The sequence below is a fragment of the Psittacula echo genome (assembly GCF_963264785.1).
Source record: "Psittacula echo genome assembly, chromosome: 7".
Lineage (NCBI taxonomy): Eukaryota > Metazoa > Chordata > Aves > Psittaciformes > Psittacidae > Psittacula > Psittacula echo.
Genome location: NC_137740.1, coordinates 56,635,990 through 56,763,722, shown reverse-complemented (window position 1 = coordinate 56,763,722; position 127,733 = coordinate 56,635,990). Strand labels below are relative to the sequence as shown.

At 38.8% G+C, this 127,733-nt stretch overlaps 3 protein-coding genes across 14 annotated transcripts; 2 read left to right on the top strand and 1 right to left on the bottom strand.

The window, feature by feature from the left end:
* Positions 1 to 16,106: 16,106 nt before the first annotated feature.
* On the top strand, positions 16,107 to 29,712 carry DIPK1A (divergent protein kinase domain 1A; the record flags this gene model as incomplete). Of its 3 annotated transcripts, XM_080624322.1 has the most annotated exons (5): positions 16,107 to 16,160; positions 26,237 to 26,371; positions 26,659 to 26,766; positions 27,457 to 27,633; positions 28,900 to 29,712. In XM_080624322.1, 5 exons carry the CDS (start codon positions 16,107 to 16,109, stop codon positions 29,710 to 29,712), a joined length of 1,287 nt encoding a protein of 428 aa, XP_080480448.1. The 3 variants fall into 3 exon arrangements, with proteins under 3 accessions (XP_080480448.1, XP_080480449.1, XP_080480450.1); XM_080624323.1 differs by lacking the exon at positions 26,237 to 26,371; XM_080624324.1 differs by lacking the exon at positions 27,457 to 27,633.
* Positions 29,713 to 32,461: 2,749 nt separating this feature from the next.
* Positions 32,462 to 39,746, bottom strand: RPL5 (ribosomal protein L5). The gene is made up of 8 exons (XM_080623707.1): positions 39,667 to 39,746; positions 38,836 to 38,905; positions 38,624 to 38,739; positions 36,962 to 37,096; positions 36,190 to 36,392; positions 35,071 to 35,248; positions 33,264 to 33,352; positions 32,462 to 32,624 (listed from the first exon to the last, which is right to left on the bottom strand). Exons 1-8 carry the CDS (start codon positions 39,667 to 39,669, stop codon positions 32,525 to 32,527), a joined length of 894 nt encoding a protein of 297 aa, XP_080479833.1. The 5' UTR covers positions 39,670 to 39,746; the 3' UTR covers positions 32,462 to 32,524.
* A 1,625-nt stretch (positions 39,747 to 41,371) lies between these two features.
* EVI5 (ecotropic viral integration site 5) lies at positions 41,372 to 123,486 on the top strand. 10 transcript variants are annotated; one of them, XM_080622403.1, is made up of 20 exons: positions 41,372 to 41,580; positions 53,309 to 53,538; positions 57,676 to 57,865; positions 60,922 to 61,146; positions 62,185 to 62,259; positions 63,022 to 63,147; positions 63,904 to 64,047; positions 64,851 to 64,940; positions 65,054 to 65,151; positions 66,620 to 66,680; positions 68,566 to 68,619; positions 70,977 to 71,009; positions 71,567 to 71,713; positions 78,817 to 78,951; positions 81,081 to 81,221; positions 81,742 to 81,900; positions 83,584 to 83,730; positions 89,225 to 89,320; positions 99,047 to 99,142; positions 120,251 to 123,486. In XM_080622403.1, exons 2-20 carry the CDS (start codon positions 53,390 to 53,392, stop codon positions 120,554 to 120,556), a joined length of 2,472 nt encoding a protein of 823 aa, XP_080478529.1. In that variant the 5' UTR covers positions 41,372 to 41,580; positions 53,309 to 53,389; the 3' UTR covers positions 120,557 to 123,486. The 10 variants fall into 10 exon arrangements, 9 of the variants coding, with proteins under 9 accessions (XP_080478529.1, XP_080478522.1, XP_080478524.1 ...); XM_080622396.1 differs by having other exon boundaries at positions 41,475 to 42,105; XR_013957307.1 differs by lacking the exons at positions 99,047 to 99,142; positions 120,251 to 123,486 and adding an exon at positions 88,197 to 88,264 and having other exon boundaries at positions 41,475 to 42,105; positions 89,225 to 89,260.
* Positions 123,487 to 127,733: the final 4,247 nt, after the last annotated feature.

Genomic DNA, 127,733 nt, shown 5'->3' with positions numbered 1-127,733 from the left:
CTGGCCAATTCCTAGTTACATCAGAATAAAGCAGATTTATGATGGAAATTTCCAGAGGTTTTAGGGGATACAGTTTTCCTCTGGATGCAGTAACTAGGCACTCGTCAGTAATCATCTTGGTGTACTGCTCAAACCACACTTGCACAACACAAAGGCCCCTGGCTACTTTCTTTGGATTTTCACATGCTGGCAACAGCAGTCAGGTACTTCTGTTAGTGCTAAAGGCAGAGGGTCTCCAGCAGAAGAATTGCACTCAATCAATTTTTTAGTGACAAACAATGGTGTGAGAACCGGTGTTTGGCTAAGTTAAAAAACAAACTTTGTAGCCAGCAAGAGAATAAACACATTTAAACATCAATAATTGGCTCCTTCACAATCTTTTTAGTGTTATACTTGCAGGGTCTCACCAGTCTTGTCCTGCTGCATCTTTGAAGCAACTTAAATCAAAACTTGTCAAAGTAGAATCACTCCCCTATACGGCAAGTTGTTTCACCACCAGCACCAACAAAACACAACACAAAATCTCCTGACCAGCAAGACACATGCTATTTCTACCCTCCTTGTCCCTAGGATACTGTTCCCAAAAGCAGTTTGCATCACCCCACTGCAGAATTGTAGAGCTGCATAGCCCCATTCTATCCATAAAGCATCACTTGTCACAAAGCCAGGAGCTGCTGCTGGAATAGCATTATTTGAAGGCAGTATGAAAAGAAACTAGGAATCCCTACATAATACAAGAATAATTAGGGTTTGACAAACTGATTAGTTTGCTATTAGAGGCATTGTGATAGTTCACCCAGAATGTAGCTCTCGAAGCTTGTCACCATTAGCTTTATTACTACCATCAGCAGACTATCAGTATTTTCCCACAACCGCAATTCCATGTAGCATCTTCCTCCCATAATATCCAAGAAGTACAATATGAGCTCAGAGCCAAACACCAAATAAAACCATTTTAAATTCTGTCTCCTTTAAGGCCAGCTATTACCAATAGCTAGAAAAGCTCAAAACCATACACCTCCCACATACACACCTCACCTTCCACTACCTTAATTTAGTAACTCAGGCTACAGCATCCTTCTTTTAATCAGTTTAGATGTCACTGAATCTCCATCTGACAGGAAACCCCCTTCTGGAGCAGTGACTGTGTTAACTCCTACCCACCTGACCCATCTGCCATACCAAGTAAATCAAATAGCTGAGGTATATGTAGACACCGGTGAAGACATAGGTCTTCAAGTTCAACAGGTTGCACTCTGGGAGGAATGGGTACTGGAAGAGGCTCTTTCATTGTTCCTTTGCCCAACCTGACCAGGTTATTACAGGGTTGGGGGTCTTACTGGAAATGTGCAAATGATCCTTTACAAATGGTTTGCAAGTTAAAGTACTCAAATCAGCAAACCTGTAGTTAGTGCAGAAGGAGGATCCTTGTTAATCACCAGCAAAGTGAGGCAAAGAAATCAACAGCAATAGGATACAATTTAAACACTCTTTCCACAGTTCCCATTAATATACTATGAAACGTCTATGATTAATCTGTTTTGGAGCGAGCTAGAATCTCTCTCTGCTTTCTATTCAGTGCTAATAGTAAAACAGCCAGTTATTTCTGCTGTTAACATATGGCAAGACTGGACGTCATGACTTCAGCATGAACTTTCTTACTTTCTTTTCTGTTTTCCACTAATACCTCAAAAGTATTTGAACATACAGTTGTGTCTCCTGTTGCATTTTCAATTGTAGCCATTTTATGTACGTACTTTGAGACACAGAGTGACCAAAGCCAAATTAAATTACCTTTCTTCCAATGTCAGCGAGGGGTTTCCCATGTCAATAACACATATGTTTAGCTTTATTCCATGTTATCTCATAAATAGCTGTATTTCAGAGAGGAGATAATGAATAACAACCTGGCATTGTCTTTACCTCTGTCTGTATTTGTCCACATACTGGTAAGCAAGCTGTTGCCATAAAGACATGCAAAAGCGAAGTCTTGGCTATTTAAAATTGCATCTTGCCTTGCTGGCACAGCAGTGAAAACTAACATTTAATATTCAAAATGTAAATTCCCCATACCCAGCAAAGATGGATAAATTTGAGGAGTCAGAAGCAGCAGCATTTCTCTTAGCCAGGGCCCCTTCTTGCAAATGTTAACCTACATTTTAAAGGCTGGTATTATATTTATATACTTCCCTTTCCACAATGGCCACATAAATATTAAACAAGCAACCCAAACCACAACTAAAATTCAGCAGTGCATGTAGATGAGAGCACCAACTGCTGCACAGTATTATTTTCCATCAGCTTATTGTATCACACAATATCACATAATGTCAAAATGATACCCCTGAACAAGACAATACTGTAAAGCTTATCTTTGACAAGATGGTTGTCATGACCACAATTCGGGAAGGAGGGAAAATTAGATCCCAGGCCATTTTCTGTGCATTGTTTAAGCATGGGAACAGCAAGAAAGGTCACCTGGGATCTTTCTATCTTAAATCAAGATAAATATGGTACATCTAGCTTTATGTAAACATGGTAATTAGTGATACAATGCACATATGCTTTATTTATTATGGCTCAACTCAGGAAAGAATCTTCAATTTCAGTATCTAAAAAATAGGCAAGTGATGTTCTAACACGCAATGAATTTTCTGTCGTATTACAACTAGCTAATAATTGTCATAAAATCACAGCAATTACTCTATATACTAAAGATATAAAACCAGCACTGAAAACATCTAAAAACAGGCATCTTTAAATATTTTTCTAGATAGACAAGAATATGAATAATTTTCCATCCTCATATCAACAGTACAGAGGAAAATAATATTACTGGCTGTAAGGTACCCTGATATGGGTCTTCACACAGAAACACTTTTTTCCTAGTACAAGCACTTTGTCATTCCAAACTTTTTTATCTTCTCAGAGATAAAAATAAGGAAATCCTGGGAAAAAAAGGTCCCGAATTCCATCATTTTCTTGTGAATGTCAAGATCTTGCTTGATAAATCTTAAACTAAAAATATCCTTTTAAATGTGTTCACTGTTGTGGTCATTGTTGATCCAATTTAGCCAGTCAAATACTATTTTTTTCTGTTAAAGTCAATGTATAAAAACCAACCTATTTGCCCCCTAACCCTAACCAATTATTTCTTCATTTTTATCTCCTTAATATTTAACAATCTACTGCTTGTAACTTTTAAAGATAGGATATTATGAGAGTATTGCAGTCCTATTTTTGATTAAGTCTCTAAAGCACTTCTGCAACACATGCATTAAACAGCAATTACTCTGTGTGTTAGGATTTGATCTGTTTGTGTCACACTCTTTACTAGCCTTCGAACTAAGCTACATTTAAACTTGAAATACATCAGAAGGTTGTTTACCTTCTAAAAAGTAACATTTGGTAATCTAACTTTAAATCCTTCCCTGGCACTATTACTGGAAGACTCTTAAAAAGGAAAAAAAACCCAAACAACTATGGGTGTTAGCTCTGCATCTAATAAAAGACACTTCAGATGCTTGAAAAAATGTCAAGAAGCTGCAGCTTAGAAAGTCCTTAATACTAGATTCACTTCTTTATTTCAGATGTGTAACCTTTCTGAAATTACTTGTAAAACATGTCAGGATTGTGTATGACTGAGTGGACTTTGGTAGGTGGATAGGTGGTTCTTCAGGTGTTCTATAGTTCCCAATTCAAAGCACTCACAAACTATTAAGTGTTCACATAAGCCTAACACAAGACCTTTGTTATTGCTGATTTGCAGTTCATACCCTGCCATGGGTGAGAGCTGTTTCCTGGCAGTGCAAGAAGCAATCCCCCAGATCACCTGTGTGTAAGAGTGGAGAAAAATTAAACTCATAATAGACTGAGATATTCCAGGACTGAAATAGTCAGAGCTTGAGACACAGTGTTTCTACATTCTTGACTACATCTTTGAGTAAGCTACCTGAAGAGTGGGAAAGGCTTTCCTTGTGAGAGAGTATGTCTCGCATCTGTCTCAGCGACACTAATGCTTTTTTTGTACCTGAAGACAGTCAGTGAGGTCCAAAGGAGAAAAAAATAAGTGCTCGACTAGTTTTGTCCTTGCTGAGGGTGCTTATGTATGAGTTATTGTATTATTACTGGCAATACTGTCTTTGCTGTATTGAAGACTTAAGAGCATTTATTTTAATTCTGGAAAATAGGTATGTGAGAACTGCAGCTTATTACTATTCTAGCTAGTGGGAATTTTGTGAAGGTATGCAAGCCTAGTCCTGAGTAATCTTTCTTCCTGTCTTTTTCTTGTGAGACCAGTGCATAAAAATATGAGCTCATTACTCAGAGATGGAATTTAAGAGAGGTTTACTACACTCTCAGCACTGTCAATTCTGCTGCCACAGTCATATAACCACCTTCTTTCAGAAAACAAACAGCTGCCAAGACTTACATTTTGGTTAAATGCCTGGATCAGACAGAGATCCCAGTTCCTAGACTCCCTGAGAATTCAGTCGTGCACTGGTGCGATGCATTCCTTCTCCTGCTCTCTAAGCACAAATCCGAAAGGAGTTACTGAAGCCCTAGTGACGGAAATAAAAATGCATAGTCAGCATTTCAGAATTAAAGCCTAAGCGTTTTATTCATTTGCTTTTAGCTCTGTTCTGTGCATTAGCAAAACTAATTGCAGTCTGAACTATTTTACAGCGTGATGGGTTGTATCATATCTTCTTGAAGACTGTGGCATCATACAGTTTTATGGCAAGGTTTTGTCCATCAGCATTTATGCTCCTTTGTGGACTCTGAAAACGTCTGCTAGAACAGAGTTTCCAGCCCTTGTGTGGTTAAATTTTGTAGCAGTACAGACAAGATTTAACTCTAAACTGAGGCGAAAAAATATTTAACAGCCCCTCAGGACACAGTTACATGGCAGAACATTGCTGTTTCAACTGCGGTGAAAAATCTGTTCTGGACATCAGTCCGGCTGGAGGGAGAATTAGTACAACATTCCTTCTGTTCTCCCACCACCTGAAATGCAGTATGGGCCTTCTCACGTGCCTTCAGCTGACCTGCCAAGACCCACTCAGATGGAAAGTCCCTTGCTTCTCTTATTTTTTTTCACTTGTTTCTTCCTAATAGCATCTCTGATGGAGACAAAATACATCTGAACAGTGCAGCATGACAGGATCCTGCTAGCACTTACAGCTGTTTGCATTCTGGGGAATTCAGCTACAGGGTTGAAGATATAGCAGTAGCTCCTTCTGTAGGGGGCTAGTAGTAGTAGCTAGTCCAAGAAGGCTGCACAGAAAGAACCGTAAGTGGTTCCAGGCTGATGCTCAGCCAAGTCATCAATTCCATACTCCATTTTCCCACTTATTAAATAGTAATACTGTTAACATTTGTTAACTTTGATATGCCTAAGTAAAAGGTGCAGTCTGAACGTCATACATTTGTTAACTTTGATATGCCTAAGTAAAAGGTGCAGTCTGATTGTCATTGTTGTGGCTAATCCAAATGTAGTAGCTATTGTCTGACATATATTTTGATCCTTCCACTTTGAAGCCATGTTACCTCAGCCTGAAAGCCCAGATTCTGTTCTAACAGTGTTGCTTATCTGCATTCAGCTAAGAAGATACAGAAACAGGATACAAATCAATGCTTATTCCATCAGTCATTCATGTTCTGTTTTGACATCCTCCACACTGAGCACTGGCATCTTCATCTATACAGTCCTGACCCTGTCCCTAAAATCTGGGGCTTCCATGACAGACAGTGTTCTTTTCCATGCTATGTGTTTTTGTGATCATTTAAAAACTTTACTTAAATATCAGTGTAAAACCAAAGCGACGCTCTGTTCACTTGCAATGGCAGCAAAAGCATACTGTAAGCCAGACTGTGCCTCAGTAAACTAGTGAAATTCTTAGAATGTATCAATAAAATAGTAGGAAAAAATGGTGTTATCAACACAGAAGAGCTGTATTTCCGCTAGGTTAATGTAGTGAACATAGTACAATCTGAAGTTGTCACAGCATGCATGTAGTTACCAGACAGCTAAACTTAAAGATGGATTTGGGAGAAGTGGGGAAACGTGGCACATGCACACAGCCAGCAGCACATCCTCCTGCCCTGGTGTTGCAGCCAGTTCAAGTGTGCATTCTGCAAAGCAGCTAATGTGAGCTATGGGCTGGCAGTCCCGCTGCTTCCCTCCCAGCGTGCTGCCAGGGCTCCCCTTGAGCCCACTTGGGTGCTCCTCTCATGTTATAGTGACCTGCTTGATAGCTCTAAGTAGTATAAACTCACCCCACAGCACTGGTACGGAAGCCTGGGCCACAGGAGAGGCTGGTGAGGCAAGTTCCAGTGCAGGGCTTTTCTCTGCAGTTGTAGCTGAGGGTACAGATTCCTGACCCAGCCAAACTTGTCCAGCAGCTGCTATCATCTGATGTTGCACTCACTGCAGCTCGGGGGGCTGCTGAGGTCCTGTTGGTGACTGTCCCTTATGTCAGGAGCCATGCAGATGTGGCTGGTCAGTGAACTGCTCCAACTGAAAAACATTGATGCATATACGTATAAATAATACATATATTTACGTATATAAATGGGTTTGTTTTCATCCAAATCAGCCTTGCAGTAACTTTGAGTCTACAAGCTGACCATACATATGCATTGAGGAGGTAGCACAGAACCAAGGTAGCAGAAGAGGCAATAAAAGTACTAATTTAGAAAATAGCTATTTCTTCCTCTGTTCCAGTTGCAGAATGAAACATCTACAACAAGCCAACAGGGAAACACAAACTGACCTTTGGTTCGACCTCATGGACTGCCATCTCTCTTTCAGATGGCCAAATGCATGTTCCATGGTCGCAGACAGCTCATGAAGTGACAACTGACGTATTTCTGATGATGGGACAAAACTGAAGGGGGCCTACAAGGATGGAGAGGGACTCTTCACTAGGGACTGTAGTGATAGGACAAGGGTAATGGGTTAAAACTTAAACAGGGGAAGTTTAGATTGGATATAAGGAAGAAATTCTTTACTGTAAGGGTGGTGAGGCACTGGAATGGGTTGCCCAGGGGATTTGTGAATGCTCCATCCCTGGCAGTGTTCAAGGCCAGGTTGGACAGAGCCTTGGGTGGCATGGTTTAATATGAGGTGTCCCTGCCCATGGCAGGGGGTTGGAACTAGATGATCTTAAGGTCCTTTCCAACCCTAACTATTCTATGATTCTATGAAATTAGCTGCTTCTTGACCAGGCATGACTGCCAAGAAGTCCTCTGAATTCACTGATACTGAGAAGTGTCATGTGATGGCCTCAGCCTGACTGGAATTGAGGATCACATGCTTTCCTAACCTGGGCAACACTGATGGCCATACAGAGGTCCCCATGGCTCTGCTGTTCTCCATTACCGAAAAATCAAGTCCATCCTCCTGCCCATGAGGAATGCAAAGGGAAATACCCTGACCTTCCATAAGTGGATAGGAAGACAAGTTCAGGACAAGAAAGATCACATTCAAAGGGTGTGCCTATATGAAAACACCCTGAAAAGCTGAGACAAGATAAATTTAGGAGGACAATGCACAAAGGGAAAGTGTACTAAGTATGTGTGAGAATTACTTAATTCAGAAGCCAGTTTGCTGTATCCTAATTCTCCTTCAAATTACAACAGCCTGTTGTTAGTTTACTTCTCCCAGGACCTTTACCAACTGCCTCAGATTTATCAGGTAGGAATGATTCTAGAACTGTCATGGAGAGGGGGAAATGCAGGCAAGCATTAACAAGGCACTGCTCTAGCATGCAGGTGATTGCTAAAAGCAGAACTGGTTTTCTTTTGACCTGCCTGGAATTCAGCAGACCAAGAGGTCAAGCAGCGATGGCCTCCAAGGACTTCTTAATTTACTGCAGGTTGTAAAACATCTGTGACAGTGCTATCATACTAGTAAAGACGTAATGATGTATCAGATTACCAGTGTGATTTCAGTGTGATACAGGCTATCAGTGGATAGCCTGTGGTGAAAAAAACATTCTTTCTTGTTATTTAAAAATATTTTAAATCCAAACTGGCAAATTTAATGTGAATTAATCACTGTCTGAATATATGCTTTTCTTCTGTTTAGAATGAAGTTTGAATCATACATGATGGCTGGAAAGAGAGATGAAAAAAAGGCAATAGAAAAGTTGTGTGGTTTCCACTTTGTTCTGATTTTAAATTGCAATAAATTGTAACCATCAGTTTCTGATGGGGAACAATAGTTGTGGTAGGAATTTGGACTGAAGTAAAAATGGGCATAAACCTATATCCTCAGTTGTGTAAATGAGTCCATGTTCAAACAATACTGTACAGAAGGGGTTTTGTGCGGACAGTTGCAGGATGTGAACAAGAAGCTGGGATAAAACAGGAAAAAGGAGCTCAGATTGGATGTCAGCACAAAGTAAGTTTGTTTATAAAGAGGCAATCACAAAATAAGTCGATTGAAATCTCTGCAAATCTCACATCAAAGTTGACTTAAAACTATAACAAGGTATTTAGTATTTATCTGGACAAAATAGAAAATAAATGTCTATAGTCATCTGAAATATTTTCAAATCACACTACCTGTGTCAAATACAATGACTGCATTGACCAGCTACCAGTTAACCCTTGTTAGAGGTGTAAAACTCTAACAAAGACTCTTTGTCTTCAGAGAACTGCTCAGTTTACCTCACTCACTACTAACTTCTTTTGCAGGTATACTCCCAAATTCCAAAGCCAAAGTGGTTTTGTGGGTTGGAAATGCAGGTTTGTGGATTAAATCTCCTTTTGTGCAGCTACTTAGTAATATAAAAGATCTACAAAGGGTTTTATTCCCTGCTCAGTCAACAGAAAATGCTGTATCTGCTACAGCTTCTGTCTTGGTGTGATGGTGGCATCATCTGACTGCTCTGTTTGGAAAGAGCTGTGAGCCTACGTACAATGAGAACGGAGGGCATGCACAACAGTTGCACTGTTCACCATAATAGCACAACAGTTGCACTGTTCACCGTAACAGCACTGAATATATTTAGTTTGTCACAAGAGCTATCTTTTCAATGTGTTTCCTCTGAGCTAATAAGTGCTTTTATTAACTGCAACAGTTTATTCTTTATACACTTAAACGAGTTACAGCTATTTTTAATAACTTAATAGTACATGAAATACAGACTAAGTTTCTTTTAAAGGAAAGACAAGGAATCAAATAGCATGACTTCTGATGTAGATTCATACAGACCAATCTTCAAATACATCTTTGAGGCCTGTGTTCTTACAGATACTTTATCACCAAATAACAAAAGAACTTCAGTTGCAGTTCTGTGATTAACAGTTGGACTTGACCTTAAAGGTCTTTTCCAACCTAAACAATTCTGTGATTCTGTGATGCATTTTCTTTATCAGTTGGGCTGGTTGAAAGAGTTCCTACTACAACCTCTTTCTCCAGTGCTTTCAACACAGCATTAGTGCAGGCAAAAGCTTTGTCCAGCTGTGCTGTAAACTTCATCACAGTCTGGATTAAAAAGAAACTCCAATTTTATCATTGATTATTTTATAATAATAATAATAACAAATACTTTGCTTAAAACAGCATTTTTGCTTCTAAGAACAATCATGCTAAGTATAAAAGAATTTTACTTTATTCTAGTAATTCTGTTAACAGTGCAGATTGCTGCAGAAATTTAGATGTTGACAAATCTAAAATAATTTAATTAATACCTTATGCCTATTGGGTATTTTCTATCAACAATCCCACAGTACTTTCTATAAAGTAGGCTACAGGAATTAATTAATATACAATCAATACACTGCCTACTCTAGAGATCGAAAAAGACATCTGCCTTGTGCCAGGAATATATTTGACTGGCTGACTGTTTGTTTTGTTGTTTATAGAAAGGGAAGTGAAAACTGGTTTATCCAGAAAAAAACATGGTGAATACTTAAGTACATCAACTGTACATATAGTTATTTAACAGCTTGGAATTTAAGCAAGACATTGCTGCTTCCTTCGTAAGGGGTGATAAGTTTTTATAAAAGTTAATGTACTACAAGTTATCTCAGAATTACCAACTTTACTAAGATAATAGCAAAGAGAAAAAAGGATGTAGACTAACAAATTTAGAATCCTTACAATTGGAGATTTCCTAAAGAGTTCTGCACATTGTTACTGCTTTCCCAGGGTGCTGTCAGAATCCTCTAACAATTCAGTACAAAACTGTTGCATTTCATGTATAGAGGTTTTGAATGTAGCAGAACAAGCCAAAGAGTTATGATTTGAGAAATTTTTGCCAATATCATCATAAAGACTGTTTGATAAGTACCATTTGATTAGTACCAGTACATGGTACTAATTCTTGCGTACAGGGCCAGATTCTCAGCTTCATCAAAGCCTGCAAACTGAAACAGATTTGCTTATGTATGATTTAAGGCCTAAAGGAATGATTAGTTCAGTTCAAATTCCTCCATAACACCATGATTCATTTACTCTGCCCAACAAATCACTGGGCTGGAGTATATATTTGAAGGAGCCATTAGTTTTAGGGCAGATTTGAAGAGCTTTTCTTCTTATCCCATTTTAAGCAGTTCCTGTTTCTGATGCTTCTTCCAAATGCCAATCCATTCCTGCATTTCTGAGTATGACAGTCCACAGTGGCATACAGAATCAAACCAGAGAACCAACATGGCTTTTTGCTTTTTCTGGGCTATTTTTAATTTGGGTTCAGCAAACGATTCACCATTCAGCTACACGAACAGTTGCATGGCAGAAAAGAAAGAACAGCATGGGAGTAGGTGTATGTAGTGGAGGCCAAGAGAAGAAAGGGTTTCACATAGCAGCTCTGAGATCTGTAGTTGCTCTTCTGCCCATTTTTCTCCTCCATACCATCACTGGCAGAAGGCAGGGTGCATCCGTACCTCACTAGCTGAGGTTCATAGTCTAGCATTTTAGTATGAACTGATGTCCACAGGCAATTAAAGCAGATAGGCTTGACTGTGAACTGTAACAGTTCTGATGTGGAATGTCCTCCGGCAGAGTGGATGGCAGGACAGCTGGGAGTAGCAATGCATTAAACCATTGCAGCTGCTTTGCTTACTGTGCTTAAGTCAGAACTCTTCATTAAGTACACCATGTGTTGAAAAAGGCACTACCCTGCTAGGTGAATTGTTCCAATACTAACCTTCCTTAGGATTTAAAAATTAACATCTTCCTTCTAAACTGATTTCTGCTGACATCTCCTTCTCATCATTGACCTTCTTATGTCAGCATCTACTAGCTTCACTACTGGAATCCAGTACTTAGAACCTAAGTAGGATTTTTGAAAGAGTGTGGGCTAGAACTTGGATGTTTCCTGGCTCTCTGGGCTACCTTCTAAAGTACGGAGGAATATGGAAGTGCTAATTCAGGGTAAAAAGTTTTGGAAAATGGCAGGAGGGCATTAAGAAAATGCCAGCTAGACTATTTATCTTTGTGGGAAAGTCCATAAATAGGAATTAAGACTCTAATTATAGACCTTTTTTTAACAGATGACTACCATGAGTGTAAGATAAATAGAACAAACAAGTATTTTACTTCAAGTAGTGTGAACAGAAGTTAACAGTAGATCTTAACTTTATTTTTCCACTATTCAAAGAAGGAAACAGCGTGGATAATTAAGCAAAATAACCATGTTGAAAGCTGGGTACATTTTAAGTATCATTAGGCAACAATAAGTTGTCTGAAAATGATAAAATTATTTTCAAACGAGAAATAGATTAATGCTAGCAATGGTAGTGCAACCATACACTTTAACATATAACCTCAATTAATCCTTGGGTAACACTCTTGAACCTCCCATCTCCAGCAATTAATAGAAGAATTAGACTTGAAAGGATAAATACATACAAAGGAAACATAATTTTATCGGTGGATTGAATCTGAACTGTGTTGTCTTTGCAGACTTTGAAACAATGAGAATACAAATGGAAACTGTTGTTCAGCATCTCCTTACAACTGATCATTAATGAAGTAATGACCTTCAAAGCTTTTCTTCTGAGAAGAGTATTTCTGGAGTTTCCCCAGTCCTCTAACATAAAAAGGACTTTTTTATATATATAAAGCTTTCTATCATGAATTTATGAAAACCTATTTACTAAGAGCTGTTAACTGTAATGTTTTCTGGTGCATTTTGAATTTTAAACAATATACCAGAAAACACAGTAGACATTGTCTACTTTGAGAGACACAATGTCTCACAAATCAAAGACTTGTATCCCCAACTATTATTAAACATTGAGAGATGCTGATTAATTTGGATCTAATCTCAGTGAAGAGCTATAAATGAGTCACATACATTTGTGTCATTCATCTGACTGTATTAAAACAAGATTTTTGATACAGATATGTTTAAATAAGATAAAAGTTTAAGTGGTTACAGACAGACACTTTATTCTGGCATAAATCCAAGCCACTGATGAAGGGAATTGGATTGCCTGTAACCTAACTCAGAGTAAAATAAATAAAGATTATTTTTTAGTTCAGAACATTGATCTAGCTCTTTATACAACAACAGAAACAGTTGTGCCAACCCAAAAGAGAAGGTAGGCACCAATAGCAAGAAAAGGTGACACCATCTGCTTCTGCAGCAGGGTGGATTCAAGTGAGATTGAAGTGACCATGTAAACACAGCCTTAAAAATGAAACCTTGCTGGCTGGTAGAGTCTGTTTCCTCAAATAGATTAATGATTTGTTTACAAGTTAAGCCACAAGGGAGTCCTTAACAGGCTTTGTCTGCTTTCTGGGTAAGAGATGGTTCCATCCATCCATGCGCTAGAAGCATTAGCATTTGTAAGAATTTTAATGCGATAGGAAATAATCGATCAGGATAAAATTGAAGTTAAAACACTGATTAAATCACAGTTCACAGAAATTAGCAGGAGAGGAAGGCAATGGAATCTTACTCTGAAGGCAACATGAGGGAAAGTTTAGGTCTATAAAGGCTGGATGTGTCCCCAAATCTTCATTCTCTTCCACAAAGACAGGCTTAGGCCTGTAGAAAGGACTTGGGAAGTAGGGTCTGTATAAAAACAGACTCCCAGACAGATCTCTGAGCAAGCACCTCGATAGCTGAGTAATATGAACCTTTAAATTTTTGTAGACTTTATTTTAGGAAATGCAGGTGGTTTCATTGTAAATCATTTTCATGTTGTATATTGTGTAAATACATGTATTAAAAGTAAATAAAACCCCAGGCAACTGGCAAATACTAAGGCATTCCATTCCTACTGGTACTGCCCATGATCAGAGACTATTTCTTAGGCATATTCATAGTGTAAGAGCACTAATCCAAGAAGCCATGCTAGGCAGACTAGAAGTTGGTAAAGCTGTTGTGAGAAAAAGAAGATTTGTGATTGTGAACATCAGAAGTTCTGTGATTCTTAACATTAGTCAGATGATCCTTGGATAGAATACAATGGTGGGGAGAGTGTGTGAACACTGAGGATTTCCCATGGAGTCTTTTATGATTGTATTTGAGTTAAATCAGTATATGGGTGCAGCTGCTTCAAATAACTGTGTCAGAAGCAAGTCTAGCACCACTGCAGTAAGTTAATGTTTAGCTCTTGTTTAATGTTAAAACCTGTATTACTTGCTCAAGTAACACAGACTTTGCTTCAAAACAAATCGCATAAAATTATTTCTTTTCAAGGTGCACATTATATTGAGTATCTTGAAGAATTCAGATTATGCTGTGTAGTTTTCCATTCTCCTCATTAGTCTCATATTTTCATTCACTGTATGTCTAGTATTTCTGGATGCTTTAACACATGTAACCACTCTTCCAAGTTGCCATAAAACTGAAAGGGAAGGTAAGAAGGTATTATAAAACCACATTAATCTTCTGACACTTTGAGTGACAAACACTACACTAGTATGATCAGGAGCTGATTTCTATCTTCCACACAAACCCTGTATCACTAGAACAACAACACTCAATGTTGATATAGCTGGGTAGGAAACCTGCATATTAACATGTAGCAATAAATCAGCTTAACTTTTACTGCTTGGGCATTAAGAGATACCAAAGTTTTGACACTGGCACACAAAAATGGATAATGTGTGAACTGCAGAATGGAAAAGCTATACAGTAAGTAACAGATCAATATGATTTATGTTCTATCTCTGCTGCTTTTATGCATCTTCCCCCTGGTCTTTAGGATATTACTTTGGTTTTGCACACCCACTGAATGCCAAGTCAGTGCATGTTACACCTTTTCTGTTTCTGTTCTGGCTTACGTGGCCTAGCTTTTCCTGGGAGCTACCTTTACTGAGGCTTAACTGGGAATTCTGTCTTTAACAGGTAGCTGAAAGCAGCTGAAATGCCTTACTTTTTAGCATTTAGTAAAGCCTGGGCACAAGGAGTACTTGAAGAAGAACACTTCAGAGCTGGAATAATGCACCTGCTCTTGCATATGATGAAGATCTCACATACTAACTGAAAAATATATCCCCTAATGAACATATGCCAAGAACTGTTCAGATCCAGACATAACAGGAATTAAACATTTAGATCCTTGCCAGCCATATGGGAGACCTGCATTTCACGCTTACTGCCAGCTTGTCATTCAAAGGGTTGGCAGAGAGCACTGGATGAAGTAATGGCTTGAGATTATTCAGCAAAAGGTTTTAATGTTTGCTTTATGGTGTCCTCTGTGTTGCCTTTCTGTTGCAAGCCTGTAATCTACCTGAACTTGTACAAACCACTCAGCTGTAGAGGGAGGTGATGCATGGTCATCTGGGCCTGCCTGAATAGGAAAAGAACACCCTTACTGCGGGAGTTGCTGGCTGTTATTAAAACCAGCATTGCTTTTACAGGAGTGCCAAATCTTACTAATTAATTTTCAGATTTATGCTTCAGAGTGACTCTGGCAGCGATTATGTTATTCAAAAAGCAGTCGCAGACTGTTCTTGAATCTTAAAGCACAAGTCTCTTCGCATTCGGCAGAGCCAGAACTGTAGTACTTTGTGAACTCCTCACATTTGGTTTCCAGATACACATCTTTCCTTTAGAGTAAGCCCTGCCAAAACCAAGTAACTTATCCTTACAGTAATATTTTTGTGACCTGTCTTTTCATCAAAGCAGCCTTCTTTGGTGAGCATACTGAACACAAAAGCCATAACATGCTACATTAATCTCCTCATTACTTTTAACCCTACACTGTGGCATAATCTTTTGGCCCAAAGCCTTGCAGCTGAAAAACATCTGAACAACAGACTCCCAGCTCTGACTTTGACGCTGCTAACACTGCATTAAAAGAAGTCACCATCAAGTTGTAATCACGAGAAAGCAGAACAAAAACCAAACTTACATTAGCAGCGTTCCCACTGACTTCAGTTGGTCTGGGACTTCTCACACTGTGTGAAGTGTTGAGGTATCCACTGCTGAAGGAGCAATTGGTATTTTTTTCACTACTTTATGAGCCTTACATCCCTCATCTCTGTTAACGTGGCCACAAACAAACTCCCTCCTTATTTTGGAGGAAATCAGGGGGCTTTAGACTGTACAGGCCCGCAGCTGGTTTTAATACCCTGTCCAGTAAATGACAGGCGCCTGCTCCCAATCAATGAGACACGTTACTTATTAACTGACTTCTTCATAATTGTCCCCAGACCGGCGCCGACCACTTTCGGGCAGACCGGAGAGCCCAGGGCACCTCGAGGGTGGCTCTCAGCTCGACAACGCCCACTCCAGCCCCTCATGGCCCGGGAGCGGGAAAGGAGACGGGAACAACCCCCTGCCTCGACGCGACTGAGGGGAGAAGGCGGAGTCTCCCCTCATCCCGCCTCAGTCCCTCACGGCTGCGGCCCTTCCCTTGAGCCGCGGCTGGGAGCGCGGGCGGGCTTTTCCCCGGCTGGGGCGGCCACTGCCCGCCCTTTTTGCCCGCTGACAGCTGTTGTCGCTCGGCGCCCGCCGGTGCCGGAGACAACGTGGCCGCCCGTGCCCGAGGGCCGCCGCACTGGCCCCTTCTTCCCTCGCCGCTGCCGCGCGTGTGCCGTGCCGAGCCGAGCCGGCGGCTGCGGCGGCAGGCGGGGAAGCGCTCCTCACCGCTCCGCCTCCGATCGCCGCCCGCTGCGGGGATGTGTGATTGCCATGGCGAGGCGGCTCTTCCCGGGGGCCTGGCTCAGGAAACCCCACTACGCGCAGGTAGGCCGGCGGCGGGCCGTGGCAGCACCCTTCCCTCCCCGCTCGTACCCCCCTGCGAAGTTACCTCAGGAGCGGGCGCCCCCCGCAGGGCTCGCCGCTTTCCCCGGCCCGCCGCGGGTGCGGCCGGCGTTCGCTCGGCTGCGCAGCGCGGCAGCGGGGCTGAGACGCAAGCCGCGTCTGGCGGGCCCCTTGGCGGCGGGTCCCGGGGCACGGGAGCAGGTGGCGGGCGGCCTCGGCGCCTGTTGCCGCTGACCTGATCGGGCCTCGCTTGCCGCCTCCGGCCCGCGCTGCTGGACCTGTTACACGGCCGCCGGCTCCTCGGCCCCCTCGGGGTTTCCAGTTGAGCAGCTACACGTTGCCAGGGCCCGAAGGAACTCCGGTGCTTCTTTCCACGTGTTCCTCCTTTACACCTGCGGCCGGTGCTGCGGACATTCATCCCATCCAGGGATGGACTAGAGTTTGCATGAACAGGCTCATTTGTTTCACGTGTCCTGAAAGAATCGGTGTCTGGCACTTTCCCTTTGCTCCATGCATTTGTGCATGCGTTCATAGACACTTTCGTGTTTACATACACCGGTACATGTTTGTATTACTTAAGCTGCCTTGATAAGGATGCTTCGGTTGAAAGCACTGTGGCTGCTATATAGCAGGAAGCTCTACGGTGAAATGTGAGTTGCAACGTTGTGGTACGGTAGAGGGTTATTCTTTGGGATTCCTTTTCATCTGTTGCATTATATTAACTAAAACGAGCATTTATTGAGTTGGAGAGGATAAATAAAATGCTTACTTATACATGCCGCTTATGTGTTTGTCATCTGTTGATATCTTATGGACTGCTTTCTGATCATTGGATTAAAAGATGTGAACTTTATCCTGATGCATTTTAGAGTCTTGAATGTTTTAATTCCTCCTCATTGGGAGCTTTTACGATCCTGTTCTCTGTTTGGAAGTTCCTGAAATAGGATATAACATTTAAGAAGTGTACAGATATGGGTATAATCTTACTCTCTTTAGTATTAGTTTCATAATATGTACCTGGGTCAGTACCACTTTAATTGATAGACCAGAAAATATTCCTCTCCATCTCTTACCAAGCCAGACACTTGTACAGCAATTGGATTGCCATAGGAGAAAGCCTCAGACACAAATGAAGATAATTGATAATCTACATGCCACCTTTCAAATCAGGGGTTCTCCAGACTGTTTTTGCCTTGCTGAGTCACTGATCATTATATGGTGATATCTGATAACATTCTTCTCCGTTCTTCTTGTCTACATTTATTTTAAGGCCTTTCACACAAAACATCATTTCAAAATCTGCTGAGAAACAGGAAAATATCAAAATCATTTATTACAAAAGCCAAAGTGGTAAGATATTTGCTTCTATTGCAGAGTGAAAAAATATTTCTGATTGTGCTTTTCTATACTTTTCTCATAGCTCCATGTAAATATTATACAGATTTGGTTTAGGAAATCTAATAGTGGCTTTGTCAGCATCAACACATTTGTCTGTGTTAGACAGTGAATGTATGTTGATATTTGATACATCCATAGAATGGCAGCAAGCTATCAATATATTGGCTTTTCCTGTAACTGCATGTTACTGGTACATGACAAATGTAGCCATGGTTTAGCTATACTAATTGTTGAGGGCTTTATTGAGATTTGTCTTCAAAGAAGCCAGTGTTCTCTAAGTAAATGCTAGATGTTAACTCACTTAGATGTAGCTACAAGCAAGATAAAGATACATGTACTATTTCAAGTAGCACACTAGGGAAGATGGTTGTACAACGGAAGGTATTGCTGAGTGACTTCCAGATGTTGTGGGCTGGTGTTCCAGACTGTTTGAAAACGGTGTTGTGAAGTGAGCTGATAGAACATCAGATTCTGCAAGACAGAGCTTAATACCTGCCCTAGCTTCCTTGTTGTAAAAGGAACAGGATGCTATGAGGTGGTTTGCAAATGATACTCTGTGGCAAATATATTTTATTTTTATTATTATTGATTTTAATTTATATGTTCATAGCCAGAAGGATGTGCTGCCAAGTGTCAGCTCATGTAAAAGGAGCAGAGCGAACTCTTGGATATATCTCTTAAACCCCAAACGTAGTGGTTAGGGACCCGCACAGACTATGTTTCACCACAAAACAGTAATTCTGAGATGCAAAGTTTTCCCGTTGCTTAGGCTGCAGATCTGTAATAATAGAAAACAAAACAAAGAAGTCAAGCCTGACAAACTTAAATGCTACTAAATACCACCAAAGTATAATTAGATTTTTGTTTTTATTAGGATCTTACAGTTGGGTGGTTAACACTGTTCACATTTTACGTTTTACGAGAAGAGTTTAGTGTCCCAGATATGGAGACATTGTCCTGAAGTTCCTTCTGATTAGTTAGCAATTGCATCACAAGGCTGAGGGTAAGCCAGCGGGATTGTGCATTACAATAACTGTAAAGAACATTCATGTGCCTGAAAGGTTTCTGGCCTTGAGAGATTCTGGACCAAGTTTACAGACTCTTTAGACATGTCCCATGGACTTCAGTATTGAACAAGAGACTATCTTTGGTGATCTAAAGAATAAATAAGTTTTAAAGCCCTATAGAACAGAATTTTCTATATAATCTCTTTCCTGTAAGATTCTGATGTTTGGTGGTGGTGGTGTTTAACTTTTTAAGGAGAAATGTTCTGTTTTCCATCTTGGCCATTATTTTATTTCAAGAGATTTCCAACTCTGTTTACTGTGTTTAGTTACTCAGGATACAAATAAAGTGCATACATGATCTAAGCATGCACTGTCTGCTCTTAAAGGTATGAATGTATCCAGTACATGGCATCCATGGCAGCATGGGCTAATGATCTCAGACATCATGTCAGCCTACCTGAAATGCATCTTACGATCCATGAACCAACCTGAATAGAGAACAAAGCAGGATTCCCTACATGATCAACCTACAATTTTTGTTTGCTTTCCCTTTCCCATTGCTCATATGTAAAACATGGAGTGAGCAACTTTCATTTGGAGAGGATTAGTGCAGTATGGTTATGTGGAATACTTTGCAGGATTAAGCTCTCTGTGCTATTCAACAAAGAAACACTTTCATACTCTTTAACCATAAAACCATTTTGAATAAAAAAAGTACACTTACCAAAACCTGGCAAGTTATGTTGCATTTTGATCTGCTTCTCTCCGTATGCTTTGGAGTGCATCCAGGCTTGAGTTTTGCCAGAAGTGGTTTTCCAGTTCTGTTTCAGGGGATAAATGCCTACTTATTATTCAATGCACGTGACTTAGTAGAATATCCAACTGATGGAAGAAGTTGACTCTGTAGTATCCTTTCAAGCATTACAAGTGCTTTCCCTCTTCCCTGTGTTTTCTGGTTCATATTTGAAAGTCTTGGTGGAAGAGCGGAGCAGAAAAGAGTAATCCTGTTTCCTGGTTTTGAACACTTTCTTCCTTTTTAAATTAGTTCGGAACTCTCAGTTCTTCTGTTGCCCTGAATATGCTGTTATTATAAATTTCCTAGTAGTTTGTCACAATTCCAAATCAAGTCTGTCTACACATATTGCTTCCTAATCTCTGTTTGGGACTTTTTGCTCAGACAAGTGTTCAAATGATCTGCAGAGCATATGTGCAGTAGATCTGCTGTATTCAGGGTGCATTATGGCATGTGTGACCTAACCAGGCTCAGTAAACCTGTGCCCCTGCTGCATTAGTACAGCATGTGCACATCAGTTGTGACACTTCCTAGATGAAGTGGAAGAAGTGTGTCTACACTCAGAGACCAGTTCTGGGAATGGAAGCTTGATAGAGAGAATGTATGGGAAGAAATCAAATAATGAGCGGGCTTTTTGTGGCATGTAATAAGGAAGACCTTATTAGAAAAGTAATTACCTTTGAGTCAAAGAGAGTGGAACCTGTGGTCTTCTGTAAGCAGATGTGTGCTCTTGTCCATGCTCTGAACTGGCAGGTTGTCAGTGTTGTGCAAATCAAAAGCTATGTGACTGCATTGGCATCGTGCAGAGCCCAAAATAAATCTAACTTCTCTGGAACTTCCTGCCAAGTATATGATGTAGTCACATGGCATTTGGGGAGGATTTTCTGTCCCAAACACATTCTCTTTTTGCCTGAGGAGAAGAACAAATTTGGATAAACTCGTGTATTCAGTATTCTCTCTTGTACTTTGAGTATGGTCAATACTCTGCAGTGGTCTTGAGGCCTGCAGACCTCTGGTGGTCTCCGAGATCATATTAAATGGTATGTATTTAATAAAAAATAGCATTAAATAGCACTTTGGTTATAAATTTAGTATTGTAATTATTCTATGATTACAAAAGTTCATGGAAGGAGTCAGCAAGAAACTTTGAGGAATGAAGAGGGTTTGTTGTCCCAGAAGCTTTGGTTCCCAAGCAGTTTTTATGGATGAAACAGCTTTGCCTTAAACTGTCACGTTTATTTCTATTCTCGTTCTCAGATTTTACCAGGAATTGCGTGCGCTATATTATTTGTATTCTACAATATTAGGGTTATTAAAAATAGTTTAAAAAACCCAAACAACATAAACCTGTCCCTAAAGGAAATCACTGTATCTTACTTTTCAAATAGATGAAAGATAATCATTAGCACTTACTTGCTATAATTTCTGATTCATAGGAGCTTCCTCTTATGTATATGTGGGGAAATACCAAAGAAAGTTGATTTATTAGAGGTTTCAGTGATCCTATTTTAAGAGCAGACATTTTGTAGAGAAGCATCTTGTGACAGGCTTTAGGAAGACCATTGTTAGAATTGTCTGTAGACATGAGGATGTGATAACATCATTTTTAGTTCTCCCCGTAGGTGTTCTGGGGTATTTTGTGAAGCCCTGGGTAATTAAATAGTTATGAAAGGTTCACTTCTAAAAACAAAAGTAAAATTGAAAGAAAGCAACTGCTTCATTTGGTCTTTGCTATTCAAACTGCCCCAAGCATCCTGTTCTCCCCTGACTTACTTTCCAGACTCACTGCAGCTGTGGAACAATAATCATTAATATATTTGCATTTAGTATCTGTAAGTGACGTGTTCTTCTTGTGGTTGCTTGTTTATAATAATCTGCAACCCATGGGGTTTTTTTCTGAAGTTTTATGACTTGTCTCACACAGATGTTGCTCAAATCACTGAGAACTGCCTGCCGTTACATTTGGTATCCTTTGCTATTCTTGGGTAGAATTTCACATGATAAAAGAAGCTCTCATGTTACTTTGAATTTCTGAAAATGTGTGTGATGGAGTATAGAGATCCAGATTTGGCTTCTGTAAGCTAGAAAGCCCTGGACAGCATGCTGGTATGTTGAAGTAAACATAACTAGGAACTCTGTACTGATGCAGTTTTTGTTGTGGATATTTTTTATGTGTGGTGTTGGGTATCCAGATGTGGAATGTATTTCAAATTTGTGATAGTTTCTGGCAAATCATGCTTCTCTTTGGAGAAATAAAACTATAAACTGCATCTAAGACAAAGCACTTAAAGTTGCCAGAAGGCTTGGTGCTTATCAGAAGAAAGGAGGTGTCTTGCTGTAGCTTCAGCCTTGATTTGATTACTTTGGTTTGAGGCAGTACCCATTTTATAATAACAACAGCAAAATTTCCCCTTATGTTCCTTGCTTCCTAACTTGGATAACAGAACTTGAAGGAAATATTTGGAATGTAATGTAGAATGCAACTTGGGGTGAACTGGGACTTGGACCATATGAATAGGTCCCCTACAGCCAGCCCCATGATTTTAAATATTGATGTTCATGCATGTGTTTCTTTGGCACAGGATCTTAGCATTGTTGAGATGCAAGTGAAGTTCTTTTATACTCTAAGAATAAATGCTCTGGATGTGGTTTGTTTATAGATAGAAGTCTTGACAAGGAAAAAAGTAGGAAATGAATTGAATACACTTTGAGTTAACTTGATCCCCACCCCAAGATTTGCATAGTCAATCCTGCCTTTGTGTTGCAGCCTGCCCTTTTGTGGCTAAAAGGAGAAACTTAAATGTTTTAAAAGAATTAAATTATGCTGCTTACGTTGGAAACTTTTTTAAGCTTATTTTTAACTTTCTGAAAGAAATAGCTCCTAGACTTATGTGAAGAATGGGGCCCATAGAGAAAGTGTTTCCTTCAAGAATGTGCAGGGGTATGTCAAGATACAAGGTAACTTCTGGTAGATTTCAGTAAAAGTTACGTTGAGGAAATGCAATTAAACTTCATAAATGAAAGACACTTGAAGATTGAAGTACATGAGATGACAGAAAGCACCCAGCTTTGCTACTGAATTCTTAAATACATTTGCTGGGATAGTCCAGGATGCTCCTCTGACCCCATATTCCATTATTTTACTATACATACATTCAACTTAAAGAGTGAGCATGCCCCCATACCTTAGCTGTTCCAGCTCACTATTTGTTTGACTACAGGGAACTTCCAGTGAAAATCTTGTTTCATGAAGATGATCCTGAGAGTATGAGACCTGTCTGCATTTGCTTCTACAGACTTCTGCTATGTGGTGATAACCTTCAGTAGATGATTGGGGCAAGTGTGTGGAAGTGGGAATAACGGGCAGCAGTTTGCTCAGTTGACCAGAAATCAATCCTGACAAAAAGATGAGTAAAAACCCCTAATGAACATGCCTTTGTTGCATAGTTATCAGTAATTGAGTCTGATCTGATTATATCAAAATACGATGCTTTAATTACAAACAGCTTTTGCACATTCAGCTGCTGCTGTATCTTGTTGTGCTTGCAGAGGAAAAGAAGGTCATTCTTTCAGTTTGATGCTGTATCTAGTTGCAGAAACATTAGGCCCAAGTTAAAATAGATGATTGACTCAAGTGGTTAGATAATTCCAGTAACTACTACAGAGCACACACTGGTGGTATTACTATGTTGAAACCAGCAAAAAAATACAGACTACATTATGAAACCATGAGGTTTTAGGTGGTATAAGAACAAATAAAAAGAAGTTATTACAGAAGACATTGAACCTGCATGACTATAATATAGTCGTTATTTTTAAGTACTAAAACTATTATATATGCTCTGTCCTTCAACCAGCAGAGAGTATGACGGAAGGAAGGAAAAAACATGCTGTATTCTCTAGATGAGGAAAAAAAAGTCTGTGTGCTCACAACTGATCCAGATCAGTCAATCTCTTAATCCTGTACTTTAAATGTTTTTGATCTACTGGTTTGGTTCACATTCCAGTTCAAAACTGTGTTTCAAGAGACCTCTGCTGGAGGACTGCCTCAGGGCTGGTAACCTGGTCTTGCTGGGGTGGATCTGCTGAGGAAGAATAGATGTCTCTCGGTTTGGTTTGTGTAGTGTGGGTGTAAGAACTAACCTATGCAAAGAATCCATCTGTCCTGTTTACAGCTTTCCTTTGGTTCTGGAAGTGAGAATAGGGAGAGAGACGCTCTCTCCCTAGTGCTTTGCCATGCTGCCTATGCTGGCTTCCCAGAGCTATGAAAAAAGGATGCCCGTGGATGATAAGTGCATTTTGTACACGAGCAGTAGTTCAGGACAAGGATTCTGAAGTAGGAGAGTTGTGCTGGAGAATTGAAGTGGATGAGGCACTGAGTAGTGCTGGAAACTTACTTGAGAATGGAAGACAGGCAGTGGAGGAAAATGGTAAGCGTTGCAGAATCAGGTGGGAATAGACTGGAAATAACTGGAATAAAAAGAATAGCAGAGTATGTGTATTTCAAGAGGGGAATGCTCAGACCAGCTGAGGGAACAGTTTGTGATGGGTACTGGGAAGAAAAAACTAGTGAGGATTGTAATTACTAAATACAGAAAATGATCTGGAAGAAAGAATAGATGAGGGGGAATCCACCTGAGCTTGAACTAAGATTTCAGTTCTCTTGTACAGGGGATGGTGTGGGTTGTGTGACTGGGGAGTGTTTGTGAACTCATTGGTAAAGTACTGGTTCTCACTTACTGCTAGGTCACATGTAGGATGACTTACTGCTTTCATCAGTTCAAGTAGTGAGGTTTGCAGGAAAGTTCGTGATTCCATATGCTGTAAGCACGTAGGTATGGTGGTTCTTCTTTTTTTAAGCTAGGAAATCGCACTAAGTCCTGCAAGTCTGTCATTCCAGTAGTGTTCTTTTAATGAGAAAGGCATTTGTCTTTCATGGGATTTCTCTTTTTTTTTTTGATGCTACACAGCCCCTTGCTATCAGTTTTGTTTCTTGGCTGTTCCGTCCTCCCTACCCCCAGCTTCTTTACACATTTTCTAAGCTGTTTCTAGATGTGCTGTAAACCACACAGCATTACTGTTGATCTCCTTTTTGTACTCCATCCAGTTTATATCCATATAGTGAATACTGAGCTTTAGAGGAAATTACATGTTACTCCAACTAAGGTCTTTGTGGCTCTGACGAAAATAGCAGAAATTACTCCTGCCTTACAACATTCTCAACGTAATACCATCAAAGTAGAAATGATTGAAGAAACTGTCTCGTTCAAGATCTTATCATCAGAATACCAGCAGTTAGTTGTATCTATCTCTTTGTTTGACTATGTAGTTTTAAGATAAGTCAAGTGAGTGTGCATGAAGGAGGGAAGGAATAGGGATGCACAGCTGAGGCACACAGCAGGACCACAGCTGCATGGATTCGAATCACCTTTGGGTGTTTTGGAACTGACCTTTCTTGGATTATTTCTTCCAAGAGAAAAGGGTGTAATGTGTGCTGGTTGTCTGTCATGTTTTTATAAGTATTCATAAATTACTGTGGTCTCTCTAGTTAAAAACCCCTGACTTATTTACATCTACTCAGTTCTGTGTTTTCCCTTCATTTTAAAGCTGGTTAATATTGTTCATTCTGTTGCTATCTTATGGAACCCACTTCTTCTCTGCCAGGTCTCCCTCCATAAACTTTCCAAGCTTTCAGCTCATGGCTGAGAGTTTGCACTGAAGTGGCTTCATGTTTTCCATTTTATTTTTCTCACCTTATCTCTTGACTGTTCACAATCAAACATTTCCTCAGTTTCATAAAAGTTGTCCTGGAAACAGAAATTGTCAGACATAGATCAGATGCAAATGGCTCTACTTGTCTGTTTAACACTGTCCCATTCCTAACCTCAGCCCTGATTTGGAGGCACCAAGGGAATGAGGCATTTCAAGCTCCTGCTTACAAAAGGTTCACTTCTCCGTCGTGTATCTGTCAGAGACTTCTAGCAGTAACATCGTGATGCCTATGATGAGCTTTCAGTTACCAGTGGCTAAGAAAGCTTTTTATTGTGAAGAAAATGTGATCTGAATCAACAGCTTGAGCTGCAGTATTTATTTGGCACTGATAATTCCTTGATGGGATTTTTTTTTTTTTTTAATCAGAGCAAGTTGTTCTGGAGGAAGAAGGGAGCACATTTGGGATATATATTGTATGTTCTCACTCTTTGATGGCATCTATTTGTAGCTATTGCTGAAGATTACAATACTAACAGAAATTGATCTCATACTGACCTATGCACTTGTATCCTGTTGCTAAAGCTAATCATTAATTTCTAATTCTTTTCTAATCCTGATGTATGAAAACCAAATTATTAGCACACCAGACCAGGAGGGAAAAACCATATCAAAAATGTGCCTCCTCCCTTACAAGGCACTTAGCTGTCTCTGAATTCTTCATTTATAAATACTTTTTTTCCTCTGTCCCTAGTGAAGAAAGTAAACGTGAGGCCACAGAAGCAGCAGGAAAGTCTTGCGTACAGTTATGGGAAAGACCACTGAAGGCAAGGCTAGTCTAGAGGAATTTTTCTTGCATAATTAAATGGTATCCTTTCAAGGAAGGTTGATTTTGGTCAAAATGAGGATCTATCACCTTTTCTTCTATTTATTTATATCTTGATTTTTATTCTACCTACATAAGTCAAGCTGACCTCCCCTGCCAGTCCTGCTCAGTGAAGGAAGCAAATGTTCCATGTAATGCAGCCTGCTCATTTTATCACTGTGGAAGTCAGATTCTTAAAGGTGAAATAGTAAATCATGTTTGCTCCTATCATTCTGACCGCTGCTGAATGAATTACAGAGAATATTTTCTCTTTTGTACCCTCTAGGTACGTTTCTCATATATGCGGATGAAGTATCTCTTCATTTCTTGGTTAGTAGTATTTGTTGGCAGCTGGGTTACATATGTTCAGTACTCCACCTACACAGAACTATGCAGAGGACATGACTGCAGGAAAATAATAGTAAGTATATTTAGCATAGCTTTCTTAAGTGTTTGTCCTGAGTAATTCCACAGTCAATTCAGTCAGTGCAATGTGTAAATTAACCAAAATTTGATATTCCAGCATGTTGAAGATTATATCTTCAGTGACAGATAAAACCAGTTATGTTTCTTAACCTTGTTTTGGTGTGGGGTTAGTAAAGTTGTTTTCTGAGGTTTTTCTTTCAAGAGTTGGGTGTTGAGAGAGATGCAGTTGTTGCCTGCTTTCCTGGGCAATTGGTTAAATACTTTTCTCCCTGTTTGTTTCAGTGTGATAAATACAAGACTGGAGTTATTGATGGGTCAGCATGTAGCAGTCTTTGTGCTAAAGAAACACTGTATTTTGGAAAATGTTTGTCAACAAAGCCCAATAACCAGGTAAGGCTTTACTCTTCCAATGTGGTTTTATCATTTCCCACTGAAATATCATGGTCTGGAACATCAAGTAGACCTTTGTGTCAGCAAGCTGTATCTGTTTAATACAGATTATTTCAAACTGTATTTGCTGTGACGTGAAAGCATGTTTTTTTAATATATATATGTGTGTATGTGTATATACCTATATATAGAATATATAGGTATAATGTTCTTAATAACAGTATATATAATATGCACATATATATAATATACTTGTATATAATATATTGTTCCGATAAGTAGATGGGTATAATTTTATAATACACATACATATATTTTAGAGACACATATATAAAAAATACACTTTCTTACAGAATAACTGTACTTTTGTACAGCATACTACTACTCTGCTGTCCTGCTTCCCAAATAGAAGAAGCAGCCTCTTAACAACCTTTGCATATTACTACTATGGTAGTAATGCCAAGAAACTGTTTATCAAGCTGTCTTTGTATTTATCAGTGTAGTGTCTCTTACATACCTTCAGTAGTGTACTGAAATTGCCATTTGAATGTGTTCTGGGCATTGTCTGTAGACAGGCCTTAGTTTTCTGTGTTGCTACTTGACTCCTGAAGCAGTGGTTGGAGTACGGGTGGCCTTTAGATGATGGACTTCTACAGAGTTTTTTACCTTTTTCCCTCTTTTCCTGCATAGATGTATTTAGGAATCTGGGGAAATCTGCAAGGTGTTATAAAATGCCAGATGGAAGAAGCTGCTCAGCTTGATCTTGGTACTGACCCAGAACCAAGGAAGGAAATAGTCCTATTTGATAAACCAACGAGAGGAACCACTGTTGAGAAATTCAAAGAAATGGTATATAGTCTTTTTAAGGTAAGTACGTGTTTGTTTATGCTGTTTTGACAGAAAGGCTCATTTTCCTGCAGCTGGAGAGAATACCCAATAATATGAGCCTTGTTCAAGTACATATTGGAAAGATAATCAGCACAAAAATAGTTCTTTCCCAGTGGTGTTTATCTTCAAGTTTGAAGTTAAGTAATTATCAGGTTTTTTCCTTACTTTTTAACAGATGGAACCTGGGATACATTTTCATGCCTACAGATTTCACTTGTATAGAAATACAAGTGTGGTAAAAATACGGTTTTGTTTGGGGTTTTTTTGCTGCTTTTGGGGTTATTGTAACCAAGTACAAAGACTGAAGCACAATTTGAAAACTTTGTGCTTGGGAAGAGTGAGTATGTTAACAGAGCAGCAGGAATCTCTCTAACCAGAATGACCAGCCATACTTCTCCCAGTTCTTTCTGTGTTATATTAATGTGAAACATGTTTCCAGTGCCTTAGTGCAACCCCAGGATTTTTGTAACTCAGCACTTTCAATGCTTTGATATCTCTGGTGATGGAAATAATGCTGTTCTAGCTGAAATACACAGTTATCATGTGTACACATGCACACGCGTGTAACACTCTGTAAAGCTGATGACAGTAGTCATGCATTACAGTAGCTTTGACTCTCAAGGATGGGTGAACAGCAGGTGTTTTAGAGTAGTATTTTAGGATAATTTGGGAAATGTTTATCTTGCCTTTCTGTGTGCGTTGGTGGTAGTTGAAAATGCAACAGTTTTGATACCAGCAATGGCTTCTTTCTCTGTACTGATACAATGGAGGTGGTTATATCAAATAATGAAATTAAAGATTTGAGTACACTTACCCTATGGTATTTGTACCCAGTGTGTCCTGGTATTTTATAGTTGGCCATTATCAGCTGACAACTAAACGTGATCTAAAGATTGGAATTCTACATACTTTTTCTAAGAGAATATTTAACAAGCTACTTGATATGGTTTTTCTAAAGACTGCCATGACCAAGAACAGTGTTTGGATTCTAATGTTTGCATTTTGGAATGCACAGAACACTAGCAGTTTAAGAAGATCGTATACTTGATGCATTTGAAAACAGAACGAAAAGGATGCTCTTCAGGGATGTCATAGCAAGTCCTGTAACATTTATAACCAGTGGAAACTAGAACATAATGTACCCTTACCATACTAACCATAGGAGTAGAAAGACAGGAAGTAAAATGACAAGTGGATTTGTGATGGTTAATGAAATATTTAATCTTTTTCATTTGTTGCTTTCAGGCCAAATTGGGTGAACAAGGAAATCTTTCAGAACTGGTTAATCTCATCCTCTCTTTAGCTGATGGAAACAAGGATGGTAGAGTTTCTTTGCCGGAGGCGAAATCTGCTTGGGCACTGCTGCAGCTAGATGAGTTTCTGTTAATGGTGATCTTGCAGGATAAAGAACATACTCCCAAGTTGATGGGGTTTTGTGGGAATCTCTATGTGACCGAAAGAGTTGAATATACCTCTCTGTATGGAATCAGCCTTCCCTGGATTATAGAACTTTTCATTCCCTCTGGCTTCAGAAGAAGCATGGACCAGTGGTTTACTCCATCATGGCCAAGAAAAGCAAAAATAGCCATAGGGCTTTTAGAATTTGTGGAAGATATTTTTCATGGACCTTATGGAAACTTTCTTATGTGCGATACAAGTGCCAAAAACTTGGGATATAATGATAAATATGATTTGAAAATGATAGACATGAGAAAAATTGTGCCAGAAATGAACCTGAAGGAAAAAATTAAAGATCGCCAGTGTGAATCAGATTTGGACTGTATTTATGGTACAGACTGTAGAACTCTATGCGACCAAAGCAAAATGAGATGTACCACAGAAGTTATTCAGCCAAACTTGGCAAAAGCCTGTCAGCTACTTAAAGACTATCTGCTTCGTGGTGCTCCTTCTGATATCCATGAAGAACTAGAAAAACAACTGTACTTGTGTATTGCCCTGAAAGTCACAGCAAATCAGATGGAGATGGAGCATTCCTTAATACTCAATAACTTGAAAACTTTACTGTGGAAGAAAATTTCCCATACAAATGATTCTTAGCTTCTCCACCAGCAGAAGAGAATTGATGCCTGCCACTAGAGTGGCCCACCCTGTCTGGCAAAAACTAACTCAGCATTTTTTAAAGATGGTTCTTTACTCAGATTTAATTAAAGACTCTAACTCTTGCCCTTCAGTCAGTACCTTGTGACCGGGCTTCTCAAAGAAGGAACATGCCACTGAATGATCGGGTGTTCTAGTGCTGTGTTACAGAAACAAAACCCCTGCATGCTTGACTGTTCTGTGCACTTTGTCAGATCTTGAACAGGCTGAAAGTATTCTCTGTGCCACCACATCAACTAATGGAACATCTTAGGATCCTGTGAAAACCATTGCGTGCTTGTGAAATACCTGCGAAAGAAAGGTCATTATCCCAAGTAGTTTGATGAAGAACCACCACTACTGCAAATAATGTGTCTTGAGTCCAAACTGCTGTTGTGGGTAAACTGAACTGTTGAGATTGAAGTTTACTAATACCTTGGCATGGCAGAATTTGCACATTAATAATTTTTAAACTGTGGAAAATTAGTTTTCTTCTAAGGCTGACAGGTTATGAGAGTTAAATCATATTCTGTTTACACCTTGTTACCTCATGCTTGAATCTTGAATGTTTAAGTAGTTAACACTTCTTAAGCCCTTACACAGTGAACCATGTTGGGAGCCAAGAATTTTAGAGTATGTTATTTCTTAAATTCATGTATGTAGGCTAACAGCAATATCAGCATCTGTTTCAAAAAAAACCCCATGTTGTACCTCAGTTGAAACCTTTGACCTAAATTAAGCTGTAGCAAATACTGAAGAGTAAGGAGTTTGTGGAATAAGCTATCATATGAGGACTGAAGTTAATTAATTTTTTATAATACTGACAGCAGAAATGTCCAAGCAGTGAAAATAGGAAGGTTGCATAATGTAGGAGTCTGCTGTATGACACGTGAAACAAATAATAGCTGTGGATAGTCTTGACTCTTCGCTGTCCCTCCAAATTTAGCTACAGGCTTGTACTTAGATCCTCTTGAACTATTGCAGGAAGTATGTAAGCCAGAGCTAGAGCTAACCTGTAGGACAGAAGCTGGATTATTCGGGATCACGGAATATTGCTCAAATCTTCCACCTCTACCAAGCTCTAGTATATTACTGTTCTCTTTTTTTCTAGTAGCATCTATGAGTCACTGTTAGGTCTCAAGTCATGAGTAAATAACCACCACCTGATCCTGGCACTCCACATGGCATGACCACTGTACCACCTTTAATCTGCATCTATTGTTTCTCAGATCCACATCTATGGTCACAATTTTGCAGAAATTAATACTGTCCTCAAAAATACCTGTTAATGTTTAATTTATAAGTGCTTTAGGTATGAAGTAGTTCAATCCTTAATGATTTTAATGGCAGTCATCCACATCCTTCCAACTGCTGGCCCCTTCATTCATTTTCAGAGGTAAGCAGGACAAGCTTTATTTAAGTATTTGAAAGGTTGCTGATTGCTTTTAGGTATCCTTTATTAATGCATTCCTTGAATGGTTAAACTGAAATACAGGACCAAGAAACTAATTTCTCCATTCCATATGTAACAGTATGCAGCTTGGGTTAAGAGTGTACTGGTCTGTAAACATCAGCTTTTTAGTTTAAGAATTACTCTGCTAATTATTTTCTTTAACTTGATGTCCTCCAACCACAAGCTAGAAACCATTTGTAGCCAGCAATGCACTCAAGTGTAAAGTGGCCATGTTCTTGGTGGAAAAATGTAATTGCTACTAGGTTTGGGGCAGAGATGACTGAATCCGAACTGCTGGGTATTTTAAACAACTGGAAAACATGTTTTAATAGCGGTTTCTTGTACAGAACCTTCGTTTTAATTGCTGTTGCATCGAGTTGGAGCTTTCATTGGAAAAAAAAAATACATTGTTTACAATATATTACAGGCCTCCTTTTCTCTTTTAATAGCAGTACTTACCATCTATCAGCATCTTAAAGCTAAACATTCCTCCGTGTAGCCTACTTATCTCATGTTTTAACTGTACAAACAACTTCAGTAAGTTTAAGGGGAAACAAATAAGTGTGTGCCTATGAAATTAAGATATAGAAGAAAATAAGGATTAGGGGCAAGTCAGCCTCTGTAACTAAGCATGTATATGCAACTTGAAAGTGAATTCTCTTGTCTAAACACTAAATCATGGTAAGTATTCAGCTTAGGACAGTATGTGTTTCAGTAGCAATCAGAGCTTACAGCTGAGTGCATCAAAGTACTTACTTCAGTTACTTGAGGAAGTTTAAATACTTCAATTAGACATCTATTCCTCTATCAGCTAGTTCAGTCACAGTAGGCAAAGTGTTGCTGTTTGTGTTCCTGAAGGCCTACGGCTGCCTTTGGGCAGAGGCTTTAGCACTTGCTGTGAGTACTCCTGCTTTTTTCCTAAGCTCCATACAGATTCCTCCATAACATCAAGTATGCTGAAAGAAAAATGGTGAAGGACATGAAAAACTCTTAAAAATTTATGGTATTTTTTTAGTTAGAAACAGCTGTTTCTTTTTCTCAGTCTCTGGTACTAGTCACACTAGAAATTAATCACATTGATTTTCCCTTCATGGGAATGATTCTAATGCAGCAGCCTTGGTGTTACAAGTCTGTCACCTCTCCTCTGTGAAGTTCAATTCATAAGGGGCGGGACAGAAACCTAATTAAAGCTACAGCATATCTGGATCACTATTCTGCATATTTCTAAGATACATAAATAAACCAGTCTTGCACAGCTGCTTTCTCAATAAATTTATTGCCACTTTTTCCAAAGCTTCATAGCAAACTGTGGAAGTTGTCTTAACTATCGGCTGCGCGCTCCTGAGCCCTGAGGAAGCTGGCCTTCTTCTGAGCAACACGGTCCTTCTTCTGGGCAAGGGACATCTTGGGACAGTTCCATCTGCAATGCAAGCGCAATGTATGATATAGCCAAGGCAGAAATCAGCAAAAAGGCAGTCAAGCAAGCTTCAGTGCACCAGAACTGTGATCAAGTATGCTGTGCTAGAACATATTGTCACTTCTGTAACACACAATTTCCTTATATAATGATTTAAAGCTGTAGTTTGGGTAAACAAGACAACATGGTTGGACATGGTTGCAGCAGTTTAACTCCTCGCAAGGTAAGCTCAGTCATTACTCTTGCAACTAGAATATAGACACTGTCAAGCCCAATGCAACAGCTGGGCCTTGATTTCTTCTCTTCCAGAACCCTGAAAAATCCAAATAGTTCAGTGCTGATAAATCCGTCAGAGAAGCAGCTTTCCCACTGAAAAGATTTAACAGCTGAAGATAAACACTTAAGAGTTCCAGCTATTCAGACCAAAAGCATGCTCCACTTGAGAAATACTTTTATATAATTGAGAGCTCTTAAAGTCTAAAGTTAACTCAAGATAAAGTGACACAGAACTGCCTGTATCTTAATCTCAACTAAAACATGCAAGTTTTGACATAACTGCAATGAGAATTTATTACTTGTTTTAACATAACCAAAACCATCTCTTAACAGTCACATTCATGTTAAAGAGAATAAGAGTTTTACCTCTTTGTCTTGACTTCTCTCTTGGGTTTCTTGTCATGGACTGGATTATCCCGTATAGCAGCATGGGCTTTTTTATACATTTCTTCCATCTTAAAAAAATATATTTAAAAAAATTGTTCAGTTCTCCATAGTGGTCCAGTTGTACCATCATATAAAAAATCCAAGACACCCTGACCAGAGCATGCACTAGAAAGGGGTTCCATAATAATACATAACAATACAGCTTGTAATTTTGCATGGTTGCCTTTAAAATACTTTTCACACACTGCCGCAGCATACTGAAATCCCTGCTATCACTAGGATACAATTTCAGTAGTCAAACTCACAACCTGGACACAAACAAGAGAAAGTAATTTTCTCCTGCCATAAAGTAACTACAGACAACTCACAAGTCTCTCAAATACAGGCTATTATCTTGCAGTTGAAATACTATTTCCTCCAAAGCCTGCTTTCAGTGCCATAGCTTCCCCACACTGAAATTAAAAGACAATCTAGAAAGTTATTCTGCCTAGAATAAAATACTTCATGTTTACTTACTACGCCAAAATTATTCCACACAAGCTGTCTGTCATCAGACATGTCATCTTACCACCCTTTCAAACCCTACAGCAGCACATGTTACAAAGCTGCTTAGTAAGAGGAAAGAAGCAGAAGCAGTGAAAGCAGCTCCAGAATAGCAAGTCTTGCAAGAACTATGACAGTCCCTGCATTGTCCCCAAAGGTGCAATAAAGCTGCTGTGTCCCAAAATTAACTATGGCTCCATAACATCACCAATTCTAAGAATACCTTTGCTGGTGGTTAATTAAGATCACTAGATCCCAGCTGTGAGAAGTCTTCAAGATGCACAAAGAGTAAGTGTCTAGCTACTGCCAAAAGTCCTAAACTCATTTAATTGCAATACAAGCTATAAATATTGTTTGATTAGTAAACTAGATGAAGCTGGCATTCACAATATAACCTTACTTACTTTTTAGCAAATACTAAGTTACAAAAAGCAGCAATTAAGTTAAAAACAAAACAAAACAAAAAAAAAATACCCCAACAAACCATCCCAAGCCACATAGCAATAAAGGGACAAAGAATAAAGTTAAGTTTTCCACAGCCTGAAAAATGACATGAGAATGTTTGGAGCTTCAGGACCAGTAACTGGGGAAACCAGGCAAGAATATTACAGGCAGCAAGACATGCTATCTGAAAGGAGTTGCACACTTGAAAGAAGTGAAAATACCTTGGTAATCTTGCACATTTTCTAGCATTTTGTGCAAAATATTCTGAAATAAGATGTGTTACAGTCTCTCTAATTTCACAAGATTCCAGCTTCTATAACAAAAGTAGCTTGGGCTAGCCTATATTCACCTGGGACACAGCATTACCTATAGGGTCACAAAAAATTCTAGAACAGACTGGACACAACACATCCCCACAGCTGCAGAAATGACAGGCTGTGGTGTGGAATTAGGAATGGGTGGGCAGCATGTATAGAAACTTCAAGTTAACTTCTATATCAAACAAAATCCCCCCCCAAAAGGTTGCAAAGACTGCCTAGCTTCGAATGCAGTCCTGCCTGTAAGCTTAGATTTATAGGCAGATTGTAAGCTTCATGGCAGGAAAAAAGATCTTGCTTCCAAAAGGTCTACAATATACTGCAGAGCTCTTAAAGAAGGAAAAAATACTTCCTTTGCATGGATAACATGTAATGTAAGTCACATTTTTCATATATTAATCTTATCTGCATTACTAGAGAAGTCTCTATGCAAGACCTAATAACACCTCTATTAATGCACACGAGCCAGAGAGAAATCTCACCCCATCAGGTGTTAGGTTGTTCTTTATATACTGGGAGAACTGTTTCTTGTAAGCATCTTCATCCTCTTCCATCAGGTAGCGCATGTAATCTGCAACGTTTTGGCCCATGATATGCTTGCGATGAACCTCTGCATTGAATTCTTTGCTTTCCGAGTCATACCCAGGGAAACGTTTGGTACTGTGAAACAGCATTACAAAGACACATTGACAAATGCTCCAATTCAGAGGCTAGGTTCCACACAGAAATGACCAATACAGATAACTGAGGAATAGGACCCTCTAATTATAAAATACAAGATAAAGAAGATCAAGACATGGAAGTTTTAAGTTCATCTTGGCTGCCATCAGTCCCGTCTTGAAACAGTGCTGTACATCACATACACACCATGGACCAACTACAGAGTGTTCAGTCATTGGGAGTATCATCATGTAGCAGCCAAGTCAGAAAAACTGCTATATCAGTCAAGAATGAATAGAAGATCATGGGAAAAGGGAAGAAAATACACAACAGAGCTCAGATTTCTCCCTCCCCATTCACTGCTGCTAGCGGAAAGCAGCAGTCAACAGTAGTATGAGTGTTGGTAAAACTGCCAAAAACCTTGGCTCAGTCATTCACAGCCTATGACAGGAGCTGTCAAAACTTCTGTATAAAAATTTTAAGAGCAGGTGGACTGCTCAGACCTACTACTGTCCTGACATCTGTAGCAAGCATCAGAGGTATTGTACCTGGTATGTACAGTTGTTTGCACTGAAATCAGTAAGCACACACAATTTGCTGAAGACTTAAACCAACAGAATACTAAAGCAGATTTACTTAACTGCAGGCAATCACTTCATGATCTTAAGTCAAAGCAACAAGATGGCTTTTTAGTCCCTGGAAGTTTAGTAACATCTCTTGGTAGCTGCAAAATTCCCAGCAGCATTCTCAGAATTGAACTTTTGGGATTAAGAAACAACCAATGAACCAACCACAAAAACCCAAACCCACCCCAGAACCAAGGCTACATCATCATTCTCAGGTCACTGGGACATTAAGTGACAGACAGTGTATGTACACTGTTACCTACAGAAGAATTTTAGGTTAGTTCTAAAGGAATCCTTCCCAACAGACTAGATTACCTATGGGGGATGGACAGACCACCATCCACTGCACCCTTCAGAGCACCAAAGACTTTGTTTCCAGTGGTAGTTCTGGCAAGACCTGCATCCAGGTAGCAAGTGAAAGCACCAGGCTTTCCATCTACACTCTCCACATTGTATTCATCACCAGTCACTTCAACTTGGCCTTCGTAGATCTTATCAAGGCCAAATTTATTCAGAAGCTGCGGGAAAGGAAAACAAACAAAGGCACTTCTGAAATTCTTTCCATTAATGAACAAAATGAAGAACCACCACCCCCATAAAGCCCAAATCTGCAGTAAAATTTGCATGTCTTAAGTAATTTCTTCACAAAAATTAGCACCCCATACTAATAACAAAGCTTTTAACAACCACCACTGGAAGCACATCTGTTAAGTTTCAACCTTTTGTTCCAACAGGTACACCAGTGAGCTCAAAGACGTGTTCCTAAGCTCATATGGAAAATGGATGGATGCTGTTAATACGTTTTCAGCTTTTAGAGGTACATTTCTTACATTTTTATTCTGACTCCCTCCCTCCACCAAATTTAAGTGCTGAGACTTAAAAGTGGGCTGCTGGAGTTGAACCTGCATGGTTATACTTCTTCCTGTGACTTCACATCACAGGAGGCCACCAAATCTATGCGGTAAAGAGCAAAAGTTACTAGTTAGAGAAGCCGACAGAGTCCTTTATCAATACCAGCACACCACTGGAGAGAGTGAGCTTTCCCTTTGGTAAGAAAAACAGAGCAGTAGCCTGGACAGATACCTACCCTGCGTGCCATCAGCAGGCCTGTGCAGTATGCTGCTGCGTAATTGGTCAGGCCAACCTTCACACCGTATTTTGGCAGCTCATGGGCATAAGCAGCACAGACAATCATGTCACCTTCGATTCTAGCATAGGCAATCTGACAAGGAAACAAGAGTTAGTGTTCTCACAAGAATTCTGGGCTCGGTTTATAGTTTCTTCAACATCTACTTGAGCTGACAGGAATACTATAGAGGAATGTCTATACTATAAAGCACACTGCCCTGCATGCAAGGGCTTGTCATTTCCTTTTCATTCTTTCTTTTTTAAAGGCATAATTAAGCCCTAAAATACAGGTACGAAGAAGCCAGATCTGTATTAGGCCAGAGAAAGTCCATGTCAGCAACAACTTTCATTTACCTCTCCACACACATCAAGAGGCCAGGAAACTGCCTACAAAAGCAGCCTTTCTAAGACTCATTATGGATCCCAAACCACTTTCTGCATAACACAGTATATAACACACCTAGGAAGATGCAAACAGCATCTGATACAGAGTTTGTGATAACACTGTTATGAACCCCCCATGGCAGGGGGTTGGAACTAGATGATCTTTCCAATCCAAACCATTCTAAGATGAGAACCTTATGGAATTATTTTGTTAATGGGTCTGAGATTTTCACCATCTCTGAGGTTTCCTGTGGGACAGCAATACTATCAGATATGTTTCTCCTGTTCCTTTCACCTACAGAACCTTCTCCTTTTGACTCCCACAGCTCCTTCCTACATCAAAAAGTTCCATCCCTTTTGCAGGATGCCTACACACTGGATAGGTACCACCTATCAAATATCAGCACCTGCCACCACCCACTTTTGAGTTTCAAAAGATAAAACAGGTCTAAACTGACTGTATAAAAAGCACTCACCACTGTTCATGACATATCATTATCCCATGGAAAAAGCAGAACAGCTAACTTTAATAACTGCCCCTTTTTTGAGGTTAACAACACATTTATAATACAGTAAACATTAAGTTTCTAACTTCAAAATTCATCAAAACATTCTAAAAATGAAACAGGAAAGGGAAGCACAGTGAGCAACACCATATGATGCAACACACAACTTCGTGCTCAGGGAAGACAACCTAATGCGTACTGTTCCTATCTACCAATCCCCTTTAGTCTCACAGGAAGGGCATCATATAGCCTCACCGCTTCACATAATACACATGCCATCACAGGAAAAAAACCTCTCAGAAAAAAAGGCACCTTTAGATACAGTGCAACTGTCAATGCAGGTTGACAGGTCAGAGTCAACCCTGTTGCCTTCAGTCAAACACAATGACTCCCTTTTTCAAGCACTTTAAATAAAGCAGACACAGAATAGAGAGAAATCCTCCCCCTCCCCAAGGTCTTTACTTACCTCAGCATCATCAAACCAGCAGAGTTTTGTATTACAAGTAACCTGGCTGAAGGATGCTGACACTATCATTTGTTTTGCATCACGAATACGCTTTATTACTGAAGTTGTGGCAACATTAAAGATTGCTCTCCTTTAAGAAACTATTTACATTACAAAAGCGTCTCAGATCAAGCTTAAAAACCTCACCTGCCTCAGCCACACCACCCTTGCTGTTTGCTTCACACTGGGAAGACTGGTAAGGAAGCAACAGCACCACAGACCTTACCTGGCAAATGATGTCTCTGTTGGTGACACGCACAATCATCCTATATTTAGGGGTGTTGTACTTGTTTTTATCTTGAATTACCAAACGCTTACGGGCATAGTAATCAGTTTTTCCCTCTGAAATACAACAGTTACAGTGTGAAAAATGTGTGAATGAAATAGGAATATTCATCAATGATATTTAACTATACATCACAGGGAATTTAAACATACCTCTCCTTCTCCTGAATTTTACTTGGTATCTCTTGAAGTATGCCTTATTCTTGACAACTTTCACAAACCCCTTGAATAAGAAACACGACTGGATGTTATTAACATAGAATCACGTGAGCCAAGGCCATTCTAACTGTATGTCCCATGAGTAAAACCGGGGTGAAATGAGAAATAAACCGGATTTACTTATGCCTTTAAATGAAAACCATGACAAATATAAAAGGGGGGGGGGCCGGAGGGAAGCCCCGGAAACTTTAGCCTTCCCACAGGAACTAACGCACATTTCTCCTGTGAAATTCATGGTTTCAGGAGAAATACCAGAAAATAAACTTGTTAGCAGAGCATCTGCCTGCAAGGAAGGCCTGAAACAGTAACCGTGTCGTTCCCAGCCACTCCCCCAGGCCCTCGGAGCCCGCTCCTCCGGCGGCCCTGCGAAAGCGCGCTCTGCCGGCACCGCGACGGGACCCGCGCTCCCGCACACTTCAGCCCCTCTGCCCCGCGGGAAGACAGCGTCCTCAGGCCCCAAAGCTCCAGCCGGCTGCCACGGGGCTCCGTCAAACCGGGCCGCGCCGCCACGCACCCGCGGGCCGGGCCTGACCCGGTCTGTCGCCGCCTCAGCGCAGCAGCGCGGACGGTTACGGGGCTGCGCGGAAACCGTGCTGAGCCGCAACCCCAGCGCTAATGGCAGCCATTGCCATGCTGGAACAGTCGCAGCCGGCGTCGGGCCTGAGCCAATCCGACTCCATCCGCGCGGGCAGAGGAGCACAGCGGCCGCGTCACGGCGGGTAGAACATCCTCAAGGCGCGGACGTCCCGCGGAGCCGGTACTGACCATCGTGCCAGGTACTGTCCGGTCTAGGCCTAGGCCGGGGCCCGCTCCGCACAACGACTGCGCTCCGCAGCAGGGGGGAAAAGGCCTCTCCTTCTGCGCAGCCGCAACTTCTCGCCAGCCCGGCGACGCGCAGCCACGCCTCCAGAGCCGGTCCTGCCTTGCTGACCCCTGCCGGCCTGGAGGAGCGCCTGTATGGTGGGACGGCGTCGACCCTGTCCTTGCTTCTGCCTGCAGACAGCTTCCCTGAGCAGGCAGAGGAGTATTTCCAGGGAAAAATAACACTGCTGTCACCTGTCATCTCTCCTAAGTGCTCTTTCGTTACTTGCAGAAGCAGGAGGTAGAAAGACAAATTCCTTTGCTGTTATCACAGCAGAAGGATTCTTACAACAAAAACATTGATAGGTGTGATCTTAAAACAGCCAATCATGGAAATGTAGAGGTTTAATTCCTTTTGTTTTCTAGGGAAAATCTTCACGGTTGATTGAACAGTAAATACTTCAAACATTAAATCAACCAAAACCCAATCAAACACTGTTCCTAAAATAAATTATAGCTACTTGGCATAATTGATGTTTGATGAATTAAAGCAAAGATATAAGCATCCATATACTGAGACAAGTCAAATAGCACCAAATTTCTTGACATTGCCAGAGAAATGCATAAAGCAGCACCTTTGCTCCTGATGCATTTGGTTATCTGCATTCGCTCCACAAAAAAAAAACTCAAACCAAACCTACACCCATTGTTATACATAGATGAATATTTTAAATGTTATTATTTTGGTAAAAATAACCACATGAGGATGAAAGAAATAATAAATGTTTCCTACCTCAGGCAAATACCAGCATGACTCCTACCTACTAGCTCCAGATATGAAGTACTTAAGAGGTAGCATGAGGGTCAGTGGTGTCATAAGCAAAACTCCATTAGTCTTGGTGCTGAACTAGAAAAAATACAGTCAGTTCCTCATCTTTTTCTCTGTAAGGAGACTTTTTGCTCCTGCAATAACCCTCATCACAAGGCTGGGGCTGCTACCCACCTGTCACACCTTCCTGTGTGATGGGGGCTCCAGCTGGGCTGGTCAGCCCCACCCCTGAGCTTACAAATTCGGGGCGGATCCCACCTTCTGTAACTCCATTTGTTAGAAGGGTGTCTGCTGTGTGTAGAGGCTCTGAGCTTGTGAAGGTAGCTTGGTTGTGGAGTTGGTGTTTTCAGTGCATTAATGAAGTGTTTATTATTAGTGACATCAATAGGAAGAAGAGTGTATTTACATCTTTTTCTGCTATTTCTTAATTTCTGTCGTATTGCATGTGGTGTTTTTACTCAGGTATGATGTGGAGAGCAAAGTATCACACAGGTCTTCTAGAGCAGTGTCTTGCATATGGAAGAAGTCACTTGGATGGATGAAACTGGCACTTCAGCAGTATCTCCCGCGAGAAGGGTGTCTCCTTGTGTCTGTACAGGGCTGTTGTCTCGCAGCAATTGCACTTCTTTTGCTGTTATCTGCAACACCAATTGCCTTATTGAGGCAAAGATAATTATGCTGGAGGCCTGCCTATAACCTATTCCTGTTGTTGCTTCTTACTTGCTTTTAGTAGTGTATTCTTTGCGTCCTCGGCTGTGAAGCAGCACGTGTATGCTCAGGTAGCGTTGTAATTAACAATTCTAATTAAACTTTCGTTAGATGAAGCCCCCTCTACGTTTTGCCCTCCGCTGCAGCCGAACCATGGCGGCGGGGGCGCGGGCCTGCCCCTCGCGGCGGCAGCGACGGCTGCGCGAGGAGTGCGCCTGCGCGGGTGCAGGACGTGTCCCGGCTGCCGGGGCCGAGCGGCCGGGGGCAGGGCGCAGCTCCGCGGGGCCGGCGGCGGGACACGCCGATGCTCGCACCGAGCCGCCGCGGGCAACGCTTCCAAGGTGAGGCGCGGCTGGGCCCTCGCTCCCCGCCGCTGTGAGGGGCCGCGGGCGGTGCAGCGGCCGGGCCTAGGCGGGGCGCGGCGACCCTGGCCCCAGCGTTCCCTCCCGTTGGGCTGGGCAGCGGCGGGGCGTCGCCTCCCCGCGGGCACCGGCGGCCGCTGAGGGGCTGGCGCCCTGCCGCCGCGGTGGAGAGGCGGGCGGGGGAACACCCTCGGACCCGAAGAGTGGCGGTGACGGGAGGCCGCGGTGTGCGGCGCCGGCCTGCCCCTGTTCCTCCGCGCTCTTCTGCTTCTCCGCGGCACGGGCGCGACTCAGCCGCCACGGGGACGAGAACGAGTCTTTGGCAGCTCCGCTGTGTGGAGCAGGGCGGCGAGGGGGGGCTCTGCCTCGATGATGTGGAAGTAACGTTAAAGCTGGGACCGGCAGGTCTTCGGTTCCGAATAGCGACAGTTTACCAGCGCTGCTTCGAGGTCTCATTCCTAGCACCTCCTGCTGCAGCTGCGTGAGCGAGATTATATAATGAGGGTAAAAAGTCGATACTGATGTTGTGGCTACTTGTTATGTTTTCCAGATCGAACTCTTCGTGTCGTTTTTCTGTAGTTCCATCTAATTCCTTCTCATTTCCAGCACTGCGAGGCAGAGCATTTATATAGCAAACACGAAGTTGGCATATACCATTATTAATTTCCAGCATGAGCTTGCATTAACACTGGCTGTATCAAAACAAACTGTTTCATATCAGCCTGTGATGAGTTCTTTTTGGTTTCAAAGATCATGTACAAAAGATATAGAAAGGAGGCAGGTTCGTACAGAGAAGTGACAGTATTCAGTATATTTTACTTATCTCCAAAAGTATTTATCTGAAACCTTTTTTCTATTATTTTAAATATTCACATTATTTCATGTTTCTAAAGGAAAAAATTACTGGATCTTGGGTTTTTTTCTGGTAGGTAGTAATGAAAAGCATTTTGCATAAATTGTGCCTGTTTGTTTCTCTTCCCTTCTCTCAGTGTGTAGTTTCTGCTTTGATAATGATTGCACATCTGCCTATTTACACCTATAAGAATTTAAGGCTTATTTTGAAATACATAAATCTAAATTCTTTTCCAGGTAAGGATTTGGAGAAGAAATAGAGATGGGCAGTGAAAAAGAGGGACATGATGAGGAGGAAAGCAGTTGGTGTTATGAATCAGCATTGCCTGACTTCAATGAACTGGGCTCAGAGCAGCTGTAGGGATTGTCACTGAGAGGAGCAGATGTTGGGAGAAGAAAGCTTCACCAGAACAACCCGACTTCTCCCTGTATCTCCTGACCTCCCATGGGCTGAGGCTTAGGCTCTTCCTGAGCTACAGCTGGGTGTCTTGAATTGATTTTACTTTTTCCTTGCTGTTCTCCATATACTTGTTTGCCATGGGCTTATTTGATTGCTTTTGAACAAATAAGCAGGAGATGGCTGGAGATGAGAATGGTTGAAAATGGTGTTTATGGAAAGGAAGAGATAAGAAAAAAGCTTTTTCAAATTCACAAGAAGGGGTGGATGAAAGGAAATGCCTGAACTGTGTTATTGTCAGGTTGTTCTTTGGGTAGCATTGATATAAATGGAGAAGTAATAAAAGTTGGAAGACAAGTCCTTTTGTCAGTCAAGCATTCGGAAAACAAAGTTGTTTACTTTGCTAAATCAGGGTTCTGATATCACAATTCAGAAGGGGGAACCAGCCAAGTTGGGCGTATGCATATTATGTTGACGTTCTCTTACTCTTCCTGCTTAGTTTTCTTCAGTTGTTGAAAAAAAAAAAATAGTTTGTAATGCTTAAGGAATGGACATACTAAAATTTCATAGTTGGGTGCCATTTTATGTCAAGTACATCCTTTAAAAGAAAAACCGTTTCTGGTAGTTAGAAGAAGAATAATAAAGAAAATAAGTCTTGACTGTGGATGTTTTTTTTCCCCTCAAAGAACCTATACCTGCTTTGATTATATACTCTGAATTCACTGTGTTCCCAGACCTTATTAAAATAGTTATAATTTTAAAAAAAGACAAATATTACCTGTTGTAAGAGTACCTAATTAGGAGTTGTTAGGTATATTCTCTGAAGCTCTTGAATATATCACTTAAGCTTGTAGCTAGTGTGCCTTGTGTCTTTCATGTTCATAACAACATCACCTCTTGGTAAGTTTTTTTATTCCTGTAAATAGGGAATATTGTGCTTTCATTGTAGCCTTGTCTGCTTAGATGTTTGTAGTTGCAGTGCCTCCTTTCCTTCCCCAGCAAGGGTGACTGGAATAAATGGGTGGTGGTTAGTAACAGTGCAGAGGCTCTTGCCTTGCTGTGTTCATCTTAACACGCAGTCGGGATGTGTTTGTGTTGTATGCATGTATGCAGAAACTGTATTCTCAAAAGGTACCAGCAGAAGTGATTTAGTGAATCATAGCTTTTTCTTACTTGCTTTAACGTTGCTTGGCTTCCTGTGAACTCTGGAGCAAGGTGGTGTTTTGAAAAAGCCTGGGGAGGGTGGAGCCAGCTATAGGATTCAGGCAACAAAGGATGGGATCTCCTTTTGGTCCTGCTGTCAGGGGTCATGCTTCAGTCTTTGTGTTATTTCAGGCTGCATCATCTTGTCTGATCTATGTTGGTTTTACTTCCAGTCTAATCCTTTAACAAAGAAATGAACCATTAATGTTTTGGTAATAGGTTGTTATAATGCATTCTGCTATGTGGCAAGCTATCGAACTTCTCAAGCTTCTGAGTTTTTCTAAACCATGTTGTCATGACTAAGCCTTAGTGATTCTTAGCATAGCATTAAATACCTGTATAATGACACCATAGCATGTTTTTGATCCTTTTTTAAATTAAAAAAGTATAATTACATTATGATGATACAGAATTCTGACTCATCCTCATCTTAGGCTCTATTAACTATGCATTTTTTTCTTTGATTTCATCAGCCTGGCAGATGGGGCCAGTTGTTTAATAGAGGATTGTTGTTGCCACCAGTTGACTGTGTACTGCAAACTAACAGGATGTTAGAAGAGTTTACTGAAGGGTAAAGCTGTTGAGTGTCGCTTAAAATGAGTGTTAAAAACCAATAGTTAGCCAAACCCTAAGCTTCTGGACATGAACCATCCCCATTGGTCTCTAGGGTGACATTGTACAGAGGAAGTTAGTTTTAAAGCTCTCATTTTTCAAGTATTCTTCTTGATTATGTATATTAACGGTGAATTACTTTCAGGCATAGTAAAAAGGCATTTCAGCTTACACGCTGTCTGCAATAGCATGGATAAACCCCAATATTCATTAAGCAAAATAATTTTTTTCCCTCTCTTTGAATGCATTAGTGGTGGAACTTCGTGGGTTTGGCTGAAGTTTTAGTAGGTATTTCTCATCCTTTTGGAAAAAGAATTTGATCAGACGTTCTAAAGACAGAATGGCAAAGGTAAGTTAAAATTCCATAATAAGACAGACCATGATAGAACAGGTTTGGGATTTTTACGTGGTCTTCTTAGTGTGAGACTGGCACTAAAAATAATAGAATCATAGAATCATAGAATAGTTAGGGTTGGAAAGGACCTTAAGATCATCTAGTTCAAACCCCCCTGCCATGGGCACCCCACACTAAACCATGCCACCCAAGGCTTCCTCCAACCTGGCCTTGAACACCGTGCCAAGGTGTAGCATTCACAACCTCCCTGGGCAACCCATTCCAGTACCTCACCACCCTCTCAGTAAAGAATTTCTTCCTTATATCCAATCTAAACTTCCCCTGTTTAAGTTTGAACCCATTACCCCTTGTCCTGTCACTACAGTCCCTGATGAACAGTCCCTCCCCAGCATCCTTGTAGGCCCCCTTCAGATACTGGAAGGCTGCTATGAGGTCTCCACGCAGCCTTCTCTTCTCCAGGCTGAACAGCCCCAACTTTCTCAGCCTGTCTTCATAGGGGAGGTGCTCCAGTCCCCTGATCATCCTCATGGCCCTCCTCTGGACTTGTTCCAACAGTTCCATGTCCTTTTTATGTTGAGGACACCAGAACTGCACACAATACTCCAAGTGAGGTCTCACGAGAGCAGAGTTAGAGGGGCAGGATCACCTCCTTCGACCTGCTGGTCACGCTCCTCTTGATGCAGCCCAGGATACGGTTGGCTTTCTGGGCTGCGAGCACACACTGAAGCCGGCTCATGTTCATTTTTTCATTGACCAACACCCCCAAGTCTGTCTGTGCAGGGCTGCTCTGAATCTCTTCTCTGCCCAACCTTCCTTGCATTTCCCACTAGTAAGCCTTTTTGAAAGAAGTAAATATTCTTATTTCCAAATGAAAATGTAAAAGTCAGTGGTCAACTAATCGGAAAATAACTGATTTCATTTGATGATGAGTAGGTATGTCATCTCTCTGAAGACCCATCTCCCTTTTGTTTATGCAATAACTGAGGAAAATTAGTTTCCTCTAAGTGCTGTGCTCAGAAAAGGCTGTGGGAGCACTCTTACAACCTCCAGTAGCATAGAGGAAGACCATTTTAGCCACAAAAATAGCTTGCCTCAAGTAAGTGCTTGTGGAGACAAGTCATGGATATACCAAGGAAATTGGTGGACTAAATTATTACTGCAACACCACAGATGTTGGCATGGATTGTGTCAACAGAATTGACTGTTGATGTCTGCACTTGGGTTTAAATCCGCTATATTTAATAGCTCAGACAACTTTTGTATGTGGAAATTACTAAATTGGTTGCACTTCTCACTTCTGAAACTTGGACCTTTTATTTCTTGCTCTCTCTCAGTGGCTGCAGGTTGCAATGAGTTTATAGCCTGCAAGTAAAGCTGGTTATCAGCCAGTCATTTAGAAACTAGTTTACTCTTTTGAATTTGAGTGTAACCAATAGAAAGTTGACCCTTTAGCTGATCATTTAAAGGAGAGTAAGATACTGAAGGTGGGGTCTCACCAATCGCTGTTGCCTGATTTGTTTAAAATTCCACTAAGTAATAAATCAGGTGTCACCATATTCCATAAGACCGTGTTTGTGTTATTTGGCATCTTCATCAAGTCTCGTTTAATACATCCCTTTGGAAGGCGACATATGCACACCTTGGTAAATGGGAGGTGAGCATTTTGGCTCTAGCCTGTAGATTGTGGCTTAAATTTCTCTAATCCCTATAAACAAGGAGAATGACACCTGGAAAATACTTGGGCTGCTGGTACATAAAACCATGCATGAGATGGTATTTTCATGTTATTTGGTATTGGATCCTTTTCAACTTACTGATTTAACTCCTTGCAAATGTTGTATACTTTTTTTAATGAAGAGTTGTGTTAAAGGCGTTGATTTTAATTAGGGCTTAGTGAGTATTTAAAAATGACTTAGCTGTTTCTCACTTCCAAAATATGGACTTTAGGCTTTCTGTAAATTTAACTGCATTTGTATACTTTTGTTTGCTTTTGCTCTAATGTAGTTTAGATGCTAGTCCTGGCTCTTTTCCAGGAGGAAGTTGGCTGAAAGCAGCATTAAGGAAGCTAGGCTTTGGGGAACAAGAAAGCAAGCAAAATCTGTAGAAAGGAGCTTTAATGATAAACATGTGTCCTTCAGCATGTGTTACGTTTTTGTAAGTGCCTGATGATTCTTGCTTGAATTACAGTGAAATGATTGGATTGCGTTTTATTGAAAAGAGAAAGAATTCTTCCAGTCTAGCTCAAAAACAAACAGATTTTGCAGTTGTTCTTTATTTTAGCTGGTTAATCTGGTTCTTCCCTGTGTTTTGTTAGCTCAGGGGGTGGTCCTTCAAGTATAATGCATGTAACTTGGTATGCTGAACCTCAAATACAAATATATTTTCCAAACCGAGGTCTAGGAGAACAAAGGAACAAAGGCTGTTAAGGTTTTTGCTGTAGTCTGTCAGCATTTTCTCTTGCAGCTCTGAGGAGCTCTCAGCCATCTTTTGTACAAAGGCACTGTATCTAATTCTTTTCTCACTGAAAGGAGATCTTTCTGTTTTCCTGAAGGTTGTTATGTTCCTGTGTCAGATTTGAAACTTGTTTGATAAAAGAAGCCATCTTTAGATGGACAGGAGGTAGTGTCTGCAAAAGCACCGTGGTTTGTCTTCCCAGATAGCATACTGGGACAGTGCTTGACAGATTGCAGACCACACTGGGCTTCAGAGGTAACTCAAAACCTGGAGTTTTTCTTGGAAATAAATATGTTTTCGTGCAACTTGGTCAGTGATTGGAATGTTACTCATATGACTTTGAGGAATGGTTTCAACCTTTAGTGGATCAGTACAACACTTCAATGAAGTATCTCCTTAAAATGCCTTTTGTGTTAGATTATTATGTTGCATATGTGAACTTAAACCTTCAAGTTTCTTTTTTGAGATGTTTTGGAACCATCAAAACCCTAACATGTTGGAGTCTGAAGATGATTTAAAGGATGTAAAGCTTTCTGGTAGCTTTACACAATATACAATGTTAGCCTGCTTTGTTCTTTGTATCAGAAAGTTTTAGAGAGCTTGTGAATGTCCAGTGAAATAGAAGCTGGTGAGCGCTAGCCATGATATTCCTGACCATTGTCAGGTGATATTACAGGAAAAATCAGGAATTTGAGAGTAAATCGTGACTTTTTCCCCAGACTGGAGCAGAAATCAATGACATGAATTTGTAGCGTGAAAGATATAAAAGAAGCTTATAGTGGAACCATATTTGAGCCCTAAATTAGGATTTCAAGCTTGTCAGGAAGTATGATAATGGGCTGATTCACCAGCTGCCTCTCCTGCATATGTCACTAACTGAGTCAGTTTAATTTATTCTTCAGGTATTAGAATGCCATTAACTGTTTTTGAAGCAAGCAGGAGACCAGGTCCAAGGAATGCCATATAACAGGCTTGAAAACCACATACACAGTTTCAGCCCAAATGATGTGAGGCTTCTTTTTATATGTAGAATAGTATGATGATTGCTTCCTATATTCTGGAAGTTCCCATTTCTTTCTCTTTTAAGGACGAGAAGAAAGATTAGAGAGCATATATACAGTAGTGTTTGTGTAAGGCTTGCAGTTATTTTACTTTGTCATGAAATGAGACAGTATTTTGGGTAATCAGGATACCTGTAACTTGAATAAAGGTTTTCCTTAGGAAAATGAAGAATATGAGTATTAAGCTAATTCAGTGTTTTCAGTGAAATACCTTTTTTAAAAAAAAATCTAAATAGGCTTTTATGGAAAAGCAAATATTTTCTGTCTGGCAAGTGCAAAAATATGTATTGGTAACTTTTTTGGGCTTACTGTAAAGTGCTGTCTTGGGATTTTCAGAGAAAGGGATTTATATCATTGTCTATAATATGGGATGCTGCAGTCTACCTTCAGCTTGCTTTACTTAAAATATTTCCAGAGCTGCTCCACTGCAGTACTCCTCTGAGTAACTGAAGAAACACAGTATTGTACATCCTCTAGGTGATAAAGTGCTGTGATCAGGAGCTAATTAAAGATATTAAACTCATGTTGAGATACTGAATTTTATGTATTTTAAATAAATATTATAAACTGCACATTGTATGTATGTTTGTGTAATGTCAATATGAACATTAATTTTCTTTGCAGTAGCTTAAAGTATGCAGCAGGCAGGTCTGTGCCTTGCCTGGTGACTGACCAGATGGGTAAGAAGTGCTGATGGTTCTGCTGTCTTGCTGACTGGAAGCTGCCCCAGAATAGAAAGTCTTTCGCAATTAAGGTTTACCCCCCTCATCATCTTAAAGATCAGTATTTTCAAACACAACATTCACACACTTATTTAGGGGGTATCTACATGGTATTAGGCAGATGTGACTGAACTCTGCTGGCAAACCAGGAGCAGTGCAGTTGGTGTGGCTTGGAGCCAGAATGAACATACCTGGTTTGGATCTGCATGGTGCTTCCTCAGCAGCCTGTGTCCTGCTGCACAGAATGAAGGCAGTGTATCCCTGCCTGCTTCTCTCCAGACCTGGACATTTTTGGTGGTGTCCATGGTAGTGAGCTGGGAGCAGCATTTGTGTTGGAAGTCTGATTGATCAGCGGGTTCTAGAGTAAGACCTCTCTGTGGAAGAAGCAATTTTTAAAAATGAGTCAACTCTGGTTTTGATCGCACATTAGTAATAATGAATAATGGCTTGATTGTCCTGATGGTGCTCTCGATGATTTGGCATGCTTCCCAGGCAGCGTAGGTTACCTTTAATACTCTTCAAATGTAACTTGAATTTCAGCATCTGAAAAATGCTGTGAATAGTCAGGAGACCAGTTCTCTTTGCACAGTAGAAAAACTGGCTCAAGTGAGCTGAGCAAAAGACACCATTAACTGAGGGTTTCCAGCCTGAGCTGGTTAGCTGCAGGGATGGAGAGCTTGCTTAGATTTGGTAGGTGTTGGGACTTGGGGAGCAGAGTCTCGGCTTGAGCTACTGCCATGGTGCAGCACAGGAAGGCTCCACATAGAGCAACTGCGTAAGTGCAAGTGCTTCAGGGTGAGAGAAGGCAGAGCAGAGTGGAAGTAGCAGAGGTTCATATGCTTTGTGAGAGGATGATGGCAAAAGCAAAAGTCCTATCTCGTGTAGTTGGATTTATGGCTGTGACCTAGCTAAGGTTTTGGGACAGCCACTGTGGAGTATCTGTCATCTGGCTGTCCTTGTTACTGCTACAGTCAGCTGAGCACACGACTATGATTTCCCCATTAATGTAGAGTAGCAAAGGGAAGGACACTTCATGACCAAGTGCAGAGCATTGTTGCTATCAAGGAAGGGATGCCAAAAGGGAGACACTGCTGCAGGCTTGAAGAAATATCACTGGTTAAAAAATAACCAGTTTTTAAAAGAAGCATTTGCTTAGGAAGGCCTTGAGGACACTCAGTCAAAAAATACAAAGAAAAGATTAAAGGTTTGATGATAGTGGCTTTCTGGAGTTTTTGCAGAATGCTATGTTAAGCAAAATCACATCCCTGAAGCAGGGAGGCATTAAACTAAAGGCTCATACAGATTTTCCTGTTTCCTGGAGCTAGTGATATCCAGTGACAGGATCTGCTGTTGTTCATGCTGCCATGATTCTCATTGGCATAATTAAAGGCAGAAGGACTAATTTCAACAACTTGATAGTTCTGTTTTTTCTTTTTTTCAGAAGGCTTTACTAGTTCTCTGAATATATTGTAATGAAACTTGGAGCTGCTTTTAGAAACAGTAGTGCTGTTAGGTGCATTGTTCTGATTTAACTGATGTCTTGCATGAGGTTGTTTTGACCATGCTTTTTCGTAGTGTTCTTAACATAATTGGCTTCTACAAATGTTCACTTTAGTGTGTTTTAATGCATAGTGATGAATGAATGTTGGCAAGATTCTGGATTTCTGTCCCTCACCCCAACCCCTGCTTCAGGTATTGTAACATGGAGTATGAGCCTCATAATGAATAAGCCAGACTCACCTTGACTTTGCTTTTTCAGCTTCAGTCTCCCTAGTTACTTTACTTTGTAAAGAGGTAAAACCTGTTGTATACTTTCTCTTCCTGTTTCTGTCACACAGGGTATTACTCAAAATCACTGCTTTTCAAATATTTCTATGTAAGATTCTTAGAATGGGTGAGTCCTAAAACCTGCTCATGTGGCAGTCATTTCTGCTGTGTTGTTAAGATTGGGCCTGTTTCTGCCAGCATTTATTTTTGGAATAGTTGCATCAGTTATCATATTTTAGGCAGTTTAAAGCATTTAAGGAAATAATCAGTTTTAAGTGAGATGTATGAGTTACCTTTATCGTAATTCCAAGGGAAACAGCAATAATTTATCCTTTCATAGCAATAGATTGTAAAGGATATTGACTGAGTGAAATATTAATGCATGTATTAAGCTTAAGGTTTTGAAGCCTGTAGCAATTTTTGCTCTGATCTTGTTTAAAAGGTGGTGACAAATGATAGTATTGGAAGGGATTTTTAAGAGTATCTTTAAAAGGTTGTGTTGGTTTGGGGTCTCTTTTTGTTAAACATTGATATACACAAGCTTCCTGTCTAACAGTGATGGAAGAACCACCTGGGACCTTACCTGTGGTGTGTATCCCTGCAGCTGAAGATTTCTGGCAAAATCTTATTACTGCTTCCAGGATCAATGTTAAGCATGTGGAAACTGGAAACCTCTTCACAGTCCTCTAGGAGAGCTCTTAAGTGTTACGTTGCTGGTGGAGAAGAAATGCGGAGATCGATGATCTCTGTTGGTCTGTAGTGTTCCTTTTGTTAGGAGGAGCACTCTGAATACTTCAGGTGTTCAATGTGTCTTCCTTTCAATATGACATGAAAATAAAATACTGCAGGATTTGATTCACAAAAATGTCAATGGTAGCATTGTGTCAAGAAGCTGCTTCTTTAACAGCCAGTCACTCAGGCTATATACTGTGCTTCAGGTACATGCACAGTGTGTTGAGGTGGAGTTACTTTTATTCAGTTGAAATTCTGCTTTACTTAGATTGTACTACGGGATCTTGGGAAGGGGTTTTTTCCCGTAGCTCAGTGTCTTTAGTATCTTAGCAATTACTGTATTGACTGTACTGCAGAGCTGTTTGTGACAACCATTGAGCAATTCAATGTTTTGAGGAAGTCAGCAAAGGTCAGAATTAATAGTTGCCAGCAGCACCACTTCAGCTCTTCAGAGTTGGTTATGAAAAGTTTAATGTTTTGCTAGGCAGCTGGCTTTTCCTTTAAGGTGCATCTGGAGTTTCTCTAAGTTGGGCCACGGAATAATTGAGCTCTGAATCACTGTAGATCAAAGCCTCTTATATTTTCAGTTGAGGAAGGAAGCTCTAGTGAGGAGTTGATTAGAAAATACCTCCGGGGGCTGCTGCTCTTTCTTCTCTAGTGATCAGTCAATCTGTTAGGGCTGCACTACCCTGTGACACTGGTCAAGAAGTGGCAGCAGATTACGATCAGTCCCCATTGACCTCCTCATTCCTGGACCTGAGGTTTCCTTGGCTGCCTGCTTGGAGCTTCCTTATGCTCTGGTAACACCTCTCACTCTTCTTCCTGAATCCTCTCAAACCGCAGGTTTTGGCCATGTGCTAGCAGTGGGATCAGGGGACAAAGACACGGTGTAAGGGTGACCTGGAGGTAAAGTGAGGAAAAGAAGGGAGCTGGCAGTGCAAGACCTTAATGTAAGACATTAGGTAACTGTTGTAGATTCATGGATGTAGATTCTTGGGTGACTTTCCTGCATGCTGGCTAGAGGATCCTGTGCTTTGGTGTAGATTAGAAATGCGATACCCCCGCTTATCTGTCCTGCCACTGTAGGGATCAACTGAAGGTGAGCAGTGGGTGGCCTGAAGTGTTTGTGAAGTGCACCGGTGCCCATCAAGGAAGTAGTTGACTATTTCTATACCTGTTTTTCAATGGTTTCTGTGTCATTATTAGTTTATCAAGATGTTTTAAAACAAGCTTTTGTTTCTATTTATTTTTGTAATGGGAAGAAGTCTGAGCTGATCCTGGATCCTGTGGTATTTCTGTACTGCAGAAATGAGCTCTCTGAGTATACTTTCTTTGGTGGATTAGCAGCATACTTGCATGTTACGTCTATGATATTGTATTGCTCTTGATGCTTGTGTTGCTTCTAACAGCCTGACAGTTCTGGAGAACTACACAGTCTCAATGTCACTTCATCCATACTGTATATTTTCTTTTCCTTTGGTCAGGGCAGCAGGTTTACTGAAAATAAAGGTATTAAAGACAACTATTGCATCCTCTTCTTTTTTCATGGCAGGTGGCGACAGACAAGGTAGCAGGAAAGCTGAGCTCTACTCTCTCATGGGTGAAGAACACTGTCTCGCACACTGTCAGTCAAATGGCCAGTCAGGTGGCAAGTCCATCTGCCTCATTACACACTACATCCTCCTCTACCACTCTGTCTACACCTGTGCTATCGCCATCCTCACCAACACAGCTGAGTCCAGACGACTTAGAATTACTGGCTAAACTTGAGGAACAGAACAGGTAAATGAAAACCTTTTTAATCTTCCAAGAACGGTAATGGGACTAAAATTGGCTTATTGCAGTTTCAGCAGAGAGACTGTTAAAAGGGGGCTAGTAGATAAAGCTTCATGGCACAACATTGCAATGTCAAGGCTGTGATGTTTAAGAACTTGTGTTCTTGTGCAGTAGTTCTCTTTGTGGAACTCGGAAAGGTGTTTTTCTCTCCTGGTTTTACAGGGATGTTTATAGCTGCCTCTAATCTGAAGAAATTGCACTGGAGCCGTACGATTTTTAGTATCCAATTTAAAATGGAGCGTCTCAGGGATGAGATTTTAATATGACCTCCTTGCCTTCTTAGATCAAAAATATTATTTCTGTGAGCTTTTTGATATCTTAGATTTCTGAATTACGTTTTCTCTTTTTTTTCCATTTTTACCCAGTTCTTGCTTTCCACTGTATGACCTGCTATGTTTAGACACAGAGCAGTGTCCAGCCATCTTCCTGCTCTTACACTGAGGGTGGTAGATGCATGATGTCTTAATTTCATGACAAGCAAATTCCTGATCAGTTCTATCTGTTGATCCTGGTTTATTTTATTTAGCATAGTAAAAAACCATTTTCTTGGCAGCCTTTCCATAAGGGAGTATTTATCTGCACCTTCTGCAGCTCAAGATGCAACTTTCAGTTGGATCAGTTGATCTTGATGTGCACAATGATTGCAAATTGTCTGTCTCACTAAGAAATAAAATCAGACTATATGATTTCTTAATGCTGTATTCCCAGAACCCACACTTGTTTGCACTTTTGAGGCAAGACTTTAAAGTCATTTGGCCTCTTGCAAAATTCGGTTGTTTGACACGCGTGTTTCAGTGGTTCATGAGAGGTTGACTGCACAGGAGAAGTTGAGCTCCAGATAGGTTTTAAACCTGGCAGTATTTGTCCCTCGTGCTGTAGTGAAGTGTGGAGTTTGGTAGTTTAGCTCAAACCAACTTGTGTACCAGTTCTGCTGGTGTGCTGGACTTCGCACTGAGGCAGTTGAGGAACTCTGTGGTTGTTTTTCATTTTTAACTCTGCTGATTCAGTTACGAAAGCAGTAACATTCAGTAGAGGAAAAGAGTAACTGGGAGGAGGAGGAGCTAATGCCATTCTGTCACCTGGCATGTTTTCTCTCATGTTCATGTTCTGCAGTCTAATAGCAATACAACTTAGAAGGAATTTGTTGTATCTGTCTAGTTTTTGACTGAGAATGGAAGGCAGCTTCTAGAAACACCTCATCCTCTTCTCCTTGTGGTTTGAGATTGTCTCTCCTTTGAAGATGAACTGTATGTAATTTTCAGTGTACAAATGAAAATTTATCAGAAGAAGATAAGTTAGAGTGCTTTTAAGAAAGCTAATTTGCATTTGAGCTGAGGCATTCCACTCTGTTCACAACTAAGTGACTAACTTTTACTTGAAAAGTAGTAATGCCTGTTCTTTGGACTGCTTATCTGTGTTGGAGTGTAATGTCTTTACTTCCAGAGCCATCTCATTAAGCCCTGCAGTTAGACTAGCTTGCTTGTTTAAAGAAGAATGTGAGCTTGGGCTTGCTAGGCTTTCTTTTTCAAGTCAGCTTTCTTCATTTAGTAAGTAAGCTAGCAAATCTTGTCTGATTTTATTTAATTTTAGCCAGACCTGTTGTTCAAGCTCACATTAGTCTTGTGCGAATTCTAATTAGAGGCTATCCTATCAAGTGTACCTTCTCTCATGAGATTGTACACTTTAATACAGAAATTTGATGCTCTTATGCTCTATGCACTGTATTTTCAGAACAGTTTGAGTCTGCATTTTAGCACAGTGGCACTTTGTTGACAAGGAATTGTGCTCTGAACACAGGGAACTATTCTTTCTGCCTGCTGGAAGAATTGCTGGTGATGGATATTTTTAAAGGTTTCTTTCTCACTGCAGGCTTCTGTGTCAATAAGGAGAGCATGAATTAGTTAAACAGCTAGAAATGGAAAGAACTCAAATTTTGTCAAGCTACGTCTTACAAGGCGTACTGTAATCCAATTGTGCTCAAAGTCTCTTCAGAATAATGTCATAGCTGGGTCCAGAGTCCTGGCAGAGCTGTTTGGCATTAGTAAATCATTTATAAAGTTTTAAGTGAAAGAAAACATTGACTAAAAGCCACAGAACTTGCTTCTTACTGTAAAAAGAACTTCCCGTTTTGAAATCTAAGGATAATGAGTTTATCCAGGTAAGGTCAAATTACAGAATCTTAGTGTAACTTCTGTAAAAAGCTGTGAAAAATGAAACTTGGTTTTGTAAGTGTAATGATTATTCTGTGCTGGCTTTTCCTCTGTGACTACTTTGAATTTATCTTTAGGCACTGTCTTGGCTTGAGAGGAGGAGTTCAAACTGTAAACTTTCAATGCGGATCAGGACAGGCCAGGTTTCTAAACATTAAAGATGGATTTTTTCTGAAAACAAGACTTTCTGCATTCCATTAATATGGACTAAGTGAAAATTGGTCATGAAAAAAATAGTTGTTTTTTTTTCCCAAAGGCATTACTATTTAACCCTTTTCCAAACAAAATATTACTTCTTATAGAGCAGAGACTGTACTTCTGTCTTCTTGAATTAAATGGCATTTTTTCTGTAACTTCCATGAACACCAGTAGGTGAAAGCTTGGAACAGGGAAAGCTGGCTTAAATCATAGCAGAGCACTTAAAAATTGGTATGTGTGCTGAGATTTGTGTACAATCTCAGGTAAAATCTAACTTGGGTTATAATTTATCAAGCACCTAAAGCCTAACCTGACCTTGCTGAAATGCTGGGGGGGAAGGATGGGAAGGTTAGCTTTTTTGCAGGTACATTGAGAAATTACTCAACCAGATCACTCTGATTTACAGACATGGGAATTCTTGGAAGTTAAACCACAAATTAAATGCTCAATATAGCCAACCACTTTCTCAAGTCAGTCTGAACACTTGCTCTTACCAAACATGTGGTCTGAAAACTTTCCCCCTGCTTATGGGGCTCGCTATTAGTTGAGGACAAAAACCATACCTTTTTGCCCAGAATCCCTGGCTCCTGGCAAAATTGATGGCTTTGGCAAGCAGTTAACAGGGAAGTCTCTTCAGGAGCTTGTCTGTTTCCTGGCATGTCTTTATGTACACCTTGCTGCCTGAGAATCCTAAAAGTTCCTATGTCTGAGCTCTGCACTTTATTATACTATACTATATTATTCACTGTACTACCCACTTCTGTTGCCTGATCCTCATTCTTCAGCTCTGAGATTTTGTTTGTAAAACACCATGTTGAGTTATGAACAGTGTCAGCAAATGTCAGGTGTTTTAAAATTACTTCAGGTTTTAGTTATTCTGTCTGTGTTTGCATTGTCAATTAAAATGTTTATCAGGTAGACTTTCAGGAAGCTAATTTTCTTCTCTTCTTTACTCTCTTTTTTGCAGTGCTTTGGCATTTTAGTTTTTCTTAGAAAGACTTCTGTTCACTTTTTCCCAATAAATACTGGATTTTTTTGTCTCGGCCCATGGCAGAGGGTTTGGATCCAGATGATCTTTAAGGTCCCTTCCAACACAAACCATTATATAATTTGAAACTATCATTGAGGATATTTTTTATGTTCTGTTTGTCAGTCTGATGCACAATAGCTGTTGTAGGGGTTTTGTTGCTGGCAAAATCAGCCCTCTTGCTGGTACTTGTGCCTCAAAACAAAACTTGCACTTCTTTGTTGGGCTTTTAATAGCTGATTGATGAATGTGTAAGAAAGAGCTGGACTTAGAATGCTTCTGTGCTTTCTCTAGTTCGGTATCTTCATGTATTAAGATCTAGTTACCTGAGACTACATAACACTTGTATTAAAATCTCACTCCTCTTAGTGCTGTTGATGCAAGATATGACATTCTTAAGTGCTGCAACATGAGCTGCTGTTCTGTCTGCAGAATTACTTGAGATCTTGAGAAGAAACAGTAACACTGACCAGTTCATTTCAAATTCAGTATAAATGAAGGTCAGAAAAACTGTTCCATGGAAACTTTGGGAGCATTCTTTGTAACGAGTCTGGGAGGCTTAACTTCTAAGCAATTAATAGTGTGGTCCTGTGGTTAGAAGAACTTTAATTTATTTGGGTGGCCGTTTTTTTTGTGCTTTCTTTGCAGACTCTTGGAAACAGATAGCAAATCTTTGCGATCAGTAAATGGGTCAAGAAGAAATAGTGGATCTTCTCTTGTATCTAGTTCATCAGCTTCTAGCAATCTCAGCCATCTTGAAGAAGACTCATGGATCCTCTGGGGGAGGATTGTGAATGAATGGGAAGATGTACGGAAAAAGAAAGAAAAGCAAGTTAAGGTAGTAGTTGGACAATTTTGGTTTTCTTTTTCTTAGGTTATTTTGTAAAGTGATACAGATGATACTATTTTATCTTCCTGTTGGTCTTACTTTTTAAATAAATATGTAATAGGAGCTGCCAGTTGAATCTGTTTCATCCCTAAGCCTTAGTGCTTCCTGTGTAATTGTTACTGGACCTTGGTAATGGCTTTTATTAAAATCTGCTATTTACTGTATCTTGAATAGTAAAGCTTTCAGTCTACCTCTAATGAGAGATTCCCATGAATATAGGGAAGATTTGCTTTAAGTTTCCAAAATGGAATTACTGAAAACCCTCTTGAGGGCATCTGGATGCTATGATTATTATCCCACTGAGCAGCTGTCTTTTTCAAGCATTCTCATTAGAAGAGCTGACAATCCTACTGTATGAGGCTCTGAGTTCGTTTTTGTGCTTGCCAAGTGCGTTGACCCCAGGGATGACCTCAAGCAGAAGAACACATAGTTTCTAAATTCTGAGTGGAATGAACAAACTTTGACCAGTGTGTGTCCAGTCTGGGTTAGTTGTGGGCATGTACAGACATGGAGTTCAGTTACACTTTAAATTCAAAATAAAAAGCAACTAGGGCATTTGAACATACCCATGTTACAGAGGCTGCAAGTACAGCAGCGTGGGATTGTTGTTTGTAGGCAAGTCTGTTCTGCTTTGGTTCTTTATTGGCTCTAGTCTGTAGTACTATGTGCAGAATACAAATTTCAAGGTCCTTTGAGCAGATTGAAACGTGTGCGTATGAATAGGTTGTGGGAAGGCAGAACAATGGGCTAAAGTAAAGTATCTTTTATGTGAAGCAGTTGTGAAGAGAGAACATGACTTGAGAGAGGAAACAAGGAAAGAAAATTAATTCAAGACTTCTAGCTTGCATGGGGAGAACAGTTTCTGGAAAGGTGTTCCCAAAATGCCAGGAGAAGAAGGCCACGTGACCCTGGCAAGAGAAAGAAATGAGATGGTAATAAGTATATCTGGTTGGAAAGAATTCATTTGAGCTGCCTGCATTAGAACTTTTTAAAGTTTCACAATTACCACTTGGTTTTACAGCTGACCAAGTATATTTGAGGAGTATTTGACTAACTTCTAGTAAATATTTAAGTATATTGCTAGTGACTTTTCCTTTGCTGGTTAAATAATCCTAAATATCTTGTTTGGTTTTGTTTTGTTTGTCAGAAGTCAGCCTGAACAGTGTCATTCTCCATTTACAATGGAATACCAGAACATGCATATCTATTTCCTGGCTGTGCCAGTAGGTATGACTTTAGCAGCGTAGGTATCTTTTTGTCTTGGCTGTGAAAGCAGGTCTTAAGTTACGAGATACCTGTTAAGTTTTTTAAGCTTTAGGCATAGGTGTATATAACTTCTTGCACAGGTGATGTGTTCCATCCTGATGTCTCTTGATCCACTTCAGAACTTGCTTCCTATTTATGGAGGGATTCTGAAGGATGACTTAAGTCCTGCTTTTCAGTATGCATAATAGCATGTAGAATAGCACTGCTTTAGTGCTGCTTAGCAGGTGTGTTTTCCTGCTGTTCCTTTAGGAATGTTGAAGGGATAGACCCTGTTACTCTGTCAAGTAGCTGCATAGTAACTTAAGAAACCACTTGCCAATGCTTCATTATTAGTAGCCTGTGAGGTATTAGATGACTGATCCATATGGTTGGTGCATTGATAGTGCATTGTTGACAAATGCAAACTAGAGACAGATGTGGAAAACTAATGCGTGAGGGTGGTTGTCTTGGAGTTAGAAATCCATTAGGAAATTACACAGGACCTCATAGTTGTGTCGTTGATGAGACAAATAGTTGGAGTGGAATTTGCTGGGATGGTCTGAAGAAGGCTGGAGATTGTGGGGGTATTAGAAAATTGAGGTCAGTGATGCAGAACTCCTGCAGTAGAGTTCAAGCTTAACAAAAAACATAACTTGAAAGCAAGAATCTCTTTAAAAGTTAACACTGTTGCATTAATTATTCCTGATGTTTGGCAAAGTAGGAGAAATACTTGGAACAAACAGGAAGAAGAGGAAGCTTTGCGGATAGGAGATTTTGTTCAGACTAAATACTAGTGAAAGTTCCCTCTAGGAGAGGGAACAGATATGTTCTTAAGATACAAAGAATTATTAAAGGAACCGTCTTGTCTGGAAGAGACCCTCTTCAAGGTCAGACTGATCCTTGATGCAGAACATACCCTGAAGACAGTCTGTGAACTTTCTGAATCATGCTTTTTTCTCATTTTCAGATCAAGCAACAAGGCTACTTTGTGCTTGTGGTTTCTGAAAAGACAAGTATCAGGTTCTTAGATCTCTTAAACTGGGGAGGTCTGAGTTGTGTAATACCTAGCTGATTTTTTCTTTTCCAGGGAAGATGAAGGAAGTTGGGTTACTTCAGTACATGTAAACTTAATGTTTTCTTGGTCTAGTGTCTGAAACTGCATTTAAATACTTTCTTAAAGGAGAACTTGAAAATACTGGCACACCAGAGAAATTAGACATAACTTGTCGAGTTTGCCAAATGATTTCTGACAGTAGTACTGTGCAGTTCTTTTGTTGCAGTTGGCTGTGCTACAGGTAGTTCCAGTTCTTATCATTTACCTGTCTTGGAAATAATTTTTAATCACAGATTTCTTATTTCTCAATCACTACAAATATAATTAAGAGTATTATCTTCAGTCATCTTTTGTGAAATATCAAATTAACTGCAGTAAATTATGACTAATGGGAGTTCCTACTTAAATTTACTTGAATATTCAGTTTTTCACGTAGCCTACTATGGGTTTACTTTCATTAGCTAATTTAGCCACTTGAAATGATGCAGAGTCTCCTTACTTTTGTTAGCTAACAATGTATCATGCTAAACTATACATACATACATACTATACTACATACTATAAAACGCATGATTGGTTTGTGACATGATGTTAACATTTTCTGAAGTTGTGAGGAACTTTAATTTGTTGAAGCATTTTGTTCTTAAAGCTTATGTTTATATTTTCAGGAAATATAAATAGATTTGTGTACTTTTTTGTGCTTTAGGAGCTTGTTCGAAAAGGGATACCTCATCATTTCAGAGCAATTGTTTGGCAACTCTTATGCAGTGCTCAAAGCATGCCAATTAAGGATCAGTATTCAGAGCTCTTGAAAATGACGTCTCCTTGCGAGAAACTAATAAGAAGGGACATTGCTAGAACATACCCTGAACATGATTTTTTTAAGGAAAAAGACAGCCTTGGGCAGGAGGTCTTGTTCAATGTCATGAAGGTAAGTCAGTATTTCAGCCCTTCAAAATACATTAGCAAGAATGTGCACAAAAGGTTGGGGAAGAGTTTGCTTTGTGTATCCTGAACTTGCATCAGTTTCATGTGCTTAAGATTTTTTTTTTAAACTTACTCTATTTGACACTGAGAATGCTTTTAACAAATAGCATTCCACTAATTACAATTCCAGCTATTGAAAGCTATCTTTCAAGTATGTTACTTCTATAGTTAATGGCTTTACGTTGTAAGAGACTTAAACTTACTAAGCTTCCATTAAAACCAAGTCACATTCTAACTGCTGATAGTATAATGGAATAAAGTGTACTGTTAAGTAAATAGTGTTGGTCAAGAGAAGAGCATTGTAAATCAGAACTATCATTCAGTTTTCAAGTGTTTCTGAACTGCAAGTGGTAGCAGCAAATGGCAGGTACAAGCTGATGTGCAGTTGTTACAGTGCCTCAGCACAAAATGAGAATGCCACCATGAAATTGTTTGCATTGTTTTGTCTTCATTGTACTAAAGCTTAAATTTTGAGAGACTTTACCATACAACATCATTTCAACAGAAAAGTTAGCAGGTTTCCAAATCAGAGTAACTTCCATAACTCTTAAATGAAGATGCAACATTTGTGGAGATCCCTGCATTTCCTCTGCATGTAAATAAAACTGCAGCACATTTTCTGATAAAACCTGTTGTTTCTTTGGTCTGTCTCCTCCTTCAAGTAGTAACCTTGTGCAGTTTGTATGCCAGCCATGTCTGTTATCTTCTGGCAAATTCCTGTGGTTGAGAAAAGCATGTATTATTTTTTTTAGGTATACCTTAGCTTTAGCATTGTAGCTGTCAGAGAGCAGAGTTCATACCTCTTTGTACAGGCAAGTAGTGATTAGAATATCTAACTGAAATATTCTGCATAGGATGTCTCTCCTCTCTGGATTTGAGAGAGGGAAAGTAAGTTATTAGCAAAATAATAGCATGAACTACAATTACCTTTTATTTTTAATGAGGTTCAAATTGTTGAGAGTTTTTAAACTTTCTTTCCCAGGCTTATTCTTTGGTGGATCGTGAGGTTGGATACTGTCAAGGAAGCGCCTTTATAGTTGGATTACTGCTTATGCAGGTAAACATGATATTAAAAATATGTGAACCTTTGAAATCCCTGCTAGAATGCGTAATTAAACGTGATGGCTTGCTGGGAATTTCTAGAACAGCCTTCCTTCATCATTTTGTTACAATATAATTGTCAAGGACTGCTATTCACTCTGCAAATCCCATGAGATTTATTCTCTGTGGTTCTATTTGCCAAGATACTGTCTTTGAGAATATATTTATTTCTCAGAGCTAAGGTAGGATTGCAGACTTCAGAGCTATTTTGGTGAGTGCTGTTTCAACTATTAACGAACTTCTCAGTTCTATTACACTGAATCTCCTCGGAGTTCTAATGGAACTTCAGAGTTGATTTGCTCATCTTAAAGCTGCCTTTGTATTATTGCCTTTTGGTTTATAACAAAATAGGGGATAAGAAATGTGCCAACCTCCGTTTCAGTTTAAAAATCACTTAGCAGATTTAGTGTATACAAAACTTCCTTACAGTAATTGGTTATAAATCCTTTAAAAAAACATACAATCAAACCCAAACCCCATCATTTCCCTCCCCAAACAACAACAAAAAAACCCTAAACAAACCAGCCACCACCACCTCCACTCCCCCAAAACCAAGCAACAAACTCAAACAGAAAAAACAAACTACCCAAACCCAAAAATAACCATACACAAAACACCCTAAGTCTTCCCAGGCTTACTCTGCTATATCCTTACTTACTCTGATAAATCCTTAAATTTGTCTAGAGTTCTTACTGTGCTTTTTTCATTTTTACTATAGATGCCAGAAGAAGAGGCATTCTGTGTGTTTGTTAAATTAATGCAAGATTACAGACTACGAGAACTCTTCAAACCAAGCATGGCTGAACTGGGCCTTTGTATGTACCAGTTTGAATGCATGATACAGGTACATACGAAATCTGTCAAACTTTCTCTTCAGTAACTCTTAATGAGGAACTTGGAAATTACAGTTAACAGTGGACATGTCTGCTGGCTAACAGGCTGTTCTGACAGTAGCTAGTGTCAGAAGTTCAGGAGTAAAGGCATATGGCTGTGTGATCTACATTTTTAATCTTGGGAGACTGGCTTTAAACACAAGCATGAGGATTTGTATTGCTACAGTTAAGCATATCAATGTCTTACTCCGTTTGGATTGAAGATTCTGAAAGTGTCTTCAGAGCCAATCTGTAGCTATTTTTAAAGATGCAAACTGGGAGATAGTCTCATATGTAGAATTAAAATTGTGTTCAGACTTGGCACTTAGAACGCTTTCTTTTTGGCCAGGTTTGTGTTTTGTGATCCATTTCTGAACATGATGAGCATGGTGGGATGTTAAAACACTTGTCTCTGGCCATATCCTAGATTTTTCCAGCTCTTCTCTGTAGCCCACTCTAGATGTGACTTAGGGATTTACAAGCCTGTGACTTCCTATTATGATCAGGAGGCATTTTTGTAATCTCTGCTTTGCAGGGTAGAAGTGCTACAGGGCATTCAATATTGGGACTTCAGTTGCATGGTTCTTGGTAATGATGAGTCCTGTCTTTCCCAGTCCTGTGTTACTAAGATACTGTCTGTACTAAATATCAGTTATTCAAAATCTCTCAAAACCATGGACACACCAGAACTCCCAGCAAAAGCTTAACATATATTCTTTCTCTTCTAGGAGCATCTTCCAGAGCTTTATGTGCACTTTCAGTCTCAGAGTTTCCACACTTCTATGTATGCATCGTCATGGTTTTTAACTATATTCCTTACAACTTTTCCACTACCAATTGCAACAAGAGTATTTGATATCTTTATGTCTGAGGTAACTACTCAATACTCACATGCTCTATTTCAAGAGTAGCTGTTAAAAGCAGCTACTTTTTTTTTAGGTAGTGGTATAAATCCCACTATTGTGTGCAAATCTGACATAGTCCTGCTTTTAGTCTTTATGCTTATCGGATTATTTTGTAGGGGAAGATGTCTGTGTATGTAGTTTGTCAAGGAGGAGCAGCTAAGTCTTTGGATGTAGATACTGTATGTAACTCTGCTCTAAGTCTGTTGAAGAGTTAATATATCTGTCAGTTCTCGATGCGGTAGCATTGCATCCAACAGGGACCTCAGTTTCTCAGTGTTATAGAAACTTTGGGATGGAAAGTGATGCTGCTTTCAAGCCAAAGTAAAGTTCCTTGAGATTATGCAGGCCAAGAGGAGGGAGTGTTGTTATCTATTACTGTCCAGATGATGTACAGTAGCAGAAGAAACTCATGGAATTATTCACTCACTATTGCAAAGACACCTAAGTTGTGTTTAGGAGTAGAGCTTTGTGTGGTTGTAACTGGGAACAAACCAAAGTTTATGGTCCATTTATGCTTTTTCTCTGCAATCATTGTTCAGAAAATACTGAGTCAAAGGTGACTCCTTTCCACTTACACTTCAGAATGTACAAGGCAGTGTATATGGGCAAGACGTTCCCTTGTATCCGTTAAAATAGTTTAACTACATTGTACCCTTTTGTTTGTTTGAGAAACTGGATGAGATTGGCAACATTAGTGAACAGTAGAATTGTTCTGTACTGTTGATGATGCCATGAATAACTGCTGGATATTTCTTAATTTCTGTTTTCAGGGTTTAGAGATAGTATTTCGAGTAGGTTTAGCAGTACTTCAGATGAATCAAGCAGAGTTACTGCAACTTGACATGGAAGGAATGTTACAGGTAAATTAAGGTTATAATAATTGCTAGAGATATCTGAAATGTGTAATGTGAGTGTGTATATATTTCCTCCCAGCTATTAATTTTATGTTATCTTGTGCTCTGATTGCTTTTAGCACTTTCAAAAGGTCATTCCACATCAGTTTGACAGCGGTCCAGACAAATTAATCCAAGCATCTTACCAAGTCAAATACAATGCAAAAAAGATGAAAAAGTAGGTATAACATTTTGAGAAATGGATTATATTGTTGCTAAGAACTGCTGATTGTTTATCTTTAAACACCAGTTTAAACTTGTTCAGTAGCGTAATAGTTATTCACTCTTTCATTTTGAATTTTCCATCTTTAAATTTTTCGGTGTGTGATAATATAGTAAGTTAAAGCTGAAGTTCTGTCTGCAAAAAAATTCTTCTAAAGCAATATTTGCTTTTTTTCTTATATGCAATAGAGTTATCTCTCATTTATAAAGTAACCTAAAAAGCTTTTTAAGAAACCTGCAAGTTATGGGAAGTTACAGCACTTCTGTGAACATGCTATGAATAGAAAAAGCTGGGGGCATGGGGGTTTGTGAGTGTGGGGTTTTGGGGGTGAGGATGGATTTGGGGGTGTGTTTCTTGGTTTTTTTTTTTTTGGAGATGAAGTAGGGAAAGGAGGTTAAACTTTAAGATCTGGCCTAAATTCTTAAGACTTGTGTTCTCAGGAGCTGAAAGAGTATTCACAGTGCTGAAGAACATGTGTATGGTCATGCTGTTTAAAATACAAATGGATGAAACTTTGTAATACTATTGATAATTGTAAAACAACTTTAATTTGGGGTTTGAAATCCTGAGCGTAATACTAATTTTTTAAGGTTAGTTGCATGTCTTCTCTTTCCTGCCTTTGGTAAACCATGTTTTGATAAGACAAGCTGCACATACTGTGCTTTTCCAGGATTAAGTTTGGCAATTCTCCAGTTGTAATTTATTGTACAGTTACTGTTCTTGCACTGCAGATTGTGCTGGGGTCTTTCGAGTTGAATTTGCCAGTCCTTTTGTCAGCGACGTATGATCGGTGCTGTAGGGTGAGCAGTCTTCTCTAAAACAGAACTAGTAACAAAGCGTTCAGGAAAAACACTTTCTCTGAAAGTCCATAGAAGTGTATAGAGTTTAAGATCCTATCATTCCAGACTAAACTTCCTTGGTTGCCCTCTGTAGAGGCGTTGTTGACCTCAGCTTGTTCTTTCTTGTTGCCTTCTTTTTCAGTTGGGACAATTTTGTAGTTTGCTGGAGAGGGGCCAAAATTATTTTACATGTTTAAGATATTTATCTCAAATATCTTTGCATCTTATTGTCTTCAGTGCTTCCCAAGCTATTTTCTTTGGCAGAATCTATTGAATTGATTATTGTATAGTAACATTGAGTGGTTATTACAGAGTAGCTCCAAGTCATTGCCACTATAAATGTATATGAGAAGCACCTGCACTTCAGAGTGCCCATTCAGAGTCTGTTCGTACCTACAAAAGTCTTTATGTTTAAATATAATGCCCAGACTAAATATTTACAGGAGTGCATTTCAAGTGGCCACTTAAACAGAGGAAATATCAATAATCTGTATCTCTGTTCTACTCTTGTTTGTTTGGTATCATACCAACAAGTACATTATCCACACTATTTCTAATCATAATTTACTGTTTCTAATTTTTAGGTTAGAAAAGGAATACACTACAATAAAGACAAAAGAAATGGAAGAGCAAGTTGAAATTAAAGTAAGAGAGCCTCAACAAATTTAGTTATGGATCAGTTAAATTCCTAGATGTGGACTTATATATCTGATCGGTATGTGTGGCAGGACATGTAACTGAGGTCTCCAGATTCTTTCAACACTCGTATCTGGGGTGTCTGTTCATAAAGGACACTTAGAGTGAAATTACTGAGACTTCTGGCAGACATTTAAAGAGGTATCTTTGATGAAGATCTGCTGTGTTCATTTCTTCGTTATTTTCTGCTGACTAAATCTTGGTTACAGATGGCCTCATTTATCAGTGGTTCCAAATATGCTAGTTTAGGTGTAGGTGTCCCACACAGGAGGTTTGTAAAACACAAAATAAGAGAGAGTTTTATTTTGAGATCTTGATTTTTTTTTTTTTCTTACACGTTGGACCCAAGATTGTGTTTTCTGTCTGCAGTCACCTTTTCTTTTGGAGCTTCTGCAATTGATACATCATGTGGGGAAAAAAAACGCCCTGTGGGTGAAGTTTATTTCCCTTCTATGAACTGACCTACTTCCTGTATGTACTTAATCACTGCATCTTTTTGCTGTTGTGTTATAAAACAGGCATTTGCCACTTTTTCCCCTTCTTCATCACTTTTTTTTTTTTTGTTTTTAATTCACAGCATGGTGTTTGATCTGGATTTTCTTCCCTGTGTCATGTTTTTACCCAGTTCCATAAGAAAAGGCAGTGGGAGAAATGATAGTCAAGTGCAGTATATAAAGCTTAGTGGAGGGAGAGAGGTACAGGTCTTCCTGTCCACTCCTAGTCATTTTGCCTTTCAGTATCAGTTTCTAAGGTATGGGTTCAGAATTCAGTGACATGTACCTGGAAGCACAAAAGTGTTCCAAGGTTTTTCAGGCAGTTATTGTTGTAACAGGCACTGAGGCAGTTGGCAGCATTAGGATCTGGTAATGGCATCTGAAATCAGATTTGCAGGACTCAAATGATGGCCCTCTGCAGAACAGGACAGAATAATACCATTTGAAAGGCAACTTTAACTCTAGATTCTAATCTTTTAATTGATTTCAAATCCTTCCTTGTTTCCTCCAATCCCAAAACAGAAAAAACCCTACCCAAATGAAACCAAAACCCAACCAACCAAACCCAGCAACCCAAAGCTATCTCTTTCCAGACTCTCCTTTGGGACCTTACATAAATCATTCACTGCCTTCTGCTAAGAAGCTCTGCTGTGTTAGGGAGATGGAAAAACAAGCGTGTTGAGTCTGCCTTTTAGCCTGGCAGGGTAAAGTATTACTGAACTGATATCCATGACTCTATTCTTAGGGATACATAGGGATCTCTTCTATGTGAATGCTGACTGCTAAAATTTAGAGGAAATGCACCAGTAAAATGTGCAATTCAGTACAATTCTTGCTTCTGGGGCATCTGAGGTAAATAATTCTCAGAATAACCTTACAGATGAAAAGAAATACTATGATACAATTTAACATAAATTATTGATAGGAAAAGGAAGGAAACCTTGTAGCTGTCTCGTTAGCCTGTTCTAGTGCAGGGAGGGCACTTCCATGTCCCTCACCTGTGACAAGTGTGTCTGGCTCTGTTCAGGAAGAGGAGACTGTCCAGTCTGATGTGTGGTTAAGCCGTGTGGTTAACCTGCAGACATGCTACTTTCATCTAATACAACACAGATGCTTCTGTGTAACAGAAGGCTTGATCTCACCTTTGCTGTATCAAGCTGTTTAAACTCATCTTTTGAGTTAGTACATCATATAGAAAGGTGTTAGGAAGGTCACTACTTTTGTATTTATGTTAATTTTCATAGATGTGACATGATAAAAATGTTTTTAGCTTGCTTGGCTTTTATCAGACTTTCAATTCATAACTTGAGAAGTATAGTTCTGAACTGTTTACCTTCCAGAGGCTACGAACTGAAAATAGACTCTTGAAGCAGCGCATTGAAACACTAGAAAAAGTAAGTATGTTGGTGATTAGATTGAACCTGTGTTAATTTATACTTAAATTCATGGCCATTTTATTATATGAAATGGGCATCTCAGAATTTACTGTTTTCTGCTAACCTATGGTGTTTACTAACAGTGCTTAGCAAAATAGTGTGGCAATAATGAAACAGGGTCAGTGCTTGTGTGCAGTTGTTAAGTCTGACTCTTAGTGAATATGAAATCAAATGTTTTGACATATCCAACTTCTGTTGTACTGTTTTCTCTCTGAATTAGAAGCATCTGTTTAAAGTCCAGAAGACTACATGAAGTAGTGGACTGCTTGGGTGGAAAAGAGGTTATTGCAAGAGAATCCTCAATTTTGACCTTGCTGGGTGTTTTTACATAGGAGCAAAATGACAGACCTACCAATGACCAGACATGGAGATGAAAGCAGATTACTTCATCGCTAGCAAATACAGCAACAGAGGGGTGGTGTTGCAGCATTCACATTCAGTATAGAAAATCTGCTGCTATGGATTTGTTTTATGTGGTTTTGAATTTTTGTAGCAATTCTGGGTACAGTGTGGGGAGAGTATCTTTTATTTCACATAGATTTAGTATGGAGCAGTTTTGTTAGGCTTCTTTGTAACTGGATACAGCTTTAAAAATGTGCATGACAACCGGTATTGCTGCAATTGCCAGCATGCAGGCATGCCCAATGGCCTCTCCTGTATTCTGGTATCATGCTTCCTGTGACAGATTGCATCTGAGCTGGCCTGCTCTAGAATGAGAACATTCTTGTCTATCTTAACCAGGAATAGCAACTATGTTTCATCAAATGAAATGGAATGTTCTTGTGAGTTGCTGACAGTGGTTTGTGTTTCACAGGGAAGAAAATGGTAGAGGTTCAGTTTAGAGTGACATAACCAAAAGATGTCATTTCTGCTGTTAAATCTACTACAGTTTCTTGGAAAAACAGTCAATGTATGGCAAATTCTACTTAGTTGGTTTCCGTATTTTTAGTGTGGAAAAATGCACATAATGAGAACGTATGAAAGATGTGACCAGAAATGCAATTTTATAAACATATTTGTTTCTATTGAAGTGCTGATAAAATTAACTGAAAAGTGCAAACTCTTCTTAAGAAGTTTGAAGCTTTAATGAATCACTTCAATGCTCTTCACAAATCTATAATACTAAATATCCCTATTGTACACTTAACTTGCAGAAGTTTGAAATCGGATGGGCTTTTAATTAGGAAGTCCATGACACTAGTGCTGTTGCAAATTCTGTACTAAAAAGTTCAGAACTCATTTTAAGTGTTCCATTCTGACTGGATTTGGAACATTTCAGAATGGGAAAATCTTACCTGTTACTAAGAATTTATGATGTTCGCTATCATCAGAGCATCTGAAAAGCAGATCATTAAGTGTAAACACACCCATTCAGTCCTTCGGTTGGAAACTTATTTTTATTATAAAATATATTTTTCCTCATCCTAACCTGTCTGATTCAGTTGTGATTTCCTGAATGTACCTTAATGACAAATGTCTTGCCTTAACTTCTAAGTATTGGCTCTTATCAACCAGTTTGAACTTAAATTTTAATAAAAGTTCCAAGGATGAAGATGATCTGTGAATAGGTGTGTTCTGTGTTGTAGAATACGCAAAAATTGAGTGCTTTCAAGGGTGATAGAGTAGAAATTAATGAAATGTGCAACTTGGGGCAGGGGGGGAAGATGTAGTGCTTGTCAGTCAGCATGCATCAATGCAAATTTCTTTCTTGAAAAATTTTGGCAAGGAAAGAGAATCTATTAACTGCTCAGTTGAGTTCAGTAAGCCAAAATATTAGCTGTCATAGCTCAGATTTTTTACTTGTGTCTGTCAATTTGCATTATTTAACTTTCCTGCTTCATCTATTTGGAAGCTTTAGTCCTGCATGAATGCCTCAGTGCTTAGTGGAAATTCCTCTGTGCTCAAATTATGCCTTCCTTTCACATTGTGGGCAGACCATAGATCCCACCTGACATCTATCTCCTAGATCATACCAGATACTGTATGTGTAACTTCTGTTAATTGGGAAGCCAGCCTTTTGGATCTAAATACTCAGTCTCCTGTAGGTGAATTTGAAGTGTTATGGAAATCTGGCTCTGAGAACTTCTGGTAAGGACAGACTATATTAAAGCTATTGCAGAAAAGGCTGCTTCCTTTCAGGCTGTTACCTTAATTTATATGAGAAGTTGTTAATTTTGCAAAAAGATTTTATACAGAAAATGGGTAGAATTTGGGCATTTTCTTTTTCTCAGCTCTTGTCCTTTTTGTCACTATTATCACCCCTTTGTTTTTTGGTTTTTCTTTTCCTTATTCCTATCTGAATTTTTCCTTTGTAGGAAAGTGCTTCCTTGGCAGATAGATTGATACAGGTATAGTCTTCTAGTCTTTTACTGTATGACTCTCTTCCTACTCTCAAAAAAACCCAAATTGCTTTGATGCATGCATATTTGCATGCTGTACTCTATGCCTGCTTTGCTGATTTGGAATAAATATAGACCTAATCTCTTGCTAGAAACTTGTTTAATATTGTTTACTAAAAATATATAAACCCAATACCTGCACATTGTAATAATTTTCCTAACCTAATGTAGTTTTTTGATACAAATTCCTATGAGAAGTGGATTTTCTGTCACTGTATTAACACTTGAATGTTGCGAACTTAAATCTGTGCATGTGCAACTGAGTAATACTGCATGAAAGGAACTTTATTGAATGCAAGTACACAATTGTGCTTGCTAAACGGATGCTGAACTTTGTAATGAAGTAGTAAAGCAGATGTTTAGTACTACTTTGTCCTAAAATTTCTACCAATTGTACTCCATGCTGTTTGCAAAAGCAATCTGATGAAATAAGCAGCTAAGCATCACAAAGGCAGTCTGTCTTGGATTTGTCCTCAATTGCTTAAAAAAATAAATTATGTCCTAAGGGACAAGTGACAAGGGCCCAGGAGGCTGAGGAAAACTACCTTGTAAAACGGGAGCTGGCCACCATCAAACAGCAGAGTGATGAGGCCATTACTAAACTGGAGCAAGCTGAGAATACCATCAGGGAGCTCCAACAGCAGCAGCAATGGGTAAGGAGCCTGGCAGCACATCATCTCATCTTTTTCACTCGTGTTTATTTTCACTCATCATTACATGGTCTCTGTGCTGTCTTTGTAAACGCTTGTTCGTTGTGATTTGCATTCTTAAAATTACACAAATTGGACTAAGTGATATTTTGGTCTTTTTCTTACTGATAGATGAGATTCATAACCCTGGGTAGATGTAAGTTATGAATTTAAAATGACAACAACAAAAAACCCCACAACAAAACACACCAAGCCAAAACCTCAACAACAACAAAAACCCCACCCAAAAATCCACCACCACCAGAGAAATACTAACAAAAGCCCCACATCTAAAACCTTTGGTAGCTCCTAATGCTAAAAATCTTGCCATTGTAAATTGTGTCACTCTGACTACTCAAATTTGAGAGTTGATTCATAATGCTTTTATGTAGCTTCTCGTTTAAGTCGGTCTCCTCCATGTTTCTTCTGTGTACCTACATTTTTTTTCCTAGCATGCATAAAGTAGTTGCTTGCAGAAGTAGAAGGGTATTGTCCCTGAGTTTGGAACTACAAGACTTTATGAAAAGGTGTTGGATTATGTGCAGATAAAGCAGGAAAATTACCTTTAGCTGCTCTTAGTTCTTCTGTGTTTGTATGTACTATGTTCTAGGTAGTATAATGTGCAAGGCTTCAGGCTGTTACTATGAGGCTGAAGTTGACTGCCTCTAAGCCACTTCTAAAGTGCTCTGTATCTTCTCTTGGCAGGGTGGGGGGGGGACAGCAATTTTGGCAATTTCACTTACTGAATAAAATGTGCACTAGCAATGTTGATGTGAGTATGGTCATACTGGTTTAAGTAAGTGGTATCCAGGTACTTGTATGAAGCCCTGGGTGTTTTAGGTGTATGAAATACAAGTTTTTAGAGCTTAGCATGCTGTAGAGCTGCTTACCAGATCCCTGGTATCTCATCTGGGAAGGTAGAGTTGAGATTTACTTTTAGATTGAAAAGAAATCATAACTTAAATGCAAGATTATAGAAACAGCTTATTGTATTGGTTTAATGCATTTTGGTGTAAAAAAAAAAAAGTATAGACTAGTTGCAAGGAGTTATTGATGAGCTGTTACTCTATAATGTGTAGTGCTGCGTTTTCTTTAACTTTAGCAATTTCTTCAGAGAAAGAACATGAGATTATAACTGGGAAGATGGGGATGTTCTAGCAATGATTTACAAAATTTTAGGTATTTTGTAAACTGTCATATGAAATAAAATGAGAAATGTTTATAGACTGGGTAGCCAGGTGTTTATTGTCTGATTATAGTAGTACACATGCTTTTGGAATGTGTTTCTGGAAGCATCAGTGTTTCTTACCTGTGCTAAATTTAAAGTTAAGAGACTAAAATGCTAAATTTATCTATTAGTTAATTGATGGCTAATACAACTTTCAAAGCTAATGCTCTTAATTATGCTGCGGACCTTACTAAGTAGCAGTGATGGGGAAGCTTGGTAGGCTGGCTAGGCATGGGAGCTGATCCTGAGCAAGACTATAGATAACCAGATTGTGGAACTGGCTGGATTGGAGCTGTGAGGGCAGCAGACTGGGCAGGTTCTGCAGGAGTAGAGAGTAAGTAAAATGTGAGTGTTGTTTTCCCTCTCTTAAATGTGAACATGACTATAGGAAATAGTCTGACTGTGGGTGGAACTGAGGCTGTAAATCCACAAGGTTATAAAGGGATTTTTGCCTAGGAGATGACTAATTTTGAAGAATAAGGAATAGTATTTTGGTTTTGAGGACTGTCTGAATTAATATAGACAACAGGATGAAAGTGTGAAGATGGTTTCAGTTAACAGTTCCCCAGACTCTGCTGCACTACTAACAGTTGTAATTGAACAGGCTTTTAACTGTATGTTTCCAAGCATGGAAACGGGAGCAACCGCTGTAAACAGCTGCATACACGTAGGGTACCACCTAGTGGAAATCCATGAATGTGGTTCGAATTTTGGCATTGCATTTAGAGTACACAGGTGAATGAATCTCTTTGCTGCTTCCGAGTGCTAGCAGCGTTTTTTGCTCTTGGCAATACTTCTTCAGTTTTGTTGTACAAATACTTCCTTTAATGTCTTTCACTCCAATTATTTGTTTTGTTTATGATTAGCAAAAATGATTGCGCTTAAAAAATGAACTGTGTAGTTTATCTGCAATTACTTAATGGTACAGCATCTATCCTACATATTTTATAATCTACATCTTTTCCAATCTTGAGTTGTCTGTTTCAGCATGATAGAAACTATAAAGCTTGGCTTTGAATTTCTGAATAGGAATGCGTGAAAAGAACTGCCTAAGGATAGTTGCGGCTGCCTTTTCTGAACACTATGCCATTAAAAAATGCCAAACCAACAACCAAAAATCTCCACAACCCAAAATCAACACACTGTTACTTTTAAATCATGGGGCAGGAGATGTAAGAGTAGGGGTTTTGTTTTGTTGATAGCAAAAATATTCTCTAAGCCATAGCATGTCTAAGAAAGCTAACTCATCCTTTGTAAAAAGGGTGTGCATTTGTATTTATATATTATCCAGGGTTTATTCTGTCCTGAGATTTGATAGCACTCCTGCTGTATGAGATTTGATAGAGATTTTGATTATACAGGTTGGATGACTTAAAGGTAAGTATGGAAAGTGCTTATAGGATGTGTGTATATAACGAAGCAGCACTTATTCTTAAGGCTGAATACAGAGATGGGTAGAGGAATATTCTTCTCACTCAAGTCCAACACCAGAAGCCCAAATTACATGCAACTTTAATTTTTCCTGTGCTGAAATATATGTAGGGAGTTTTCAGTTGAACCAGAGTGACTTTATTACAACGTGATGAGTCTACTTAAGTTCTTGTCATTGCTTCTTAGTGAAAGGAAGGGAAGTTCTGCTATAGTACTTCTCCCAGACAACCTGAAAATAGTACTAATGAACATATAATAAATCACATGTTAAAGTGTAATCAAATGTATTCTACATATATCTGAATGCATGTAAGGTGATTTGGAGGGCAGGAAAGGAAGAAGATAGTAAGGCTTGGGATAGAGACTTCACACTTAATTTTACTTTGGATGCTAACTTTTAGATCTTACACTGTGACAGCATTGCTCTTTACTAAGGTTTTTAAAACTGGTGCACTTAAAAAATTTTAATTTCTAAATTTAAAACCTTAAAGCCTTTAAAACCAAGTTTTTAGAACCCATACAATTTTTTTATTTTGATAGCTAGGAAAAAATACTTGTAAAGGTAGAAATATTCTGAAATGCTCTTGGAGTTCAGTGCTTCAGCTACCTCAATATTTGTCAGAATGGTTTTGAAGGAGTGGTATTAATCTGTCTTTATATTCTTTAAATATAGAAACTTGCTAAAGGCTTCTTGATGGTGGGTAGCCAGAAGATTAAGAGGAAGGAGATTTCTTCCTCATACTTAGAGTAAATCAAGAACTGCATAGCGGAAGTTGTACCTGACTTCAACAGAATACAGAAAGCTTTCTTTTAAGGCATGCAAGAGTGATGGTATTTAAGAATTAGGGGTGAGCGTAATAAGCCTGTTTAAACTTGCTCCTAATAATTACATGCTGAAGTTTTTCTCTCCTTTTTCTGCTATTGTTCCTAAATGAAAAGGATGGCTTCTGATGGATGTATAAAAATGATTTCTGCCAATTAAATACACCTCCAGAACACAGATCACAGTCTTTCCCAATGATACGCTAATTTTCAGTGATTACCTAGTTCATCAGTCTGCACGCTTGAAAATTGAATATGAGAAATGAAAGTTCAAGCTAAATTGCTTCACATCTTATTTTTAAATAGGCTCTTCAAGTGTGTTATGTGAAGATAGAATTTTAATTGACTAAACATTCAGATGGAAGCATATGCATTTTGCAAGGTAATTTATAGCCATGTATCTGGTCACTGTTACGGCAACTCCATAATGCATAGTTTTTTTTCAAGAACTCATGCTAAAATGACTGATGTTAATTAAGAGCATAATAATAATAAAGTAATGCATGCTTGTAAATGAGTGATGCAACCTTATGGAATCTTTGCTTTATTTAATAATACAGGGTTTTTTACGTTATGTTCTGTTTTGCAACCAAAAAGCAGAAAATAAAACTACTGTATTTAGGCAAGTACTACAGTTAGGGCTTACATGTGCAAACAAAGTTAGCTGGGCAGCTGCTGAACCATCTGTTAGTTGCCCTTCAGTGTAGGAAAACCATTCTGTAACTATGTGTAATCTGTCATCAGCCAAAACATTATTAGGGTTGGTTATGTCAGCCTCAGAGATGTTACTAAGATTTTTAAGCCATGTTGGGGGAAAATAGATACAGTTCTGTGAAGCCAAGTGGGGATTTGTTTCTTTCAGAAGTAGATGGCTATAGAACTACATTTGGAGTGCTTTATATAACAGACGTCTTTTCAACACAGCCAAGGCAAACAGTGTTGCTGTGGTTAAAATATTTTGCTGGTGCCTGGGAATCTGGATTGGCATTGTGGATTTTATCAAACATTTTAGGGCTTAAGGAAAATATCTAAAAGCAGTTCTTTTGCTAAAGTCAGTCTTTAGTTATCAAAAACTGTTTTGACTATGAACTTGTTACCTTTATATATATACTAAATTGCTAAAATTTTGTGGTTTAAGGAGCAAAAAATCACAACTTATAACTTTGAGTATTTTGAGTATTGTTGTTTTAAAATCTGTTTTCATCTTGGCTGTATTTTTTTTCTTGGAGGGGGGAGAGGGGGTACCAGTCTATCAAGACTTGATTTAAAGTTTGTTGTGGTGAGATAAGTACTCCTAGCGTATTCCTTAGGCAGGTGAAATCTAAAGACCAATTTAAAGAAGTAATGACTTGTGCCTAAAACTGGATAAGTAACTTTTCTTATACTTTTCATTACTTATGATTTGACAAATATCAGTTAATTTTTGTAGTCCAAAACTGTTTGGAATAAATTTGCATCCCGATTTTGCAACCATATGCATTCAGCTCTTCAAATCTCCTGTTTTCTCTCTGTTTCCTGGGAAGTACAAGAGGACTTCTTACCTGAGGGAAGAACACTGCATTCATTCTTGTTCCATAAGCAGAATCTGGAACAAGAAACATAGGGTCCATTTAGGTTGCTGTGTGTATCATCTGATGAAACTGTACCAACAGCCAGGGAATAAGAAAGATTATGTGAAGCAATTGTGGAAACGCATCAGCATTGTCCACCCATCCTCTCTTACACTCAAATCAGGCCTACCTCCACTGCTTGCTGAGGCAAAGAGAATATGTGAGTTAAAAAGAAGAGGGATTAAATTAGTATTGTATAAGGAAAAACTAATATCAAATATACTGATCGTTTTACTTTGTTCAACTGCACAGTTAAGTAGAATGAGCAGTTAAATGGATAGTTTTAATGACACTAAAAGACTACCTCTGTGAGCTATTTCTGCATTTTAATGCTTTGTATAACTCCCCTCTGTTATAGCTCCCTGTAGGCATATATATATACACATAATAGTACAACAAATTGTAACACTAATGTTAGTGTAGATTTTGAATTTGGGTTCTACTGAGTCATGCCGAAAGGGTTAGGTGGTGTGCAGAAGTATAAAAACAAATTAAAACCCAGTTCCTTGACCATGTAGTTACATGCTGTAAATCCTTGTTTTGTCCTGTTTGCCTTTGGCTTGTGCATTAAAGGTCGTGGAATGTCATACCCTAACAGAAACATACAAGATTGAAGACTCTTCTGTTAATCATGTCAACTCTTTTTACATGCAGAAAACTAAATTGTTTGATGCAAACAAAATAAGAAGTAGTTGTATCTTCAGTATAACACCTGCTCTATGGATTTTAAAGTTGCATTGGTAATTGAATAAGACTTCCATCTGTGAACCCAAGTATAGTATTTATTCTTCACAATGTATTTAATGGCACCAAAGATGTACTAAACAATTCCCCTTTAAACGTAATTTTCAGAGTACCTATGCGTACATACCTGGGCATCTGTGCTTTGGGGATTTCAATATAAGTGCTGCTGTGGAATGGCAAGGCCTGTCAAGCAAGTCTGACAGTCTGTGGTGAATCTCAAGTCATTTTAAAGTGACACAGGGAAGAAAGAAAATAACTTGTTTCTTCAGAACAGAGCAAGTGAGGCTTTTGAATATAAATGCTTAATACAACTTCAGTTGGATCCATCTATTGAAAGATGCAATTTCATAAAGTTTTGCTTTAGCAAGTGAAAGGATAGATCTCACTTTGAATTCCAGCAACAGGCAAGAAATAAGTTAATGGTGAATTAACTTGTGCAGAACTGTGATTTTTTGTTTGTTTGTTTGTTTTGGTTTTTTTATCCTCCTCCCCCATGAGGTTTGGAAAGGGTGTTTTATTACTGAGGGTATGCGTTTGGGTGTGCAAAGCTGGTCAGGAATAGTGTTAGAGTAAGTCTTATATGGAAAGAACCAAATTTCATTGTAGCTTTGGCCTATGCTGTCTGTCTAGAAGGAGCTATACTGCTATTTGTGCCTGGATTTTTCTCATAAATCCACAAGAGTTGCTTTAAAAGAGAATCTCTGAAGGAATATGTGTAGTGTGAGAAATGAGAGCTAAGGGTTGGAGTTGGAAGAAAGGGGCAAACCAAAGTGGCTGTGCATTAAAGCATACATGACTTTATTTTAAATCCAAGTTATTAAAAACTTCTGTTAAATCAGAGTTTAAGTGAGTAGGGATTAAGAGAGGTACTTGCATTAATCTTGCAATTAGCCAGTCTTTCCTAAGCGTCTGGTTTTGCATATAACGAAATAATCACAGATCCTTTGAGAATTCTTCAGTTTGGGTAACAAAGAGTGAATTGTTGCTCATCAGTGCTAATTAGAGTCTCGGTTTTACACATTTGGCTGTGTGGAGGTGCAGTTGCTGGAGAGACACAGCATTACAATTCTTAGTTAGCGGTCTGGAAGGACATGTTAATAGGCTTGCATAAGGTAAGCACTTCTGTTGATCTTAAGCTAGTATTCCTAATGTTAAGCATTTGAATCTGGCAAATAAAACCCCTTTCAAACCATCTGTGCTTCATACTAAACATATTTCTGCAAACTTTGTAGCATAAATGCAGTTCACAATACAGTGAAGACTTTGTGCTACAGCTGGAAAAAGAGTTGGTCCAAGCCAGGCTGAGTGAAGCAGAATCCCATTGTGCCCTGAAGGAGATGCAAGATAAAGTTCTAGAGATGGAAAAGGTAAATCAAACCAGGACCCTCTATATAAAATAACACTAGAAAGAGAATACAGGTCCTTGTAATTCTTTGCGTTACTGTGCTCTTAAATCTCTTCTATGTTTTCATGACTTTTCAAACCTCAAGTTAATTTAGCAAAAAACCTAAGATCTATCTGCACTTGGAAAGGTTTGTGAAGAGCAGATCACTTTTCTTCTGTTTCTGAAGTCCACTGCAGTGCAAAACTTGGATTCTGCTGGAGTCTTTGCACAAAACATCAATTGCCACAATTTTATCTTGCAACAAGAACAGTAGGCTCACAGTGAGCATTGAGGTGATGTGAAAATAATTAGTTTGGGAGGGGAGGAGGAAAGAGTTCAGCATTCCCAGTTCTTGAGTATCTTCCACTTTGTTCCATTATGGGCAGGGAAAGAACATCTCCACTGTTTAATATCAAAATCTCTACTGCTTTTTGAGTGCTATCCCAGCTTGTGACTTACTGATGCCAGAGTTCAAGCTGTACTCAGACCTACTGTCAAATGGTTACTTGTCTTTGAAATAAAAATTACATGCAAAATAAAATAGAAGAAACGGAAATAAAAACCCCACGGACTGAACCCAGGACACTGACCCAACATGAAGCATGGTTTTCAGATCCTGTTGTATTGGCTTTGGAAGTTATTTCCTCGTGGAAATTTTAGAGCTGTATACTCAGCAGGGTGGCCAGAACTTACTAGGTAATTAGATTAACCCACTGGAATAAAGATTTTTCTTTCTATATCTGAGGTGCTTGATAGGAGTCTGGCAGGCTAACGGTCTGGTAGTTTTTACTGTACTGAGCATTGATAAGAATTGGGTATCCCAGTTATTTTTTCAAGTTCAGAAAGAGACTACTTTTTCACTTAACCTTTACCAACATGAAGATAGTATACATCAAAAATTTAAATGTGAAGGAGAAATTGGAGCAGTGAGTGAAATTCCAGGGTAGCAGATAAACACAAACGCACAGTAGTAACAGTCTGTCATAATGAACTTGGGCACATGAGAAAGTGACCTAAGTTAACTTCCTGAAATTCCTACAAATACAGCTCTTTACCACTTATTTAGTGATGTGTCATGTAACCTGGAAAGATTCTGCTCTGTAACCCAAGACCTGCATGGCTATACTATCAGTGATGTAAATATTCAGGGACATGGCCTATCATTTCCTATATTTGCCAGTACTTGGATCACGTGATTTTTGAAAGATGGAGATGCTCATAAATAAGCTCTTGTGCTGTGCTCCGTTAATAATGCACACTGTTCTTGACCCTCAAGAAGACCTGGCAACTGTCACATATATACACACATCATTTTGCTGAAAATTACTACCGAGAAACACAGTAGAAACGGATGAAGCACAGTTCAAGTATTTGGTGACCAATGATTTGATGTAGGGCTATGGTAGTTAGGCAGACTGTCCCTTTTTTTCCCCCTGGTTTTTCCCAGACTTTCATTATTGCGCTTTCATCACTGTTTTACTTTACCCAGGTCACTCCTGCCTTGTGTTTTCCTGTTTTTCTGTTTAGCTTTCTTTAGTCTTTCTACTTTTTCCTTGTGTGTTTTTGTAAACATCCATGCACTTTCATCTGTGAGACCTTTTCTTGACTCATTGTTTATCAGTATTAATGGATGGTTCCTTTGTCAATATATCTTTTCTCTTTTACAAAGGCAGATGGCTTCCCAATAAATAGATTTTCTGTAAGTCTAAATAAAAGTTATAATTCTAAAGGTGTAATTTCAGTTCTGAATTTGCTTTAATTTTATCAAGTAGCTCAAAGTCTTTCAGGTTTTTCTCCATATTTTAGATGCCATATGCAAAATAGTGTAAGTACTGCTCTGTTAGGGATACCATTCTGGGAAATCTGGAAGTCAGAATACCTAAACCTACCTTGCTAACTTTTTTTCTGTAGTTGGCTGGTGGAAGATACTTGTATACCCTTGATATATCCAAGAACTTAGATTTTTGAAGGCTTTCGTTTTGCCAAAGATGTGTACTTAAGCAAGTTTGGCTAGTAAGAAGAGTTATTATTCTGTGTCTATATCTTTGGTGTGGGTCTCGCTAAGCACAAATCTATTCAAATACATATTTAAGAGGATGGTCCTTGTTGCAGAGGAACAGCTCTCTCCCTGATGAGGAAAACATTGCTAGACTACAAGAAGAACTGATTGCAGTAAAATTAAGAGAAGCAGAAGCTCTGATGGGTCTCAAAGAACTAAGGCAGCAAGTCAAAGATTTGGAAGAACACTGGCAGGTATGTATAGCAATATGCTTTGAACAATTTTTATTTTCAGTGAATGATAATAAAGCACAATTTTGAGATGTAGAGATCAAGTAGAAACTAGTGATTGCAGATCAAGCTGCTGAGGTGAGAAAATCTTTAGATGCAGCTGCCACAAGAAACTTTACTTCAAAAGTATGTTAGGAATTGATTGCTTGTTGTTCTAGATGTCAGAGAGCCTGTGCTGCCATTTAATTGTTCTGGTAGAAAGGCAGTACCTGAACAGTACCATTTCACTAAACTTTAAGGGCTAGAAAGAGGCAAAAGTCTCAGGATATTCCTGCAGTTTACTGTCTTACTGTAGTTGTGAATGACCACCTTCAGTTTTTTAATTGTCTGTTCTTAAAGCTAGTAAGTTTCCATGGGTTTCTAGATTTTAAGACAAACAAAAGCACAATGGTAACTTGTCCTGTGAAACTCTGAGATCTTAAATGAAATAGGGGGAGTCCAGGAATGATCAGGCATTGTCAGCAATGGCATGCTGTTTTTTCAGCGCCATCTAGCTCGTACCACTGGAAGATGGAAAGATCCTCCCAGAAAAAACACAGTGAATGAGCTACAGGATGAGCTGATGACAGTCCGATTGAGAGAAGCAGAAACTCAGGCTGAACTGAAAGAGACCAAACAAAGAATGATGGAGATGGAAACGCAGGTATGTTACTGAACACTAGCATGTATGAATGGAGCTGAATGCTGGCAAATTGGTGTTCAGATGGTAGAGATCCGATAATCCTTGGTTAAATTTACACCTACAGGTGTAACTTTAATTCCAAAATTGCTTTGTAATGCCTTTAGACTAGGGAGGGGACTAGTACATACAATCTAACTTGCTTTAACGTCTCTTATTTAGTCTTTTCCAGGATTTTCTGAATTTCTCATTTGGACTAATTGGTAGATTCTGTAAATGTGTGTGAATCATAATTCATTGAATTGTAACTGGTATAACAACACAAGTGCCTCTAAGGTGTCTTAAATTTCACAAACCAAATTCTGATTATGCTGATAACAGTATTTCTAATTCTTCAAATGGCAGTATTTTCTTTCTTCTGATGAAATTGCCTGTGCTTGGGTTATCTGCTGAGGTGATGAATCTGGTTATTAAACTGTAGACTCGCAGCAAAATAGCTGTATGTTGCCAGGGGTGTTTAGCAGAAGCTTTACCTTTCATGTGCCACGAATGAAAAGCGTGATTCATTATTGCTGAGATTTGTACAGATCAGACAAAAATAACTTGTCTGCCAAAAAGGTAACTAAGGAATAGATTGTTAAGCAATGAAAGTGTTTCAAAGTTGGTGACTTCATATTATATTAGTGAACTGTCAACTGAATTAATAAGCATAATGTGCAGGTGATTGAGAAGGGTTTTGTAACAGGCTTTTGAGAAACCTTCCCATGAAATCTCTGCTCAATGTGTAACTGTTACTTGAAGGAGTCTGTGCACTGAAAAGGCTAAATAAGCAAAAGCTGTACTTGGCAAGCTTCAGCAATCCCAGAAATTAGGAACGCATATAAGGATATGCTAGAGAGATGAGCTAACTGCAGGGAACACAGTGGCTCATTTCTGACAATGGCACCATTTTCTCTATAGCAACTGGATAAAAGTTTTCTCTGACCTTTTAAAATTTTACTTGCAGTGTTAATACTATTTCACTACAGTAAATGTGGACTTTTGTTACTTTTTCCCCATCTGAGTGTTTGTTTTAGTCAGTAGGGGGCATATGTATCCTGCTGTTGTCTGGGTTATATGTTGCAACATCTCTAGGTACTTCTCACTTCAGTATTTATGCATCAAGTCTTTGTACATACTTATGCTGTTCAGCTGTCATCTGACAGAAATGAATTGGTTTTCATTTTAATTTATTGGTCTGTGTACAGTTTCATGTAAAAATGGTGTGACTTGTACCAATGCAGTGATCTCAATTAAGGTGCCACATTACTTTCAGGAATTCACTGGAAAGAAATGTGCACACAGTATTTCTAACATACCTGATGCTGCTTGGATTTGTCAGCTTCTTACTGTAGTTGGGAGAAAAGCTCACAAAATCTTTGCCTTATTTAAGTAAGAGATTGGGAAAAACAAGTACAGGAGCTTTGCAGTAATGTTCTTACAATAAGTCATCCGTTGTTTAAGAACACTTTGAATGTCGTGGTCATAAACCAAATGTCATGCAAAGTTTTCTGATTACATTTAGAAAATTCTGAATGCCTTTTCATTAGAAGTTTTTTATAGTAAATGGCCTACGAGTCATTCTTGTCAGACCTTAAGGAGCTAAATTAATGTCAGGGATCTTTCCGTAACATGCATTTTCTTTCCCTTTCTTGTCATAAATTTCAGAATCAGATCAATAGTAACCACTTAAGAAGGGCAGAGCAAGAGGTTACCAACCTACAGGGGAAGGTACAGTATCTTTCTGCACAGAACAAAGGACTCCTTGCTCAGTTGAATGAAGCAAAACGTAGACAAGCAGAGATTGAATGCAAGGTAAACAATATTTATTCACAAGGTTGACTATTTGTGTGCTAATGTGTATGTACTTTTTAGTCTCATCTGCTATTGTTGGCTAGAATTGTCTTCATTGAGTAGAGATCACAAACCCAAAACTTCTCTTAACTCATCTGACAATATTGCATTGAATTTACTATCTCACAAAAATCACTTGAGGTTTTGACAGAGCTACTTCTTTGTGGTCCCAGAAAGATAAAGTTTAAAGTGGGGTTCTACTCAGAAAAGTGTCTGTGTCTAATTTATAAAAGGACACTCTTCCACAACAGATTCTGGTAACTGTGGACTCTGATTGTCTTTATTGACAGAAGAGGTTCGTTACTTCAACACTGACTGTTACTGCAGAATTAGTTTAGCTTCGGAGAAAGGGAGTACAAGTAGCATTTGAATGGAGAAATCTACAGGAGGGAGTGTTACACTGCTCATTGCCTCATTACACTACTTTAAGGGAACAGCCCAAAACCACTGGGCAAAAGCTGGTTTTACTATGGCCAGTGCACAAAAGAGCCCAGTCTGATGTTTGAATCTCAGATTTAATTTTTTGTAACTAAATCCATAACCATTTACTAATAACTTATGTCTTTAACTTGTGCACACATAATGTAGACAGGAAATAAAAGATAAGTCTTAAGCTTTTTTTCTCTTGGTTGAAAATATTACTGAAATTGCGACTGAGTTTACTTAAAAAAAATGAGTATTAGTTAAGAAATCATTGGTTAAAATATTTGCTAGAGACATTAAAACAACTTTATACTTTCATCAAAAAGATGTATGATTAGTCTTTTATGAAATTAGCTAGTGCTGAACAATCAGTAATTTCTAAAGAAGATACTTATATGTTAAACATAGTACTGTAATATGAAATGAACAATTAGAATACTATTTATTAAACTGGTTGTCAATTGGCAACTTGAGAGCAGATGTTATATAATTTGCTGTTCATAATCACATCTTAGTTTTGTCTTTAATGGTAAAACCTTTGTATGTGCACTACTTTTTCCTGCTCTTACCCATGCAGAACACTGTTACTGGTTGAATGTTTGTTTCTCAGTTCTATCCAATATACATACATTCTGCTTGTAACACATGTACATACCCCAAAGACTGTGTTGGCTGCAATTCCATCAGAGGCTTCTGTGGGCAGTATAAATCAAGACCATAGTTTGAGTGATTTATCACTGTCACCAAGCATGGAGATGAAATGACAGCCTTATTAGTGTCCATAGATTCGCTATAGTATCACATTCCTGAATTTTTGTTGTTCAGTTCCATTTTAAAGAAATTTAAAAACATTAAATAACTGAGAGGTACTCAGGTATTTCAGGTTTCGTTAGGTTTTCGTTTTCCTTGCTGTCTTGCCAGATCCGTTTGTTTCCAGTGGAACCTGAATCTAAAGCATTAAACTTCTGAGTCTTCAAACTCCACCACATCTTGCTTAGGAAACAAGACACTGAATCTTAACTAGAAGAAATCATTTCTGCTGGCTGGTTTATGTTTACAATAATCACTGGTTTCCTAAGTGCCTTATTTAAAAAACAATCTGAGATTATTCCTTTTGACTTTTTTCTCCATTATTTCACTGCCTTGGTGACATGTTTTTTCATATAACATATAACTTTGATTGCTTTTTGATACTGAAGGCACTCAGTAATCCTTAAGATTGAAGGATTGAAGAAGAGGATGTAGTCAATATTCAAAGTTTTAATGTTGATTAAAAAGAGTAGTATGTCTTTAAGCTGACTAATGACTATTCTCACTGGCATAATTTGCTTGGAAAGTTATGTTCTACCATGGCTTAAAGAAAAGTGTGATAGTAGTAGACCAAGCACCAGCCACATTTTTTAGAGATTCTCCTAAAGTAGTCGTGATCAATAGCTGGTGAAGTAGTGATACTGGCTTACACTAACATTAGATCCTGAAACTTGTTTTGCAGTCACCAACAGGAAAAAGAATACAGTTGAAATAGTTTTCCAAGTGGATGTTAATGATATAAAAAGACATATTACCAATTTGCATATAAATTACCTAGAGCTCTAGTGTTTAACTGTGAGCTAGACTGTGACTTCTTGGGATTAAGCTTAGTGTAAGACCTTATAGACTCTTGTACTGTGTAAATGCACAAGGTTTTTCTGCCAACTGCACTGAAAGATGCTCGAATTTAACTTGATGGAGGCTACCTTTCTTCAATGTAGTTTCCTTTCGTGTTGAATTTCCCTCTATCCCTGACATTTATTGTGAACTGTCATTGTGATTTGACTCTTTTATACAGCCAATTCAGTAATGTACAGATTTAATCAGAATGCTGCCATCAAAAAAATTAAGCCGTGTTAACAAGTTTGTGTTCTCCTGCTCCTTAAATAGGACATAACTTTGTATTGAGTTTCCTCTTGCTGTTTCAAACTTACGAAAAACTTTTCAACTTCAAACTCTATGGTAATACACAGTTAAGTGAAAAATGAAAGGAAATAAAAAGACATTGCCCTTTGACAGTTAATTTGTATGGATTGTCATTCTGTCATTCCACATTCAAGCTACTGGAATCATGACTTTTAGCTTAATCTAACATTCATGCCAAATGCTTTCACTTTTTCTTGTTTCTGAAGAGACTATTTTAGGTTCCCATCTCTCACCTCTGTACCACAATAAATGAAGGAAATTCTTGCTTGGGATTAAGGTTGTTTCACTGTGTCAGGAAAATGAGATTTTAATGTTGAAGTGACTTGAAATTAAAAAATAAAAGCTGAAGTTTAATATGGAAAGAGAAACTTTCTTATCAAGGCCAAACCATTACTGGTTTTTTTGGTACTAATTTGGTGTAGAAGGAACCAGTGTCCTATGGCTGCTGTGGAAGGCACGTGCTAAAAATGTGAAGGGCTAGCCTCCAGCAGTAACAGCAGACTCTTCATACCTACAGTCCTTCCAGAAGTAGGTTCAGTGACTGTAACTTTGCTAAATAGTGTTGCTACCAACTTAGATTTGGCTTGCAATACAGATAATAGCAGGTAGGCTGAATTTAAAAGGCAGTACTGCTGAGTAAAAAACTGAAATAAAGCTATTTCATGGTACTTATACAACAACTTTGTATTCAAAACTGATGAAGAAAGTTTCAGTAGTCTTTCAGGTAATTTCTTGGAGCAATACAGGCAAATACTAAGTTTTTGTAGCACTAAATATTTTACAACTTCCACCTTGCCTGTTAAATCTAGCAAGTTTGTTATTCCTGACTCCATTAGAAACTGGTGTTTGATTTTTCTTCCTATTGTTTCAAAGAATCTGAAATCGTGGTCTAGTTTTATTTCTGTCACTACATCTTTGCTAGATAAAAGGATCTATTAGGATTTTTCAAATCCCCAGTTGTTTTTTCTATGCATAATTGGTACATTAATTCTGCAGCTTGTGTTTTTTTTTTTAAAGGATAGCTTAAAATACATATGTAGAAATTAATATATTTGAAGCAGTTGCATCTCATACTGCCTGTATGGCAGCTCTGTCACTGGTGTGTACTGTTATGGTTTTCCCCTTTTACCTGATGACTGCTTCTACAGCAAGGACTTAATTTCACATTGTTTCTTGAAACACAGCACTGAGTTTTCTAATCAGTTTTGCTAAAGAATTTACAACATAAGACTTGTGCCCGCACCCCAGTCTTGTCTTTCCTACCATACCAACTTTTGTGGTAATTATTGAGAACATGTTTTGTTTCAGAGATAAAGCGTCACTGTCATCTAGAGTGACACTATTGACTCACTTCAGATATCATAGAATCATAGAATAGTTAGGGTTGGAAAGGACCTTGAGATCATCTAGTTCCAACCCCCCTGCCATGGGCAGGGACACCCCACACTAAACCATGTCACCCAAGGCCTCATCCAACCTGACCTTGAACACCGCCAAGGATGGAGCATTCACAACCTGCCTGGGCAACCCATTCCAGTGCCTCACCACCCTCTCAGTAAAGAATTTCTTCCTTATATCCAATCTAAACTTCCCCTGTGTAAGTTTGAACCCGTTACCCCTTGTCCTGTCACTACAGTCCCTGATGAAGAGTCCATCCCCAGCATCCTTGTAGGCCCCCTTCAGATACTGGAAGGCTGCTATGAGGTCTCCACGCAGCCTTCTCTTCTCCAGGCTGAACAGCCCCAACTTTTTCAGCCTCTTTTCACACGGGAGGTGCTCCAGTCCCCTGATCATCCTTGTGGCCCTCCTCTGGACTTGTTCCAACAGCTCCATGTCCTTTTTATGTTGAGGACACCAGAAATATCAAAGTCAAACCAAGCCAGTCTGTCCTTCAGTTTTCAGTTAGGTACATGCAATCCTGTGGACTCGTGGTTTTGGCTTCATTCAAGCAATTGTGCAGCAGAATTTAGCAATAATGGGTTAGCACATGATGGGTTCCTCTGAAATGGACTCCACTGATTACAAATGCTGTTGATTGGATTATGTAGGTGATGTGCCTTCACTGAAGGAGTCTTTGGTTTTAAATGAACACCATGTTTTCAAGTAGCTACTATAGGTAAGCTTTGGCATGTTCAATTTAGTCTCAACCAAATTGTCTAATGAAGGGTGGCTAACTACCGTTAGTTTGAAGCACATATTAAAATAACTGAAATACTGAGATACATATTAAAATAACTGAAAACTGTACAGTAACTACAGCTTGCACAGTTAAACCGTCTGCCAGGAAAGTGTATGCACCTGGGCCTAGTCTGTCTCTTCCCCAGAGTTACTTGTATTCCAGCTGAAAGTATTCCTCAGTTAGTATCTTTCACTGTTTTCTCTCTGTGATTGTTTTGTGCTCTGAAGTCTTGGGGACTTGCCTTGTAAAACAGAAATAAGGAAATTTCCTTCTCTGTTGTCAAAACACAACTTGTCTCATTATAACTGACAGGTGAAACTTATATCAGGAGTCTGATTGTAGGTTACAGGCATTAGAATTTTATTCTAAACTGTCTTGCAAATCTTTATTGTATACTGTGACTAAGATACCTAGACTTACACAAGATTGTGAACGTCTGTGCTCCTGTGTTTGGTTTTGGGGTTGGTTTTTTTTATAAAGAGAGTGATGAAATAAGTAACTTGTGTAGTTTTGCTTATGTATAAAGTCAAAAGTTGAAGCATGAACTGGGTTTTTGTATGTTGATACTTTTTCTCAAGTTACAATCAACATTTCTGGAGCACAAGAAAGCTGTTTTATGGTCCTGGAAATTTATAATGGCATGTTTTCAAAACTACACAGTTTTTTTTTTTATATATACATATTATTATAATTTGGAATTTATATTAGATGATCACAAAATTCTTTGGGTTAAAATGAAATTTGGGTTCTCTAGAGTATGTCTTATCAATTGGTATGATAGTTCATACAGCATTATATTCAGTTTTCTTTACTGATATGAATTTAGGTAAAAGCACTGCATGGTCTTTAATTAACTGAAACTGATATTTGTTAGCTTCAATCTATTGCTTTTTTCAGAGTAAAGAAGAAGTGATGGCAGTCCGGCTCCGTGAGGCAGACCGCATTGCAGCTGTGGCTGAGCTCCAACAGCATATTGCTGAACTAGAAATCCAGGTAACAGCTGATGGCCTTAAATGTGAAACCTGATGCTGATTTACTTTTTGTACTTACTGGGTTTCTTTTCTTCCACTTTACTTCCTTATTAACCTATTCGGAATGCAATACTCTGCTTTGCCGGTTGGGATAATGCTATCTTCCTGAGTGGGCCTCCTTTATAATCAAAGGCCTGAAATCTGTCTTAGGGGCAGACTTGTGAGCTTCATTAATTTCTTCTGTGCAGGCACTGTGCTACAGGCAATGCACTGTGAAACTGACTTGTGTATTTGTGTTTGTCCCATGATTGGTAATTTTTACTGAGAAATAGATGAGATTAAAAACATTCTCTGCCTGCCTCAAAAATAAAAAATGCACACATCTTGATTGCAGCAACAATTCTTTTCTGTGCTTATTCCTCTTCTGCTATGACCAGTATTGGAAGATTTGTGGTAAAACTCTTACTCCCTTTATGTAACTCTTGAAACTACATATGTGATTTACTGCTGTCATATCACTGTAGGATCTAAAGACGCATCCTTTGGCCTCCGTGCTGTTTCTTGTGCTTTCAGTTCCTTTTGGAGCTTTCACGGTCCCTTGATGAGAACCAGACATAACTGTTTATATTTTCTTGGCTTTGAGAAATCATGATGCCTTACTAGTCTGTCCTTCCTATACTCATATACTGTTGTCCTGTTTGAATTCTGCTGTGCTTATCTTCAAAGGTTTTTTTGGTTATTATTCCTAAGTTAGAAGCTATTACTCTAGTTTACTTTTATTTTTAACTGGTATTACTGGTGTTGCTGGTGTCTTTCTTCCCTCTCAAATCTTCCCTTCAAGGTGATGATTTTACTGTGTTGTGTCAAAGCCTTCTTTTCCTATGATTTCTCAACTATTTGCATCTTTTGCATCTCTTCATATATGGAATGTACGAATAAATATAATGGAGCTTGCAAAAAGAATTTTCACTTTGAATATTTTTCTTGTGCAGCAGACACTAAATTAAGATAAAGGAATCATGTCTCTTAATCACATAATGCTTAGATAATGCTGTGATCAGTACATTAGAAATACTTAATCTAAGTACAGTAAGTATTACATATGAATCATTTATCATCTAGTAAGATAAGAGAGTAGCTGAGTTTAGGTCAATCTTCTACTCATGTGTTAGCATTTTATTAAAAAACATAAACAACCAAAAAACCTCAAACAAAAAAAAACCAAACAAAAAACCTAACAAAGAAAAAAGGTTTAAAGGTTACTTTGAACAATGTAATTTTGTAGTTGAGGAGCCAGTGCCCATTTTGCATTATTTTACTTTAGCAATGAATTAGATGCCATCCTGCTTCCACTGTTTGACTGAAATGGGTCTCCCCAAAAGTGCTCTAGTCTTGATTTTATGAAATTAAGAAATGGTGAATCCCATAATGAGCATAATGTTTTTTCTGATAGCTGTTGCCCAATTAGGATTGTGTTCATTTGTTAATGTAAATACATCTGACTGGGTTTTCTGTTTGACTGATCAAATCATCAGTGCTCAATCATTTCACAGCTCTCTCCTGTTCCTTTACCATATGTCTGCTTAAGCTATGGGTGCCAGAATTTCATGCAAGTTTTTATAATACCTTGTCATAAGGCAGGTAAAGAAGTGCAGGCATGTAACCTATTTCATTACTTGGACTATTATATCCAATGACTATGCTGCCCCTCTTTTGTCATGATACTGTGTTGTCTCATGTTTGGTTGTTCTGCATCACCCCTCCTTTGTTTTCACAATTACTGCTTTCATGATGCAGTCTTTAGTTATGTTTTTTCCATTTTTCACATATTCTAGGTGGCCTTGGGTTTTTTGTTGTTTTTCTCTTGTTTGATTTCTAGATCTGCAGTCTCTTAGTAAGTTTCCTTATTTTCTGTGCAAATGAGAATGGCTGTGCTTTCTTTGTACACAGTTTGAAGTCATTCTGTGGCTGTGGTTCATGTTTCTAATTTAATGAGTTTGCCCTGTTAGGCTTTTGGTGAACTATTTATCTCAAACTTGTACTAGCCTGAAATGCAACTTCTTCAGCTGTGAAATACAGGTTTTGGTTTTTAACCACATAAAGACATTTAAAACAAAAGTGATTTGGTAGAAATAAGTTCCTCTAACATCGATTTACTTATTTTTGCCATTCTAGATATGAGTTGAAATGCTTTTATTTGGCTGTGACAATTAGTTAGGGTTTTCTTTTTTTTTATATATATATATTCTGTAAGCAAACAGATTATTTTGACCAGTGTGTTTTGTCAGCAAATGTAAAACTTATGACCAGAACTTCCTTCTTCGGTACTCATGCTCAAAGGCCTCTGAAACACCTGCACCAAGAAAGGTAATCATGCAGTTGGAAAGCTCTAACTCCCAAAGCTTGTAAAATATAAACCAGAAGCTGCTTTTTAAGGAAGTTGAAAATCTAAATAGCTTCTTCCTCATTGGAGAAAGAGCATTCTCTTCCATTCAGCTTGTCACTGGAATTGCTGTGACCCGATGTGGCAAGAAGAGGGCCTTTTCATCTTGACTTGCCTTAACGACTTAAAATGCAATATTTAATACCATAAATACATTTGGCTAGTCTTGGAAAGTAGGGTCAGTCTCAAAGTAATATTGCTTTTAACACAGAATCACAAACAAGTCTGCTGGTCATATTGTTTCAAAGCTGATAAAGATGGAGGAAGTTAACTCACCACATAACCTTCCTTTTTTTGAGGGGGATGGTGCTTTTCTAAGAAGCTCTAGGGATTTAGTGCCAGTCCACATGGTCCATAGCAATGCTTAACCTAAACTGTGTAGTTTTCTTTTAACTGTTCATGTAGTTGCAATACACTGGTGTTAAATTTGTAATGCAGAGTATCACTACTCCCACATAAGAACTGATCTGACATTACATGCACAAATGCTAGATTTAAATCACAGTTTCTGGGCCGCTTGTAGGTTTGGTTAGTAATAATGACAAAGAGGGAGAAGGAGATGGAACTCTTATCGTTTAACAGCAGATGTAACTATGCAGCAAGATGTCAGTTTATTGTGATGTTAGGAAGTTATTTTTTATATATTCTTAATGCCATCTTGGTCAGGCATTCAGTTCCTGATCCTATGCTTTTGAACTTCTGTGCAAGCATATTGAAGTGCAAGGGAATAGTCCAATACATGATGGGTATTGTATAAGTCATTCCTTAGCAAAAATAACAAAAAAAAATAAACTGAGGTTTAACTTGGGTTGCATATAACTAAGCCCCAGAAGTGATAAAGAAAAACCCTAAAGTTATGTATAAACAAAAGTTTACTTTATCAGCCTTTTCCTCCTTTGTCCTCTCCTTATTTTTCTCTTACTTGCCAGTTCACCTTATAAAACCCTTGGGAAGCAAATGTGACTTGGAAGTATTAGGAGGATGAAAGCAAGACATTTCAGCAAATTATTAGCTATCCATAGTTTAAAATTATCCACGGCTGGTTTGGGTTGGAGAAGTAGAGAGCACACTTGTGATAAAGGAAACCCTGCTCAGGTCTGAGTAATCTTAAAGCAAAAACTAGCTATAAGAATTCATTCTCCTCTTGGTTAGGTGGATCTGTAGAGGGGGTAACATCACTTCCTTCTGATGTGTTTCCTGACAGATTCAGAGAACTTTGTCGCATTTACTCTATCTCTAACCATGTCAAAGCTGCTTTGAGAATAACTGTAAAGGAAATCCATTATTGTGCTAGTTGTCTCCCCCACGGTTTAAACTTTTAGCACTGTTTCGTTAGAATGAAGCCTTTCTATGACCTCTGTTTAATAACTTTTCCAAGTACTGACTGTTGAGTAAAGAAATTGTTTCCATCTTTTCAAATTACAGGAAACTTTTTTTTTTACTCTTATCAATAGTGGTGTGTGATGTTAGTGATGTTTTTTGAAAGTCTAGAATGAGTCACTGTAAAGTCACTGAAAGGACACTAGTTACCACATTTACCCTTTTGAATAAACTTCATTTACGTTTTTAATGCAGTGTCTTTTGCCACAGAGTAAGCATTTAAAAGCCTCCCCTGAAAAAAGGCTGAGGCAGATTGTTACCAAGTAAATATTTCTAAGTCAGAAAAGATCAAAGCAAGGGTGTTAAGGAAATGTCCAACCTTCTAGACATTTTTAGTAAAGATGATACATGGTTACCTGAGGAACAGCAACTGGCTGGTGTGCCTGGCTTTTGGCTGCCTCAAGCATTGGGTTTTCTTCTCTGTGTGAAGTTCACAGTTATTGAAGTGAAAATAATCCTAGATTTTTTTATTACAATTTAAAATAGCTTATTTTCTTGTTCATGTGTGTCTCTTTTCCTACTCTGATCTCATCATCAAGCATGTTACAGAAAACTTTGTGCTTGTGTTCCTCTTGGGATGAAACACCTGCAACTGAAGTTTGATTACACTGATCTTCTGTATCTTACGTTTAAATGTCAGTTGAGCTTGGTGCCTCCAGCATGTTCCAAGAGGTTTCCAGTGACATGGTTATTTATGTTATTTAAACTTTATGACTACTATACTTGATTTTTAGGGGATACTATACAGTAATGGTTCAGGTATTTAAGATCAGCATTCTTTGAAGCAGTCTGTCCCTGCATTCTTGTGTTGCCAGGTGTGCATCCTGGTCCTATGCTGCTTGAGTTTGGAAGGGCTCCGCATGCTCAGCAGTTCTCAGTAGGCATTAGGTGTGTTTCTTGAAACTAGCTGCTGCTGCTTTTTTGAAGGTACAGAGAAATTGTTTTTCTCTTTGAAAGCCAGGCAAAGGAAGATTTAAGCATGATGACAACCATGAATCTCAACTGATACTTTCTGTTGGGCAGGATTTTTCCTCATGCTAAGAAGCAAATTTTGGGGAAACAGATTTTCTTCTCAGGAGCTCTTGGTGTAACTTTTGGTATGCATGCAAGTACAGTCACTTTGTACTTCAGAGCAGGATGAGAGAGGTGAGAGCTTCCACAACTGAAGGGGCCTAAGTGAGTTCTGTTTTAGCGCCTGTTTTTTGATCTGTAGGGCTCACTTCCTGTTTCGCTGCCCATGCTACTCCCTCACTATACATAGCCTCTGAGGCAGGAGGTTGGGTTGTGTATTGGCTTTCTACACTGTTAACAAGTACCTTTCCTTTGAGTGAAGGTGATACCTGACCACTAGGGTGTTTGCTTGCCTGATAGAAGGTTTTCTAACCCTGTTAGTGCTGGTAGAGTTGGTCTGTTGGAAGAGACCCTAAGACTGGAGGGAGCTATTAATCTTCAAAAGCAGCAACATCAAGATGGTGGATCTTTAATTACAGTGTAACACCAACTGGCATTGTTTTTCTAAAAACCCTTCTGGGAAGAGGAGGTAGGCACTGCAGTGGGGCCAGGATGCAGAAGCAGGGAAATGGATGTAGGGATAAATTCACATATGACTGCAGGGGTTTTTAAACAAAAGTCTAGATCACAGAATTGTCTAGCTTTCATTATTTTACTATTCTGAAAATACACTTTGCTTATTGATACGTTGTCTTTTTCACTGTATGTTAACTTTAAACTAAAAATGGCTATTATTTGCCTAGAGATCAGCTATTCTGTGTTGTTGTGACCTCTCCAAATACCACAGATTTTCTATAATAGTGCTCCCTGTCAAAAAAAAAAAAAACCAGCAAAAACAAAACAACCCACATTCTATGTGTATAAAATTAAATTAAAAGTAAATAAATAATCAACAAACCAAACATGGAGAGAGATCATCAACTGCTTATGCTGTTTCCTTTTAAAGGTGTGATGTTCATTCCTTAAAGACTTGTAATTGTAAGTGGAGACTTAACATTCACCTTTGATCCAGTACAGTTGACCTGAATACAAAACTTCTCAAGCACAGTATAAAACCAATGCGAAGTGAAATGCCTGGTTCCTACTAAAGTGAATGCTACAATAGGAAGCATTCAGTTAAATTCAAGCTACATGAAAGAAATTTTATTTATCTTATGTTAGTGGGTCTGTCTGGTACCTTACAGTATGGAAGATATGGTAAGGAAGAATGGAAAACACTCATCTCCAGAGAAGCAAACGAATGATAAAGAGCTAGTAGTTATTCCTGGAAGATTATTATCTTCAATTGCCCTGCAGTACATCAGCTAACTAAATAAATGGAACAGCCATATCCTGCAGATAGCAGGCTGAAGATGCAATCTGCAAGAATCCATGAGTGTTATTGTCTAAGGTCCTTTCTTTTGTTTCACTTCTATTCAGTACCTGTTGTATATTTACTTCCCAGTTTCTGTCCCACTTTGATGTCACTCACTACCTCGCTAATTCCCTGTCCCTCTATTTCTTGGTGAAGCTTAATTGATGTTACCAAACAAATAGTAACACTGATATTAATGTCAGTTGCTTCATGAGTAGATCAGTGTCAAGAGTTAGAAATTGTATCTATGTAATATGATATTATGATTAAAAACACTAGGAAATGATAATCAGTAATAGGTAATGTGCTGTATAATCTAGGGTAGATTGAGAAGGAAATCTGGAATTACAGAACTTTTGGTAGAAAGTGTTATGTCTTTATGACAGAAACCACCAGATAGTAGGGAATGCTGTTTCATATTGCTTGTCATGTTAGAAGGAAATGCCATGTTGAAGTTTTTCCTGCCAACAATTTTTCTGTTTGACTTCTGTCAGGCTGCCCTCATGGAAAACTGGTGTTGCTAGTACGATTAAGTTACTCACATTAAAAAATTGCCTTTGATTAACAGAAGCTAAAAGGAGCTAGAAACTAATCTGAACTTAGTAAAAATACAAAATGTGACTGGAAAGTGAAACAATTTTGCAGATCATAGGACTATTTTGTACTTGTATGAAAATGAGTATATGTATTGATGAGACAGCTTCTTAGTTTCAAAGAATTTTGGGTGACCTAAAGATGGTAACCGGACAGGTAAAACTACTTTTTTATAAAATAAATGCTTTGGTTCATTTAAAATGTGTAAACTTTCAGCTGTCTACTTATTTATTCTCTAAATTAGATTATTTTGGTAAGAATTAAAAAACACATAAATGCCGTAGTGTCTGACCCCTGCATGTTTTGCAGGGTTTGCTACTGCACCTGTATGAGTGTCTTTAAATAACTACATTAATGGTGTGATCGATTTGGCTTATTTAAAAGCCAAGGTAGAATTCTATGTTTGCTCAGAGATGAACAGCAGCTGTGAAGACAACTCTGATACCTCATCCTAAAATTTCCTATGTCATCTTTTGAATTTACCTACTGTAGACAGACTTTGTAGCTTATAGAACTTAAATAGCTTACTTACTTAACTGGAAATACCTGATTTCTGCTGCAGCCAGATAGAAGGATCAGCTTCTGACCTCTAGTGTTCTGAATGTTGCAAGAGGAAGTTATAGCATGACTTTTTACATATGCTTGTATAAAATGCCATTGCAGGGTTCCTTTTTTGTGCTGTGTTTTTTGTGATTTCTGAGCTCTGCAAAATCTGTAGTTCTGAAAGGAAAATTGAAACTTTCTTGTTCTTCACTAATAAGGAGGATCTTGCAAGCCAGGCTTATGCCTTCCATTTATCTCCAGCTGATTGGAGCTGGAGTCAACTCTTCAAAGAGCAAATATACATGTCAAATTATTCTGCGATATCTGCATTAACTTTACAATGTTATTTAAACCCACTTAAATGTAATGAAAGAGTATAACTCCCAATATGGTATACTCTATATAGTATACAGTAGCAGCTTCCAGCTATTTGTGCAGTGCCAAGCTTAAGCTAGTAAATTATATTGCTTCTGCTGTTAGCTTATTCTGACTTAACTTGGGAATTTCTGTTTGATGTCCTCTTGTCCTCAGTTTGAATGTAAGCTCAGCTATTTATTACATTTTCATTTTAAAAGGGCTGTGACACCTATCTTCTGTTTATGGTAAATGCTTGCTTTACTCGTACTTTTTGATACTATAATGTATGGTTGCATAGTAATCTGGAGTCCTAGAACAAGAGGCTTAAATTGAAAGTCAGTGTTTCAAACAGAGGACAAGGACTTAGACATGCATTTCTCCTATACATTCCTGCTATCACAAGAAATGAGGTCATTCTCATTGTCTGGAATCTTAGTTTCCTGCAGCAATGAAACTTCTGTCTACAGATGTAAACAGCATTATTTTTAGTCTCCAGATTGTGTTCTGTTTTGGTTTCTCCAATGCTAGTAGTCATTGTTGCAAAGGAGATGCTGGGGGTGGGGGGGGCGTTGTGTGTGTTTTACCTATTTAGGACAGGAACAATTAGTAATGTTAATTTGTGTGTGTGAATTTGAGCCTTGGAAACTAGGCTCAGTATGGAATTATGCATTAAAGGATCTTGTGCCTCTGTGTTGCAGGTTCTATGAATTAGTATGAATATGACAAAGTTTTTGAGTAATATTGTAATGCATACCTTGCTGCAAGAATAAAATAGCTTGAAATTAGAGAAATTGCTTTGCGATTGCCATCACTGACAGTGCTGAAGGTTTATCCCTTCATGCAGCAAAGGGTTTGGAAGGTGGTCTTTTGTCCATCCCCTTAATGTCCTGGTACACATTCTGTTCTGGTGCTGATATTTCAGAGCATGTTTGAAGAGAACCTCTCCATTAAAGCTTTTTGTCTTGTATTTTGAGGAACAGTTGACACCTTTCATTCTAAAAGGAATTTAAATTCTGTTTGCAAATGACTTTGAGCTTGCCTGTTGTTGAAATTAACTGTTTGCTTCTCTAAGTATAATTAAAACTTCAGCAAAATGAGCTACAGGTAGGAAAATCAGATATTCACATTATATTTGTATTTCTCTAATATATTGGTTGTATATGGTTTACACAAAATCAAAGTGCTTTCTGTCATCAACTGGAAAAAAATCCAGCGACACTGCTCTTGACTTAATAGTAGCAAGCTGCCTGTCTCCTCTATCAAGGGTAGTTATTTATGTCAGATCTATCAGTTTGAGTCAGTCAAATTAAGGATTCCCTTTAAAGACAAGCTGAAAGCTAGTGTTGCAGGCATTCAAGTGCAGATGATACCTACTTAGACATCTTGAAACTTAGGAGCTGCATCTGGTTGACAAGCAAGGGAAATCTTGCATTTCTTTTCATCTTCGGCTTTTTTTACTTGCCAGTTTTTCTCTATACCTCCTGCAGCATTGGTGCTGGGGGACATACCCTTCTTCACTTACGCTCTCTGAAACTCCTTTAGGATAAATACCTCAGTGTTTTATATGCTACAACATCTTTTAGGGGAGAAGAAAGCTTGTCCTATGTAGTGTTTCCCAGTGTATGTCCTACTGTGCAATGAAAGAACATGTTTACTTGTCACTTGGAGACAAAGGAAATTCCTTGTTATTAAAAGAAAACTGCGGTAGTGAAAATAATGCACACTAAGATACATTCCATATATTGATAGCATTCTGTAGAAATGCTTTACTAAATTGCTTATGCAACCTCATGTACATTGGATCTGAATTCCACTTGTGAAGCTTCATTGTTCTTCATGCTCCTCTATGAAATCCTGCCTGTACTAAGGTTAGTATTGAGAAGGTCAGCTTGGTCTGAGCTACAGGCACCCCTAGAACCTGCTGTAACTTCAGCCAGATGAGAAGTACTGGAATAGTGTCTGGGAATAGCTTCTGTTCATGACAAAATATATAGACAGTTAAAATAATATTTTTGACATACTATTGTTGTTATTTTTTTGTTTTGTTTTGTTTTCAACCAAAACAGAAAGAAGAAGGAAAAATTCAAGGGCAGCTTAATAAATCTGATTCTAACCAGTACATCAGAGAGCTGAAAGATCAGATAGCTGAGCTGCACCATGAGGTAAGTGATAAAATAATACTGTCGCTGATCACTTGCAGCTTTTGTCCTATCTTTCATTTGTAGCAGGTTTTGCTTATCTAATAGTTATTACAGCTTCCATATCTGATTTTGCCAACGTACATGATTTTAAATGAATACAATAAAACTAATTCATGCATGAATCTTGCCCTGATTCTGGGATGTAAGAGAACAAAAAATTGCTTAATTACATGATTTGACATGAAACAAAACCAGCATTTATGTTCTGTCTTGGGTTATCCTTAATTCCTTGAGTTGATTGCATTTCACTGTGTCGCATTTGCTGCATTTGGGGCTGTGTGCATGAAAATAAGTCCCTTTATGTCTTTTGATACAACTTTTAAGGCTAATTTCTTAGAAACTAGACTGCATTTGGGCAAGCAGAAGAGTCCATGTGTAGATTTTTTTTGGTTCTTGCTGTTACGAGGATGAAGTTTACGTTGGCATTATACTGAGATTGCTTAAAAAGAAAAAGGATGCTTGCCTAATATCAGTTAACAGATTTTCAAGCTTTAAACTGCCAAAACCTTCAACCTATGAAATTTCTGTCATCAAACTTCCTTGCTCTGATAGTTGTAATGACTTTGTTAGTTAAAAAGATCAGGTGGTCCTGAAACCAAAATGGCTTATGTAACTGCTGTGCTCATTTCAGTTCACCCTGCATTGTGAAGAAATGTCCTTACCTAACACTACACTGTGTGCAAAATGCCCAATCATCTTTGCATTGTAGTGTGCTTCTGTTTCCATATGCCTTGTAATGCACAGCTCTGATAGTGTTGCTTAAAACCATAGTAAACTAGAGCAATACAACCTAGTTATTTGTTGTTGCCTTTTTGCTTTTATTAAACATATCCTTTCACTATTTAAGCTTAGGTAGCGTTTTCATAACGGTCTTGGTGGATTCAACCTTTTAGTACTAATCCCTTGGGAGTTATAACATAGTGGAGGATCTTGGAATGTTGTCTGTGCTATAGACTGAGGATAGTCTCTAGAGCTATCAGTCCAGCACCTTTACCAATCATTAAGCTCACTTAAAAACAGATTTAAAAAATCAATAATACAGCTTTTTCCATTAAAGTACTATAACTAGATTGCTTTGCTCATTGCAAGAAAGTTGCTTGTAGAATTCTAAGAAAGCCAGATATTTTGCATTATGAATAGATAAGGCACTGTACTGAATTTTTCCTCTAGTCAGAGTAGGCTTAAAAGTAAAAAAACACTGGTTTGGAGAAAAAGTAGAATTACTGTTGGAAAGCTGTTGCATAATTTTCTCTAAACAAGCATTTGTCATGTATCTGGCTAAGCAACTCAGTTGTCATGAAGGCATATGATTGTGTCCGTTTTTATTGTGTGTGAGTTAGTGTGAACGGGTTGGAATTAAGATGAGGTACCTTAGCTCACAGAACAATCATAAATCTGACTAATATCAGGGATTCCTAAACAGTGAAGTCTAGACAAATCCTTATTAGCATTTCCAGTTGATTGAAAGCAAATACCAGCTAGAGAGAATATGAATTTCAACAACAGCAGAGTTAGAGTAATTCCATGGAGATGAGCACTCCTCTTCCTGATGTGTGCTTTGTTGTGGCTCAATTTTTAATTTCCAAACTAGGTAAACACTATAGGAATAAAGCATCTCATTCTAGGATAAAAATGGTAGGAAGAAACTGTATGTAGCAGGCATATTCTACCTTAGCAGCATTTCTGAATGCTTCCTTACAGGGAGTTTCCTAGGGCCTGAAAGTCCTTGTTTACTAATAACGTTTGTTTGTTTTTCCTTACAGTTATGTATCTATTTGTCTCATTAAACTTGGGAGGGAAAGTAATACTTCAAGCACAATCCTTTATTTTGAGCATAACCTGGGGGGCTGATTTTGAGATAATGTAAGGTTAAATCTGAAATGTATATAGTATTTACAGGTAAGTTGGTGCTAATAAATAATAAAGTCTTGGATTAACATAGCTGCTGAGTAAAGAACTTTGCAGTGTTTCCTGAAACATCAAAATCTGAATAACAGTGCAATAGGAAGAGTCAAAATGTTTTCCCTCAACTGCTAAATGTTAGGATTAGTGTAAATAGTTAAATATCAACTTATATGATCAACTCTTTTAGACATGCAGTGAACTGCCTTCATTAATGACCATGTTCTTCGGTTTTGGACTAGCTGCTTTTTGATTGTACTTCTGCAAAAGCTAAAAGAAACGTTACAAATTTGCAAATCCATCTTCCTGAAGATAGGGTGATGGTGTATGTGACATGCTGACCACAACCTCCCAACTGGTTAACATGTAAAAGGCACTGGTAAAGCAACAGACTTCTTGATGACTGCATGATTACCTTCTAAAATATTGCTATTGTGGAACTTTGGACATAAATTGATGCAAAAGTTATAGTTTAATGTAGGAATGAGATGGCTGTGTGTGAAACAAGATTAAACATCTTGGCATGGCCATCAACATTGATTCTGCATATTGAACTTTTTTTTTTTCTCTCCATTAGTATGTTTTTCCAGAACTTTACATCAGAATTGTTGTAGGTTCTCCATCTGAAGGATGGAACAAAATAATGAGCAAATCCTATACTTAATATAAGCAACTGCAGATAAATCCATATTTTGGCCTTCTGATACATGCTATTTCATGTCTTTGGCCAGCAATCTGAATGCATGTGTTCCTGTATAACATGCAGGATGTGCTAGGTACTTGAATTCTATGCTGTGATATGATGTATCAGATTGTGATGGTAGCAAGATGTGGCAACAGCATGATCCATCCTAATCACAGAGTTCCAGTGAAAAAGGTCTGCTGTTCCATCAGTTTTTGCAAGCCAGGGACAGGGCAAACCTAGGACACCAGTAAGGAACACCAGAGGGTCACTGTTACTGTCCAGGATCTAAAACTGAATTCTCTCCACTATAAGAGGGTGGTGCTGGGGATGTTATGATGGCATAGGTGCAGTAGGCTGCTGCTGTGACACCTCCGGGCTTTGTGGTGGAAAGAAGTTTGAACTTCAGATTTCAGATACTTCTCTCAGTTGTTCCAGTGTGGTAACCTAAATCAGCTGCATATCAGAGCTCTGCATATAATTTCAAATAATTAATGTGAATTTTTAAAGTCCTGTTTATACTTCGAAAAAACTTCCATCCAGTTGCCTTTTGTTGTAATCTGAGTCCATTGAGTAATCTTGTGCTTTTCTGAGCTCAAAATTTTGCTTGCTGTTTAAATACGGTGCAGCTTGCAGCCTAAAGGATAAATTTCAGCAGCTTTTACTATTCTTCTAGGAATAGTAATTATACAGTCAGTTTTCAAATAATATTATAATAAGACTTATTTTTAGTAAATTCAAGTAGTTGTATTCCTGTTATTGAGTAAAACTGCACATACTGGAAATTGGTAGTATGGCATCCAAAACTGAAGCAATGAGGTACATTGTTATCAAATATACAAGGTAAATGAAATAGAAAAAAGGTCATAAAATCATACGATGGTTTGGAAAAGATGATACCTTTTTTCTTACCTTTCAAATGAGGTAAAATAACTAGAAATGGAATTACTATATTGGATTTTTGGTTTGTTCTTAACAAGATATCTGCCTGATTCCTCTTATACCAAACCACTGGATTTTGGTAGCATGGTAAGCTGAACAGTATATATTGACTAGTTCACAACAGGTCTTTAACTTGTATTTGATTAACGCTTCTGGAGAGCGAACAGGCAAAATCTGGAGCTTTAAGAACATTGTGACAAGACTTGTGTTATGGACTTTTCCTCTGTGTGCACCATCTTGGATCTACTCACGTGCATCTTTTCCTTTGCGCAAACTTGAGTAACGAAGGATGGGTTAGAATAAAAATACTGAACATAATTTATATTACTATGTGAAATGTTGAAATCATATTTAAATTCCTCAATGCTGCTGTAACTTCACTCAGTGTTCCCTTACATGTAGGTCAATTATTATTAACTTGCATTTTTAACTTCAGTGTACATGCCAGTTGTTCTTATGTTCATTGCCTAGAAAGTTACTTACAAAGGTCCTTTAATTTTTTGCACAACCTAGCATTACTTGAAGAACAGCTGGTGCTGAAAGGACACTCAGCAGAGACGACTGTATTTCTAGTTAGCCAGTAGCTGGTCCTGTGAAGAGTCATGTATATTTAGTGTCAGTTTAGTGCTGCTCCTCCTTTCCTCGTTTTGGCTGAGTTGCCTTATTGGGCACAAAGTTGTTAAATGCTTGTGCCTTATGGCTTTATTGTTGAAGGCTGAAACTAGTGTGAAAACCTGAAATTTTGAGGATTGTCACAAACAGTAAGTCACAATGTAAACTTCTTTCAGAGCTTTTAATAGGCACTAGACTTAGACATTGTGCTTGCCTTTTCAGAAATTCATATCCCATTGCTGTTTTTTCTTTCCATTAGTTGAAATCTTTCCACTTAGCATTTCTTTTCTTCCTCCACTTCCCTGCCATTAAGCTCTTTACAGTATTCTTGAATTCTAGCTTAGTAGGTTTTTAACCTACAGTGTTGTTTGTTGTGGAGCCCTGACAGGTTACTGCTTCTGCCTACTGTCAATAAGTACATAAACTTTGTTGCCCTGTCTTCAGGAACAGAAGAGAGAAAGAAGAGAAAGAAGGTCTGGCGAGTGCTATACTCTGACGCTTGACTTTGCAGTTAATGTGCTTTAACTAATGTAACATAAATGGCATGACTACACAGGCATTGAAATATTTGTACCATGGGATACATGCTCTCAGGCTGCAAAAGAAGTGCTAGTACCTCAGGAAAGTTTTCTTTGATTAGACACTGAAATGTCAAGTGAAAGCAACTTTTGTGAAACATTACTATTCAAGTAGTAGGTAGTACTGAAGCAAAGCAGTTACTGTATGTAGCAAGTTTGGACTGTTACAAGTTTCCATTAACTAAAGTTGAAGGTTTAAGAAAAACTAGGGTAAACCTTGAACTAGTTGGTACTTACTGCAGCATAAATCACATACTAGAGAAAAAAAAAAAAAAAAAAAAAGAGGAGATTCTTTGTAGTTTGTCGCACCCTAGTTTGAATTCAAAACTGAATGGAATTAAATGATTTATAAACTGCTGAAGTTCTGCATTTCATGCACTACCCCTCTGTACATGCAGTCGCTTTATATATGTATATTACACAGCAGCTGTCTCTGCTTCCTGTTGGATGTTGCAAGGCTTGTATGTGTTACCTAGATTACAGGAGTGGCACAAAAGATTAGAATTGACGTGCTTACCCACAAGCTACGCTGGCAGACCACAAGACACCTTTGGAGACAAAAGCAAGTGGTTTCCAGTCTTACAGACTTTGTGATTTAGGACTGAAGTGTTTAAGTTTAAATTGTATTTCATGTGAAATTTTGTAAAGTTGGTCATACTGTTTAGCCGAGTTTTGTCTCTTGGAATGCTTTAATGAGTTTGTTTTGTGGTTAAATTTCAGTTTCTTATTTATACAAATGTAGGTTTGTTTTAATTTTCTGACAATTTTCATATTAAAAGCTAAATTGTGCCTGTTACCTATGCAAGTCCTCAAAACCAAGCAGCCTGTTCAGTTTGTGATTGTGGAGCATTATTCCATGAGGCTATGATTCTGCTCTGTATTGGCCACCTACATTAGGGGACAGCTTTATGAAGGGGAGCAGCAATGTACAGAAACGTAGTGCTTTCTTCACTTAGCATGCTCTTTTTCCTTAGAAAGCAGGAATGCAGATGTTGAAGATAACTTTTTAAAATCCATTTTTAACCTTTTCCAGTACTCAAGGGATCCAGTAGTTGTGGAGTTTTTTAAATTCAGAAGCAGTTGAAGAATACTTGGAGCTTAGTGATGCTTTTTGGTTTAGGTTTTTTGGGGTTTATGACAAAATATTCTTTATAATGCTAGCAGAAACAGAATACAGCACTGGTTTTCTCCTAGCTGTTCCTCTGTAGTGAGCAGCTTTCCAGTATCTGGAGGGGGCCTATAAGGATGCTGGAGAGGGACTCTTCATTAGGGACTGTAGTGATAGGACAAGGGGTAACAGGTTAAAACTTAAAACAGGGGAAGTTTAGATTGGATCTAAGGAAGAAATTCTTTACTGTGAAGGTGGTGCGGCACTGGAATGGGTTGCCCAAGGAAGTCGTGAATGCTCCATCGCTGGCAGTGTTCAAGGCCAGGTTGGACAGAGCCTTGGGTGACATGGTGTAGTGTGAGGTGTCCCTGCCCGTGGCAGGGGGGTTGGATCTAGATGATCTTAAGGTCCTTTCCAACCCTAACTATTCTATGATTCTATATACTCTTAAATAATTGCTTGAAATATTTTGAGGGGAAGCAAGGATGAGATTGTTTTCTAATGTGCAAATCTTATGCATGTTTGTTTGGTATTTGAATGAAAAACAAAATCCAGATGTTGGCATGGCACACTGTTACAACACTCAGAAAACCTTCTGCAAAATGCCCATGTTAACAGAATCTCAGCACTGCTGATGAAAAGATGATGGCAGGTGGCTGGAGCATTATTATTATTCCACAGAAATAATTTTCTGAGGCTTTTAAAAGGCTTTCTAATAGAACATTTAATTAAAAGTCTACTGGCTATTTTTGCATTATGGCAGTGCAAAAAAGGGGGGATTTCTTGAAGTCTTTTGCATTTTCGGTGTCTGAAAACTTGATGGCTCTTCAAAGAAGCAGTGACCACTAGTCTACAACTCACCGCACATTCATATAGTTTATCTAGGAATGGATCTGATACTATGTTTTAAGAACCTAATGCAGTCAGTAAGCTTCTGATACAGGTGCTATCTCATGGTCTGATCTTGCTCCTGGTGAGCTAACATTTTAGCTTAAACTTTTTGGCTTAATGAAAAGAGATATAAAAGTTGGAGATTAAATACTATGCTTTTAAAGGATTTTGCTTGTGTAAATAAAATTCAAGACACTTTAAGTAATTACTTTGAGGATAAATAATGCGTAAGTTATGACCAAAGGAGTAATTGGTAATACGGCTGAGTTTTGCAGCTTGGGTTAACTTTATAGGCTCTCACTGCTGAAACTAAATGGAGAAGGGAAAGTAACCTGTAGCCATCAGTGTGAAGGATTACAAAACCCCAAAAGCCCACCTATATGGGCCACATCATATAACACCTTAATGAAATTCAGTTCACTATAGTACATTGTACTTATAGTACAGGAGGAAGGTTTAAATCACGTTAACTGTTCCTTTGGTCTTACCTACCATACATGTGTATGATATTTAAGCTGTGTTTAAAAGCTGCCAAATATTTCCTCCTTGTTTTTTTAAAGTATTAGCTAGTAATCTGAAATCAGTATGGACCAGTGAGAGGTTCTGGTCTCCAGCACAGTTTGGTTCAGGTTGTTCTCTGAGGAGATGAGAGAATGTGTTTACAAACAGCTAAATGATGAGTCCTGCATTGGCCATAGATTAGCACAAAATTATGATGCTACTTGTGACCCACTGGTGTCGCACAAGATGGGTTGGCTGCTTCTAGCAGCATTTCTAGCTCCTGGTTTCTCTCGCAATAATAAGTATCTGGGCTTGATGATGGGATACCACCAGGAAGCATAATTCCTTTCTTCTTCCCTTGAGTCAGATTCAGTGCTTACCAAATCAAACATTCTCTTACTGAAGCACCACTAGACTACATTCAGAAGCAGGGTAAATAACTTTGAGCTTCATCCTGCTGGAGTTGGACTGCTGGTGGCGAGGTACTTGTTTTGCATGTGCCTGTGCTGTGTTGGAGTCATGACTGTAGTGTGGGCATATTTTTAAGTAACTTAAAGCTATGAATGAGTTGTATGTGGCTTTGCATGATGGAGACAGAAGGATTAGCTGGGGAGCTGAATTTTAGTTGAAGTTCAACCTACTAGGATGTTTTTTAAAGTTCTTCTCTGAAGATGTATTTATAGGGTAATAGAAGTGCATCAGATCACATGGGCAAATGTGAATGAGAGACCAGATTTATCAGCATTTAGAATCCTTTGATCAGAACTAAAGAGAGAACAGCAAGTCCAAAAAGTCCTAATACTCTTTTGGTAAAATTTAGAATTGGATATAATGCTCTTTCACTCAGTCTCTTGCTAACTTATTTTCCCCCCTTTCTTCTGGCAGGAGTGTACTCTTTGCTTTCCATGTAGTACAGGCAGATATATATTTGTCTCTTGGCAAGTGTAATTTTACTCACTTGCTTTTATAAAACCAGCTAAGCTTTGTGGGAGTTATTTCAGTCAATTTTTACATGGTTTTCACTTCACCGTTCTCACTAAAACTGATGTTTGTTAAAGGTACTGTACTTAATACTTGCAAAGCACTTTTCTCTATAGTGACTAGAATCCCATTAACACCTAATAGTTTGTTTTACTAGACAAATGCTTGCAAAATATGTGGCTTTCTATAAACGTTTTCTTACTTGATAAGAAATGTTGTCCCTGAAAGGAAATATGTTAGCCCTCAGATTTACAAAGTAAGCATTTCAACTTGTGGTGGAAGTTTTTTAGCACAATAAATCATGTGCTTTTCTTTTACCGTATCTTGCAAGCACAGTTGGACAAGAGACCATCAGATTTTCCCTCCCTACAAGTAAAGTTCTTGCAAGGCTGCTGGGCAGCTAAAAATGTAGCTGCTTTACTAGCATGTGTCAAAGTTGCAGGGCCTCTGTGCTGCCAGAGTCTGATTTAAGTGGTTGTGGTCAGTCTGAGGAACCTGTGATATGATAAGATAGCATTTGTGAGGTCATGTGGTTTGCAAACACCCAATCTCATGTAGCAGCTTTGTCTACATAGGATAGTTAAATATATACTGTATACTTTAGAAAAGTGAACTGCTTTATTCCTTTAACTCTGCTTGTACTTGAGAGTCAGAGATGTTATACGGGCTTGATAATGCCAAGGTTCTTACAGATGTGTAAGACTGAATAGATTGGGAGTCTTAATTCTCCAATAATTTTCTCCAGTTTATTTACCCTGCCCTTAATAAAACAACTAGCTTTGGAAACTGTCTGGCTTAACTAAGCTATCAATGCAGGCAGAAGTGTTATTGCACAGTGGAATCCCTGTATATTTTTTGAACATCAGTTGTTTAATTCAGTTAATTTTTAATGGGAACTCATAGTGTAATGAACACAGATGCGTTACACTTGCCCAAAAAAGGTAGAATTGATTCCATAATGATGGTACCCCATTCCACAGACCTTTGGTTAGAAACTCTGTCTTTGTATCAGGTAAGGTCAATTCCTCTCCCTTCCCCCAGTAACACCACCATCAACACAGTATCTTCCATTTGTCATAAGAGTGAAGGAAACCTCTAAATGTGAACAGTGTAACCAGGACATTGATGCAGTCAGCCCTCAAACAGAATAGGTACGGCTTTGTTCACATTGATGAGGACAAAAGTTTTCGGTATAAAGTTTAACTGTTTCACTGCCACTACTGACAAATTAGATTCTGTGATAAAATACATGCAAATTGGTGATTGTTGTCTTTGCAAACATTTCCCCCTTTTTTTCTGAACTCTATCCTGCTGTGTCAAAGCCCCAGATTTGTCTTGCTGAGCAATATAGTAGTCCCTGCTTGCAGCATTAGAGATTAATATAGCTAGCTATACTTAAAGTACCTGTTTAGAGTTTGTCTGGATTGCCAAAGCAAGAGAAATGATTGTAGATCAAGTTATTTCATGATCATAGCAATAATGCTCATCTCTTGGCTGTTGAAGCTGCGTGACCTGTCTGCTGTAGTAGAGATATGTCAGGTCTCTCCTGTGTCTCTGCCTATAAATCAAGTTTTGGGGATTGAAGATTGGAGAAATTGAGGTTCTATTGGTTTGAATTTATCTGAGTAGTTGTTCCTTGAAAAATAAATAAAATTGTGTTATCAGCCATACGTAAGTGCCATCTATGAAACAAGCAAGCTTAGGAGAGGAATGCTATGTGTTAGCTTATAATATGTCTCTGTAAATTTATCTGAATTTAAGTGGGGCAAACAGTGGAAATGTGCTGGAAACCTCTCCTGAAGTCCCTTTATAAGTCTCAGAATGGCAGCCAGCACTGATGGAAGTAATTTCTGCAGTCAGAGGCAAAACTAAATGTTACTTAGTCTATTTAAAAATGCTGAGTTTAACTCCTGCTTTAAAAGGACAGAGTAAAAGTGTGAAATGATAATTTCCTGTAACTGTTGCCTATAATGGGTACATTTTCAGTCTCTATATCAGCCAGTACATTCTAGTTAATGCTTGAGGTTTCAGTAACTTTTTGTATTTGTAGATGTGTGCTCTAGGGAGAAGGAGCATTGAGGTTTAGGTAGTTCCTTGAATATAATAATTGCATTATATTCAGTGTGATCATGCTGTTGTTTTAACGTATTTTTGATACCATGTCTTCACTCCAAATAAACATTTTCATTATAACTTCTTGTAGGAAGAGTTGCTAGGAACTTTCCTTCTATTTACCAAGTAGCTATTTATAGGAACTTCCCAGGGCTAAGTCAGCTTAGAACTTTTTTTGGAATTGCATACAATCTCGCAGCAAAAAACTCGTCAGATCTCAGAAAAATTCCCTCAATAGATAAAATTTGGCTTATGGTTACCAAAGACTGATTTCTTTTCGAAAAAGCTTGAAAGTTGGGTACTTCCTTACTGCTGTTGCTATTTCAATTGCGTATTTGATACAGAACTTCAAAGTTTAATTTGATTACACAGCACTAGATCAAAACCAGATTCTTCAGCCTTATATGCAGTGATCAAAAAGTCATGACCTCCCATTGATCGCTTTATTGGTTTCCTGTTCTGATTCACTGGAAACCTTCTGGTCTGAGCACTTGTTGCTAGTTTTAATCTTTGTCACGTTTACAATACAGCAGACACGTCTATGGTAAAACTGATACACAACATGCATTTAACATTATGTTTCCTTTTGGCTCAAGTGCTTTTTAACTGATAATGTTGAAAAGCCACTTTTTATAAAAACTTAAGTCAGGAACTGTAAGAGTACATTCAAAGCAATATGAAATAAATAGCAGGGCAACAGGAGATGGGCTTTCTTTTACTCATTACAACTATTTCCTAGATTTTACTTAAAGTTTCTGACATCCACAGGGATTTTGCAAAGCATTTTATACTACTGTGAGACTGAATATGACTTAAAGAAGCTGGCAGTTAAAAAGAGAGACCAAATATTTAAGTGCTATTAAAAAGCCCAGCAGCCTGAGATGACTCAGTTTGGAAATTTCTTGCAGCTCTTTGCTTTTCATTTATGACACATGCTGCAATAGTTTGAACTCTGTCTAGTGATATGCTCAGTAAAGTTCATTTGAGATAATATTTCATGTTGTATACCAGTTCTGTTCCTCTGTGTCATTCTTTTAAAACTATGAGTTTCAAAAACAAAGGTAATTATTCCCTTAAACAGTAGTTGATCACGTACATGAGCTTGGATTCCAAAGAGTTAATGATGCATGGGGCAGATTCATCTAATGTTGTAGTACCTCATGACTCTTGCTTTCAGTCCGAATATAGATGACAAAAGAAATCTAAAAATCTCAGTCCAGAGCCTCCTGGGGTTTTTATCTTTAAAGTTCAGCAACCATTTTGGTACAAACAAAAAAAAGCAGTCTAGGTCTGTTCATGTGTATAGTATTGTCATTCACTGCTGTTCTTGTTTGAGCCCACAAAAGGCTTATCAAACCTGGAGTTTAATATTTTCTCTGACTTCTGATCACGTTCTGTTGTTGCCTGTTAAATTTGGGATTCTGTTTCAAGGTGGTTTGCTGCATTTGCTGTAACAAGTGTATAGGTCAGACTGCAACTATATTAGATTGAATTCAATTTAAGAACTCCAGAAAGAGTTGCAGACCAAGAAGTTCAGACACGTAGGAGTGCAGCTTGGATCTTCCTATGGGGATCCTACAGGGACTGGCTAACAACTTCATTTCAAAGGTCATTGCCAGACTCCCGAAAAATCAGCATTTTGTTTATCTGACTGAAACTTCTGCTGAGTGAAAATTTTTAGATAAGGAAATTAATTTCCACATTTAAAGGATATCAAAGACAAAACTATGTCTTAAAATAAATAAGCCTCCATGGTAAATGAAATGTGTAATAGAGATTTATTAACTACTAACCAAAGGAAGCAATTTTGCAAACAGCTTTTGAAATGCTCTCACTGCGTGTTATTTGTAAGCACGATCAAGACATTTCCTGCTTTCTGAAGTCACAGTACATAATGCACTGGATGGTTTTTTACAGAGCAATTTGTTTGCTCTATTTTGCTTAACTAGTCTGATATGTTAAATGAGACTCTGATTAGAATCTTGAGTGCTCCCTTACAAACATCGCTTCTGGGGTGGGGGAAAGGCAAAAGCAAAGACAAATCATAAGGCTATGTAATGGTGACTCCAATCTACTAAACCCCAAATTTATGTTCAACCCCCACCCTAAATACTTCAGGCTAACTTGAATATTTGTAGTTTAGGTGAACTACAAGGGGAAAAAGTATTTTTATCCTCATTAGTATTGTAGTAAAACTTCCCTGAAATATTTTTTTAAGAGTTTCTGAATGCGCTTTTAAATGTATTCACTTTCTTCCTTATGTCCCTGACTCTGGCAACCCACTGGAATGTTTTGAACAACTTTATTTCAACAAAATCTAGCTAATTTCCTGGGATTTTCTGAATTTTGACATGACATTAAATCTCAGAGAAAGGAGCAGTAAAGAGAGAAGCATAGTAAAACTTCCTATTTGAGAATATAATTGTCTATTGTATCAATTACAAAATTAGATCTTAAGCTGTCTTTTTTAGGATATCTGAGAAGATTCAAAGTTGTTCTGGAAGAGTTTTAATAATTTAAATTAAAAATTAAGAAAAAAAGACAACACTGTGAAACTAATAAATGAGATGTAACCTATTTTCTGAATTTCTCTACTAACGATGTCTCTGACTGTTGCAGATCTTTTCCATATCTGCTTCACAATAAAAGGAAAAGATGTTCATTGTGATTCCCCACCCCCACCCGTTTTTTTTTTTTCTTTTTACATATTCCTTACGCATCTTTTGAGGTCTACAAAATTTATTCTAATCTAGATTTTAAATCTCTAGAGGTATATATGGCATTGGAGAATCCAAATGGTTTTGGTAAGAGATGTGGGGGTGGCCATCTCTGCAGCTTTTCAGAGAAGGGAAGCCCATACTGTTCCTCTCAGCTATCATCTTTCAAACAGTGAGTCTATAATATTAGGTCCTCTTCCTCTGGAGGGACAGCAGTGATCAGGTAACAAGAGCAAGCACGGTAAATAAGAGTTCCTGGCTTCAGTGTCTGGTTGGTTTGGGCTTCTTGAATAATCAGTTCCAAGAATGACCCTTGTCTGGCATTGCTCATGGCTGTTATTTACAAATTAATCCTAATTATGCCTACATTTATACTTATGGCTTTAGAAAAAAAACCCTCTTAATGTTCACTGAAGTGAAACAGGAAATTGACTGACACTGAAATAAAAGCTGCAACTTTGAGCTTTGTCTTAATACAGTTACAATTATAACATGTTTCTAATTTAACAGACCTTTTCCAAATTTCTTGTTAAATTTGATAGAGAATGCTTCACTGTTCCTAAACAAAAAAGGCTGCCATATGTAGTATGTGTTGCTGACTTATTTTACACATAATCGTGAGAGCTATGCAAGTCGTTAGGAAGCTCTCAGAAGACTATCCTCTGTCTTTTGCATATGATCCTCATGTTCGGGTAAAATCTCTCATTCTTGAGGAAAATTAAGAATGTCTTTAATGTTGGTTTTTGCATTAAACTTTGATGCAGAATATATGAAACCATATACTTAGGCATTTTTTAAACTTCAGACTTTTCAGAGATAAATAAGCAATGGCTTTTGTTAAAATGCTCTGATATAGTTCTGTCACAATGCATGCATATAGCAGTCCCTTTCATATACAGAAGCTGATTCTGCTGTAGAACTTGAGAAACCCCATTTGCATTGTAGCTCTAGACCCCTTAAACTTGTTAAGAATTACATTAGATGATGGATTGCTAATATTAGTTTCTGCAACTGTTCATTTAGCTCATGATATCTCCATTTGTGCAGTGTTCATGTTGGCGATGGTTTCAGTATGAATGTGGCTCACTGTTGAAGTACAATTGTATACTTAAAAATGGGCTTCAGAAAGCTTAAGATATATGAGGAGTCGCTTATATTCATGAAAGTGGAAAAAGTAGCATGAAAAGGCCTGCAACCTTAACCTTCATTCTTTTTGTGTGCCTGTGCAGAAATGCTTGTGGATGTAATATTTGATAATATATGACTTACTGGACATATTTGCCTGGCCTGATACATTGTCTCCCAGATGACAATGTATTTTCCATTAATTCAGTCTGACATGCTGCAACTGCTTTTTCTGAGATAAGCATTTTTGCAAAAGAAGTTACTGAGAGCTTTATTTTAAAGAAGTGATGTTGCATTAATATATGCCTTAAACTAGAGTGATCTTGTCACAATGGAGAGGGTCAGCAGTAAGTAGCAATCAGCTGTTAAGTATAATAAGGGATCCCATTAGATGCTTTGGAATTTTTAAGAACTTTAATTAAACTGTTTTTATTCATGTTAAATGTGATTATAATTTAATAGATCATAACTGATATTTTTAACTGGTTTGTAATAAGATTTTGACTTCTTAATCTCTCTTTTCATGTTGCCAAGTTCACAGTGTTTATATGAATTACAGGACAGATATTTGAAAGTGCTTATGACTTGTTTCTCTTCAGCTAAATGTGGTTAAATAATACTTTCAGCAACATTCTGGTTTTCTTTTGAATCGTGTATGGTTTTTAAGCAGGAAATCTTACTAAGACTTCCTACTGTTACTAAGGTGGAGACAGAGGGAGCTCTGATTTTTTTAGATTCCTCTGAAAGAAGCATTGAGAAGTCACCATCTTTATTCTTTAAATAAAAATTTAACATCCTGCCTTCTGCCAAAACCAATTTCGTTCACCCAAGGCAGTATTCGTATTTGTATCATATTTTGATCTCGTGTATTGCTTGCTTATCCTACTGTAAGTAAATTGAATATTTATTGGTAAGCTTTGTTAAAACTCTTGTTTACTACTTCAGAATTTAGTAAACTTCAAGAATTAGTCAGTGAAGCCTTTTGAAGAGGGCAAAAAGTAACAGTTTGACTTCTTGGCACCACTGAATTCCTTGCTTTAAAAAAAAAAATAAATCACAGGTTACAACATAAAAATGTCTCCCAGAGCTTCAGTAGAAGTTTCCTTAACAAAGTCTCACTTGGAAATTTGACTCATGTTCTGTAGTTAAAAAACTAAGGGGGTTAGAAATGTAACTTGCTGGCAACTGACTAGCATGCTTCAAAAGCTGCTGTATCATTTAAGATGGAAGAACTTGTGAATTGTACTGAAACTTCTAAATTTCTCTTTACTTTTTCTCTTCATGCCTGGCTTGATGAGGCAGTCAGCATCAGGTAAGAAAGTTTATTCTGAAGTTCAAGGATCTGACTGTTAGCCATTTTTCAGCTCTTCTGAATTTGTGAAAGTACACTGTTAAGCTTTTAAGAGTATATAAAATTAAAATCTTTTCATATGCTGACCAGTAGGACAGATAGTTTGTCTTTAAAATGCTGAATTCTTTAGATACAAGAAGGTATATAAATTCAAACGTTATTATTGTTAAGATTCTGTACTTGACTCAGGTTGCTTTTGAATTGGTAATGATAAACATTTTGGTCAAATAATGTTATCCTTTTAAAGACCACATGCACATACTGTAGTGAAAACTGGGTTGAATCTGCAGTCATATAGACAATATGACCTGGATTTGAGAATTAAAAGCAAACCATGTGGGTTTACCAGACCTAGGTTTTTTTACAGATGTGATCAAATTTGTGATTCTTGCAAAACCAAAGCAGTAAAAACAGCCAGGGTTCATTTGAATGTCACCTGGTGGGGTGACAGAGGTCTAGTTCCCTTCACAAAGGGAAAAAGAGGGCAAACCCAAAACTGAGAAGACTTTAACCGATATTGGCTCTCTGTACAAAAGAGAACAGAAGTGATAGACTGTGGGGAGTAAGTCCATACTCTGCTCAACATCACTGCAAGAAAAAGGGCTGTTCTTTTTCCTGCAGGTGGAACAACAAGGATACCATAGAACTAGGGTTTGGGGGGGGGGGAAGTTGTGTTTGGATTGGGTCTATGTGTGCTCCTCTCACATGCACACACACCCCCCCCCCCGAGTCCTTAGTCAGATTTCCCATTGTCTTGATATCCTTGGCTACATGAATAACAAGATCTTGGCATAATACTTTACTTCCTACTAAGCTCTTTTTCCATGTTCAAATAAAACACTGACAGCAAGAATCTCAAGAAGCCCCTCTAAAAAAGATGCCAGATGAACTTCACTGTGAATTGGCAAAATCTAAGGCATACCTACACAATTGGCAGTTAAAGATCAGGAAAGATCTTTTTGAAAGAGTTGTTGCCGAGAGTCCTCAGACATCATTGCTTAGAATGCAGCAGCAGCCAAAACAGACAAGACAATGCTGGACTTGAATAGGAAGTGTATTAGAAACAAAATAAAATGTTTTATAGTGCTACTACAAAACCTTGGATGTAGAGAGTGTAAAAAAGGTATGTAGGGAAGTTAAAGGGCAACTAAAATGATCAGTCACCTTCAGTACTGCATGCTCATGAAAATAAATAGGCTTAGGACTCTGTTTTAGAGAGCAAGCTGAAGGAGGCATTATGACATAAGTTAAAGAATCGTGACTGCAGAACTGCATTTCAACGCTTGTTCCTGCACTACTAAAATTTGGGGGCAATTCCTGAAACAGGGAGATTAGTTTAAAACCAATAAAGGAATTTCTGGAACTTACTGTCACAGGAAGCTGTAGAGGTAGACAGTAAATAAAAAAATTAAATCAGTTATGGACAGCTGGTCTATAAATGGATGCTGAAGCACCTAGGAAGAAATACATTCTCATGTCTGCTACAACAGTTTCTGGACAAGTGAGGGGGGGCTTGGCAGTATGAAGGGAATGGATTGCAAAAACTGGTCATATTCACATAATTCCCTTAAAAACAAAACCACATGAAAGTCTTGTTGTCACTGTTGGAGACAGAACATTAGGCTGATGGACCATTGCCCTGAGCTGGTAGAACACGTATGTTCCCATCTTTAAAAAAGATACTGCTTTTTCTGTTAGAAATGCAGAGCCTCACTTGCTAGCCTGTAACGTATGTAGAGTACAAAGTTTTCATTTTAAGAAACCTCTGGGTTTAGATCCTTAAGCTGGTATAAGCCACTGGTATCTAATTGTATTGGAGCACATGCTTTCTAGACATAGTTCCAAATGCTTTGAGAAGCCTTACAAAGCCTTTCTGCTGCAACAGAAATTGCAGATTATTAGGCTCCTTCAGAAATGCTCCTGAACAAATATTAGATTGAGGTGCCCCTGAAGTATCTTCAACACTGAAACTATACAAAACTGAAAATAATTTACAGCTGACCCCAGTCTATTCTGTTGGATAGTTCTAATTTCTTGGAGATTAGTTGCTTACATCAATGTTCATGTATAAAAACAAAAATTAAGGTACAAATCAGATTCTCCCTTCAATTGTGAACTTAAATGTTTTCAAGATTAAAGTGACAAATTTCTAACTGTAAAATAAAAATAACATTCTTTTGAAGACTAGGTTTTGTGATTAATTTATGTACTGATATTTAATGTAATTTAATGCATTTGGATTCAAATGACAGCACTTAGATTTTTAAGAAGTGCAGTAATTTTGGCAGGTACAGAATTGCAGATCATCAGGCTCCTTCAGAAATGCTCCTGAATTTCAGTTTCTCAAACTGAAAATGGCTGTTATTAGAACAGTAACATGCATCCCACTGCCCATGCTTTTCACACATCTCACTGAACTGCAGACTATGTTTTAAGTTGGAAGGGATCCTGGGAGGCCTTTAGACTAACTGCCTGCTTAAAACAGGATCAATGCTGAACTCAAAGCAGAGATTAGGGCTGTGCCAGTTGGGTGTTGAAACCCACTGAGGATGGAGAGCATGCAATCTCTAAACAACCTGTTCTGATTCCTAACTAGCCTTGTAGCACTCTTTTCCTTTCATATTCAAACAGTCTTGTGTTTTGCATTATGATTAATGTCTCTTCTCCCACCATACAATTCAGTAAAGAACCAGTTTTCTGTTATCCCAAGGTGCTCCTGCCTTAAGATAGGAGTTAAGGAGTTAAAGGCTCCTACCCCTTAACTGTGTTGTTGTTACCTCTCCACTGAATCTACTAGTGAATATCTTGTACTGAGGAAGGAGTGAGGTAGCAAGTGCAGAATAGCACAGATGCCAGATAAAGAATCGGTTCCCATGATGTACTGGCTATGCCCTTGTCAATACAGCCTAGTATGCTGTTAGTTTTTATCCCTGCTTAGCGACACTGCTGATTTGTGTTTAGCCTTGTGTGTCAGGACCTCTTCAGCAGTGTTGCTTTCCAGCCTGTCTGGGCCCATAATACCAACAAATTCTATGCTACAGTGTTTGTCTGTGCTCCTGGCTGAGATGAATGTTTTTTAAGCGGTAATGGAAGTTAATGAAACTATATGTCCATCAACAGACTTGTTGGTTATATTCTGTACAGTACATTCATGTTTCCCTCTAGCAATCTAGCTCACCTTGAATCTGAGGAGTACTTGAGGAAAAGGGCAGGCAAGTGTAAAGCTGCAGGTCAAAAGAAGTGTTCCTGGAAGGTCATAGACTGTGCATCCTTTCATTAGAATAACGAAAGATAGCAACACACTGTTTTCCCAGACTCACTTTAAGAATTGGCAAAGACTGTGTCTATTCATGATTGTTTCACCAACATCATTTTCTACAGACTCTCATTTGGTGTTTGGAAAGGCTAATGCCTAAAACCATGAAGCCATGATTTTGTTATGTTACGTAAGTACATTCATCTAAAGGTATTGTGTTGAAGACTTCAGGAAAACAGTTGAGGTTGTTGGCTTGGCTTTCTGAAGGTTCAAAACAACTAAGATTGACTATCAGCTTTATAATTGCAGGTGAAGCAATGGCATAACTCTGCATACCTAAAAGTGTATAATTTCTTACTCTAATTGAAATTTGTAGTTGCTTGTATGGTGGAGCTTTTTTCTGTGGTGAGGGTGGAGAGAAATTGTTGGGTTTGGTTTTGTTTTTCTGTGGCTTCTTTCCTTAGTGACTAAATTGATAGCTGTTTTGGAAACTTCATGTGGCAGCTAATCTGATCATATTGCAGGATATTTTGAAGGATAGTATTTCTAACTAACACAAGAATCTCTGTATTAGGCTTTCTGTATCTAGGTATGTAAGCTAGTAAAAATCTATTCCAGATACATGTTACTGTCCAGGGTCTTATGTTTGGTAAAAGCTGATTTCGCTTACATCATGTATTATGCTGTGTAAGTGTGGAACTTTTTTGGTTTGCTTGCCTTTACACAGCAAGGTTGTCATGAAACAACTACAGCCTATGTATATGTGAAGAAAATGCAGAAAACTAGCATTAGTACATATAGTTACCACCAAGGTTTAGATTTACAGCATGTACCATATTCCTAACAGGAATGTTTTGATATAGATTAAAAGCTGGAGCTTTTATATGCTGTTAATATCTGATTTGATGGCTTCTAACATGATGATGACTTTTGATCTTTTTTCAACCCCTTTTTATTCTCATCTTTTGCACAAGCCCATGGTAAGTACAGAGATTCCTTCTTCCCTGAATGGACATGTAAAATCTTCTATTGGTGTCAATAGCAAGGACCTACATGCACTTTTATTAAATTGAATATTGCTTCAGACTTCTGAAACTACCAACAAATTTATGTGAAGAAGCTCTTCAGGCCTTTACTTCCTTTCCAGGTCTTTCTCACTGTGAAAAGTCACTTACAAAATAGCATTTGGTGCATCGTCCTTTTTAAGCTTCCAGAGTGACTTTAGGAAGTTGCTATAATGCATTTTTTATGTTTTTCCGCATCCTTGGAATTTTTAGGTTAATACTCTTAAATTGTCAGACTGACTGTGATGTAGTTGCTACTAAAAACTAGCAAAACTGAAATTATTCTGAAAAAAACCCAAACCCATGCCTCAGGATTACTTCAGTTATTACTTCAGTTCAGTTATTTTCCCTAAATTAACAGGGACTTGTCAGATTTCAGAGCTTTAGGTTTTACTTTCAAATAGCTTGAATGCCTGGTTGTAAGTTTATCATTCTGCAGTACTCTTTGAATTAAAGTGTTATCATATCTGTCATGGTCTGAAAATCATTTTTGTCTTGTTTGATGTTCTCTTAAAATAGGAACTACAATCTGTTTATGCTGTACAAAGAGAAGTTTCATACTTCTTGATTTGAAAGCTTATTGGGATCTGATCTAGATAATGAAAAGACACTAAATCTTGCAGTGTGGAGAGAACTAAGCGTATTCGCTGGTTCTGGGTTTCTTTCTTATGGCTATGTGGAACTGGCAATATACACTTGGCACCCTGCTCTTTGGGATTGGGGGAGGACTTTTCTCAAATGAGATGTTAGGTGATAAGGACGGAAAAAATGGAGCTGTAAAAGTAGGATGTCAGAACAAATAGGTCACTCTAGAAAACTAACTATAAGCTATCCTTGTGGGGATATTAAAGATGCAGTAAATAGACCAGAAGAATCTGTCATTAGTGATTCTAGGTACCTTTATTATTAAACCTTAAAACCGAAATGCTCTAGGAGTGGAAGGAGAATTTTAGAAAATTCCAAGTACTATTTAAGACATTCTTTCAAGGTCTGTCCTTGGGCAGCCAGAAGTAAGAAATCACTTTATTCTCATCCTAGCTGAGTTTCAGATGTGCTACTTGTAAAATTTGATCCAGTAAGACATCAATAATATATTTTCTGGAAATGCATTTTGGGTTATTCTTTTGTTTTGGGTTTCTTTTGGGGTGCTTTGTTTTGGGGGTGGGTGTTTGAGGGTTCTGAAGGTTTTTTGTTACTACTGAACTCTTCAACTCTGATTAACTGTTAACTTCTGCTTTTTCTAACAGATCAAATGTCTCAAAGGCCAGAGAGACTTCTCAGACCAACCCACTTTTGATGGGATTCACATTGTCAACCATTTCACAGGAGATGATGAATCATTTCATTCTTCTGATGAAGATTTTATAACTAACTCCATACAGGAGAGTGGGGTGAACTTTCATCTACATAGGAGGACTGGTCAGATGGCTTTGGATCACCCAGTTGTAGACAGCAGTGACAGTGATACTGAGGAAAGTGCCCTTCAGACTGAGAACTCGGACAAGATGGTTTCCAAGGAGAGAAGAATGGAATCTTACTCTACTACTGTGTGATCATCACTGTGACTAGCATTGGAGACTCTCATATTTCTTTTAAGGGTGAAATTGTCAGATAAACCAGCTGCTGGATAGTTTCAGTTAAGTAACCATTGGATCTGGTCTGGCCTGTGATAAATATATACATGTACTGTCTATCTGCCTTCTCTCTTTGCCAAATCTTGCTAATGATACACCATTGCCATAAAACAGGCTGAGAAGAAGTTGATGGATGACAGCTCTGACAGTATTACTGAATGTTCCTTGGTATAGAAACTGCAAATATATAATTTCTTTAATGTGTGAGAACCATTTTTGCTGTTCACAAACAGGAATTATTTTCCTCAAAAGCAATTGCTCTTGTGCAATATTTTATGCTCTGAACAAATGTGTATGTTTTACATGGTTACCCATTTGTGATCAAGATGGACCCTAGTAAACCATCTGATCATGACACATTATCTATCTATCTATCTATATCTATCTTAAGCTTCTCAATTACTTTTGTTTTTACTGCAGTTATTGGATGCCCACAGAAGGCTTGGAAGAGGAGCCTTTATCTGTACTAGTTCATATATGCAAATAATGGTCACTAATGTCATAAAGGTGTTTTTCACCATTTTCACTTAAATCTATGTGCATCTGCTTTTGATGTTGCTAAATGATACCTGGTCTGAATATATTAATTACAATAATGTTTATTTTGTACATATTTATATATCTACACTGAGCTGAAAATGTATATTACAGCATTTTATATGAGGAATGTAAATGTTGCAATATTACTGTCTGGTATTCTAACACGAAATGAATTCTGTATATACACACACTAGAAATTAATTACTAAATAAAGGCAAAACACTAACTTTACATTAAGTTTCAGCCTAGCTACACTAACAGGTTCATGTCAGAAATGCTTGTTCAAAACACTATTGACGGAAATCTTTTACCTTCATATATATGTAATGAAAATAAATTTTTCATGATTTAACAAGGTTGCAGCATTTACTGTTTAGTCACTTCTAAGCTACAGCCCTTGGTTACAGCATAGTTTCTTGCTGGCTCCACATTAGAGTGGTAGTTCAAATAAGGTGAAAAATTATCCATGTCTTACAGTTAGTTCTAATTAAGTGCAATACAGATATGCAAGTTTAGTTGTCTTAAAGTTTTATGTTACAGAGCTGTCTCAGAAATAAGCTATTGGTCCTGTCACCAAATAGCTGCAGTTCACCAAAGCAGTTAAGAGATGAGATGAGCATTTTGCATTCACGCTTTCCTGAAAATTGAGATCCAGCAAAATGGTCCTAGCTTCTTGAACAGAACAGGATATTCTACTTTTGTCATATGAACACTCACTTGCCCTCTCAGATACATTCCAGTAAAGAATAATCTTAGTAGCAGCTAATTATTGCTAGCTTATGTAATTAAACAATCCTTATGACTTCTTCTCTGGCAATGTTTGCAATTGTTCTATTAATTAAGAAACAGTTGGTACTCCTAGCACATATGTTAATTGTCTTGCAACCCAGGAGGAGCAGTATAGTTGTTTAAAATTGCCAAAGCATGGAAGCATACTTATGAATGCAGCTGTTAGTCCTGTCAGTACTTTCTTTCTGAGGACACATTCAAAATAAAACAGCATAACTGAGGAGATAACAAATGTTTAAAGAATGATAGAGAAGGCTGCATGGAAGAAGTGCATTCTGGGCATCTCAACAGTATTATCTGACCCAAGTGCAATCTAATTTAAATCTTCAAGTGGATGACTAATTCCAATTTACTGATTTCTGCAGCTCCTAATATGCTTCAGTATTTCTGCAGAATTTCCCCACATCCTACCAATGAATATGTAGTTTCCAGTATAGCCTGTGGAAACGGCCATCTCTGAGGTGGTTTAGCTGTCTGATTCTGATCCCTCTTGGAAATTTCATGTATGCAAAACCACATCAGGAGTGCTTTTGTTCACTAACAAATAACAGTTGCCTTTTTTTCCTTCCAATGAGTATTTGGTAATTTATGTTTGCACCTGGATAATTGTTGCCGTGAAGGCTAGGTGACAGATGCCTTGTTGCTTGTCATCAATACCAGCTGCAAGTCTCTCTTACAGGTAGTGTTCTATAATAAGTGGCAGGCACAAAATTCAGTTGGAGAGCCATAAAAATCCTGTCTGTTTGAACAGTGAAGTGTTATGATTTTGCAATAACTGCCTTACTGTTCAAGTGATAGCAAATGAGATTAGTTGGCAAGGGTTATTTCCTGAACTTGTGTGGTTTTGAAGTTTACTAATAGAATAAATACTGATACTGAATAACAGCATAAATAAAAACATCAAGGGAAAAGCAAAAGTCCTTATCCAACTAACTGCATCTCTTTTAGTGATGGTGAATCACTGGACATGCTGCAGCTTCAGAAGACTTAGTTATGCAGAGTATCCTAGGAAGACAACCCATGGGAGGCTGTTTAGAATCACCCTGCGTTTTCTGCAACTCTTTTGCCAAAAAAATGACGCTAATCTCTTTGCTTACATGTATTGCAATTTGAATGCACACTAGGATAATGTCAAATCATCAACAGCACAGATAAAATATTAACGTGTCAATAAATAAAGCATGCTAATTACCATGATCTTGCTTGCATGAACTTCTAACGATGCCTTTCCTTTCTATTTGCTTTTACAGGCATCCTGTAAGAGCTCAATGTAAAATGCTAAAAGCATAAGGTAAAAAAAGCATGTAATCATAAAAACTTCTGATTCTTGACAACACAAGTGCTGCAGCTGAGAACAAGTGAAACAGGGAAGGAGGATGCCCTACTAGATACAGAGTTTTCATGTAAATTATGCTTTTATATGTGGTAGTGAAAATAGTTCTGCTTTCCAATCTGATAATCCAATGTCTCCACTAGGTAGAGAAGCCTCAATGATTACATTTTGTTATTTTTTTGGTCTAAGGGAGTGAATATTTTAGATCCTAATAGCATTTATGATTAGACACCTTTTTACTTAAGTAATTTCATTTCATATATTAGAAGTTTGTAACATTTATGAAAAATTTGGAATATGATTGTTTGGGTGAAAGCACACCTGTGAAGTCAAGAAGCATGTATTATTACACAGCTCAACAGCTATGAAAGCAATTAAAAGAGTCATCCACAAAGGGGGTTGCATAAATCAAACAAAAACACTTTGTAAATCTGGTATTATTGAACTTAACCTGTATTCAGCCCTTTTGTGGAACCAGAGCACAGAAGAAATTACGTTTCTCTGGGGTTTTAATGTAGTCACTGTTCTATATCAGAGACTATGCCAGTGCTTAGTGAAATTTGATGTTCATACACCATTTGTATTTCAAGCTAGAATGACCTAAAGATATGGTAGCATAAAAAATATCCACATTTTTGACTGGATGTGCTGCCAATTCTGTTACCTGTAGAGGTTCCAAATAATGTAACTGTTTCCAGGAGAAGGTAGAAGATAATGCAAATCCCCTAGGAAAGCCATTAGGCTAGTCCTGGAGACTAAAATAATAACAACCACCACAACCACCACCATCTATAAAATAGAAGTTACTACAATCTAAGTGGAAATTACAGTGTTATGTTTAATTATGCAATAGCTACACCAGCTGTGTGTATTGAAAGGAAGAGGAAAGCTATGTATTACCTGGAATTAAGTAAGTTCATAACTGTCCTGTGAAATACTTTTATTACTATAATTGCACCATTATATCTTTTGTAGTTCTCTGATGGTTTTGGTTGATTGGGGGGGTTGGATTTTTTTGCAAACTAGCTCAAGACTTAAGAAAAATCAGTGAAATACACTGACACGGTAGTCTGTAAAACCAGAGATTTGGAATGGTGAAATGAAAAGCACACAGTAAATTGACTTTCAACATAGCCTCTATGTAGCATGAAGTTTCAGCTTCTATGTGGAGAAAACATGTTAATATATGCTTACCTATGCGTACATGGACACTGATTGGCTAAGATCCAAGATAATAGGAGCTTAACACCCTCCCTTCCCAGAAAGAAATACCTCATTTCACAATTATGAAAAACAAAAGCAGTGTGGCACACTCTTAGGATTGTGTACTGTTGCGTAAGTGAATGAAATTTCTAGCATCCCTATATGAGAATTAAAATTGGCAAGATCATTTTGCATAGTCTACATTCTGTAACCCATTGATTCAGCTTTCTTCTGTTCATAATGGAGGCAAGTTCTGGATCCTCTCCTTCCCCAGGCTGGAATCCCTCTTTTCATTCCAGCCTCCAACACCATTTTTCCTCTCCAGTTCATGCTCACAGTGATCGTTGCTTTTCTGATCTGCTCTGACAGCAGCAGAAGTTGCTTTGTTTATCCCAGCAATAAAATAAAAAAAAAGGCTATCAAAATCAGTGATTAATGTCTCACATGTTTACACCACATATTTGTGCCACAAGGAGAAATATAAAGAAGATAGCAATATGATGCTGGAGGTGGTGATGTGGGGAGAATTGTGAATTGCTTCTCCTCCTCTATGTACCAAGCAGCTAACCTGTGAAATCCTGTTCTTGAGATCCTTCCTCCTGAAGTGTCTCATCGCTCCTGAACATGAAGATCTCACCTGCACCCCACCTTTGGTGCCTTATCCGATGTCTTAGCTCTAATGGTGACATCAGGCAGATGCTGTGAACAGTGCAGTAAACTACATTGAGGAGCTCTCCAGTGTTAAGCATGACTGTAACATGATTTCACCCTACCTTAGACTCTTCTTTATTTCTTCCTCTCTTTTGTCACTATGGGGTAATGATCATGCACTTACCATTGTCTTCAACTGTATCTTACCAAATGTTTAACTTTTAATATTATGCTCACTTTGGGGGATGCATTAGAGCAGCTTTGTTAAAACCCCACCACCTACACTTCACGTGAATTACATCCCTCCATCAACTCAGGACATTGGGATACAGAATACTTTGGTACTGTCACACAGCTTTTGCAGTGTCTCATGATGATACAAGAGCATCATCATGAGCAAGGTTACTTTACAAATAGTAAGCTTTAAGGTTTAACCTTTAGGTTTAACCTAAATAATAACCAAGAACAAGAGCTTAGTCTCTTCACCAATGTTCAGTGTGCTGTTACTAGAGGTAGCAAGCTCCCCTCAGGGGTGGAAAGAGCCCTGGAACAATGGCCAAGGTGTGGAAATTGCCTTCAGGCCTTACCTATGGACTGCAGCTGCTGCAGCGCTTCTTTTTCAGTCCCTTGCTCTGCAGAGATGGCAACCCAGTGATATTTCTGGGTTGCAAGATAAAATGCATGAGGGGCAATAAAAAGGGCTGGAAGTCCATGAGATATGAGAAGATCGTAAGTTGCAGCATCAGCTAGGACCAGCAAAGCCCCAGAGTCTGTGAGCAGCTCCCAGTGCCAAGGCACTCTCCTGGGCAGAGCAGCAGCAAGGGGCGGCATAGGCTCCCCTCAGCACTTCCCTCAGGGCTCCCCTTAAGGACCCTCCTCAGCACTCCCCTCAATGCTCCCCTTCAGGGCTCCCCTCAGGACTCCCCTTAAGGACTCCCCTCAGTGCCCCCCTCAAGGACATCCCTCAGGACTCTCCTCAAGGACTCCCCTCAGGACTCCCCTCAGGGCTCCCCTCAGGACTCCCCTCAGAGCTCCATCTCAGGACTCCCCTCAGGGCTCCCCCTCAGGGCTCCCCTCAGGACTCCATCTCAAGACTCCCCTCAGGGCTCCCCCTAAGGGCTCCCCTCAAAGACCACTCCTCAGGACTCCCCTTAAGAGCTCCCCTCAAGGGTCCCCTCAGGACTCCCCTAAGCACTCCACCTCAGGGCTCCATCTCAGAGCTCCCCTCAGAACTCCCCTTAAGAGCTCCCCTCAAGGCTCCCCTCAGGACTCCCCTAAGCACTCCACCTCAGGGCTCCATCTCAGGGCTCCCCTCAAGACTCCCCTTAAGCGCTCCCCTCAAGGCTCCCCTCAGGACTCTCCTAAGCACTCCACCTCAGGGCTCCATCTCAGAGCTCCCCTCAGGACTCCCCTTAAGAGCTCCCCTCAAGGCTCCCCTCAGGACTCCCCTAAGCACTCCACCTCAGGGCTCCATCTCAGGGCTCCCCTCAAGACTCCCCTTAAGCGCTCCCCTCAAGGCTCCCCTCAGGACTCTCCTAAGCACTCCACCTCAGGGCTCCATCTCAGGACTCCCCTCAGGGCTCCTCTCAGGACTCTCCTCAGGACTCCCCTAAGCACTTCACTTCAGGGCTCCCCTCAGGGCTCCCCCTCAAGGCTCCATCTCAGGACTCCCCTCAGAGCTCCCCTTAAGGACTCCCCACAAGCACTCCCCTCAGGACTCGCCTTAGGGCTCACCTCAGAGCTCCCTTTAAGCCCCTCAAGGACTCCCCTCAGGACTTCTCTCAGGGCTCCCCTTAAGGGCTCCCCCCACCCAGGGCTCCCCTCAGAGCGGTGAGGGAGCAGAGGCCGTTTTCCGCCTCTCCCGGCCTCGAGCGCCCGCCGCAGGCGGAAGGAGTTATGTGAGGGAGCGAGCGGTAACGGCGGCCTGCGCCCGCACCAGGCGCCTCCCGGCACCGACCCCGGCCGCGGCCGAAGACTGTTCTGGGAGCCTTGGGGGCTAGAACTGAAGCCGGTACGAAGCCAGCAGCCCCGGGTCGCCCTCAGCACGGGTCAGCTTTCCCTGTCCTCACAGGCGGAGTGAAGCAGGTAGTCGGTCCTGACAGACACCCGGGAAGGCGCGAATTGGTTTTGCTAATCGCGAAACAAAGCCATCTTCGTGCGCTTTCTCCTCTAGTCGTTGGAGAAAGCCGACTCCGCGGTAGCTGCAGATGTGTTCCTGGTGTCCGTACAGTGTCAGCCCTTACACGAGAGATTATATGATCATTTAAACACTCGCCTTCCCCTCTGATTTCCTTGGCTTTCCTGAAGGCTTTCACGCAGTTTGGGAAGCAGTAGGTGAGAAGTAAGGGGCGCGGGATGTGCGGTACCCAGAGGGTGTTCCCGGCTCGGGAACCGCCGTGCTTTGTTTAAGCCAAAAGCACCCGCATGGGTTTTGAACTTAGGTATATGAAGACGAATATGTATTTTCATTCTGAGCAGGTCAGAACTGTTTAAGAGCTCTAATAGTCATTTTCAGTGATGTTTGCTTTACACTCAGCCAAAGCGCTGCTCGCAAGGTAGTTTATCACCCCACGGCAGTGG

Bases quoted from the DNA above. Each gene is read 5' to 3' on its own strand.
- RPL5 (XM_080623707.1), bottom strand. The intron at 38,740-38,835 runs GTATGTTTAAAT...GTTGTATTTCAG, and splicing joins AAAATTCAGGAGAAGGAGAG to AGGGAAAAACTGATTACTAT. The intron at 36,393-36,961 runs GTAGGTATCTGT...CCTTTCCCGCAG, and splicing joins GCCTGCTGATGGCACGCAGG to CTTCTGAATAAATTTGGCCT.
- EVI5 (XM_080622396.1), top strand. The intron at 57,866-60,921 runs GTAGTAGTTGGA...TTTGTGCTTTAG, and splicing joins AGAAAGAAAAGCAAGTTAAG to GAGCTTGTTCGAAAAGGGAT. The intron at 62,260-63,021 runs GTAAACATGATA...TTTTTACTATAG, and splicing joins TTGGATTACTGCTTATGCAG to ATGCCAGAAGAAGAGGCATT.